The 126,321-nt window shown below is 45.1% G+C and overlaps 3 protein-coding genes across 6 annotated transcripts; 2 read left to right on the top strand and 1 right to left on the bottom strand.

Annotated features, from left to right (window-relative positions):
* The first annotated feature begins 9,926 nt into the window (after positions 1–9,926).
* On the top strand, positions 9,927–105,465 carry FBXO42 (F-box protein 42). Of its 3 annotated transcripts, none has more exons than XM_012440060.2 (10): positions 9,927–10,107; positions 44,874–45,140; positions 52,732–52,848; positions 60,600–60,734; positions 94,625–94,778; positions 95,584–95,694; positions 98,307–98,403; positions 98,882–98,938; positions 99,626–99,742; positions 100,253–105,465. In XM_012440060.2, the coding sequence occupies exons 2-10, from the start codon at positions 44,891–44,893 to the stop codon at positions 101,366–101,368; spliced, it is 2,154 nt and encodes a 717-aa protein (XP_012295483.1). In that variant the 5' UTR covers positions 9,927–10,107; positions 44,874–44,890; the 3' UTR covers positions 101,369–105,465. The 3 variants fall into 3 exon arrangements, with proteins under 3 accessions (XP_012295483.1, XP_064219415.1, XP_012295484.1); XM_064363345.1 differs by lacking the exon at positions 9,927–10,107 and adding an exon at positions 14,434–14,978; XM_012440061.2 differs by lacking the exon at positions 9,927–10,107 and adding an exon at positions 35,573–36,436.
* On the bottom strand, positions 24,507–25,331 carry LOC105708549 (small ribosomal subunit protein eS1-like). Its single transcript, XM_064363733.1, has one exon. The coding sequence runs from the start codon at positions 25,329–25,331 to the stop codon at positions 24,561–24,563; it is 771 nt and encodes a 256-aa protein (XP_064219803.1). The 3' UTR covers positions 24,507–24,560.
* Positions 105,466–113,020: 7,555 nt separating the features above from the next.
* On the top strand, positions 113,021–121,590 carry CPLANE2 (ciliogenesis and planar polarity effector complex subunit 2). Of its 2 annotated transcripts, none has more exons than XM_012440250.3 (6): positions 113,021–113,105; positions 113,375–113,524; positions 118,859–119,011; positions 119,626–119,750; positions 120,612–120,748; positions 120,981–121,590. In XM_012440250.3, exons 2-6 carry the CDS (start codon positions 113,413–113,415, stop codon positions 121,228–121,230), a joined length of 777 nt encoding a protein of 258 aa, XP_012295673.2. In that variant the 5' UTR covers positions 113,021–113,105; positions 113,375–113,412; the 3' UTR covers positions 121,231–121,590. The 2 variants fall into 2 exon arrangements, with proteins under 2 accessions (XP_012295673.2, XP_012295674.2); XM_012440251.3 differs by having other exon boundaries at positions 113,029–113,142.
* The last annotated feature ends 4,731 nt before the right edge of the window (positions 121,591–126,321 follow it).

Below are 126,321 nucleotides of genomic sequence, written 5' to 3'. Positions count from 1 at the left end.
ATATGTGATATATATATACACACACATATTTGGTATATGTATATGTGATATATATATCATGGTATGTGATATATATATCACATATACATATATAAATTATATGTCACATATACATATATATATAAATTAGCAAGGTGTCATGGTGCCAAAGAGGGAGGCTTGCTTGAAGTCAAGACTTCAGAGAGCCATCCATGATCGTGCCACTGCCCTCCAGCCTAGGTAACAGAGACCCTGTCTCAAAAAAATTTTTTTAACTATTTATGTTTCTTTCTAAACAGGTTTCTGTCTTTTTCTCTGCAGTATAGAAATGGTCTTTAAAGTTCAACTTCAGGCACTTTCAACTTGAACAAGCTGTGTGAGCTTATGCAAGTTACTTACAGATTCTATGTCTCAGTTTCCCCAAGTGTATACATTAGAAATAATAATTGTAGCAACTTCGAAAGTAGATTTTAAGAATTTACCAGTAGCTGGGCATGGTGGCGCATGCCTGTAGTCTCAGCTACTCGGGAGGCTGAGGCAGGAGAATTGCTTGAACCCAGGAGATGGAGGTTGTGGTGAGCCGAGATCGCGCCATTGCACTCCAGCCTGGGTAACAAGAGCGAAACTCCGTCTCAAGAAAAAAAAAGAATTTACCAGTTACTATGCCGAAAAGCCTAGAACAGTGCCTGACCCGTAGTAAGAGTCCTAAGGGTTAACTACTATCATTATGGGAGTATCTTGCCTGCCTGAGGAAGATTTATAATTGTCACCTCTGTAATCATCCTTTCTTTCTTAAAATACAAAAGCAGGGAGATGCCAGGTGCAGTGGCTCACACCTGTAATCCTAGCACTTCAGGAGACCAAGGTGGGCAGATCACTTGAGGTCAGGAGTTCGAGACCAGCCTGGGCAACATGGTGAAACCCTGTCTCTGCTAAAACTACAAAAATTAGCCAGGAATGGTGGTGGGCATCTGTAATCCCAGCTACTCGGGAGGCTAAGGCAGAATTGCTTGAACCCAGGAGGAGGAGGCTGCAGTGAGCCAAGATTGCACAATTGCACTCCAGCCTAGCAAGGCTCTGTCTCAAAAAAAAAAAAAAAAAAAAAAGGGAGATGAGCAAACACCAGGTGTTTATATTCTTACTGACATGTTCCTGTTTTTCTCTCAGTTTTAAACACATGTCATTCAGTAGTGTTGCATTTGGCTGCTATAACCAAGTTATCTGACTTGGAATGTGTTTTTTCTTGTATTTTTAGTATGCCATTAATCTTTCTGAAGTAAAATTTAGCAATTAATATTCTTTTTTTTTTTTTAGACAGAGTCTCACTGTGTCACTCAGGCTGGAGTGCAGTGACACAATCTTGGCTCACTGCAGCCTCTGCCTGCTGGTTTCAAGTGATTCTCCTGCCTCAGCCTCCCGAATAACTGGGACTATAGGGGCTCGCCACCACGCTCAGCTAATTTTTGTATTTTTAGTAGAGATGTGGTTTCACCATGATGGCCAGGCTGGTCTTGAACCCCTAACCTCAGGTTATCTACCCACCTCAGCCTCCCGAAGTGTTGGAAATAGAGGCGGGAACCACTCTTCCCCGCCTGCAATTTGTATTCTTAATGATTATTATAAAACTGCAAATGTGTTAAATGTAACTGGTCTTTATTTAGAAGTTTAAGTCATATGCTTAGTCATTCTCTGAAATATTGTTAATTTCCAGGGTCTGTCCTCAGTCCACTGTTCTCACCTAGATGGACATGGTATGCCGAAGACTGCCAAAGTTGATTTCTAGCTGTGAACTGACCTGGTGTTTCTGATTCCGATTCTTATAGCTAGTCTTCTTATTGCTGTCTCCACGTAGATATTCCACTAGCAGCTTGAAGTCTCTAATCTAAAACTGAAGTAATTCTGTTGAGTTCACCAATTTCATGGATTTTGTCTTGTCCACTCTCTGAGACTATATTTATTTGGAATACATTCTTCTGTGAACCCATTCTTTGAAGTGAATGATCCTGACTGAGTCTTGACAAGAGCAAAGTGGTTGAAACTGTCAGACATAACCTCGTTCTGGAGCTATAGTTTTTCCTAAGCACAAGTGACTCCTAGATTTAAGCTTTGTAGTTATGCCATATTACCAGCAGAGGGAGATGGTTTCTTATAATTTTGCCATATTGGGCAACGAGCCTTAACAAAGGCATTTTTAGTTGGGCATTCCTGGGACTGAATTTTCAAGGAGACAAAAAAGATAGAGATCTTGGAAATCATTTGAGAATGCTGCAAATGAAATAATTTTTTTTTTTTTTTTTTTAGACGGAGTTTCACTCTTGTTACCCAGGCTGGAGTGCAATGGCGCGATCTCGGCTCACCACAACCTCCGCCTCCTGGGTTCAGGCAATTCTCCTGCCTCAGCCTCCTGAGTAGCTGGGATTACAGGCACGCGCCACCATGCCCAGCTAATTTTTTTGTATTAGTAGAGACGGGGTTTCACAATGTTGACCAGGATAGTCTCGATCTCTTGACCTCGTGATCCACCCGCCTCGGCCTCCCAAAGTGCTGGGATTATAGGCTTGAGCCACCGCGCCCGGCTGAAATAATTTTTATTACACAAAATGGGTAACCAGGAGGTCAGTCTTAGTTAATCACATGGACTTCTCTCTCAGTCTGATTCCTCATCTGTAAAATAAAGGATGAAACCAAATGAGCTCTAAAATTGAAAAAGTAGGGCAGTTTCTTCCTCCAGGGATAAGCCCAAAAAGTTGAAGCAGTGGCATACACAGGTATTGTCAGAGGCCCTAACGCATGAGCCTTGCTGTCTGTCTCTCTCCTCTCTCTTTCACTCTTTCTGGTCTCACTCTTGTCACCAGGTTAGAGTACAGTGCCATAGAGTACAGTGGCACAATCACTGCAACTTCTGCCTTCCAGACACAAGCAATTCTCCTGCTTCAGCCTCCTGAGTAGCTGGGACTGTAGGTGTGTGCCATCACACCCAGCTAATTTTTTGCTTTTTTTTTTTTTTTTCTGAGACACAGTTTTGGTCTTGTCATCCAGGCTGCAGAGCAATGGCATGCCTTGGTTCAATGCGCACTCCACCTCCTGGGTTCAAGTGATTCTCCTGCCTCAGCCTCCTGAGTAGATGCGATTACAGGTGTGCACCACCGTGCCTGGCTAATTTTTGTATTATTAGTAGAGACAGGGTTTCACCATGTTGGCCAGGCCAGTCTCGAAGTCCTGACTTCAGGTGATTTTTTTTTTTGAGACCTCGCGCCTGGCTGCATTTTTTTTTTTTTTTTAAAGAGTTGGGGGTCTCCCTATGTTGCCCAGGCTGGTCTAGAACTCTTGAGTTCTAGACCCAAGTGATCAAGCGATCTGCCCACCTTAGCCTCCCAGAGTGTTGAGATTACAGGCATGAGCCACTGTGTCCGTCTCCTGGGGCTTGTATATTAAACCTGTACTCAAAACTTCCGGTACCTTTGGTACACCGTATAAAACACTTTGATACTGCCGGGCACGGTGGCTCACGCCTGTAATCCCAGCACTTTGGGAGGCCGAGGCGGGTGGATCACGAGGTCAAGAGATCGAGACCATCCTGGTCAACATGGTGAAACCTTGTCTCTACTAAAAATACAAAAAATTAGCTGGGCATGGTGGCGCGTGCCTGTAATCCCAGCTACTCAGGAGGCTGAGGCAGGAGAATTGCCTGAACCCGGGAGGCGGAGGTTGTGGTGAGCCGAGATCGCGCCATTGCACTCCAGCCTGGGTAACAAGAGCGAAACTCTGTCTCGGAAAAAAAAGGAAAAAAAAAAAAAAAACAAAAAAACACTTTGATACTAATCAGAATACAACCTCAAAATCCATAATGAGATAACATTGTATCTGACAAAGCTGAGGCTTTATGCTCAATGGGTTGGCTAAATATTCATTACAGGCATGTGCCACCATGCCCAGGTAATGCCCAGTAGAGACTGAGTTTTTCCATGTTGGTCAGGCTGGTCTTGAACTCCCGACCTCAGGTGATCTGCCCACCTCTGTCTCCCAAAGTGCTGGGATTACAGGCATGAGCTATCGTGCCCGACCTTTTTTTTTTTTTTTTAATTTTTAAGCAAGGCACAAAGCAGTGTGTATAGTATGCTGCGTGTAGGTTTATGTTATTTGTGTGTGTGCATGTGTGTGTGCATGCGTGCATCTCCGGAAAGATAAAAGGAGGTAGGAACAGTAGTAGTCTTGGTGGAAGGAAGGGGTTCACCTTAGCTGGGGAAATGTCAGGATGGACTTAATTTTTTTTTTTTGACGTGAAGTCTCACTCTGTCGACAGGCTAGAGTGCAGTGGCATGAGCTTAGCTCACCTCAACCTCCGTCTTCCAGGTTGAAGTGATTCTCCTGCCTCAGCCTCTGGAGTAGCTGGGACTACAGGTGTATGCCACCACGCCCAGCTAATTTTTGTATTTTTAGTAAAGACGGGGTTTCACCATGTTGGCCAAGATGGTCTCGATCTCTTGACCTCATGATCCACCTGCCTGGGCCTCCCAAAGTGCTAGGATTACAGGCATGAGCCACCGCGCCTGGCTTGGATTTAATTTTTATTACATGTCCTTTTGTTTCTCTTGAGCATTGCCCTATGTGCATATATTCCATATTTTAAATAAACACATATGAAACAAATTTCAGTACAGTCATGCATTGCTTAATGATGAGGACATATTCTGAGAAATGTGTTGTTAGTTGATTTCATTGTTGTGGGAACATTATATAGAGTGCTTACATAAACTTGGACAGTAGAGGCTACTACACTTTTAGGCTCTAGAGTATAGCCTATTACTCCAAGGCTACAAAACCAGTAGAGCATGTTACTACACTGAATACTGTAGGCACGGTAAAACAATGATTTTTTTTTTTTTTTTTTTGGAGACTGAGTTTCGCTCTTGTTACCCAGGCTGGAGTGCAATGGCGCGACCTCGGCTCACCGCAACCTCCGCCTCCTGGGTTCTGGCAATTCTCCTGCCTCAGCCTCCTGAGTAGCTGGGATTACAGGCACGCGCCACCATGCCCAGCTAATTTTTTGTATTTTTAGTAGAGACGGGGTTTTGCCATGTTGACCAGGATGGTCTCGATCTCTTGACCTCGTGATCCACCCGCCTCGGCCTCCCAAAGTGCTGGGATTACAGGCGTGAGCCACCGCGCCCGGCCAACAATGACTTTTTTTATCTAAACATGTACATAGAGGCCGGGCATGGTGGCTCACGCATGTAATCCCAGCACTTTTGGAGGCCGAGTCGAGCAGATCACGAAGCAGGAGTTTCCAATATTGAGTTCTACAGGATATCTGGAGGGGGAAGAGTGGAGTTGGTCACAAGTTTTTTTTGTTTTTTGAGACAATCTCACTCTGCGGCCCAGGCTGGAATGCAATGGTGCAATCTTAGCTCACTGCAACCTCCACCTCCTGGGTTCAAGAAATTCTCCTGCCTCAACCTCCCAAGTAGCTAGGATTACAGCCGTGTACCACCAAGCCCGGCTAATTTTTTTTTTTTTTTTGATAAAGAGTCTTGCTCTATCACCAGGCTGGAGTGCAGTGGCGTGATCTTGGCTCACTGCAACTTCTACCTCCTGGGTTCAAGTGATTCCCCTGCCTCAGCCTCCTGAGTAACTGGGATTACTGGCATGCGCCACCATGCCTGGCTAATTTTTTGCACTTTAGTAGAGACAGGGTTTCACTATGTTGACCGGAATGGTCTTGATCTCCTGACCTCATGATCTGCCTGCCTCAGCCTCCCAAAGTGCTAAGATTGCAGACGTGAGCCACTGTGCTTGGCTCAGTTCTAGTAATTTTTAAGCTTGAGGTTTTTTTTTTTTTTTTTTTTTTTGAGACAGAGTCTCACTCATGTTGCCCAGGCCGGAGTGCAATAGTGTGATCTCAGCTCACCGCAACCTCTGCCTGCTAGATTCAAGCAATTCTCCTGCCTCAGCCTCCTGAGTAGCTGGGATTACAGGTGCCTGCCACCACGCCCAGATAATTTTTTGTATTTTTAGTAGAGATGGGGTTTTACTATGTTGGTCAGGCTGGTCTCGAATTCCTGACCTCAGGTGATCCACCCGCCTCTGCCTCCCAAAGTGCTGCGATTACAGTTGTGAGCCACCGTGCCCAGCTAAGCTTGAGGTTTTTGTTTTTTGTTTTTTTTTAAGACGGGGGTTTCACCATGTTGGTCAGGCTGGTCATGAACTCCCGACCTCAGGTGATCCGCCCGCCTTGGCCTCCAAAGTGCTTGGATTACAGGCGTGAGCCACTACGCCCGGCCAGCTTGAGGTTTTTAATGACATGATTTAAAAACTAGATTTAAAAAACAAACTTAAAAATATTTATTTTACGAGTTATAATTGTCCAATTTCTCTTTTGCAGTAAAATTTCCTAGTTGAAAGACTTGATTTTTTTTAAATCAATGTTTCTCCCACTGGGATTCCCTGAGTGTATCCCCAGGGGACTTTGGATGATTCAGGTTTGAAGAACAAAATGCTTTCTATTTATTTATTTATTTATTTTTTCTTTGTTTTTTGTTTTTTATTTGTTGCTATTTATTTATTTGTGATGGGGTCTCTCTATTGCCCAGGCTAGAATGCAGTGTGGGTGATGATAGCTCACTGCAACCTCCAACTCCCTGGGCTCAAGCAACCCTCTGCCTCTGTCTCCCAAGTAGCTAGGACTACAGGTACATGCGCCACCATGTCCAGCTAATTTTTCAAGTTTTTGTAGAGACAGAGTCTTGCTATGTTGCCCATGATGGTTTTGCACTCCTGGGCTCCAGCAATCCTCCTCTCTTGGCTTGCTAAAGAGCTAGGTGTGGGGCCAGGCGCGGTGGCTCACGCCTGTAATCCAAGCACTTTGGAGGCCAAGGTGGGTGGATCACCTGAGGTCGGGAGTTCAAGTCCAGCCTGACCAACATGGTGAAACCCCGTCTTTAAAAATAAAAATTAGCCAGGCGCGGTGGCTCACGCCTGTAATCCCAGCACTTTGGGAGGCTGAGGCGGGTGGATCACGAGGTCAAGAGATCGAGACCATCCTGGTCAACATGGTGAAACCATCTCTACTAAAAATACAAAAAATTAGCTGGGCATGGTGGCGCGTGCCTGTAATCCCAGCTATTCAGGAGGCTGAGGCAGGAGAATTGCCTGAACCCAGGAGGCGGAGGTTGCGGTAAGCCGAGATCGTGCCATTGCACTCCAGCCTGGGTAACAAGAGCAAAACTCTGTCTCAAAAAAAAAAAAAAAGATACATATTAATACAGGGCTGAGTGCAGGGGCTCACGTCTGTAATCCTAGCACTTTGGTCGGCCAAGGCAGGTGGATCCCCTGAGGCAGGAGTTTGAGACCAGCTGGAACCCCGTCTCTACTAAAAATACAAAAATTAGCTGGGCATGGTTACAGCCGCTTGTAATCCCAGCTGCTCAGGAGGCTGAGGAAGGAGAATCACTTGAGCCCAGGAGGCAGAGGTTGCAGTGAGGCAAGATTGCACCACTGCACTCCAGCCTGGGTGACAGAGAGAGAGAATCCATCTCAAAAAAAAGAAAAAAAAACGATATATTAATACATTAGTTCTGGCTGGGAGCAGTGGCTCACGCCTGTAATCCCAGCACTTTGGGAGGCTGACGCGGGTGGATCACCTGAGGTCAGGAGTTCAGCCTGACCAACATGGAAAAACCCCATCCTTACTAAAAATACAAAATTAGCTGGGCATAGTGGCACCTGCCTGTAATCCCAGCTACTGTGGAAGGTAAGGCAGGAGAATTGCTTGAACCCAGGAGGCGGAGGTTGTGGTGAGCCAAGATGGCCCCATTGCCCTCCAGCGTGGGCAACAAGAATGAAACTCCAACCACCCCCCCAAAAAAACAAAAAACACTGGCTCATGGCCAGGGATGGTGGCTCACACCTGTAATCCCAGAACTCTGAGAGGCCAGGAGTTTGAGACCAGCCTGGCCAACATGGTAAAACCCTGTCTCTACTAAAAATACAAAATCTAGCCATGTGTGGTGGTACATGTTTGTAATCCCAGCTACTCGGGAGGTTGAGGCAAGAGAATTGCTTGAAACTGGGAGGCGAAGGTTGGTTGCAACGAGCAGAGATCACGACACTGCACTCCAGGCTGGAAGAAGAGTGAGACCCTGTCTCAATAAATAAAAACTACACTGGTTTAGCGCGGAAAAACCGGATGACTCGAAGTGGGAGCAGATTTAAAAATTTTCTGATTGGTGATGAGTTGAAAGTGTTATTATCAGTAGGCCTGGTGCGGTGGCACACGCCTTTAATCCCAGCACTTTGGGAGGCTGAGGCAAGTGGATTGCTTGAGCTCAGGAGTTTGAGACCAGTGTGGGCAACATGGTGAAACCTTATCTCTACAAAAAATGAAAAGAATTAGCCGGGCATGGGAGTGCTGCCTGTAGTCCCAGCTACTCAGGAGGCTAAGGTAGGAGGATGGCTTGAGCCTGAAAGGCAGAGGTTTCAGTGAACCAATAACTCATCAGTGTACTCCAGCCTGGGCAACAAAGCCAGACCCTGTATCAAAAAAAAAAAAAAGGTTATTATCAATAGAAATGAATGTCAGGGTTATTATAAGGGGTTGTGGACAACAATGTTTTGTTGTTGTTGCTGTTTGTTTTTTTGAGACAGAGTCTTGCTCTGTCATCCAGGCTGGAGTAGAGTGGCACATTCTCTGCTCACTGCAACCTCCGCCTCCTGGGTTCAAGCGATTCTCCTGCCTCAGCCTCCCGAGTAGCTGGGACTACGGGTGCCCGGCCACCACAACCGGCTACTTTATGGTATTTTTAGGAGAGATGTGGTTTCACTGTGTTAGCCAGGATGGTCTCGATCTCCTGACCTCGTGATCTGCTAGCCTCGGCCTCCGAAAGTGCTGTGATTGCAGGTGTGAGCCACCTCGCAACCTGCAAATGTTAATCAGTCTTAAGGTCTGTTTTGTTGATGTTAGTGCTGGAGGCTGTAATGAGGCATGCCTGACCCCCACTTCCTGTCATGGCCTGAAGCATGTTACATTTTAGACTGCCCTGGTCAATTTACCTCTCAGGTAATATTTTAGACTGCCCTGGCCTAGGAGAAAGTCCATTCAATCTGGTGTGGTGGGCCGGGGGGGGGGGGGGGGGGGGCTTAGTTTTTTTGTCTTTTTTTTCTTGATTACAGAGTTTAGACTGAAGCCCTTGACTCTATCTGGCATTTCCTTAGACCACATGCTGTATGTAGGGCTGAGCTCATGAAGGTTCTCACCTACACACCAGGTTGCTACCTTGAGAGGGGGGCTTTGCTGGATCCCATCCCCTGGTGATAGCCAGTAGGAGGTAAAGGAGCTTGGGAATCCCACATGCCCGAGTTTAAATCCTGTGTTTCCCGCGCCGCCCACCTCCACTGCTAGGTGTGTGGCTCTGGACAAATAACTGATCGTTTTTCGTGTCTCAGTTTCCTCAACTGAAAAGTGGAGCTAGTAAAACACTTCACACAGTGGTTGCTACAAGGCTACTACGGTTAAGGGAGGCTTCCCTTGCACACCTCAGGCGGAGTTTCCCTCTCCGTGGCGATATCCGAGGGCACTTACATCCGCCACCTCTGTGCTCATCGGGCCCTCGGGGTAGAACTGAGTTAATTCCTGGCTAAACGTTAGTCTCCAATCACTGGGAAAACCACCTAGGTGCTCCAGACATTGCAGCGGAGGGTGGGTGCGGCTATGAGGTCGACGCTGGAGAGGCAGCGAAGGCGGGTGCGGAAGCTTCGCTCCCCCCAACAGCATTCCATCCTCCACAGAACCTTGGCCAGTGACCACAGCCCTTCTCAATATGGCGCCGTCCCCTAGCCGCCCCGCGCCGGTCCGCCGCGCTGACGTGAGTGCGCGCGCGTGTCCTCCTCGCCCGCCCCTGCGCATGCGCGCTCCGCTCTGTCTTCTCTCGGTTAGAGCAGCAGCTGCGGCGGCTGGGTTTGAGTGGAGGAAGATGGCGGCTCCGGGTGGCTCGGGGTCCGGCCAGCTGTGAAGAGCCCCGAGCACGGCTATCACGGCCTGAGGCAGAGCGCCTCTGCTCTGGCCCTGTCCCTGGCTCCCTCATTACCGTCGCCATCGGAGCGAACCCGAGAGCGTGGAGCGGGCTGGGCCAGGTGAGGCCTCTCCTCCTCCCCGGGCCGCGATGGGGAGCCAGCGCCTCCTGCCCTTTATGCCCGAGGCTGGCAAGGGGCAGCGGGCGCCCTGGGTCTGACGCAGGTCCTGCATCCCGCGCGGGGGTCGGTCTTGGTTGGGCAGGGTGCCTTGCTATCGCCGTCCTGGAGTGAGGAGAGGAGGAGAGCTCCTTTCCAGCCAGCCTTTGGGTTGGGAGCGAACCCACCCTCGCTCCCCAGCAGGGTGATTCTCGTCCCCTCACCCGGGCAGTAAAGGGGTGTGTGGCCCGGGCAAGGATGGCTTTAGGGTGTCAGATAATCTTTCATCGCGCCTCCGAACCTTTCACTTCTTTGCGAGAGAGGAGCCGGGAGTCGGGTGCCCGTCAAAATTGGGACTGCGGCTGGGGGCCAGAATCTCTGAAGCTGCAGTTGCAAAGGGATAATTTGGGAATTGGTTTACGTTAAATAAAACACAAGCGGCCTTTCCTAGCCCCTAGCTTGTTGAGTGTTCCCCTAGAGAAATGGAAACTGCGGATCTCCTTGCTTGAGACAGCAATCCATGCTGTGACTGTGGAAGGCTTCTCTTGGCGAGAATTGTGTGCGCTAAGGGAACGGTGGAGGGTGGGAACGAATTTGTAAGCGAAGAGAAAGCAATTGTGAGATCTTGATGATCTCTGCAGGGTAACTTCAGCGCCAATTGAGTTCGTTTGAAACCTTCGGATTGTTAAGATTCAGAATAGCCAATTGCTTTGTCTGTTAAATCTCCCGACTTTTATTAGGAAAATAAAAGCTTCATTTCTTAATTGCCAGAGTCTGGATTTTTCTGTGGTGGGATTCTGATCGATCTAGATGAAGATTCTGACGCTTTAGCAGTTCTCACTTGCTGGCAGCGACATTGTAACTATGCTTGTTGTTCCTTTTTGAGAACAACTTTTGTTGTTGTTTAAATGCTAATTGGGAGACTTTGATTGTGTTTCTCATGTAGGGAAGTCGGTTTTGAAGCCTTGTGGCCTCTTCCTTGAGGAATGATGGCTTCATTGGACTGTGCTGTGGGGAATTGTTGAGGCAATTGCTTTTGCTTGGACACACCAAAGTACCTTTTGTAACAAATTGGCTTTACTTGTTCTTAAGAATGATGACGTCATGGATTTAAATAGACAAGGAAAATTTGGAAAGTACCATCGTTTACAATTGAACATTTAGAATTAAGTCTATAGCTCTTATGGTCATTGGTGATGCTGTGTTAAATTGCTAACTTTGAGTGTATTCATGTGTGTAATCTGATTGGGTGTCTTTTCTATTGTTGTTATTTTAACTATTTGCTTTTCACAAGCCAATATAAATGCATCATTCAATCCACATTGATCCATGGGCAGGTTGTATATCTTAAAAAGCCTTTCCTTGTTAAAATGACAACTGTTTCGGTTATTATTTGACCATTTCTCTCTCTCTCTCTCTTTTTTTTTTTTTTTTTTTTTTTGAGGCAGTCTGTCACTCTGTCACCCAGACTGGAGTGCAGTGGCATGATTTCGGCTCACTGCAACCGCCATCCCTTGGGTTTAAGCGATTCTCGTGCCTCAGCCTCTTGAGTAGCTGGGATTACAGGCGTGCACCACCACGCCCAGCTAATTAGTTTTTGTAATTTTAGCAGAGACGGGGTTTTACCATGTTGCCCAGGCTGATCTCAAACTCCTGGTCTCAAGCAATACCCCACCTCTGCCAGGCTTGAGCCACCGTGCCCAGCCTCCTTTTCTGTTTTTAAATCAGACTTTTCCTTAGAAATTTGTCGATTTTCTTAGTGTCTTTGCTAAAGATGTAAATCTGAACTATCAGCTTCTCTGTGGTAGAAAATTGGAGAGCTACTTTGCATATCAATTTGCTAATAAAGAGTCATGAAATTAATGCAGTAAAACATCCTGGTGGCTCATCATTATGCTTCTTGGCATAATATGTTGCACTGTTATGCTAAATCATCATCAGGTATTGATGCAACTGCGTGACATCCATGACATCATTTGCTCTCCAGATTTTGACTTTTGCAGTTCCTTACCTTACTCAGTTACAAAAAGAACAGGATCAGAAAAAGGTAGCTTAGGGTGCTTGTTCTTGTCTGATTTCTAGAAGGGTGTTTAATAATAGCTTTATGTAGTTTAAACCCTTCAGATTCAGAACTGGGTGAGTCCTACCTATTATCGAGAGCAAGCAAAGAAAATGCTGGCAAAACATGAGTTTTATGAGAACACTGAGGTCCCAAGGAGAAGCTGTCTCAAAGATGAACAAACATGTAATTATCTTTGTGATTTCAAGATTGTTTTAGTCATCGAAGTAACTGTTTATAAAACCAGAAGCCATTTGATTAAATAAAGCCCTTCCCATGATTGTTAATGTGGTTCAAAAAAGATAGTGTTTGTGAAAGTGCTTTGTAAAATGTAAAATAAAAGGTAAATATGAAATAGATTATTCCTATTTATGAGCTACCTAGTGAGGGCCCTCTGTTTGGCAGGTGTTCTGGGAAGTAGGTACTAATAACTGTAAGATAAGATAGCTTTTGGTCTGAAGTTGCATACAGTATGGCTGGGGAGCCAGACAAGGAAACCCGTTAAGTTCTGTGTAGTGTAAGAAGTGCACTGAATCCAACCAAGAGAGTCAAGGAAGGCTTCTTGGAGCAGGGATGGCTTTACCCCAGTGTTTCCTATTATTCTGCAGAGTCTGCCTTTAGTGAGTGACTTGCTTTTTATAAAAACTTAAAAAAAAAATTCTGTCATGAGTTATTTTCCTCTTTTATTCATTCACTGCCATGACACTTCCCACACAGTATGCCCCAGTTATGGCTTCTGCATTCTCAAAAATCCAGCAGTCTTGGGAAAACCTTTCTATATGAGTCATACATACAGGCAACAAACACAAACATTGCAGCTATAATTAAAATATCTCAGATTACTAAGTGGTGACAACTTTAGAGTGATGATGCTTTTTTGTTTTTGTTTTTGTTTTGTAAACTAGCACAAGAGGCGCTGTTTTTAATTTGATCACATTTAGTTAATACAGTAAATATTTAATGGTCATTCCTATAATCAGTGTTGTTTATAGGTAGTTATTAGTACTGTCTCCTTTTGCTCAATAATAAAATGAGAAGGTCTTAATTCCTTTTGGATTGAAGCTGACAGCTTAAGTCAGAATTACACTAAACTATAGAATCTGTGTGGATTGGTGTTGCTAGTATCTTTGATATTAAATTTCTGTGTCCCAGTACAAGTTATTCACCTTAGTGCTGTAGTTTTTTTTTTTTTTTTTTTTTTTTACCATTAATTTAGCATGTTGTTACCTATATTGTAAAAACTTTGAATTTTTGGATTGAGTGGAATTTTTATGTGGCATTGTATTATTGGACATATATCATCTGTATCTTGACTGAAAATGAGTGCTCTAAGGTTGCAGTTGATGGAAAAGTGAAGGTGATGTGTTCATTTTTCTATAATGTGACAGTTAGCTACATGTATAAGGATATGACTTGTAGACAAGTCATTTAAAAATTGTTCATTGTTAAGCTTATAATACAGCTTATGACTTAAAGACAAGTTTTTGTTGTTGTTGTTGAGATGGAGTCTTGCTCTGTCGCCCAGGCTGGAGTGCAGTGGCACCATCTCGGCTCACTGCAACCTCTACCTCCCGGATTCAAGCGATTCTCCTGTCTCAGCCTTCCGAGTAGCTGGGATTACAGCTGCCTGCTACCATGCCCGGCGAATTTTTGTATTTCTAGTAGAGACAAGGTTTCACCATGTTGGCCAGGCTGGTCTTGAACTTCTGACCTCAGGTGATCCACCTGCCTCGGCCTTCTGAAGTGCTGGGATTATAGGTGTGAGCCACTGCACCTGGCCAACAAGTCATTTAAAAATTGTCCAGTTTTAAGCTTATTTAATTTTTTATTTTTATTTAATTTTTGAGATGGAGTTTTGCTCCTGTTGCCTAGGCTGGAGTGCAATGGTGTGATCTTGGCTCATTGCAACCTCCGTCTTCCGGGTTCAAGCAGTTCTCCTGCCTCAGCCTCCATAATAGCTGGAATTACAGGCACCTGTCACCACACCCAGCTAATTTGTATATTTTTAGTACAGATGGGGTTTCACCATGTTGGCCAGGCTGGTTTCAACTCCTGACCTCATGTGATCCACTTGCCTCAGCCCCTCAAAGTACTAGGATTACAAGTGTGAGCCACCACGCCCAACTTATGTTATAAAATTTTTTTTTTTGAGACAGACTCTTACTCTGTTGCCCAGACTGGAGTGCAGTGGCACAATCTTGGCTCACTGCAACTGCCGACTTATGGGTTCAAGCAATTCTCATGCTTCAGCCTCTCCAGTAGCTGGGATTATAGGTATGCACCACCATGCCTGGCTAATTTTTGTATTTTTTTTTTTTTTAACAATCCATTTAGTTAAAACCTGGAATCACCAGAAATTACACAGTTGGATCGTGGGAAAACAGCAGAAAGGGGTGATCGAGGGAACCTACACTGTTCTAGCTGCACTCCATGCCCTTCTCAGAAGAAAGCCTGGCACTGATTAGATACTGGGCCATACTAATACTGGCAGCAGAGCCAGTGATAGTAACCTGCCTAGCAGAGGAGCCTTCCACTGGGTTGGCAATTTTGATCTGGGCCCCGGACATCTGGCGAATCTCATTAATGTTGGTGCCTTGGTGCCCGATTATGCAGCCAATTAAGTTATTTGGAATGGTAAGTTCATGGGTGGTTTGAGTAGATGCATCCAAACTTAATTTTTGTGTTTTTAATAGAGACGGGGTTTCACCATGTTGTCTCGAACTCCTGACCTCAAGTGATCCTCCCGCTTTGGCCTCCCAAAGTGCTGGAATTATAGGTATGAGCTGCTGTGACTGACCTAAGCTTGTTTTTAAAATTGTTTCCTGTGACATTTTTCTAAAAGTCTTGTAAAATTAGGATTTAGTGGTATTCCTGTAGCTTTAATTTTTAACTTCTTTACTCATTCATGTATTGGAAAGAAAATTTGCTGTGAATTCTGATTCTTTCTGCATGAAATTTCTACTTTTTTTTTTTTTTTTTAAAAGGCGGAGTCTCCTTCTTTCGCCCAGGCTGGAGTGTGGTGGTGCGATCTTGACTCACTGCAACCTCCACCTCCTGGGTTCAAGCGATTCACCTGCCTCAGCCTACCGAGTAGCTGGGATTACGGGTGTGCACCACCATGCCCGGCTAATTTTTGCATTTTTTAGTAGAAACAGGATTTCACCATGTTGGTCAGGCTGGTCTCGAACTCCTGATCTCGTGATCTGTCAGCCTTAGCAACAGAGTGAGACTCCTCTGTCTTAAAAAAAAAATTGTACTATTTTGGACAGTAACTTAGATAGTAATTTATTTTCTCTTCTAGTAATAAATAGATTTGAGGTAGTTCATTTAATTTTGTTTTTGTTTTTGTTTTTTTTGAGACAGAGTCTTACTCTGTTGCCAGGCGCTAGGCTGTAGTGCAGTGGCACAATCTCGGCTCACTGCAACTTCTGCCTCCTGGGTTCAAGCAATTCTCCTGCCTCAGCCTCCCAAGTAGCTGGGACTACAGGCGCGTGCCACCACGCCCAGCTAGTTTTTGTATTTTTAGTAGAGACGGGGTTTCACCATGTTGACCAGGATGGTCTCGATCTCTTGACCTCGTGATCCACCCTCCTCGGCCTCCCAAAGTGCTGGGATTACAGGCTTGAGCCACCGCGCCCGGCCCCATTTAATTTTCATAAAAGCAAGCACGTTTTGGTTTTAGCCAGTAATATTCCCTTAGACTATGTTTTATTTAGGATACTTTCAACTGTTTTAAGGAATTCACTAGTATGGGGTATGCTCTTTCAGATGTTTCCTTTATTTTTTTTTTTTTTTTTTTTTTTTTTTTTGGAGACGGAGTTTCGCTCTTGTTATCCGGGCTGGAGTGCAATGGCGCGATCTCGGCTCACCGCAACCTCCACCTCCTGGGTTCAGGCAATTCTCCTGCCTCAGCCTCCTGAGTAGCTGGGATTACAGGCACGCACCACCGTGCCCAGCTAATTTTTTGTATTTTTAGTAGAGACGGGGTTTCACCATGTTGACCAGGATGGTCTCGATCTCTTGACCTCGTGATCCACCCGCCTCGGCCTCCCAAAGTGCTGGGATTACAGGCTTGAGCCACCGCGCCCGGCCTCAGATGTTTCCTTTATTAATCTCTAATAGGATAGGGTGTTTATTTCTTTGCTTTTTTTTGTTTTTTGAGACGGAGTCTTGCTCTGTCACCAGGCTGGAGTGCAGTGGCGCAATCACAGCTGCTTTTCATTAAAAATTTCTAAGTAAAGAATTGGTGCAGTGGTCACCTTAGTAGTAGCAAATAAGTTTCCTTGCTAATTTCTGTATCACTGTAGACACGTGTGATAAATACAGTGAACCCCAAGTTTCTCATCAAAGAATCAGTATGTCATTATGTTCAGCTCTTATTCTTTAATTCTCTATTTTAAAGTTTAACTTTCTTGTAGTTTCAGTAAACAACTTTTTCCACCAGTTCTTTTTTTCTTTCTTTTCTTTTCTTTTCTTTTCTTTTTTTTTTTAAAGAGACGAGGTTTCTCCAGATTGGTCAGGCTGGTCACGAACTCCATGCCTCAAGTGTTCCACCCGCCTCGGCCTCCCAAAGTGCTGGGATTACAGGCATGAGCAACCACGCCTGGCCTTTCCACCAGTTCTAATCAGTAGTTCACATCTGTTCCCCAAGTCCCCTGCCCCGTCCTGACTCATATCCCGGTCACCTGCTCTGGTCACCTGCTTTGACCTCTGCTTACCTGCTCTGACCTGCCCGGAACCTTCTTTCTTGATAAACTACCCACCCTGCCACTCCAGCTCATACCCCTGCTCCCTTAAAATAGCCAGTTGGAAGTAGACCAGACTGTGCAGTCTAACCCTAGCCAATAGGGGAACAACATAGCAGTAGGCGTGACCTCTGTCAGGTTATAAGTACCTCTTCCCCGCCTTGTCCAGGCTTGTGCTTGCCATTGTTCCATCTGCGAGCCGCACCCTTCTTAATAGAAGTAAATTGTCTTGCTGAGGAAATTTATATTTGAGTGCTACTTCTTCTGAGGCGTTGAAAATTCTACTTATAACACATGGATTTTAATTTATTCATTATTTTACACTTTGTTCTGGCCATTAGTCGTTTTGACAGTGAAATTTGGCCAGTATAAGCCTCCTTAAGTTGGTGGTGTGTCCTTCTGACATGTCCCCTTTGGTCTTGGAGTGCTTCCTTAATTTTTGTCACAATAAGCTATCCCAGATTCACCTTGTACTCTCCCTGTCATTGAAGTGAATAGTAGTCATTTTTCTAAGAAGACCCAGTGTCTTTTACAGGGAATTCCATTAGAAACCAGGATCTTGTGCTAGGGATGCTCATTGCTACAGGGTCTTCATTGTTCCTAAGTCCTTTCAGTAGGCGGAACTAGAAAATATTTTTACTAGAAATCGGACCTTTATATTGATATTTACAACTGAATTTAACACATTTATGGGATTTTTTTCTTTTGATTTTATATTTGTCTCATACTGAAATTTTGGTTTTAATAGTATTAACATTTATTTGCTTTATCCTTTATATAAGAAGGTTTAAAAATATAACATCCAGGCAGGGCTTGGTGGCTCACGCCTGTAATCCCAGCACTTTGGGAGGCCGAGGTGGGCGGATCACGAGGTCAGGAGTTCAAGACCAGCTGGGCCAACATAGTAAAACCCTGTCTCTACTTACGATACAAAAATTAGTTGGACATGGTGGTGCATGCCTGTAGTCCCAGCTACTCAGGAGGCTGAGGCAGGAGAATTGCTTCAGCCCCAAAGGCGGAGGTTGCAGTGAGCTGAGATTGCACCACAGCACTCCAGCTTGGGCAACAGAGTGAGACTTCATTAAAAAAAAAAAAAAAAAAAAAAAATCTGGATGAGTGCTGTGGCTCACGCCTGTAATCCCAGCATTTTGGGAGGCTGAGGCAGGTGGATCACCTGAGGTTGGGAGTTCGACACTAGCCTGGCCAGTATGGTGAAACCTGTCTCTACTAAAAATACAAAAAAATAGCTGGGTCTGGTGGCATGTGCCTGTAATCCCAGCTACTTTGGAAGCTGAGGCAGGAGAATCACTTGAACCAGGGAGGCCAAGGTTGCAGTGAGCCGAGATCGAGCCACTGTTCTCCAGCCTGAGTGGCAGAATCTCCATCTCAAAAACAAACAAACTATACACATGCACACATACACACTCCATATTACTACTAACAAAATAACTGAAGCTAATTTAAGTAATCCCAGAACTTTGGGAGGCTGAGGTGGGCAGATCACCTGAGGTCGGGAGTTCGAGACCAGCCTGACCAACATGGAGAACACCCCTCTCTACTAAAAATACAAATTTAGCCAGATGTGGTGGCGCATGCCTGTAATCCCAGCTACTTGGGAGGCTGAAGAATCACTTGAACCCAGGAGGCAGAAGTTGCGGTTAGCCGAGATCGTGCTGTCGAACTCCAGCCTGGGCAATAAGATCGAAACTCCATCTCAAAAAAAAAGATTCTTTTTTTTTTGGCCAATCTAAAGTGTAGAAGTGTAGTGGTGTGATTATGGCTCAGTGCAGCCCCAATGTCCTGGCTCACATGATCCTCCTGCCTCAACCTCCCAAGTAGCTAGAACTACAGGTGGCACCACCACACCTAGCTTATTAAAAAAAATTTTTTTAGACAGAGGGTCTGGCTCTGTCACCTGGGCTGGAATGCAACAGTGTGATCTCTGCTTACTATAACCTCTCCCTCCCAGGCTCAAGTTATTCTCCCATCTCAGCCTCCTGAGTAGCTGGGACTACAGTTGCATGCTACCATGCTCAGTTAATTTTTTTTTTTTTTTTTTGACACGGAGTCTTGCTGTGTCGCCCAGGCTGGAGTGCAGTGGCAAGATCGTGGCTCACTGCAACCTCTGCCTCCTGGGTTCAAGCAGTTCTGCTGCCTCAGCCTCCTGAGTAGATGGAATTACAGGCGTGTATCACCACGCCCAGCTAATTTTTGTATTTTTAATAGAGGGGGGTTTCACCATGTTAGCCAGGCTGGTCCCTAACTCCTGACCTCGTGATCTGCCCACTGTGGCCTCCCAAAGTGCTGGGATTACAGGTGTGAGCCACCGCGCCTGGCCATTTTTTTGCATTTTTTGTAGAGATGGGGTTTCACCATGTTGCCCACACTGGTCTGGAACTCCTGTCTTCAAGTAATCCTACTCCTGACTTGACCTAAAGTGTTGGCATTACAGGCGTGAGTTAGCCTGCAATTATTCTAAATTCTTAGAATTTTCTTTCCATCAGGATCCAGCCAAAAACTGGAAAATATATATTCCTATTTCAAACAGGAAACTGAGCACAGGGAACTGGTTACATATGTGTTATAACACCAGAAAGGCAAAAGATGGTAGAGTAGGTGTCTTAGTCCATTTTGTGTTGCCATAAGGAATACCTGAGACTAAGTAACTTATATAAAGAAAGAAGGTTTATTTAGCTCATGTTTCTACAGGCTAGGAAGTTCAAGGCCATAGCCCTGGCTTCTGGCTGGGCTTTCCTGCTGTATCACAGTGTGGCAGGAAAGGTCAAAGGGGAATTGGACACGTGAATAGGGGAAACCATTGTGTATGGCCTGATTTATAACAACCTACTCTCCCAGGAACTAATCTAGTTTCGGAGAGCCAGAACTCGCTACCTGGAGAACAGCACCAAGCCATTCTTGAGGGATCTGCCCCCATTACCTAAACTCCTCCCAGTAGGCCCCACCTCCTAACAGCACCACATTGGGGATCAAATTTCAACATGCATTTTGGTGGGGACAAACAAACCTTATCTAAACCATAGCAGTAGGTAACTTAGAAATTAATTACTGTAGGCTGAAACTATTAAGGGTCGGGGAACAAAAGGAAGGACATGGTATTACTAGAACTTTTTTTTTTTTTGAGATAGAATCTCAATTTGCCTCCCAGACTGGAGTGCAGTAGGCGATCATGGCTCACTGCAGCTTTGACCTCCCCAGGCTCAGGTTACCCTCCTACCTCAGCCTCCCTAGTAGCTAGGACTACAGGCAGGTGCCATGTCCTTTTTTTTTTTTTGTAGAGATAGGGTTTTGCCATGTTGCCCAGGGTAGTCTTGAACTCCTGGGCTTAAGCAGTCCACCCACCTCAGACTCCCAAAGTGCTGGGATTATAGACATGAGCACTGCACGTGGCCCAGAACTATTAAGAATATCAAATAGTAGGATAGTAGGGACAACCCCTTAAACACAACTGCCACCTGCCATTTTTTTTTCTTGAGAGGGAGTCTCACTCTGCTGCCCTGGCTGGAGTGCAGTGGCGCAGTCTTGGCTCACTGCAACCACTGCCTCCCGGGTTCGAGCATTTTTTAAATTTGAGAAATGCCCCAGTCTCCTGAGTAGCTGGAATTACAGGTGCCTGCCACCACGCCTGGCTAATTTGCATATTTTTAGTAGAGATAGGGTTTCACCATGTTGGCCAGTCTGGTCTCAAACTCCTGATCCCAGGTGATCCGCCCACCTCAGCCTCCCAAAGTGCTGGGATTACAGGTGTGAGCCACCCCACCCAGTCTTTTTTCTAGTGGTGTCAGGGCAGGAGAATTGCTTGAACCTGGGAGGTTGAGGTTGCAGTGAGCCAAGATTGCAGAGCGAAACTCTGTCTCAATAAAAACAAACAACAACAAAAAAAGACAAATAAAAATAAAATGCTCCATTCCATCACAGCATCTTGTTAAAATGTATTATCTTCTTTGCAGAATATTTTTGTTTATCAGTGGGGAAGCTGGCTTTATATGCCACCTGAGAGGTTTGATAGGAGCATTTTGGGATTGTAAAGTACTTTGAATTCCTCTTGAAATACTATTTTTACCATGCTTCTATTCTGCTCACATTTAGTGAATTCCTAGAGACTGCAGAATAATCTCTAGATTGATGGGGCAAGAGGCTAGAGTCAGAGAAGTTAGATAAGTGTCTACTGTTGTAGTTCAAGTGTAGGTGAAAATGACCAGCATCATAGCAGGAGAATAACAATAAAAGGAGGGACATTTTGAAGAAAGAACTAATAGACTAAAGTGAAAGCCTGTATGCAAGACACAATATGATGCAACATATTGTTTTTGTTTGTTTTTGTGAGACGGAGTTTCGCTCTTGTTACCTAGGCTGGAGTGCAATGGCGCGATCTCGGCTCACCGCAACCTCCGCCTCCTGGGTTCAGGCAATTCTCCTGCCTCAGCCTCCTGAGTAGCTGGGATTACAGGCACGCACCACCATGCCCAGCTAATTTTTTGTATTTTTAGTAGAGACGGGGTTTCACCATGTTGACCAGGATGGTCTCGATCTCTTGACCTCGTGATCCACCCGCCTCGGCCTCCCAAAGTGCTGGGATTACAGGCGTGAACCACCGCGCCCGGCTATTCTTTTTTTTTGAGACAGAGTCTCACTCTTTCACCCAGGTTGGAGTACAGTGATGTGATCTTCACTCACTGAAACCTCTGCCTCCTGGGTTCAAGCGATTCTCCTGCCTCAACCTCCCGAGTAGCTGAAATTACAGGTGCCTGCCACTATGCCTGGCTAATTTTTGTATTTTTAGTAGATATGGTGTTTCGCCATCTTGGCCAGGCTGGTCTTGAACTCCTGACCTTAGATGATCCGCCCACCTTGGTCTCCCAAAGTGCTAGAATTATAGGTGTGGGCCACGGTGCCTGGCCTGGCCTATTATTCTTTTGAGGATGGTTTGAAATTAATTTCAGTGACTGATTTATATTATTTCTCTTTTTCTTTTTTCTTTTTTTTTTTTTTGAGACGGAGTCTTGCTCTGTCGCCAGGCTGGAGTGCAGTGGCTCAATCTCAGCTCACTGCAACCTCTGCCTCCCAGGGTTCAAGCGATTCTCCTGCCTCAGGCTCCCAAGTAGCTGGGACTACAGGCGTGTGCCACCATGTTCAGCTAAATTTTGTATTTTTAGTAGAGACGGGGTTTCACCATGTCTGCCAGGATGATTTGATCTTTTGACCTCGTGTTCTGCCCTCCTGGGCCTCCCAAAGTGCTGGGATTACACGTGTGAACCACTGCGCCTGGCCTATACTGTCTCTTAAAAAAATAAATGGAGTTGGCCGGGTGCGGTGGCTCACGCCTGTAATCCCAGCACTTTGGGAGGCCGAGGCGGGTGGATCACAAGGTCAAGAGATCGAGACCATCCTGGTCAACATGGTGAAACCCCGTCTCTACTAAAAATACAAAAAATTAGCTGGGCATGGTGGCACGTGCCTGTAATCCCAGCTACTCAGGAGGCTGAGGCAGGAGAATTGCCTGAACCCAGGAGGCGGAGGTTGCGGTGAGCCGAGATTGCGCCATTGCACTCCAGCCTGGGTAACAAGAGTGAAACTCTGTCTCAAAAAATAAATAAATAAATAAATAAATGGAGTCATATGATTGGGTTCAAAATCTGGTTCTGTGTAATCATAGGCAAGTTAATTTATCTGAGCCTCAGTTATCCTCACATAAAACAGGAATGATAATGTGTTCCTCATAAATGAGATAAGGCACCTGGCACATAGTCTTAATACTTTTTGATTCTATTTTCTCATCTAGTCTTGACACCACCTGCATTTTATTTCTTTTGTTTCTTTTTTATTGTTTTACCACCTGCATTTTAATGATTACTTAAGACCTTGATACTCATGTCCACACACTGGCAGTACTGGCTTCATCAAGGTGAGATGCAGAGTGTCAAGTTCCACCCAAGGCTTACTGAATTTGAATCTATAGTTTGAGAAGCATTGGAACCTTAGGAGAATTTTCAATGAGATTTTCTCCTTTTCTTCTGAGGACCTAATGATTTGGTTGTTCTTTTATCTTTGGACTGTTGTTTTTGCTCTGCACTCTTAGCCAAAACTATTTTAGATAAAATATGTGTCCATGTGTTTGGAAAGACAGTCCAATTGCAGAAATGTCTATATGTATTAATTATTTTCGAGACAGAGTCTTACTCTTGTTGCCCAGGTGGGAGTGCGGTGGCATGATCTCGGCTCACTGCAGCCTCTGCCTTCTGGGTTCAAGCGATTCTCCTGCCTCAGCCTCCCAAGTTGCTGTGATTAAAGGCATGTGCCACCATGCCTGGCTAATTTTGTATTTTTAGTAGAGATGGGGTTTCTCCGTGTTGGTCAGGCTGGTCTCGAACTTACAACCTCAGGTGATCCGCCTACCTTCACCTCCCAAAGTGTTGGGATTACAGGTGTCAGCCACTGTGTCCAGCCTATGTATTATTAAATAGTATTAAAAGTTAGGTTTAGCTAGATTTCTTTATATTTTGAGAAATACAGAAAAGTGCATAAAACATATGCATTTAAAGAATAATTATGGTCAGATGCAGTGGCTCATACCTGTAATCCCAGCACTTTGGGAGGCTAAGGTAGGGAGATCACTTGAGCCCAGGAGTTTGAGACCAGCCTGGCCAACATGGTGAAACCACATCATACAAAAAAGTAGCCACTTGTGGTGGTGCACACCTGTAGTTCCAGCTCCTTGGAGAGCTGAGATGGGAGGATTACTTGAGCCCAGGAGGTTGCAGCTGCAGTGAGCCATGATTGTACTACTTGCACTCCAGCTTGTATAACAGAGTGAGAACCTGTCTCAAAAAAAAAAAAAAAATATATATATATATATATATATATATATATATGAAGCAAATACTTGTGTAACCACTATCCAGTCAAGACATAGGCTGGATGTGGTGGTTCACGGCTGTAATCCCAGCACTTTGAGAGGCCGAGACAGGAGCATCACCCAAGGTCAGGAGTTTGGGACCAGCCTGGCCAACGTGGTGAAACCCCGTCTCTACAAAAAAAAAAAATTAGCCAGGTGTAGTGGCATAAGCCTGTAATCCCAGCTACTTGGGAAGCTGAGGCACAAGAATCTCCTGAACCCAGGAGGCAACGGTTGCAGTGAGGTGAGATTGTGCCATTGTATTCCAGCCTGGGCAATAGAGCAAGACTGTGTCGCAAAAAAAAAAAAAAAAAAAAAAAGAAATAGAATATTGCCAGTGCCCCAGAGGCACTTCCAATGTGCTGCTCTCTGATCACAACCATTTGTATGTCTCTTAGAAGTAACCACTGTTCTTACTTTTTTAATAATTTCTTCGCTTTTCTGGATCATTTTACCATCTGTGTATTTGTCACTAAAAACAGTTTAGGGTTTTCTTTCTTTTTTTGCCTGTTTATTAACTTTCCATAAATGGGGCCAGACTTAATATAACCTTTTGTTGTCATCTTTTGCTCAATATTAGAGATGTATCAATTTGTTATGTAGACTTTATTGCTTTAAAAAATTTTTTTTCCCCACAAATAAGACTTTTTATTTGCCACTATTATAAGTCTGAACTTTAAACAGATTCTTGGACTGGTGGTTAATATCCATCAGCTCGTTCAACTTTAGCACCTGTCTCATCCCCAGTGGCTTTTCCAGAACTACTGCCTTCACCGTGAAGCTCCATGAGTTTTCCCAATTCAAACTTGGGCTTCTTCAGCATTTTTACTTTTCTAATGAAGACATCATGGAGAGGATAAATAGATTGGCAGGACTTTTCTATGTCTTTTCCAATGCTGTCTGGAATCAGTTTATTGACCACTTCTTTCAAGTCATTTGTCTGCACCTCTCGGGTCATGATTTCCATCATCTTCTTCTGGATTTGGCGGACATGTTGGTGCTGAGCATAAGAGGTCTTCCCTATCTGATTGTTGCTTTTTTTAGTAAAACCAACACAGAACAGACGAAGCAAGTAACCATCGGTAGTCTTGACATCAACATGAGCTTCAATCATTGTCTGCCATTTTTTGACAATGGAACACATTTTGTCATGGGTAAGATCCATGCCATGGAAGTTAGTCAGGCAGTTTTTGCCCTGAACGTCTTCAGTAATCAGCTTGAATTTCCTAAATGCAACTTTATCATTCTGCAAATCAGCAAGACTAACTTCAAACACTCGACCCTTGAGGCCATCAGATGCAATTTTGGTTCCTTGGGTCCTGGTGACTAGCGTCTTTCCAATATTTCTTATATTGAACATAGCGGGTGCTTTCACATCATACCAGTCTTTCTTAGAAAATGGATCAACCACTTTCTTCTTGGCTCCCTTTTTGCTGCCTTTCGTAAGGTGCTTGTTCTTGCCAACCGCCATGGTGCTGCTCCGGCTTTTTTAAATTTTTTTTTTTTTTTTTTTTTTTGAGACAGAGTTTTTGCTCTTGTTACCCAGGCTGGAGTGCAATGGCGCGATCTCAGCTCACCGCAACCTCCGCCTCCTGGGTTCAGGCAATTCTACTGCCTCAGCCTCCTGAGTAGCTGGGATTACAGGCACGCGCCACCGTGCCCAGCTAATTTTTGTATTTTTAGTAGAGACGGGGTTTCACCTTGTTGACCAGGATGGTCTCGATCTCTTGACCTCATGATCCACCCGCCTCAGCCTTCCAAAGTGCTGGGATTACAGGCGTGAGCCATCGCGCCCGGCCGCTTTTTTAAATTTTTGAGATGGAGTTTCACTCTTGTTGCCTAGGCTGTAGTGCAATGGCGGGATCTCAGCTCACCGCAACCTCTGCCTCCCAGGTTCAAGCGGGTCTCCTGCCTCAGCTTCCTGAGTAACTGGGATTACAGGCATGCGCCACCACACCCGGATAATTTTGTATTTTTAGTAGAGACGAGGTTTCTCCATGTTGGTCAGACTGGTCTCGAACTCCAGACCTCAGGTGATCTGCCTGCCTCGGCCTAACAAAGTGCTGGGATTACATGTGTGAGCCACGGTGCCTGGCCTGTTGGGTTGACTTTAAAGTAGTGAAGCTTAAAAAAATCTGACAAGTTGTGAACAACTTTAGCTATTGTATTAAACCTTAATGTTTAGTAATCTTTGGAAAATACCCATTTATATGATGCTTGTTTATTTTCCTTACATAAAGATACATATAATATATGTAAACCACTCAGTACTTTGATTCTAAATATTACAAATTGTGAGTTTTGTTATTTATTTGTTTTTTTGAGATGGAGTCTCACTCTGTCGACCAGGGTAGAGTACAGTGACATGATCTCAGCTCACTGCAACCTCTGCCTCCAGAGTTCAAGTGAGTCTCCTGCCTCAGTTTCCCCATTAGCTGGGATTACAGGTGCATGTCACCATGCCTGGGTAATTTTTGCATTTTTAGTAGAGATGAGGTTTTACTATGCTGGCTAGGCTTGTCTTGAACTCCTGGTCTCAAGCAATCTGCCTGCCTCAGCCTCCCAAAGTGCTGGGATTAGAAGTGTGAGTTACTGTACCTGGCCTAGTAATTTATTTATTTATTTTATTTTGAGGCGGAGTTTCGCTCTTGTGGCCCAGGCTGGAGTGCAATTGTGCAATCTCAGTTCACTGCAACCTCCACCTCCCAGGTTCAAGCTGTTCTCCTGCCTCAGCCTTCCTAGTAGCTGGGATTACAGGCATGTGCCATCACGCCTGGCTAATTTTATATTTTTAGTAGAGATGTGGTTTCTCCATGTTGGTCAGACTGGTCTCGAAATCCCAAGATCAGGTGATCTGCCTGGCTCAGCCTCCCAAAATACTGGGATTACAAGTGTTAGCCACTGCACCCTGCTTTTGAGCCAGAATTTCTCTCTTGTCATCCAGGCTGGAGTGCAGAGGCAGGATCTCAGCTCACTGCAACCTCCGCCTCCTGGGTTCAAGTGATTCTCCTGCCTCAGCCTCCCAAGTAACTGGAATTACAGGCACTCGCCACCATGTCCAGCTATTTTTTATATATATATATTTTTTTTGAGACGGAGTTTCGCTCTTGTTACCCAGGCTGGAGTGCAATGGCGCGATCTCAGCTCACCACAACCTCCACCTCCTGGGTTCAAGCAATTCTCCTGCCTCAGCCTCCTGGGTAGCCGGGATTACAGGCACGCGCCACCATGCCCAGCTAATTTTTTGTATTTTTACTAGAGACGAGGTTTCACCATGTTGACCAGGATGGTCTCGATCTCTTGACCTCGTGATCCACCTGCCTTGGCCTCCCAAAGTGCTGGGATTACAGGCTTGACCCACTGCGCCCAGCCATTTTTTGCATTTTTTAGTAGAGATGGTGTTTCACCGTGTTGGCCAGGCTGGTCTTGAACTCCTGACCTCAGGTAATCGACCCGCCTTGGCCTTCCAAAGTGCTGGAATTACAGGCATGAGCCACCATGACCAGCCCAGACATCCTTCTTCTATGAATATGTCCAAATTAAATCTTGGCACAGCTAGGCATGGTGGCTCATGCCTGTAATCCCAACACTTTGGGAGGCTGAGATGGGTGGATTGCTTGATGTCAGGAGTTGGAGACCAGACTGACCAACATGGTAAAACTGCTTTCTGTTAAAAATACAAAAATTAGCCAGGCATGGTGGTGGGTGCCTGTAATCTCAGCTACTCAGGAGGCTGAGACAAGAAAATTCCTTTAAGCCAAGATTGCGCCAGTGCTCTCCAGCCTGGGCAACAGAGCTAGACTACATGAGCAAAGGATCATAGAGGTGGGAAGAGAGAATATTACGATTATTTGGCTGAAGGAGAGAGGAATAGACCAGAGTGAGGAGAGGCACACAAACATGGGATTAGGCCGGGTGTAGTGGCTCACACCTGTAATCCTATCACTTTGGGAGGCTGAGGCAAGCAGATCACCTGAGGTCAGGAGTTCAAAACCAGCCTGGCCAACATTGTGAAACCCCATCTCTACTAAAAACATAAAAGTTATCTGGGCATGATGGCAGACGCTGTAATCCCAGCTACTTGGGAGGCTGAGGCAGGAGAATCGCTTGAACCCAGGAGGCGGAGGTCTTGGTGAACCAAGATTACACCACTGCACTCCAGCCTTGGTGACAGAGTGAGACTCCATCTTAAAAAAAAAAACTGACATTAAGCCTATATTGTGGTGATTTTATTTATTTTTGTGAGACAGGGTCTTGCTCTGTTTTTCAGGCTGATCTTGAACAACTGGCCTCAGACAATTATCTTGCCTTGGTCTTCCAGAGTGCTGGGATTACAGGTATAAGCCACTGGGTGCCTTTGAAATGCTGACTGTGTCAGGTGGTCACAGTGGCTCATTCTTGTATTCCTAGCACTTTGGGAGGCTGAGGTGGGCATGTTGCTTGAGGACAGGAGGTACCAGCCTGGACAACCTGATGAAATCCCGTCTTTTCAGAAAATACAAAAATTGGCCAGGTGTGGTGGCACATGCCTGTAGTCCCAGCTATGGAAGGCTAAGGTGGTAGGATCACTTGAGCCCAGCAAGTGGAGGTCAAAGTGAGCTGAGATCGTGCTACTGCACTGCCCCCAGGGCAACAGAGTGAGACCCTCAAAAAAAAAAAAATGTTAGCTGTGGAAGACACTTCTTCAAAGAATTAAACCAGAATTACCATATGATTCAGCAATTTTTCTTCTAGGTTATATACAAAGAATTGAAAGCAGGAACTTAAGCAGATATTTCTATGTCAGTGTTCATAGTAGCATATTCATAATACCCAAAGTTAGAAACAACCCAAATGTCCATTGATAGATGAATGAGTCATAAAGTATGGTATGTACATACAAAGGAATATTATTCAGCCTTTAAAAGGAAGGAAATTCTGATATATATAACAACATGGATGAACCTTAAAAACATTATATGAACTAACATATAAAGGACAAATAGTGTATGTTTCCACTAGGTAAGTACCTAGAGTAATCAAATTTACAGGGTCAGAAAGTAGAATGGTGGTGGACTAGGGCTGGGGAATGGATAATTCATGTTCAGTGGGTATAGTGTTTCAGTTTGGGATGATGAAAAAGTTCTGGAGATGGATAAATTTCATAGTTTTGTACACTTAAAGGTTACAATGGTAAATTTTGCATATTACTACAATATAAAAAATTCAATAAGAAATGTTATGTTAAAGACCTAGTGCCGGGTGCGGTGGCTCATACCTTTAATCCCAGCCCTTTGGGAGGCTGAGGCGGGTGGATCACCTGAGGTCAGGAGTTCAAGACCAGCCTGACCAACATGGAGAAACCCCTTCTCTGCTAAAAATACAAAAAATTTGCCGGGCATGGTGGCTCACGCTTGTAATCCAAGCACTTTGGAGGCCAAGGCGGGCGGATCACCTGAGGTCGGGAGTTCAAGACCAGCCTGACCAACATGGTGAAACCCCATCTTTAAAAAAAAAAAAATTAGCCAGGTGTGGTGGCGGGAGCCTGTAATCCCACCTACTTGGAAGACTGAGGCAAGACAATCGCTTGAATCCGGGAGGCAGAGGTTGCAGTGAGGCAAGATTGCGCCATTGCACTCCAGCCTGGGCAACAAGAGCGAAACTCCGTCTCAAAACAGAAATGAAAACAAACACTTTGAATTTTAAAGAATAGGTATTAGAGACGGTGCAGTTGCTTATGCCTATAATCTCAGCACTTTGGGAGGCCAAGGTGGGCGGATCACCTGAGGTTGGGGGTTTGAGATCAGCCTGACCAACATGGAGAAACCCTGTCTCTACTAAAAATACATAATTAGCCGGACGTGGTGGCGCATGCCTGTAATCCCAGCTACTTGGGAGGCTGAGGCAGGAGAATCACTTGAACCCAGGAGGTGGAGGTTGTTGTGAGCTGAGATTGTGCTGTTGCACTCCAGCCTGGGTATCAAGAATGAAACTCCATTTCAAAATAAAAAGAATAGGCATTAGAACAGTCAAAAGTTTTTGATCCATATTTGCATCACAAAGTTTAATACTACAGCAAAATAAAGAATAGACTGAAGAGGGAAGAAAGAAGGAAGTGGGAAACCAGCTAATTTTCTCTATCGGGGCAGATTAGTTAAGATGTGATATGGGCTGGGAGCACAGTAGCTCACACCTGTAATTCCAGCACTTTGGGAGATCAGGACAGGAGGATCACTTGAGCCCAGGAGTTGGAGACCAGCCTGGGCAATGTGACCAGCCTGGGCAATGTGGCGAAACCCTGGCTCTATAAAAAAATAAAAAAATTAGTTGGGCTTGGTGGTGTGTGCCTGCAGTCCCAGCTTCTTGGGAGGTTGAGGGAGGATCAGAAGGATCACCATGTTGCTGCAGCTGGGCTTGAACTCCTGGCCTCAAACAATCCTCCCACCTCAGACTTCTGAGTCACTGGGATTACAGACACAAGCCACCGTGTTGGTATGGTTTTCTTCTCTCTCTTTCTGAGACAGAGCCACCAAGCCTGGCTAATTTTTGTTTATTTATTTATTTTTTGTACAGTTGAGGTTTTATTGAACTCCTGGGCTCAAGCTATTTGCCCGCCTTGGCTTCCCACAGTGCTGGGATTACAGGTGTGAACCACTGTGCTTGGCCATAATTATTATCATTATTATTTTTGAGACAGAGTTTCGCTCTTTTTACCCAGGCTGGAGTGTAATGGTGCGATCTAAGCTCACTGCAACCTCCGCCTCCTGGGTTCAAGCGATTCTTCTGCCTCAGCCTCCCAAGTAGCTGGGGTTACAGGCATGTGCCACCACTCCAGGCTAATTTTGTGTGTGTGTGTGTTTTTTTTTTTTTTAGTAGAGACGAGATTTCTTTATGTTGGTCAGGTTGGTCTTGAACTCCCAACCTCAGGTCATCTGCCCGACTCGGCCTCCCAAAGTGTTAGGATTACAGACGTGAGCCACCGCACCCAGCCTCATTATTTCTTAAAATAGTTTTTTCTTCCCAGTACTGTCTTAGGATCACTGTTTACCCTCCTAGAACTCCATTTAATTTGTATTTGCTTTAAGGAATTTCAATGTCTAAGAATAAGAGAACTTTGAATGTTTTGCATACCTGTTTGCCTGTATGAGTCATCTTCATGTACTCTCTATTTATCTAGCATTTCTCCTGATGGGGTTGTGATTTGTAGTTTGCAGCATTAAGGAAGTAACAGAGAACTAGATAACTCATTAACAACCTAGGTCTTACCTTTCTTTTGTATGATAATGTTATTGTGTTGTTGGGAATTCTGTTAAGTGTATGTCAGCTTAATTTTAGTTTGTAAACTGATACAGAATAGTAAACTTGGAGCAGTGAAATTATATTAAGTTCTTAGTGGGTTATTTTAAAGATTACTGAAAAGTAGACTGTTTAGAATAGACCATATCATTGGCCTTTTACTCCAAGTGCCGGGGAGGTGTTCTCAGGGCATTAGTCTTATCTGTAGAATGAGTCTTGAATGAACATTTTTGCCTTCCCCATATTTCTGTCTGGTAGCTGAATTTTATGTTATAAGCTATCTTTGAATACATTTGTATTCTGCACATTCATCACTTATTTTTGTAGAAATGTTACAGAATATAGCCTTTTGAAGTTTCTGGTGGATTATTATTTTTACCATACAGTTGATACAGTATGCAAAATCAATTTTCTTGAGATCATAGCAAATTTAAAGAAGGTCAGAGATGGAAATTAGTTTTCTGGATTCCATCCCTTTAAAGGATGGCTCTTAAATTTGAACTGGTGTTAACAGTTTTCAGCCGTAACACTACCCATCTGAAATACAGTATGATTCAATACACATAAAAAGACAAATGGTATTGGCAATTTTCACATTTCTGGACACCACATCTTAAGGCATATTTTCCTTAAAGCAAACTTGTGGCTCTGCATTTTTGCATCTTGATTGCTTTAGTTCTGTTGCCTTGTCTTGACTTTATTGGAAACCATAACAATGAGAAGTAAAATGTGAGTTTTAATTTTTTTATATTTTAATTAATTTTTTTTTTTTTTTTTTTTGAGACGGAGTTTCGCTCTCAGTACCCAGGCTGGAGTGCAATGGCGCGATCTCAGCTCACTGCAACCTCTGCCTCCTGGGTTCAGGCAATTCTCCTGCCTCAGCCTCTTGAGTAGCTGGGATTACAGGCGCGCACCACCATGCCCAGCTAATTTTTTGTATTTTTAGTAGAGACAGGGTTTCACCGTGTTGACCAGGATGGTCTCGATCTCTTGACCTCGTGATCCACCTGCCTCAGCCTCCCAAAGTGCTGGGATTACAGGCGTGAGCCACCGCGCCCGGCCTAATTAATTTTTTTTAAGAAGTGTCACTGTCACCCAGGCTGGAGTGCAGTGGTGGAATCATCAAGTGATCTTCCCATGTCAGCCTCCCACATAGCTGAGACTACAGGTGCATACCACCATACCTGGCTTCTTTTTCTTCTTTTTCTTGGAGATGGGGTCTCACTATTTTGCCCAGGCTGGTCTCAAATTCCTTGCCTCAAGTGATACTCTGGTGTCAGTCTCCCGAGTTGCTGTAATTATAGGCATGAGCCACTGCTCCTGGCTCTTAATGTGGGTTTTAATTAGGCAAGTGGTTAATAAGCAAAACTGTAATTTATGAAGTGGTGAAAAGTAGAAACCATGTGTATTATTTACCTAATGTTGGCTTAGGTCTTGCAGGCCACTTCACTCAACAAATATTTATATAACTTTGAGACAATGAAGATACTGTACAAAATGACTAGAAGGTCAGGGGAATATTTAATTGGCTGGAGGGGATAGGAGAACCTCAAAAGGTAACTCTTACATAGTAGAGTAGGAATTTGTCCTACTGGCAAGTAGGAGTAGGGTATTTCAGCAAGAGGGGATGGCCAGCAAGAGCAGAGACCAGAAATGAGAAAGGAGTTTAAGATATTTCACCAATAAGTACTTCAGGTGGCTGAATTGTTGGGAAAAGTCATTAATCTTCTCGTTGTTAAATTCATGGCATGCTTTGGTCACTATTGCCTGGTAATTTTATTCATTTCATCACAAAAATTAGTCGAGGCCAGGCGCAGTGGCTTACACCTGTTATCCCAGCACTTTGGGAGGCCAAGGTGGGCAGTTCACTTGAGGTTGGGAGTTCAAGACTTGTCTGACCAACATGGTGAAATCCCATCTCTACTAAAAATGCAAAAATTAGCTGGGCGTGGTGGCACATGTTTGAAATCCCAGCTATGCAGTAGCTTGAGGCAGGAGAATCACTTGAACCCTGGGGAGATGGAGGTTGCAGTGAGTGGAGGTGCCACTGCACTCCAACCTGGGCAACAGAATAAGAAACTCCATCTCAAAAAAATAAATAAAAAAAGAAATTTATTAGTTGAAAGATTGTAGGAATAGTTAAACCAAATAAGATTTATTTTCCAGGTCCAGGAGGATAACTTTATTTGCTTACTAAATCACAATATAGCAATGTCATCTGTTAAATCTTTTATGAATTCCATCAACATTCTTTTTTTGGAGAGTAATAGATACAGTTAATCTTCCTTCATTCAGTTATAGTAATCATAACAATAACAATGTCCCTTCCTGATGTGTTGGAGAAATTTTAAAATTTTAACCTATAAATTTACTATTATTTTTAAGTGCAAGCAAAGCTCTCAGTGTATGTGATTCAATTTATTGAAGGTGGCAAAGAGGGGATTACATTTTTATTTCACTTGTTTTTCCCTGTCCTGAATCTGTTATCCCAGAATCAACAAAAAGTATGCTGTATCAGAAGTGACTTTTTTTTTTTTTTTTTTTTTGAGATGAAGTCTCGCTTTGTCACCCAGGCTGGAGTTACAGTGGCGTGATCTCGGCTCACTGCAACCTCCGCCTCCTGGGCTCAAGTGAGTCTCCTGCCTCAGCCTCCTGAGTAGCTGGTACTACAGGCTTGCACCACCACACCTGGCTAAGTTTTGTATTTTTAGTAGAGATGGGGTTTCACCATATTGGTGGTCAGAGTGGTCTTGAACTCCTGACATCGTGATCCACCCACCTCAGCCTCCCAAAGTGCTGGGATTACAGGTGTGAGCCACAGCACCCAGCCCAGATGTGGTTATTAAAGTTAATGAGATATAACCAGCAACTGATATTATATACTTTTTATAAATTCTTTAAAGTATTAGTTGATGTATTTTGCTATAAATCCATTGCCACTTACTTCCTGTGTATTTATGTTTTCATTTCCTTTATGAGGTGTTTGGAAGGAAGGTGTCTTAGTTTGTAACAAAATAGCAAAGCCTAGGTGGCTTAAACAACAGAAATTTGTTTCTTACCTTTCTAGAGATTGAGCAGTCCAATAGCAAGTTGCTGGCAACACAGAATTCATTTTGAGGATTCTTTTTCTGATTGGTGGGCAGCTTCCATCTCCCTGTGTGCTCACGTGACCTCTTCAGGCACTGTAGGGGAGAGAGCAAGAGATTACATGTTTGAGCATGTTCTCTGGTGCCTGTTCTTATGAGGGCACTAATCCCATCAAGAGGGCCTCATCCTCATAACCTCATCTAAGCCTGATTACCTCCGAAAGACCCCAATCTCCAAGTACCACTACATTGAGGGTTAGGGATTCCACATTTGAATTCCAGGAGGTCACAGATATTTAGTCCACATCCGAGGATAAGAAGAGTTCCTCATTAGTACTTTTCATTTCAAGAAAATTCCCAAAAGAAATGAATATAAAATGTTAAGAGTTTGCTTAACAATGTGATCAAAACTGGGCTTTAGAAAAATCTTGTGGGGGATTAATTGAGGCCTTGTTTTTTTTAATATTGATGTACATAAAACTCTTTTACCGTCCCTAGTTTGATTTTTCATTTACACAGAAACTAAATATATATTAATAATTCCCAGCTAAAGGAAAGAACAGTATGTAGGCAAAGATTTTGTGATTTACTGAATTTTTTTTTTTTTGAGACAAAGTCCTCCAGGCTGGAGTGCAATGGCATGATCTCAGCTCACTGCAACCTCCGCCTGCCAGGTTCAAGTGAATCTCCTGCCTCAGCCTCCCAAGTAGCCGGGATTCCAGGTGCCTGCCACCACACCCAGCTGATTTTTGTATTTTTAGTGGAGACCATGTTTGTCTTCATCATGTTGACCAGGCTGGTCTCGAACACCTGACCTCAGGTGATCCGCCCACCTCTGCCTCCCAAAGTGCTGGGATTATAGGTGTGAGTCATTGCACCTGGCCTTTTTTTTTTTTGAAACCGAGTCTTGCTCTCTTGCTCAGGCTGAAGTGCAGTAGTGCCATCTTGGCTTACTGCAACCTCCACCTCCCCGGTTCAGGCAATTCTCCTGCCTCAGCCTCCGAATAGCTGGGATTATAGATGCCCACTACCATGCTGGACTAATTTTTGTATTTTTAGTAGAGACAAAAATTTCAACATGTTGGGCAGACTGGTCTTGAACCCCTGACCTCAGGTGATCTGCCCACCTCAGCTTCCCAAAGTGTTGGGATTATAGGCATGAGCCACCCAGCCCATTCTCATTATTAAGGTAGTGAATTGGATTAACAGAATATAGTTCTAGATGTGCAGAAGCAAAGGAATACATGTGGGAACCCAACTTAGAATTCGTATGACAGTTGGAAATGTCATATGATTTCCAAGTTAAATGGTCTTGGGTGCCTTTTGCTAAAAAGTATGTGCTGGTTTTTATTTTTTAATAATTAATTAATTTTTGAGGGTGACAGGATCTCACTCTGTCACCCAGACTGGAGTGCAGTGGCACGATCTTACTGAAACCTCTGCCTCTCGGGTTCTAGCAGTTCTTCTGACTCAGCCTTTCTGAGTAGCTGGAACTATAGGTGCACACAACCACGCCCAGTTAATTTTTTGTATTTTAATAGAGATGGGGTTTCATCCTGTTGCCCAGCCGGTCTTGAACTCCTGAGTTCAGGCAATCCACCCACCTTGGCCTCCCAAAGTGCAAGAATTACAGGCATGAACCACTACGCCTGGCCTGTACTTTGGGTTTTAGTCCAATACTAATTTATTTTATGGTCCAGTTGTTTCAGTTTTGACTATCAGGAGCTCTTTCATCTGTCTCCTTTGCTCCTTTTACATAATACCATCAGTTTTCTTTTGTTTTGTTTTTGGAGCACTTCCTTACTTTGTGGCAGTACTGGATTCTCCAGGCTCATCTTATATATTTCCTGTCCTACTCCTAGATTCTACCATTTCACCAAGGATCTCTGGTTTCTATGGTATTAAAAACATCTGGATGGTCGGTCACGGTCACTTATGCCTGTAGTCCTAGCACTTTGGGAGGCCAAGGCAGGTGGATCACCAGTTCGAGACCAGCCTGACCAACATGGAGAAACCCCGTCTCTACTAAAAATACAAAATTAATCGGGCATGGTGGTGCATTCCTGTGATCCCAGATACTCTGAAGCTGAGGCAGGAGACTCACTTGAACCTGGGAGGCAGAGGTTGCTGTGAGCCAAGATCGCACCATAGCACTCCAGCCTGGGCAACAAGAGTGAAAATCCATCTTAAAAAAAACAGCAATAACATCTGGGTGGTAGGTATGCTTATTACTTCTAGGCCCTTTCAGCTAGAATGTACTCTAGCCTAGATGACAGAATGAGACCCTGTCTCAAAAAAAATAATAATATGCCAATGTTTCTCATGAAAATAGATGCAAAAATCCTAAACCAAACTAAATCTAGCATTGTAAAAAATATATTCAATAGACATATGGACATGGGATTTTAAATGTGTGTGTGCGTGTATATATATATATATATATATATATATATATATATATATATATAATCATTGCCTAGTTCAGTTCATCTGAGGAATGCAAGCTTGTTTTGACTAGAAAATCGTGGCTGGGCATAGTGGCTCATGCCTGTAATCCCAGCATCTTGGGAGGCCAAGGCAGGAGGATTGCTTGAGCTCTGGAGATTGGGGCCAGCCTGGGCAACATAGCAAGACCTCGTCTCTGCTAAAAATAAAAGAAAATTAGCCAGGTATGCTGCTGCACACCTGTAATCCAAGCCACACAGGAGGCTGAGAGGATTGCTTGAGCCTGGGAGGTCAAGGCTACAGTGAGCTGTGATTGTGCCACTTTACTCCAGCCTGGGCCCCATAGCAAGAGTTGGTCTCCAAAAAAAATGAAAAAATTAATATAATTTACCTCACAAACAGATTAAAGAAAACATATGCTGTTTTGTGTTTTTTGTTTTGAGATGGAGTTTCACTCTTTTTACCCAGGCTGGAGTGCAGTGGCTCAATCTCGGCTTACCGCAACCTCCGCCTCCCAGGCTTAAGTAATTCTCCTGCCTCTGCCTCCCGAGTAGCTGGAATTACAGGCATTTGTCACCATGCCTGGCTAATTTTTGTATTTTTAGTAGAGAAGAGGTTTCTCCATGTTGGTCAGGCTGGTCTCGAACTCCTGACCTCAGATGATCTGCCCACCTCAGCCTCCCAAGGTGCTGAAATTACAGGCATAAGCCACTGCGCCTGGCTAATTATGTAATTTCTTTCTTTCTTTGTTTTTTTTTAAATATTTTTCAATCTCTCCCTAATCTCTACTCCTTCTCAATTTCTGTTATAAAATAATGACTGGGCGTAGTGATTTATACCTGTAATCCCAGCACTTTGGAACATTGGGACAGGAGGATCACTTGAGCGTAGGAGTTCAAGGCTGCAGTGAGCTGTAATTGTGCTATTGCACTTCAGCCTGGGCAACAGATCAAAACTCTATCTTTTTTTTTTTTGAGATGGAGTCTTGCTCTGTCTCCCAGGCTGGAGTGCAGTGGCGTGATCTTGGCTCACTGCAACCTCCGCCTCCTGGGTTCACGTGATTCTCCTGCCTCAGCCTCCTGAGTGCCTGGGATTACAGGCACCCACAACTGGGCCCAGGTAATTTTTGTATTTTTAGTAGAGACGGGGTTTCACCATGTTGGCCAGGCTGGTCTCAAACTCCTGACCTCATGATCCACCTACCTCAGCCTCCCAAAGGGCTGGGATTACAGGCGTGAGCTACTGTGCCTGGCCCAAAACCTTATCTTAAAACAAAAGAAAAACCAAAAAATCCACATGAGCTCAGCACAAAGGTGTTCTGATTAGACATGTCAATAAACCTTAAACTCATTTGAATGCCTAGTGCTAGGAAGACAAAAATGCCTAAGCCAATGGTCCTGCCCTCAGGGAGCTCAGATTCCAATACATTTACTCAGTCAAGTTAGGGACACTTAGAAGGTCTAACACAAATGTGAACGGTGAGAAGGACTTCTTTTTTTTTTTTTTTTTTTTTTGAGAAGGACTTCTTTTAAATAATTTCATGAAAACCACGTTTATTGAGTTAGTATACTTACGTGTGAAAAGTTTGTAGGGCTTCTTTTGGCATAAAAACAAAAACTCAGAGTTTCAAAATGCCTCTATATCCTTGGAGGAATATGAGTGATGATTTTATTACCTAATCATGGAAGTGAAAAAGAAAGGCTGTGCAAATTGGTGTTGGGCATGTAATTACAGAGGAATTGCATCTGAGCTCACCCACGTGTGTTCTTTCTTGGCATCTGTGCCTCGGGGCCAAGTTAGCAAACATGCCCTCAAAGGTACGGGGTTTGAGATTTTTGTGGAGGGTGTAACAGTTGAATGGTGGAAATTGCTTAACATTTTATATTACAGCATGAGTCTCTATGTAGGCTTGCTAATTTTTTTTTTTTTTTTTGGGACGGAGTTTCGCTCTTGTTGCCCATTCTGGAGTGCAGTGTTGCAATCTCAGCACACTGCATCCTCTGCCTCCTGGGTTTAAGAGCCTCCTGGGTTTAAGCGATTCTCCTGCCTCAGTCTCCCTAGTAGCTGGAATTACAGGCATGTACCACCACGCCTAACTAATTTTTATATTTTTAGTAGAGACAGGGTTTCTCCATGTTGATCAGGCTAGTCTTGAACTCCTGTCCTCAGGTGATCCGCCCACCTCGGCCTCTCAGAGTGCTGGGATTACAGTGTGAGCCACTGTGCTCGGCCATAGACCTACTATTGTATTTTAAGACAATTTGGAAAGAGAGTGAATTGTTTTATTGAATCAGATTTATTCTGATTGGGGAAAAATGGCAATGTAAATAATCTTTTGCAGCCTCCGTTGATTCATTTTGTTCTGCAACAGACCTTATTCTTATAGTCTGTCAAAATGTTGTGCAAGGGAGGAACTGTATTTGAGATGCTGTATTTAATTCAAATGTGAACGATGCAGCCAAACTCAGGAAATCCATTTCTTTGGGCTCTTTTCCTTGGTGAATTTTAGGGCTGAGTGGAGGTTAAAAATATAAGAAAGTTAGGCCGGACACAGTGGCTCACGCCTGTAATCCCAGGACTTTGGGAGGCGGAGGCGAGTAAATCACTTGAGGTCAGGAGTTTGAGACCAGCCTGCCCAACATGGTGGAACCCTGTCTCTACCAAAAAATACAAAAATTTGATCATGCCACTGCACTCCAGCCCGGGCCACAGAGTGACACACCCATCTGAAAAAAAAAAATTAGCTGGGCATGGTGGCGGGCACCAGTTACTTGGGAGGCCGAGGTGGGAGAATCACTTGAACTTGGGAAGCAGAGGTTGCAGTGAGCCAAGATAGCACCACTTCACTCCAGCCTGGGCGACAGAGTGAGACCCTATCTCAAAAAAAAAAAAAAAAAAAAAAAAAATATATATATATATATATATATATATATAAATCAGGGAAATTAGCCAGTGGGAAATGATAATATACAAGGGAACAAGTAGGAGGAAATATGAGAAGTGATATTTTTTTCCAGTAACAAAAGGCATCGTTTGATTTTTTTTTTTTTTTTTTTTTTTTTTTTTTTGAGATGGAGTTTGCTCTTGTTTTCTAGGCTGGAGTGCAATGGTGTGGTCTCAGCTTACTGCAACCTCCACCTCTTGGGTTCAAGCGATTCTTCTGCTTCAGCATCCCAAGTAGCTGGGATTACAGGCATGTACCACCACGCCCAGTAATTTTGTATTTTTAGTATAGATGAGGTTTCTCCATGTTGGTCAGGCTGGTCTCGAACTCCTGACCTCATGATCTGCCTGCCACTACACCCAGCTAATTTTGTACATTTAGTAGAAATGGGGTTTCACCATGTTGGGCAAGCTGGTCTTGAATTCCTGACCTCAGGTGATCCACCCTCTTCAGCCTCCCAAAGTGCTGGGATTACAGGCATGAGCCACCGTACTCGGTGACTGTACGTTTTAGGATAGGAATTGGGGCTGGAAATGGAGGTCTCTGTTGATTGAAAGGCCTCCCTCTAGCGAGTCCATCATGTTGAAAAATGCCTTACTCACGTGAGCATGGAAGGTGGCCTAACTAGGATCGTTTTTCTAATACAGTTTTCAGGAAACCTATTATAATAGCCTTCTCTGTTTTGGGGGAATGAAGGGAATTGCTCCCTTCCTACTGTCACTGCCTTTCCCCCACACCAAGAGGTCAACTTAAGCCACTCCACTCCTTCCAAGTAGCCATCAATTGCTGATTATCACTAAGATTCTAGTAGCTGCTTTACTCGGACACATTTGCAGTATCATGAGCTTTTAGCTACTTTGATAGATAAATCATCTTGGAAGCAATTTTATGAGTTCATGTTTTCATTTTCCTTAATGTGATTCTTTCAGTTTTAAAAGATGTTAAACATACTTAGTACATGAATTATTGCAGTGGTAGATATGAGGTAGGAGGTTTCTTTTCTCTGCTCTCTCTTCTCCTTCACTTTTTGGAACATTTCAAATCTTTCTCAAAGCCCCAAAGTGTATTTTGAGATTACTCCTCTCTTCCGTTTTTTTTCTTCTTTTTTTGGCCCTCTCAATCCAGCTTTTCCCAACTCTGGGAAGAACTGGGAAGAGAAGACACCTATTATTCTCCCTTTCATCAGAGCTAGAGGGAATGCAAATGCTGGAAATTTGTAAAGTGAGATGGTACATGGTAAATGGTCTGGGTAGATGTGTGTGGAGCAAGGGGAATAAATGTATTAAAAATAATAAAATTAACTCTACTATCCCTTTAAAAGGAATTACTGTCCATTTGTAAGGAGGCTAGCTGAAGCTGTTAGCTCCTTTAGGGTCTGTCTCAGCTTTTGAGCCAAGGTCATGCTCTTCTCAGAGTGGCCTCCTGCCAGTGGCTGAGTGAAGCAGTGATATAAGAGCCTTGCCCTTTCTGCCCAGTACTAGATGCCCCTGAGTGGCTGTCTTTGCTCCCTGGCTCTCTGTTTGACAGACTTTGTCAGGCCTGCATTGTGATCTGATGGCTCCTCCTACCCAATCCTGCTGCTTCTGCACTTTTTCCAGAAGTTAATTCCTATTAAACTTTTTTGATTCTGAATTCTGTTTAGCATCTGCTTCCTGGAGAATCTAATCTGCAACACAGTTCATACATAAAACACCTTATTTTCCTCATTTTACTGGCTTCATCTCAGACTTTGCATATAATGTCATAGGAGTGTTAATGAGTGCCTACCTCTGTGTGAACGTTTTCTTTGTAGAAAATTTAGGGAATATAGATAAGCACAAAGACGATGTTTTGGAAATTATTAATAGTATTCCCACTAGAAGTATCTGCTGATAATGGCTTATTTTGGCAAACTTTATTTATTTATTTATGACGGAGTCTCACTCCGTCGCCCAGGCTGGAGTACAGTAGCATGACCTTGGCTCACTGCAACCTCTGCTTCCTGGGTTCAAGCGATTCTCCTGCCTGAGCCTCCCGAGTAGCTGGGATTATAGGCATGTGCCATCACACCCAGCTCATTTTTGTTTTTTTAGTAGAGGCGAGGCTTCACCGTGTTGGCCAGGCTGGTCTCGAACTCCTGACCTCAGGTGATCAGCCTGCCTCAGCCTCCCAAAGTGCCGGGATTACAGGCATGAGGCACTGCACCCAGCCAGTATTTTGGCAAACTTTAGAGAAGTGCGTGAGTATTCAGCTCAGTAAATTCTTTACAAATAGAAAACATCTGTATAACCAGTACCCAATCAGGAAACAGAACTTTACTAGTATCTCAGTTGCCTTACTTGTAACAGCGTAAATTAATTTAACCTCTTTTTGAACTTGATATAACTGTAATTGTATAGTATATATTCTTCTTTTTCTTCTTCTTCTTCTTTTCTTCTTCCTCTTCTTCTTTCTTCTTTCTTCTTCTTCTTCTTCTTCTTCTTCTTCTTGACAGAGTCTCACTGTATTGCCCAGGCTAGAGTGCAGTGGTGTGATCATGGCTTCCTGTAGCCTTGAACTCTTGGGCTCAGGCGATCCTCCTGCCTCAGCCTCAGCTGGGACCACAGATGTGTGCCACCACACCCAGTTAATTATTTTTTTGTAGAGATGGTGTCTCACTATGTTTCCCAGGCTGGTCTCAAATTCTTGATTTCAAATGATCCTCCTGCTTTGGCTTACTAAAGTGTTGGGATTACAGGCATCAGCCACTGTTCCTGGCCATTCCTTTGTTTTTGTGTGTGTGTGTGTGTGTGTGTGTGTGTGTGTGTGTGATTTTGAGATGGTGTCTGTCTGTATTGTCTAGGCTGGAGTGCAGTGGCACAGTCTTGGCTAACTGCAACCTCTGCCTCCCATGTTCAAGTGATTCTCTTGCCTTATCCTCCCAAGTAACTGGGATTACAGGCACGTACATCACGAAGCCCAGCTAATTTTTGTTTTTTTGTTTGTTTGGTTTTTGAGATGGTCTCACTCTGTTGCCCAGGCTGGAGTGCAGTGGAGTGATCTCGACTCACCACAACCTCTGCCTCCCGGGTTCAAGCAATTCTCCTGCCTCAGCCTCCCTAGTACCTGGGGACTATGGGCATATGCCGCCACACCCACCTAATCTTTGCATTTGTAGTAGAGATGGAGTTTCACCTGTTGGCCAGGCTGGTCTTGAACTCCTGACCTCCAGTGATCCTCCCACCTTGGCCTCCCAAAGTGCCAGGATTACAGGCGTAAGCCACTGCACCCAGCTTAATTTTTGTATTTTTTTAGTAGAGATGGGGTTTCACCATGTTGATCAGGCTGGTCTTGAACTGCTGACCTCAGGTGATCTGCCTGCGTCAGCCTCCCAAATTGTTGGGATTACAGGTGTGAGTCACCATGCCCAGCCTTCTGTCTTCTTTTGGTTAACATTATGTTTGAGAGATTTATTTATATGTATGTAACCTGTGGTTCTTTGCTCTATAATATTTCAAGGTAAATGTACCACAATTTATCTGTTCTGTTGTTGATAGACATTCATGTTGTTCCTAGGTTTTTACTGCCTGGATCTCTTATGGTATTTTCTATTGTAAATATTGCTTTGTATTTGGTATTTTAGCAAGTGAGGCATATTCTTGGAACGTTTGCTATCTTTTTTTTTTTTTTTTTTTTTTTTGAGACAGAGTCTTGCTCTGTGGCCCAGGCTGGAGTTCAGTGGTATGATCATCTTGGCTCACTGCAACCTCTGTTTCCCAGGTTCAAGTGATTCTCCTGCCTCAGCCTCCTGAGTAGGTGGGATTACAGGCATGTGCCACCACACCCGGCTAATTTATATATTTTTAGTAGAGACAGGGTTTCACCATGTTGGCCATGCTGGTCTCAAACTCCTGACCTAAGGTGATCACCTGCCTTGAAATCCCAAAGTGCTGGGATTACAAGTGTGAACCACTGCACCTGACCGAGAATTACTATATTTTGTAAATGGAAATAACCACTACTAAAACCAGAATGCTATAAATATAATGATGTCTTTTGTTTCTAAAGTGAGTATACTAGAGCAATGTGAAAATAATAATAAAAGCAAGATTTTTTTTGGCAAAGTTATCTTGGGGTAAACACCACAGTTGCAGGCACTGCTGGGAAGTATTCTTGGGGCAAATGGGAAAAGGGTTAAGTGAATCGTCTGGTGTAAAAGTTTAGAAAAACTGTTATTTCTGTTTTGTTTTTTGTTTTTTTTCTGAGCAGACTTTTGCTCTTGTTGCCCAGGCTGGAGTTCAATGGTGCAATCTTGGCAACCTCCACCTCCCGGATTCAAGTGATTCTCCTGCCTCAGCCTCACGAGTAGCTAGGATTACAGGCATGTGCCACCATGTCCAGCTAATTTTGTATTTTTAGTAGAGATGGGGTTTCTCCATGTTGGTCAGGCTGGTCTCAAACTCCTGATCTCCGGTGATCCACCCGTCTTGGCCTCCTAAAGTGCTGGGATTTTTTTTCTTTTTTTTTTTTTTTTGAGATGGGGTCTTGCTCTGTCGCCCAGGCTGGAGTTCTGTGGTGTGTTCTTGGCTCACTGCAACCTCCACCTCCCAGGTTCAAGTGATTCTCTTACCTCAGCCTCCTGAGTAGCTGGGACTGTAGGTGCAAACCCTCATGGCCCGCTAATTTTTTTGTATTTTTTAAAGTAGATATGGAGTTTCACCGTGTTAGCCAGGATGGTCTTGATCTCCTGACCTCGTGCTCCATCTGCCTCAGCCTCCCAAAGTGCTGGGATTACAGGCATGAGCCACTGCATCCAGCCCGGTGCTGGGATTACAGGCGTGAGCCACCATGTCTGGCTGCAAAACTTATTTCTTAACCCATATTCTCAGAATGTTATTACTCTTTGCAGGACCCAGAGTTAGTTTTTCCTTCAAAGTTTGAGGTCTTATAGATCACTGTTCTTGGCCAACGAGGCTAGATGCTCTTCTCTTGCTGTCTGTCAGTTAGATCTTTGAGTTGGAGGAATTGTTGGAGAACGAGTTTTTTGGTTTATGGTTATACCAGACCTTAGTTGCCATTATGGTTTTCAGTAAAGAGAAAAAATGTAATCAGAGGCCTTTGGGGATGGGCTTGGTATTTGAGCTGTACCTGTCAAATTAGGGTGGTTCACAACCGGTGTGGGAAAGTGAAGAGCAGATTGTACACTGAGAGGAAACGAAATTATGAAGAGCTTAGATGTGCATGCCTGAATTGATTTTGAGCTTCTTACAGTGGGATACTGATACTTGTGTTTTATCTATTACAGCTGTTGAGTGGAATGTCATGGCCAGCTCCTCGGACAGTGAAGATGACAGTTTCATGGCTGTGGACCAAGAAGAAACTGTGCTGGAAGGGACAATGGAGCAAGATGAGGAGCCCCACCCAGAATTGGAGGCTGAGGAAACTCGACATAATAGGTCCATGTTGGAGCTGCCAGAAGAGGTTTTGGAGTATATCCTGTCCTTTCTCTCACCGTATCAGGAACACAAAACTGCAGCCCTTGTCTGCAAACAGTGGTATCGACTCATCAAAGGTACTGTAGAAAGGAGAAAGGTTTATTTATTGATTTCAAATTTCATTGATTTATTTTTAGACTCCAAATTTAGTTGTTTTCTTCCCTTAAATGTATTATGGTTATAAAATCTAGCATTAGATGATACTACTTTTCCTTTTTTTCTTACCCTGGTAAGCCACCGCACCTGGCCAGTAAATGCAGGATTAAAGATTCATGTTCAGGCAATCTGGCTTTAGAGTCTATGCTCTTATTAAGGCTACATATTGTCTCTGAGTAGCTACTTCTAGCAACTGCGTTCTTTTGAAAAGCATTCATCACTTGAATTTTATCTCTAAACAGCAAAGACCCTATGTACATCCTTTACTTTTTAAAATATGTTTCTTGGCAGGGTGCGGTGGCTCACACCTGTAATCCCAGCACTTTGGGAGGCTGAGGCAGGTGGATCACCTGAGGTCAGGGGTTTGAGACCAGCCTGGCAATGTGGTGAAACCCTGTCTCTACTAAAAATACAAAAAGTAGCTGGGCATGGTGGTGAGCACCTGCAATCCCAGCTCTTCGGGAGGCTGAGGCAGGAGAATTGCTTGAACCCGGGAGGCGGAGGTTGCAGTGAGCCGAGATTGCACCTCTGCACTCCAGCTTGGGTGACAGAGTGAGACTCTGGCTCAAAGAAAAAGTCAAGTTTCAGCTGGGCGCCGTGGCTCACGCCCGTAATCCCAGCACTTTGGGAGGCCAAGGTGGGTGGATCATGAGGTCAAGAAATCGAGACGATCCTGGCCAACGTGGTGAAACCCCGTCTCTACTAAAAATACAAAAATTAGCCAGGCGTGGTGGTGCATGCCTGTGGTCCCAGCTACTCGGGAGGCTGAGGCAGGAGAATTGCTTGAAACCGGAAAACGGAAGTTGCAGTGAGCTGGGATAGCGCCACTGCACTCCAACCTGGTGATACAGCGAGAGACTGTCTCAAAAAAAAAAAAAAAAAACTTTCTCCTTTTTTCATCCTTTTCCTAATCAGGATTTCAACTTTTTGCTAAATGTTTATGTTGCTAGCCATGCTGTATTTTTAATTAGCAGAAAGCAGTTATTGGCTTCATTGCATCTTAAGTGGAAAGGGCCCATTTTTTTGTTTGAAGATGATCAATCGAGTCATTTTTGATCAAAGCAAGGGTTGTCTTGATGTGTTCTTTCCTGGGGGAATAAGGCAGCCGAAAATATAACAGAGAACAACCTTTAGATCAGAATCAATCAGTTTTAAAATATTTTCCTTGCATCAAGGTGGTTCTATGGGGAGGGGAGTCCTTGTCAACTCCCAAAGTCCACCTAGAGGGCTAAGGACCAGCTGTGTTGAAATTGCTCTGTGGGCCCTGTGCTCATTTATTATAACTGCTAATACTGGCACACACAGCCTGCTTCTGTATTCTGAGTAAATGGGCTCTTCAGGAGAGATTGGCTCCCTGCCCTGTGGAAATACATGGTTTCACTTCTCAAATAAAGGGAGGAAAACCACAGATAAGGGACTGTGAAATCAAATATATGAATTTATCCTTAGTTTTCTTTGGCAGTCTTTTATGTTTTTAAAGAGAGAAGAACCCTACTCTAATGCTCACAGTCTTAGATCAATCTTTCTGGCAGAAGTCACTGAGGAGATAGTTTTGTTTGTTTGTTTTTAATTCTAATAGACTCTTTTTTTTTAATAGCACTTTTAGGTTCACAGCAAAATTGAGCAGGAGAAACAGATTTCTCTGTGCAGGTGCACTGGCTCACGCCTGTAATCCCAGCACTTTGGGAGGCCAAGGTGGGCAGATCACCTGAGGTCAGGAGTTCAAGGCCAGCCTGGCCAATATAGTGAAACCCCATCTCTACTAAAAATACAAAAATCAGCCAGGCATGGTGGTGGGCATCTGTAGTCCCAGCTACTCGGGAGGCTGAGGCAGGAGGATCGCTTAAACCTGGGAGGCAGCGGTTGCAGTGAGCTGAGATCAAGCCATTGCACTTGAGCCCAGGTGACAGAGTGAGACTCTGTCTCAAAAAAAGAAACCGATTTCTCATGTACCCCCTACCCTGACACATGTATAGCCGTTCCCATTATCAACATCCCCCACCAGAGTGGTACATATGTTACAATTGATGAACCTATACTGACACATTTTTATATCCCAAGTCCAAAGGCTGGAATGCAGTGGCACAGTCTTGGCTCACTGCAACCTCTGCCTCTCAGGTTCAAGTGATTCTCCTGCCTCAGCCTCCCAAATAGCTGGGACTGTAGGCACGCACCACCATGCCCAGATAATTTTTGTATTTTTTTTTGGAGATGGATTTCATGATGTTGGTCAGGCTGGTCTTGAACTCCTGATTTTGTGATTTGCCCACCTTGGCTTCCCAGAGTGCTAGGATTACAGGTGTGAGCCACTGCGCCCAGCTTCCTTCTTATTTTTTGAGATAGGGTCTTGCTCTGTTGCCCAGACTGGAGTGCATTGGTGTGGATTTTGGCTCACTACAACCTCCACCTCCCAGGTTCAAGTGATCCTCCCACCTCAGCCTCCAGAATAGCTGAGACCACAGGTGCTTACCACCATGCCTGGGTACTTTTAAAAAATTTTTTTATAGTGATAGGATCTTGCTCTTACCCAGGCTGGTCTCAAACTCCTGAGCTCAAGTGATTTTCCTGTCAAAGTGTTAGGATTATAGGCGTGAGTCACTGTGCCCAGCTGCCTCCATTTCTTTTCATGATTTGTTAGCTCTTTTTTGTTACTGCTTAGTAATATTTCATTGTCTAGATGCATTGCAGTTTGTTTACCTATTCACTTACTAAAAGGGTATCTTGGTTGCTTCCAAGGTTTTACAATTGTGAATAAAGCTGGTGTAAACATTTTTGTGCAGGTTTTTCTGTGGACATTATTTTTCAGCTCCTTTGGGTAAATACCAAGGTGCACAATTGCTGGATCATATGGTAAGAGCATGGTTAGTTTTGTAAGGAACTGCCAAACTGTTTTTTGAAGTGATTGAACCATTTTGTACTCCCACTAGCAGTGAATGAGAGTTCTTGTTGCTCCACATTCTCACCAGAATTTGTAGTAGTAGCTGGGATTTTCATCATTCTCATAGATGTGTAGTGGTATCTCATTTTAATTTGCATTTCCCTGTTGACATGATATGGAGCATATTTTCATGCGCTTATGTGTTATCCATATATCTTCTTTGAAGTGTCTGTTTAAGGTCTTTTACCCATGTTTAATTGTTTCTACGTATATATTTTAAATATATATATATATGTTTATATAGACATATATGTATTTTTATTTTATTTTATTTTTTTGAGACAAGGTCTTCCTCTGTCACCCAGGCTGGAGCACAGTAGCATGATCATAGCTCATTGTGGCCTCGACTTCCTGGGCTCAAGCAATTCTCTTGCCTCAGCTTCCCAAGTAGCTGGGACTACAGGTGTGTACTGCCACACCCAGTTAATTTTTGTATTTATTTTTGTAGAGATGGAGTCTCACTGTGTTGCCCAGGCTGGTCCTGAACTCTTGGGCTCAAGTGCTCTTCCCACCTGAACCTGCTAAATCCTGGAATTACGAGCCATCACACCAGGCTTTTGACCCATTTTTTAATTGGATTGTTTATTAATATTATTGAGGGCTTTTTTTTTTTTTTTTTTTTTTGAGACGAAGCCTCGCTCTGTTACCCAGGCTCGAGTGCAGTGGCATAATGTCAGCTCACTGCAACCTCCTCCTCCTGGGTTCAAGCAATTCCCGGCTAATTTTTGTATTTTTAGTAGAGATAGGGTTTCATTCACTATGTTGACCAGGCTGGTGTCGAACTCCTGACCTGAAATGATCTGCCCACCTCGGCCTCCCAGAGTGCTAGGATTACAAGCATAAGCCACTGGCCTGGCCCTAATATTGTTGAGTTATAAGAGTTCTTTGGATATTATATGTAACTATCTTTTATTAGATATGTCTTTTGCAAATATTTTCTCTCAGTCTATCTTCCCATTCTCTTGACAGTATTTTTCACAGAGCAGAAACTTTTAGTTTTAATGAATTTTGGCTTATCAGTTATTTTTGGGAGGGGATTAAGGTCTTGCTTTGCCCTCCACGCTGGAGTCCAGTGGTGTGATCATGGCTCACTGCAGCCTCGACCTCCAAGCCTCGAGCGATCCTCTGACTTCAGCTTACCAAGTAGCTATACTACAAGCACATGCCACCACACCCAGCTATTTTTTTTTTTCTTTTTTCCAGATGGAATCTTACTCCATCGCCCAGGCTGGAGTACAGTGGCATAATTTCGGCTCATTGCAACCTCTACTTCCCAGGTTCAAGCAATTCTCCTGTTTCAGCCTCCCAAGTAGCTGGGATTACAGGTGCATGCTACTATGCCTGGCTAATTTTTGTGTTTTTAGTAGAAACGGGGTTTTACCATGTTGACCAGGCTGGTCTCAAAGTCCTGACTTAAAGTGATCCACCCGCCTCGACCTCCCAAAGTGCTGGAATTACAGGTGTGAGCCACTGCACCTGGCCACACCCGGCTAATTAAAAAAAAAATACTTTGTTGAGACAGGGTTTCCCTATGTTGCCCAGGCTGATCTTGAACTCCTGGGCTTGAGTGATCCTCCTACCTTTGCCTCTTAAAGTGTTGGGATTACAGGCATGAGCTACCATGCCTAGCCATTCTTTCTTTCATGGATCATGCCTTTGGTGTTGTGTCTAAAATGTTGTCCCCAGTCTCAGATCATCTGGATTTTCTCCTGTTATCTTCCAGGAGTTTTATGTTTTACATTTAGGACTGTGATTCATTTTGAGTTCATTTTCATGAAAGATGTCTAGATTCATTTTCTTGCATGTAGATTTTGATTTGTTTTAGCACCATTTTTGGAAAAGGCGCCTTTTTTTCTTTGAGGGATGGGGTCTTCTGGCCAGGCATGATGGCTCATGCCTGTAATCCCAGCATTTTGGGAGGCTGAGGTGGGCAGATCAGTTCAGATCAGGAATTTGAGAACAGGCTATCCAACATGGTGAAACCCCATCTCTACTAAAAATGCAAAATTAGGCCGGGCGCGGTGGCTCAAGCCTGTAATCCCAGCACTTTGGGAGGCCGAGGCGGGTGGATCACAAGGTCAAGAGATCGAGACCATCCTGGTCAACATGATGAAATCCCGTCTCTACTAATACAAAAAGTTAGCTGGGCATGGTAGCTCGTGCCTGTAATCCCAGCTACTCAGGAGGCTGAGGCAGGAGAATTGCCTGAACCCAGGAGGCGGAGGTTGCGGTGAGCCGAGATCGCGCCATTGCACTCCAGCCTGGGTAACAAGAGCGAAACTCCGTCTCAAAAAAAAAAAAAAAAATGCAAAATTAGCTGGGCGTTGTGGCACACGCCTATAATCCCAGCTACTTGGGAACCTGAGGCAGGAGAATCATTTGAACCTGGGTGGTGAAGGTTGCAGTAAGCTGACATTGCACCATTGTACTCCAGCCTGAGCAACAGAATGAGACTCCTTCTCAAAAAAAAAAAAAAAAAGCGATGGTATCTCCCAGCCTGAGAACATTGGCCAAACCCCATCTCTACAAAACAACAACAACAACAACAAAACCAGAAATTAGCCGGGTATGGTGGTGCATGCCTGTAGTCCCAACTACTCAGGAGGCTGAGGTGGGAGGATCCCTTGTGCCCAGGAGGCAGAGGTTGCAGTGAGCAGAGATTGCAACACTGCACTCCATCCTAGGTGACAGAGCAAGACCCAGTCTCAAAAGAGGGTGTGGGGAAGGGAGGTGGGGTCTCACTGTGTTGCCCAGCTGAAATTCAGTAGCCGTTCACAAGTGGGATCATTGTACACTACAGCCTCAAACTCCTGGGTTCAAGCGATACTCCTGCCTCAGCTTCTCCTGTAGCTAGGATGACAGGCATACGTCACTGAGCCTGGCAAAAGGCTGTCTTTTCTCCATTGCATTGCCTTTGCTTTTTTGTCAAAGATCAGTGGAGGCTGGACACAGTGGCTCACGCCTGTAATTCCAGCACTTTGGGAGGCTGAGATGGGATGATCACTTGAGCTCAGGAGTTTGAGACCAGCCTGGGCAATATAGTGAGACCCCACCACTATTAAATACAATGGATTGTATTTATATGGGTCTATTTCTTGGCTCTCTATTCTGTTCCATTGATTTATTTATCTATTATTTGTGAATACCACACTGTCTTGATTACTGTAGCTTTTATAGTAAATCTTGAAGTCAGGTGGTATCAATCTTCTGACTTTGTTCTTCTTCTTCCATGTTTTCTTGGCTATTCTGGGTCTTTTGCTTCTCCACATAAACTTTAGAATCAGTTTGTTGATATTCACAAAATAACTTGCTGGGTTTTTGACTAGGACTGCATGGGATTACAGGCATGAGCCACTGTGCCTGGCCTCTCACCTTTTAAAAAACTTTCCTGGCTGGGCGTGGTGGCTCATGCCTGTAATCCTAGCACTTTGGGAGGCTGAGGCAGGTGGATCACCTGAGGTCCGGAGTTTGAGACCAGCCTGGCCAACATGGTGAAATCCTGTCTCTACTAAAAATAGAAAAATTAGCTGGGCGTGGTGATGCATGTCTTAATCCCAGCTACTCAGGAGACTGAGGCAGGAGAATTGCTTGAACCCGGGAGGCGGAGGTTGCAGTGAGCCAAGATTGCACCACGGCACTCCAGCCTGGGAGACAGAGCGAGACTCTGTCCCCCCCAGCATAAAGAAACAAGAACTTTCCTGAGTTATATATTTCATAATCCATTTAAGCCAAGCCTGGTGGTGCTTGCCTGTCTAAAATAAATAAATGCATAAATAAACAAAACGTAATCCATTGTAAGCTAATTATTATCTCTGTATTTAAGACAGAGAATGCTTTATTATAGTTTCCAACTATAGATATTTACAGAACACCTGTTATGTTCCAGATATTGTTTTTTTTGTTTTGTTTTGTTTTGTTTGAGACAGTTTCACGCTTGTTGCCCAGGCTGGAGTGCAGTGGCGTGATCTTGGCTCACTGCAACCTCTGCCTCCTAAGTTCAAGCAATTCTCCTGTTTCAGCCTCCTGAGAAGCTGGGGTTACAGGCACCCACTGCTACACCCGGCTAATTTTTGGTATTTTTAATAGGGACAGGGTTTCACCATGTTGGCCAGGCTGGTCTTGAACTCTCCTGACCTCAGGTAATCTGCCCACCTCAGCCTCCCAAAGTGCTGGGATTACAGGCGTGAGCTACTGTGCCCGGCCTCCAGACATTGTTTTATCATACTCTTTTATAAGACTGAATTATCCCCCAACACCTTTGTTTTGGAGTAAATAATATCAATGATCTTGATATGTTGCCTTGTGAGATAACATAAAAGGGACTAGAGTCACAGTGTGAGCTAATTTTATAATTTTTAATGTCACTTAACCTCCCTGAACTTGATAAAATGAAAAGATTGCCTTTTGGTTTTAAAATTGTATTTCCTTTCTTTGAATGAAAATCAGATAAATTTGGAATTCCTCAAAGAAACTTGCCTTATAGAAATGATAAAAACAGGTAATAGACACAATTTTCATAATTTGATTTCTAAGTTTAGTGTCTGGACTGAAGGATTTGTTGTTTCTGTCTTTAGGTGTAGCTCATCAGTGTTATCACGGTTTCATGAAGGCTGTCCAGGAAGGAAACATTCAGTGGGAGAGCCGTACTTATCCTTATCCTGGAACTCCAATCACTCAGCGGTTCTCACACAGTAAGTATTTACTGTGAAAACAGATTCCACCCTGCCTGTGGTCATGTTTCCAGAAACTTCTTTGGAGGCAGGTGTTTTGTCTTCTTTGTTTTTGAGACAAGGTCTCACTCTGTCACCCAAGCTGGAGTGCAGTGGCATAATCACAGCTCACTGCAGGCTCCACCTCCCCAGGCTCAGGCGATCCTCCCACCTCAGCCTCCCAAATATTAGGACTACAGGCGTGCACCATCACGCCTGGTTAATTTTTGTATTTTTTGTAGGGATGGGGTTTCGCCATGTTGCCCAGGCTAGTCTTGAACTGGGCTCAAGCAATATGCCTGCCTTGGCCTCCCAAAGTGCTGGGATTACATACATGAGCCACCACACCTGGCCAAACCATGTATTTTATCTGACATTTATTTATTTATTTAGAAATGGAGTCTCACTCTGTTACCCAGACTGTGATGTAGTGGCATGATCATGGGTCACTGCAGCCTCTACTTCCTGGGCTCCGGCTGTCCTTTTTGCCTCAGCCTTCCGAGTAGCTGGGACCATAGGTGCATGCCACCATGCCTGGCTAATTTTTGAAAAATTAGTTGTAGAGCTGGGTTCTCACTATATTGCCCAGGCTTGTCTTGAACTCCTGGGTTCAAGTGATCTTCCCACCTTGGCCTCCCAAAATGTTGGGATTACAGGGGTGAGCCACTGTGCCTGGCTGTTACCTGACTTTTTAAATGAGGAGAATGTAAAATTAGATTTTATATTAATTTTATAACCAGAATTAGGGGAAATTGTCAGCCTAAATATATTGTAGGCAGTTTGTTAAGAATTTTATATTCTGCTTTTTCTTTTTTTTGAGATGGAGTCTCTGTTGCCCAGGCTGGAGTGCAGTGGCAAGATCTTAGCTCACCTCAACCTCTTCCTCTCGGGTTCCAGCAGTTCTCCTGCCTCAGCCTCCCGAGTAGCTGGGACTATAGGCGTGTGCCACTACGCCTGGTGAATTTTTGTATTTTTAGTAGAGATGGGGTTTCGCCATGTAGTCCTAGCTACTCAGGAGGCTGAGGCAGGAGAATTGCTTGAACCCTGGAGGCGGAGGTTGCAGTGTGCTGAGATTGTGCCACTGCACTCCAGCCTAGGCAACAGAGTGAGACTCTGTCTCAAAAAAAAAAAAAAAAAAAAAAAAGTGGCAGTTCCCCTGTGCCCTCTCTCCTGCTGCCTTATAAGAAGGTGCTTGATTGTCCTTAGCCTTCCACCATAATTGTAAGTTTCCTGAGGCCTCCCCAGCATTATGGAACTATGAGTCAGTTAAACCTCTTTCCTTTATAAATTACTCAGTCTTGGATAGTTCTTTATGGCAGTGTGAAAACAGATTAATACACCGCCTCAGTCTTGCTAAGTGCTGAGATTACAGGCGTGAGCTACCACACCCGGCCTGCCCTTCTTAACAGACTGAAAGTGTCCTGTTCCCTAAAAGTCATCTCAAAGATAAAGTCAAAATCCACATTCTTTACCAGCTTCTCTCAATTTCCTCACTGTGGATATTAAGTTCTTTTCTTCCTTTCTGCTTCTCTAACATACTGTTCATACCTTTCCCCATTATTTATTACCATCTGTCTTTTGTCATTATTATCCGTGTGAGAAGGCTGCATGCAGACCTTTGGAGGTGGGAAGCAAGTTTCTTGGCTTGTCTGACCCACGGTTTCTTTGCCTGAAAAATGGTTATGACAAACTCTGTTTGTGCCACAGGGTTGCTAAGAAATGCAATTGAGAAAACACTTGTAAAAATATGTTTTAAGGTTGAGGCAGGACAATGACTTGAGCCCAGGTGTTCTAGACCAATTTGGGCAACATCTCTATTTAAAATTAAAATGTATATATATATTCTAAGCTGTAAAAAAGTAGGATGATGATGGTGTCTCCCCCCGACAAGATTGTTGTCTACTTCAGGACAGACAGGCTGCATGTCTTAGACATTCTTCTACCATTTCTTTTGGTTTTGTTTTTGAGACAAGTTTCACTCTGTCACCCAGGCTGGAGTGCAGTGGCATGATCTTTGCTTACTGCAACCTCTGCCTCCCAGATTTAAGTGATTCTCTTGCCTCAGCCTCCCAAGTAGCTGGGATTACAGGTGCCCGCCACCACGCCCAGCTAATTTTTGTATTTTTAGTACATGTGGGGTTTTGTCCTGTTGCCCAGGCTGGTCTCAAACTCCTTGGCTTAAGTGATCTGCCTGCCTCAGCCTCCCAAAGTACTGGGATTACAGGTGTGAGCCACTGCGCCCAGCCCTCTTGTACCATTTCACAACATCTTGTTCATAGTTGATATCTAATAAATTTGATATCAGTACATTCTGATACCTAATAATTTTTGTGGGCTTAAGTGCAACAAAGATATGCACAGTACAGCGTCTTTCCTATGGAAAAGTCTGGGACAAAAAAAGCAAGTGAAGTAAAAAGGCCGATTCTAGAGCCGGGTGCAGTGGCTCGCGCCTCTAATCCCAGCACTTTGGGAGGCTGAGACAGGCAGATCACTTGAGGCCAGGAATTCAAGACCAGCCTGGACAACATGGTGAAACCCCGTCTCCACCAAACATACAAAAATTAGCTTGGTGTGGTGGCACATGCCTGTAATCCCAGCTACTCAGGAGGCTGAGGCAGGAGAATCACTTGAACCCGGGAGGCAGAGGTTGCAGTGAGCTGAGATTTTGCCACTGTACTCCAGCTTGGCCAACAGAACAAGACTCTGTCTCAAAAAAAAAAAAAAAAAATTAAAGGCCAATTCTAGCTTTTTGGTCAACGTGCGCATAGTTAATCATGCAAGGTTCAATGTAGAATGTCCTTTTCAGATTGTTGTAGGGGTCTCCTGAGCTCCCAACATTATGCTTTGAAAAGCGTTTCAGTGTTTAGTCAGGTAGTATAGTGAAGTACGCAATGCTGATCGTGCTCCTGCAGGAGCCAGCAGGCCCAGACTAGATAACCACCCTTGCTTCTTCCATAGTTACGTAATTATAGACCTTATCAAATATGTTCTGGCTTGTAGGTGTGAGACACATGACAGCATAGTCTCTTTAAGCATGGGATAAATGCCTCAGGATCTTTCCCTGGATACAGGTGGAGAAACAAAAGAGAATTTGACGTCTGAAAATGCAAACGTGTATCATTCATTTAGTGAGCATTTATTGAATGCTCCACACACCATGGAAAATATGAAACTACTGGAAGATCTTGCCCTTGAGATGATTATAGAATAGCGGAGAAGTGTTCAGAACTGTAAAGAACTCTTTTCTTGCTCTGTGTGTAATTAAATTGCAACTATTTGACCTGTATTTTAATAGGGATGATTAGTATGTATCTTGTAAACTAAGTCCGTTTCAGAAAATTTGAAGAGATTTAGCAATTGTAATAGACATTCTCAGTATTATTTCTTAGCCCAGTATTCATACTGTACTATGAGCTGTAACTGTATAGCACATTCCAGTGGTCTAGGTGTTCTGAAAGGAAAATGCTTTATTTGGGTGGAGAACTTGGGAAAAGGGAAATTACTACTGGAGCACTGGGGAATTGCTCAAATTCTTTTTGCTAAAAGGCTCATTGAACTTCTTGGGTCTACTTTCCTGCCCCCCTAAGATCAATATATAGGTGTCTTAAATAAAAAATAGGCAATAAGTAAAGTTCAGTAGGCTAGGGTGCTTAAAATAGTTGAGCGTTTTATTGATAGTTATTTTCTTGTTCCATTATATCTGAGTTCTAAATATAGCTGCCTAAATTGACTCTCTTCCTCTTCCAACTTTGTTGATAATTGACTGCCGGTCACTGAAAATACAGTAGTGTGTGAAACTTGCTATTTTAGTGCCATTGGCTTTGCATACTTCGGGCTGTGCCTTCCTCTTCCAGAAACCTTTGTTTGGTCAAGAGAAGCAAGAATATGCCAATTGCTGTATTTTAGTATAAGATTAAAATACATGTGATAAGGACCTCAGGGCCCAGCTGTTGGCTGGGTTTTCAGTCCAAATAGAGAAGAAAAATGTGGGCCTGGCGCGGTGGCTCACGCTTGTAATCCCAGCACTTTGGGAGGCTGAGGCGGGCGGATCACGAGGTCAGGAGTTTGAGACCAGCCTGGCCAACATGATGAAACCCCGTCTCTACTAAAAATACAAAAAATTAGCTGGGCATAGTGGCACGTGCCTGTAATCCCACTACTTGTGAGGCTGAGGCAGGAGAATTGCTTGAACCCAGGAGGTGGAGGTTGCAGTGAGCCAAGAAGGCCCCATTGCACTCCAGCCTGGGAGACAGAGCAAGACTCCGTCTTGAGGGAGATAAAAAAGAAGCCATAGGACATTGCTAATTTCTTTTCTGGAGGTCTGGAATATAAAGAGGAGAAGGATGTTCTTTTAATGACCCAACCTGGTACCAGTTGGCTTATTTCAAAATTGCCCCATTTGTTGGGATTACTAGATCAATATCGGTCTAAGAGGACAAAGATATCTGGAGTTGAGCTCCCTTGGTGAGGATTAAATTGTGACTCCAAGTAATTGTCCTTTTGTTTGTGTAATGTCTTCTAACTTGATCCTTTGCTATTTGTAGTTGTTTTTTTCGTTTTTCTTTTTGTTTTTTTGAGACAGAGTCTCGCTTTTTCACCCAGGCTGGAGTGCAGTGGTGCAATCTTGGCTCACTGCAACCTCTGCCTCCTGGGTTCAAGCGATTCTCATGCCTCAGCGTCTCAAGTAGCTGGGATTACAGGCTTGTGCCACCATGCCCTGCTAATTTTTTTATTTTTAGTAGAGAGGGGTTTTACCATGCTGGCCATGCTAGTCTCGAACTCCTGGCCTCAGATAAGCCACCGTGTCCAGCCTGTTATTTGTAGTTCTTTTTTTTAGACTGAGTTTAGCTCTTGTTGCCCAGTCTGGAGTGCAATGGTGCGTTCTCGGCTCACTGCAGCCTCCACTTCCCAGGTTCAAGCGAGTCTCCTGCCTCAGCCTCCCGAGTAGCTGGGATTACAGGCATTCGCCAACATGCCTGGCTAATTTTTTGCATTTTTAGTAGAGACGGGGTTTCACCATGTTGGCCAGGATAGTCTCGATCTCTTGACCTCGTGATCCACCTGCCTCGGCCTCCCAAAGTGCTGGGATTACAGGTATGAGCCACCGCACCTGGCCTATTTGTAGTTCTTAATAGATCTGAAATGTGAGCCATGGATTAATTGGACTTTATGTCTTAATAGAGTTCTGGGGATATAATAAATATTTTGCAGGTGTGAGCCTATTGATGGCTAGATGGTATTTTATTTCTTCACATCTGTTTTCTCTAATTTCTTTGGTAATTTTAAAAGCCTGCAGCTCCATTATTGCACAGTGTCATAAGTCAGATAATTTGGCTTTAACCCTTCCACTGACTGAGACTATTGGGTTTAAGGCACTAAACATACTGCTTTCATTACCTCTTAACTCCCTTAGTTTTCTGACTTGGCCTACTTACTGTAGAGAGTCCCAAGGATCTAACAGGTAGGCTGAGTTAAGGAACAAAAACGGGGAACAGGGTGCATTGGCTCTCACCTGTAATCCCAGCACGTTGGGAGGCTGAGGCAGATGGATCACCTGAGGTTAGGAGTTTGAGACCAACCTGGCCAACGTGGCGAAACCCCGTCTCCACTAAAAATACAAAAATTAGCTGGGTTTGGTCGCTTGTGCCTCTAATCCTAGCTACTCCTACTCGGGACACTCAGGCAGGAGAATCGCTTGAAACAAGCAGGTGGAAGTTGCAGTGAGCCAAGATCGTGCCACTACACTTCAGCCTCAGCCACATGGTGAGACTGTCTCAGAAAAAAAAAAAAAAAGGAACGTTATTCCCAGAGCTAGTGTATATCACAGAGGTGATTATAGCAGTAGCATTGGATGAGTCAACAGTAGTACCATTTCCCTTTTTCTGAACTTGGGTAACTAGTGCCAGAGTTCAGAAGAGACCTTAAAAATCGTGGTGTGCTGGCTGGGTGCAGTGGCTCATGCCTGTAATCCAAGCATTTTGGGAACCTGAGGCAGGCAGGTTGCAAGGTCAGGAATTTGAGACCAGCCTGGCAAACATAGTGAAACCCCATCTCTACTAAAAATACAAAAACTTAGCCAGGTGTGGTGGCAGGCGCCTGTAATCTCAGCTACTTGGGAGACTGAAGCAGGAGAATCACTTGAACCTGGGATGCAGAGGTTGCAGTGAGCCGAGATCAGGCCATTGCACTTCAGCCTGGGCTACAGTGCGAGACTCTGACTTAAAAAAAAAAAAAAACACCAAGAAAAAAATAGCGGTGTGCTAAACTGAATTAGACCTACAAATATGCTAGATGATCATTAAAGCCATGCATAGTTCAGTGAATCTGTGAAGTACTTTTTCCTTTCCCCTTCCTTTTATGTGACACTAAACAGTTTCACATGAACATTGAGAGGTCTTTTTTTTTTTTTTTTTAACCTCCTGAATGCATGAAATGGATGGCAGGGAAAACTTTGCTTGGGTCTTTTCCTGAAGTTCAAGATGGTAAATTCAAGACTGCAAGGAGTGCGGTTGTCATTTCCAAAGGATAGAGACCGCAAGGTGGCAGAAGTTAGCACTCATGCATCTTGTCTACATTCTGGCTTTGGTCTTTGCGGTTTTAGTGTAACAGCTCTTCTCACAGTCATTGCCTCTTTTTCTTAGGAATGCCTGGTGATGTGTATACAATCATCTAATCAAAAAAGCCTTTTCTCAGAGATCTTGATGCTTTTTAAATGTTACTGCACTGGTTTTCTAGTCAGAATCAACCAGCATGCCTTGGTAGCTCTTGGATACATACTGGGACTTAATGATTTCCGTGCTTTTTCTTTCTGTTGCTTTGGGACTAGTCCAAGACCATACTACTTCTGAGTTTCCCCCACTGCCCTTTGGAATTAATAAAAACTGTATTTCTTTAATCACATTGGACTTTATGTGTAGTTACTTCATAGTGTTGATTAAAATTGTTTCCTGTCTTGTGTCGTATAAAGATTCATTCATTGACCGGGCGCAGTGGCTCAAGCCTGTAATCTCAGAACTTTGGGAGGCCGAGGTGGATGTATCACCTGAGGTCAGGAGTTCGAGATCAGCCTGGCCAACATGGTGAAACCCTATCTCTACTAAAAAAAAAAAAAAAAAAATTAACTGGGTGTGTTGGCACACATCTGTAACCCCAGCTACTCGGGAGGTTGAGGCAGGAGAATCACTTGCACCTGGCAGTCAGAGGTTGCAGTGAGCCAAGATCCTGCCACTGCACTCCAGCCTGGGTGACAGAGGGAGACTCCATCTCAAAAAAAAAAAAAAAATCATTTGTTAATTTGTGCTTCGGGTTTAATTTGAAAACAAAAGCAATGGAGGAAAGGAATGGGAGGACATAGTACCTGTGTGGGCACTATCTTTGCCTAGCTCTAGAGGATTATGATACAGATTTAAATTAATTATGCAGCTGTGCTGAAACTTTCCTCATTTGAGCACCTTTAATCTGAATTATTATGTGTTCTTGCTGAACTTGCACTGTTACATCATTGTCAACTTGCTTAGTGTGCTCAGAAATTAGCTTTTCTCTGGGCTTTGTTTTAAAGGATAACATGATATTGACCCACCTGAAGATAGGAGGCTGGTTATAGAAATTTGGTACTTAGTAACAAAATTGCTGAATGTGTGAAATAAATGAGCTTTGAAAAATATGGGTTATGGTTAAAATGTTGGAAGGGCCTTAGAATTCTAACAGCAGTTATTTGTGTATTTTCTTTCTAGGCGCATGCTATTATGATGCTAATCAGTCTATGTATGTGTTTGGAGGCTGTACCCAGAGCAGCTGCAATGCTGCTTTCAATGACCTCTGGAGACTTGACCTAAACAGCAAAGAGTGGATCCGACCTTTGGCTTCAGGTAAGAGATGAAATGCTGATCTTTGCCTCCTTACGAGGTGACTCCCTTGGTATGGAAACTCTACCTGATCCTTTTTGGTGTTGGTCTCAGGTATAGGTAACTGGGACTCAGGTCCTTAAGTTTAATCTGCAATGTAAATGATAATAGTAATAAGCTTGTGTAAGTCTTTGTTTTTTGTTAAATTATACTTATCATTAGTAATGGTGCCCTGCCAAAATTGCTGTACTGCTGTGTGAATTCATTTGCATGGTTTTCTCAAGTATACTCATACAGGTGTGATACATCATTTGGTATGAGGTTGAAGTGAGAACAGAAACATAGTCGTGAGAACACAGTTGACTGACGGAAGCTATTGTCCCAGGGCTAAGGTCTCTGAATATCTTTTGTTGTTGCCAGCTCAGGTATTTGGGGAGTGTATGGGACATGCCTCTGCTAGTTACTCTTAACAACGCAGGGGTGTGGGAAGATTCCACAGTAGGTACATTCCTGCCCAGTCCCACTATGCCAGAAATCTGGCAGAAAGAAACTAGATTCTTTTCTCTTTTTTTTGAGACAAAGTCTCGCTTTCTTGCCCAGGCTGGAGTGTGATGGTGTGATCTCAGCTCGCCGAAACCTTGGCCTCCCAGGTTCAAGCAGTTCTCCTGCTTCAGCTTCCTGAGTAGCTGAGATTACAGGCACCTGCCACCACACCTGGCTAATTTTTGTATTTTTAGTAGAGGGTTTCACCATGCTGGCCAGGCTGGTCTTGAGCTCCTGATCTCAGGCGATCTGCCCACCTCGGCCTCCCAAAGTGCTGGGATTACAGGCATGAGCCACCTCACCCAGCCCTATTTTCTTCATTTTGACCTACCTCTCCTGGGGGAAAAATAAAAACAGTGGTTTTTGCACTCATTAGGAGGGCAGTTTGAAGAGGCATAGATTGGAGGGGGTTGGTGTGATAGAGGAATAGAGTCCACTGAGTATAAAGTATTCTGCTGGTTTGTTGGGAAGCTTTTCCCAAAACATTCTTCATTTGACTTTTTAATATTAGGACTCATTCTTAGGACTAAGGACATTTGGGTTTCCCTTGGGCAAGTTCCTTATTTATTTAGGCCTTGCCTTACTACTTTGATTACCAGATAGAAGGCATCATGGTATGTTAGAAAGGGCACTGGAGTAAGAGTGAGGGGACATGAGTTTCATCTCCTGGCATAGTCACCAATTCTCTGTGTAACTGTGAATAAATTACTGCACCTCTTTAGAAGAAATGTGAAGTAGGACTAAATGACTATTTTTAAATAGGCTGAGAAGGCTAGTTTATGTTTCCCTTTTTAGAACCACTACTGTGAATGTCTAGGCCAGGGGCTTAAACCTATTTATGAGAAGAAGCTGCATTTTGCTTCCCTAAAGCTTAAGTTCCTGTTCCTTTTCCCTGCATTAGGCAAATATAGGAGGAGCCTACTGAGTGGATGCCATGGGTGGAGCTGGGCTTTGTGTAGATGAAGTTCTTTATTTAAATTATTGGCATTTGAAGGGTGCTGGTCCAGTCTGCAGGTGCCACTCTAGGAGGAGGAGCTATTATATCCCCTCCTCTTCCACTTCCTTTTGCAACCAATAAAGGCCATTTGTGCCATTAGAAACCGCCCCCCAACACACACACACACACGCCAGGCCCCCTGGCTCACGCCTGTAATCCTAGCAGAGTTTGAGACCAGCATGGCCAACATGATGAAACCTTGTCTCTACTAAAAATACAAAAATTAGCCAGACATCGTGATGGGTGTCTGTAATCCCAGCTACTTGAGAGGCTGAGGCAGGAAAATCACATGAAGCCAGGAGGTGGAGGTCGCACTTCAGCCTGGGCGACAGAGCAAGACTCTATCTCAAAAAAAAAAAAAAAACCCCACAAAAACTATTGGAATAATAAAGAAATGGTAATCGTATAAAAATTTTGAAGGCTAGAACTATTTTAGGGCTCTGAGAATTTTGTACTTTGGAGGATCACCTTTTCTAGCCCTTTGTACCGTATTGTACTTACTGCAAATTAATATTTGGAATTACATCTTCTGTTTTGTTTTGTATTGTTTCTTTGAGACAGGATCTTGCTTTGTCACCCAGGCTGGAGTGCAATGGCACAGTTATGGCTTACTGCAGTCTCAACTGAGTTACAGATTCTAAAATATAGAAGATCTCAGCTTAAGCATCCTGTTGCCACCATGCTTGGGATTTTGTACAAGTCTCATTTCAGAGGAGCTTTGATAGTTTCAGTCACAAAATACTATTACTGTCTTTACTTTGTAACCAAGCTTTATGCCTTTGATAATTTAGCATGGGTGGTGCTCTTTCTTGTGAAAATGGAGCTCTGGTTTTGGGACTTTCATAGCCTCTTCCAGCTACTGTGCTTATTTTTCCCTGTGATGTGGATGTAAGACTTTTTTTTTTTTTTAAATCATCACGTTTAAAGACGCTTTGTAGCCAGATGAAGTGGCTAACGCCTATGATTCCAGCACTTTGGGAGGCCAAGGCAAGAGGATCCCTTGAGGCCAGGCGTTCGAGACCAGCCTGGGCTACATGGTGAGATCCCCATCTCTACAAAAATAAAAATAAAAAAATTAGTCAGGTATGGTGGTATGCATCTATAGTCCAAGATACTTGGAGGGTGAGGAAGAAGGATTGCTTGAGCCCACAGATACGAGCCTAGGGGAGAGTGAGACCATGTCTTAAAAAAAAAAAAAAAAGAATATTCTTTGAAATTCCCAAAGCAGAAATATTGGAGAAATAACTGTTTTAATTATTTACATTCTCTATGGAATATGAATTTTTAAAAATAGAGCATTTGGGATATTCCCTTTGATAAAACATGTAAACTCCTTAATGTTTAAATTTTCTAACAAAATTGTCTGAAAGAATCTAATTACTCCCTCACCCTAATCTGCAATTAGAGACTGGTTTTAGAAGGAGGAAAACCTGAGATTTTTGAAATGTACTTATAATAAAAAACAATTGTTTAATGAAGAGTCCTGGCTGGAGCCAGGCGTGGTGGCTCACACCTGTAATCCCAACACTTGGGAGTCTGAGGTGGGTGGATCATGAGGTCAGGAGTTTGAGACCAGCCTGACCAACATGGTGAAACCTCGTCTCTACTGAAAATACAAAAATTACCTGGGCGCGGTGGCATGTGCCTGTAATCCCAGCTACTCAGGAGGCTGAGGCAGGACGGAGAATCTCTTGAACCTGGGAGGCAGAGGTTGCAGTGAGCTGAGATCATGCTACTGCGTTCCAGCCTGGGTGACACAGTGAGACGCCGTCTCAAAAAAAAAGAGTCCTAGCTGGGCACAATGGCTCACGCCTGTAATCCTAACACTTAGGAGGCTGAGACAGAAGGATCTCTTGAGTCCAGGAATTTGAGACCATCCTGGGTAACATAGTGAGACCCTGTCTCTACAAAACAATTAAAAATTTAGCCGGGCATGATGGCATGCGCCTGTAGTCCTGGCTACTTGGGAGTTTGAGGTGGGACGATTGCTTGAGCCTAGGAGTTCAGGCTGCAGTGGGTGATGATTGCTCCACTTCACTCTAGCCTGAGAGAAAGAGGGAGACCCTGTTTCAAATAACAAAAAGTAGGCCAGGCTTGGTGGCTCATGACTATAATCCTAGCACTTTGGGAGGCTGAGCTGAGAGGATCACTTGAGGCCAGGAGTTTCAGACCAGCCTGGCTAATGTAGTGAAACTCCATCTCTACTAAAAAGACAAAAAATTAGCTGGGCATAGTGGCATGTGCCTGTATCCTCAGCTACTCAGGAGGCTGAAGCATGAGAATCACTCGAGCCTGGCAGTCGGAGGGTGTAATGAGCCAAGATTGTGCCACCACACTCCAGCCTGGGTGACAGAGTGAGACTCTGTCTCAAAATAAAATAATAATAAAATAGTCCTATGAGATTCTCATTTAGGCAGAAACCCCAAGCAAGATGCCCTGAGACAGTGTTTCTGTATGCTATCATGAGTCCCAATCAAAATCACTTCCTAACTGAAACGTCAGTAGCCTTTCTGAATAAAACACAATTGTTTATATATCTTGGTGTACCTGACTCGTTCATTTCGTGCATCGATGTAGGTAAATTGGAGGGTGACTGAGGGGAGAGTGCTGTCAGTTGTGAGGTGGTCTTCTAACATTAGAGTATGTACATGATGGTGATAGTTGCTTTAACAGTGTTCAGTCTTCAAAAGTGTAGCTGTTGGAGAAGTAAGAGCATCAAGCAAGCAGTGGGACACTTTTGGTTGGGAGTAGAGTCTTGATAGAGAATACTGCTGCATCAGAGGTCTTTTTAAATGTGTATTTGGTTATGTGGCAAATGAGTCTAGAGCATTCTCCTATTGGTGTCTTACTCAGCTCAGGGTGCCATAATAAGATACCATAGATGGGTAGCTTAAACAACAGAAATTTATTTCTCACAGTTCTGGAGGCTGGAAATTCAAGATGAGAGTGTCCGCCTGGTTGGCTTCTAGTGAGGGCTGTCTTCCCAGCTCCTAGTTTGCAGACTGCTACCTTCTTAGTGTGTTCTCATGTAGCAGAGAGTGAGCTCTGGTGTCTCTTGTGCTTCTTATAAGGGGATTAATCTTATAATGAGGGCCTACCCTCATGACCTCATCTAAACCTAATTGTCTTCCAAAGGCTTTATCTCCACCATAGCATCACATTGGCGGTTAGAGCTTCAACATATGGATTTGGTGGAGGACACAATTCCATCTATACCAGTTGGATTGGAATTAGTGTGATTTGCCAGTGAAATCTCATCTTTAGTTTCTTTCAAAATGTTAGAAATGCTCCATCTGGAGGAAGAGTGGTGTTGGCAGTAGGGTGGTGCTGTGCTGTCAGTTGTGAGTGTAGGGATAACAGATCTTGCAGCTAGAAGAGACCCACAGCTAGTACTTCTCAGACATTTCCAATGAGGCACCACCTCCTCCCGTTTACACCTGCTTTTGTGGCCCCTGCCCTCATGGAGCTTATATTGTAATGGGAAAGAAACAAAAAGCAAGTAAATTATGATAAATTATGAAGGAAACAAACAGAATGAAGTATAGAATAAGGGGAAAGCTTTTTTTTTTTTTTTTTTTTTTGAGGCAAGGTTTCACTCTGTCATCCAGGCTGGAGTGCAGTGGCACAATCATGGCTCACTGTAGCCTCTACCTCCTGCCTTAGCCTTCTGAGTAGCTAGGATTACAAGCATGCACCATCACGCCTGGCTAATTTTTGTGTTTTTTTGTAGAGATGGGGTCTCACTATGTTGCCCAGGCTGTTAGGGGAGAGCTACTTTAAACAGGAGACTTTGTTTTATTTTGGCTAAGACCTAAAGAATGAAGAATGGAGGGAAGTGAGAATGGCCTTGTGCCTGGTGCAGCAAAGAAAAGGATATGCTAGAGGAGCTTAAGGCAGACCTTTGTGGATGTAGCCTAAGGAGCAAGGAAGAGAGTGGCACTGCAGAGCTGAGATAAAGACAGGAGCAAGCTTATTCATAGACTAAGGTGCAGACTCAGGACACTTTGAGATTTTAATGAGAATGTCATCATCTGGATTACTTTTTTTTTTTTTAAAGAGACAATCTTGCTCCATTGCCAAAGCTGGAGGGCAGTGGCACAATCATAATTCACTTACTGCAGCCTCAAACTCCTGCGCTCAAGTAATCCTCCTGCCTCAGCCTCCTGCATAGCTGGGGCCACAGGTGTGCCCCACCACATCGGGAAATTTTCTTTTTTTTTTGTGGAGCTAGCATGTCACTATGTTGCCTGAGCTGGTCTTGAACTTCTGGCCTCAAATGATCCTTCTGCCTTGGCCTCCCAAAGTGCTGGGGTTACAGGCATGAGCCACTGCCCCTCCCTGCTTCAATTTACATTTTAAAGCACATTTTGCTTCTATTTAAGAAATGAAGGAAGGCAAGAAAGTAAACCAGACTAGATAGAAGGCCATCAATATTGACAAGACTTAGATAAGCGTATATCATTAAAAAACTGACAAGACTTTTTTTTTTTGAGACAGAGTCTCACTCTGTCATCCAGGCTGGAGTGTGGTGGTGCAATCTCAGCTCAATGCTGCCTCCATCTCCCAGGTTCAAGCAATTCTCGTGTCTCAGCCTCCCAAGTAGTTGGGATTACATACCCAGCTAATTTTTGTATTTTTAGTAAAGACAGGGTTTTGCCATATTGGCCAGGCTGGTATGGAACCCCTGACCTCAAGTGATCCGCCCACCTTGGCCTCCCAAAGTGCTGGGACTACAGGCATGAGCCACTGTGCCTGGCCAAGACTTCTTAATGAATTAGATATAGGTGCGTGAGAAGGCGAGTCAAGGGTGACTTATGTTTCAGGTTTATACGCTACATAGATGATGGGGCTGTTTGCTGAAGTGGAAAAAAAATACTGGGGAGAGGTTTAGTTTTTGGTGCCTATTAAACATTTAAGTAGTGGTACCAACTAATTCATTGTTACGAGAGTTTGACTTTTTTTTCTTTTTTGAGACAGAGTTTCACTCTTGTTGCCCAGGTTGGAGTACAGTGGCATGATCTCGGCTCACTGCAATCCCCTTCCTGGGTTCAAGCGATTCTCCTGCCTCAGCCTCCCGAGTAGCTGGGATTACTGGCACCTGCCAGCACACCCCGCTAAGTTTTTGTATTTTTCGTAGAGATGGGCTTTTATCACATTGGCCAGGCTGGTCTGAAACTTTTGACCTCAGGTGATCTACCCACCTCGGCCTGGGATTATGGGCATGAGCCACCACTGTGCCCTCCTGAGAGTTTGACATTTAAAACAGAGGGCTTGACTTCCCTTAAATGACAGCACGGGCCAGGCACAGTGGCCCACACCTGTAATCCCAGCACTTCAGGAGGCTGAGTGGGAGGATGGCTTGAGGCCAGGCCAGTCTGAGGTCAGGATGGCTTGAGTTCAAGGGTAGCCTGAGCAACATAGCAAGAATGTTTCTGCAAAAATAAAAAATAAATGGCTCTGCAGTCTTTCAGTTAAATTCTTCTCTCATCCTTCACTCGTTCGTGTAACTAATATTCATGGATTGCCTACTATGTGCCTGGTATTGGTCTATATACCAGGGACACATGAGTCAATAACATACTTTGGGAGGCTGAGTCTCAGCCCTAATGAGACCACATTCAAATGAAGGAAGATAATGAGATACCAGCTCGGTTGGGAGACCCCCCACCCAGGTGGGCCGAAGGTATTTGAGAGGCAGACACCCAGATAGCACAACAGAGTGGATCTATCCTGGGGACCAACAGCCTGAGAGCCTGCGGGACTGACAGCTCTCCAGACTGAAGGCCCCAGCAGAGATTCATCCACGTATTTATTTGCTCTTTTACAGGTGATTCTTATTAATACACAGGTGTTCTACATATACACATAACTCAGGAATATGCCAGGTAGGCAGCTGTTACCTGCCTACCACTAATTACAAACGAAAAATATCTTCCACAAGGGAACCATGGGGGCAGGGTAAACTTAATGTTTCTCAACAGGAAGACAGATATTAAAAATCACAAATACATAACATAGTGTGTTAGAAGATGGACAGTGCTATTGAGAAACTACAGTATGGCTGGTAAGATTATAACTAGGGGGATAAGAGAGAAGGCGACATTAGAACAAGGACTTGATGGGTACAAGGAGTGAGCCATGTGAGTATCTGAGGAATGAACGTTCCAAACAGAAAATAATCAGTGCAAAGACCCAGAGTTGGGAGAGTGCCTGGGATAGTCAAGGGGTATTGAGAAATGCACTGTGACTGGAGCAGAGTGAACAAAGGAGAGTGCACAAGGAGAGGAGGTTGGTCAGATAATGAAAGGGATGTATCACATATGTGGGGCTTGCTTTTTTTTTTTTTTAAGACAGAGTCTCGCTCTGTCACCAGGCTGGAGTGCAGTGGCGCGATCTTGGCTCACTGCAACCTCCAACTCCCTGGTTCAAGTGATTCTCCTGCCTCAGCCTCCTGAGTAGCTGGGACTACAGGCACGTGCCACCACACCCCAATAATTTTTGTATTTTTTTTAGCAGAGTCGGGGTTTCATCATGTTGGTCAGAATGGTCTCAATCTCTTGACCTTGTGATCTGCCCTCCTCAGTCTCCTAAAGTGCTGGGATTACAGGTGTGAGCCACTGCGCCTGGCCCGAGGGCTTTCTGGCTGTTTTAAGGATGTTGTCATATTCAGTGAGTGGAATGGCTAGTTGTTTGGGTTTCTGAGAAGAGGACAAGTATGGAAAAAGGGGGACCATTTAAAAGCTTGTAGCAATAATCTAGGCCAAAAATGATAGGCACTTGGAGTAAAGTATTTGCAAAAGGTGAGGACTGGGTGGATTTGATGGAGCCAAAGGGATTTGCTCATAGTTTGGATGTAGAGTAGGAAAGAGAAAGAGAGCATTCAAGATGACTTTTCAGGTTTTTAGCCTGGGCATTTGAAAGGTTAAAGTTACCATTAACTGAGAGGAGGAAGACTGGGTGATCAAGGTTGGCAAGGGGTAGGAGAGATGAGAAATTCCACTTAGAACGTATTGAGTTTGAGATGATTATAGGACATCCGGGTGGAGATGTATGTATACAAAGTTCAGGGGAGATACACCGGCTGGAGATAGCCATGCAGGGCTCATTAGCATATTAGGTAGTAATACGGTTTGGCCCTGTGTCCCCACCCAAATCTCACCTCAAATTGTAATCCTCATAATCCCCATTTGTCAATGGCAGGACCAGGTAGAGGTAATTGGATCATGGGGGCAGTGGCAGCAATCTTGGCTCACTGCAACCTCTGTCTCTTTGGCTCAACTGATTCTTGTGCCTCAGCCTCCCAAGTAGCTGGGATTACAGGCCTGTGCCACCACACCTAGCTAATTTTTGTATTTTTTTTTAGTAGAGACAGGGTTTCTCTATGTTGGCCAGGCTGGCCTTGGCCTTCCAAAGTGCTGAGATTATAGGCATGAACCACCACATCCAGCCAACAATATGTACTTTTGATCTGATGTGATGAGAATGGCATTATATGTCTATGGTTTTCTGTCTCAAAAACAACAACAAAAAAAGAGAATGGTGTAAGGATTGAATCTGGGAGACTCCAGCATCTGGAGATCAGGGGACACGAAAAGGAGCACCCAGTAAAGTAGGAGAACATCTGGAGAGTGTGGCATCTGGGAAACCAGCATACGAGGAAAGTGTTTCCAGGAAAGGAGGAAATAATCAACTGTGTCGAATGCAGCAAAGAGGTCAAGTCATGTGAAGACTGAGAATTACCCTTAAATTAACAGAGCTTTTTAGGTGAGTGATAAGGATGGAAGCCTGTTTGTAATACATTTTAGAAAATGGGAGAACAGGCCAGATATAGTGGCTCATACCTGTAATCCCAGCACTTTGGGAGGCTGAGGGAGGCAGATCACAAGGTCAGGAGTTTGAGACCAGCCTGACCAACATGGTGAAACCCCATCACTACTAAAAATACAAAAATTAGCCAGGCGTGGTGGCACAGCTTGAACCCAGGAGGCAGAGGTTGCAGTGAATTGAGATCTAAAAGAATAATCATATCTTCCAAAATCACTGAGTAATCTTGCAGAAAAGCTAATTTACTTTTAGAAGTAGGGGCAGGAAAAAGTATTGGTCATATCAGATGTCAGTAGGAAGACCACAGGGTATCCTTAAAAGCTGGTAAGGGAGGAAGACCAGTGCTAGAACTGTCTAGAAATAACTGTCCAGAAATAACTGTTTAGAGTATCATTGTCTTACAGTGTAAATGATACCTTAAAAGGGATACATATGGGGCTCTCGGTCCCATTAATGAAGGTTACTGTCTGTGTCTAGTGAAAAAGCTTAGTCTTAGGTTCTCTTCTGTCCTTTCCTGAGCCTGTGATAATATTACCAGGAAATGTCTAAACAAGGGAGTCTGGGACTGATACCTGGTACCAGGTATAACTAGAGCAGCTGATAGTAGAATCTATTCTGACAAAACCCAAAACAAAATAAAAAAGACAGTAGAGTCCATTCTGGGAAAAGATTTCCCAGCTCATCCTTTGGCTTAGGTCCCAAATGTTGATGCTAACATTGAAATAGCTGGATGTGGATTTAAAAAAATTATTTATTTATTTAAAGACAGAGTTTTGCTCTTGTTGCTGAGGCTGGAGTGCAATGGCATGATCTAAGCTCACCACAACCTCTGCCTCCTGGGTTCAAGCGTTTCTCCTGCCTAAACCTCCTGAATAACTAGGATTACAGGCGCACACCACCACACCCAGCTAATTTTTATATTTTTAGTAGAGATGAGGTTTCACCATATTTTTTGTAGAGATGGGGTTTCGACCTGTTGGCCAGGCTGGTCTCAAACTTCTGAGCCCAAGTGATTCACTCGCCTCGGCCTCCCAAAATGCTGGGATTACAGACATGAGCCACCATGCCTAGCCTGGATATGGAATTTTAAAAAATAATGTATTAGTAGTGGGAACAGGGAGGAGGAAAAAAAGGGCAAAAAAAGAATAATGTATTAATATACTTGTTGCCATTAGATTTTGCTTTTTAGCATTGTTTTGCATCATACACTTTATACATATTTAAAATTGTAATATGCAAATGTTATGAGAATGCCAAATCTGTGCCAATGGGGAAGAAGTGGATGATTATTAACTGCTAAATATCAGACAGTATAACAATATAACACACATGCCTTTCAAATACACTCTGAGCCTCTATTCTATGTAAACAAGTGATTGATCTCATTGTTTTAATATTTTCCTTGTGAATGAGACAATCCAGTTGTACTCACAGATCTTTCCATAATTACCAAATGTATTTGTTACTAAAACATATTAATATCTGTCCTTAGCTATTTCTCCTCCATGTTGAAAATCCTGCATCCTTTAACTTGTCATTGGGTCAAACTCATGAGCCTTTTCTATTCTTTCTTAAAACCCTCTAAAATAAAACTCTCTTATTTTATACAGAAGTTGGTAGTATCAGTGAAAATAAGCATGACTTTCCTTAGAATTCTCAGCTTTCAAATTTACATGATATGACCCTGTCTGCCTACCATCTTGGCAAGCAGTTTTTGTTTACTCTTGGGTTCCACATGCAGTTAAACTCTCAAACCATCTAGCATTGTTTCTCTTTATTCTCAGGGGTCCATGTAATCTCCTCCTAACAGTACTTCATGTTTTATTACCACAATAAATTTCATTTTCCTTGTATATCTCCAGTACTATATAGATTAACTTTATGTCCTAAATGTAGTTGTAAAAGGCTAATCCTAAATGGGAGAGGAACACCAGATACTATCCTGTGTGATTTCTAACTTCTGCTTCCCAGGAATTGACCCTCTTGGTTTCAAGGACACTCAGTAGTGCCATGGACAAACTCGTGGCTCATGCTCAATGTTTGGCTGTTTAGTTTCTATGTAATTAGGATCATGCCAGTTTATCAAGTTTTCCATTGTTTGTGACTGTGAGGAGACGTTGTAAAGAGTCACCAGTGTGCTGTTCCTAGGTGGGTAAGAGCTGTGATGGGTCATTTATTAACTTACTTATAAATATCATCTTGAATTCTGTGAGACTCCTTTGCCCTTTTTTATTTATTTATTTTGAGATGGAGTCTCACCCTGTCGCCTGGGCTGGAGTGCAGTGAGGCGATCTTGGCCTACTGCAACCTCTGCCTCCCAGGTTCAAGGGATTCTCTTGCCTCAGCCTCCCGAGTAGCTGGGATTACAAGCACGTACCACCACGCCCAGCTAATTTTTTATATTTTTAGTAGAGACAGGGTTTTGCCATGTTGGCCAGGCTGGTCTCGAACTCCTGACCTCAGGTGATCCACTGCCTCAGCCTCCCAAAGTGCTTGGATTACAGGCAGGAGCCACGACGCCCGGCCTCCTTTGTTCTTTTAAAACTCAGAAGCTATTTCTCATTCTTCCTTGGGGAGATTAACTCTTGAACTATGGCTTTTTATTTTTCCTTTTCTGTTTTTGGGTAAGAGATAGGGTCTAGCTTTGTTTCCCCAAGTGGAGTACAGTGGCATGATCATAGCTCACTGCAGCCTCTTATTCCAGGGCTGAAGCGATCCTCCTGCTTCAGCCTCCCAAGTAGCTGGGCCTGCAGGCATGCACCACCATGTCCTGCTATTTTATTTTATTATTTGTAGAGACAGGATCTCACTATATTGCCCAGACTGGTTTTGAACTCTTAGCCTCAAATGATCCCCCTGCTTTGGCCTCCCAAAGCGCTGGGATTACAGACATGAGCCATCGTATGCTTTAATTGACACTACTTTTCAAATAAATTGTGCCTCTTACAATTTTCTCTTTTCTATAGTTCTCTCTAGAAGTGATTATGGGTTGTGAGTTTTATATTCGATTTGTTGGCTTTTATGTTGTGTCCCTTATTTGTCTTATCTCCCATTTTAGTAACCTTTCTGAAATCCCACTGCAAAATCTCAAAATGTTTCTTGCTACTTGATTTACATATGTGAGTTACAGGGTGGTTGCATTTTATGTGATGAATGGGTTCTTAAAGACCTCACAATGAATTTTAATTCTAATAATGGATTGCTGGTATTTCTGTTTACTGGCTAAAGTAGTTGATGGTGCCATGTGACACCAGTACGAACATGGTTTACAGTTAATTACCAGCTTTTACATTAGCTATTCTTTTTTTAAAACAGTATTAAGACATAATTTGTATGGGGGGAACATATATTACTTATAGTAAAATGAACAAATCTTAAGTGCACAACACACACACACACACACACACACACACACACACACGGTAGTTAGGGATCATTGAGCTGAGATCATACCACTACACTCCAGCCTGGGCAACAGATCATATGTATACAGTCACATGATCATTACCTAGATCAAGATACGAAAACTTTCTTCACGTCAAAAAAGCTCCCTCATTGGCCGGGCGCGGTGGCTCAAGCCTGTAATCCCAGCACTTTGGGAGGCCGAGGCGGGTGGATCACGAGGTCAAGAGATCGAGACCATCCTGGTCAACATGGTGAAACCCCGTCTCTACTAATACAAAAAATTAGCTGGGCACGGTGGCGCGTGCCTGTAATCCCAGCTACTCAGGAGGCTGAGGCAGGAGAATTGCCTGAACCCAGGAGGCAGAGGTTGCGGTGAGCCGAGATCGCACCATTGCGCTCCGGCCTGGGTATCAAGAGCGAAACTCCGTCTCAAAAAAAAAAAAAAAAAAAAAAAAAAAAAAAAAAAAAAAAAAAAAAAAAAAAAAAAGCTCCCTCATGTCCCTTTCCTGTCTGACAAGGCTTTTTGAGACAAGTAATCCTCCTGCCTCAGCCTCCCAGGTACCTGGGACTACAGATGCACACCACCATGCCTGACTAATTTAGTTTTAGCTCCCTCGTGCCCCTTCCCTGTTTGTACCACCCCCATAGAGGTCAGCTACTATTCTGACTTCTAACACTATGGCATTGTTCTGTTCTTTTTTTTTTTTTGAGACAAGATTTCATTCTGTCACCCAGTACAATGGCATGATCATCATAGCTCATTGCAGCTTCAGCTCTTGGGCTCAAGCAGTCCTCCTGCCTCAGCTTCCCAAGTAGCTGGGACTATAGATGCATTCCACCATGCCTGACTAATTTAGTTTTTGTAGAGATTGGGTATTGCTATGCCTCCCAGGCTGGTCTTGAACTCCTGGCCTCAAGCAATCCTCCTGCCTCAGACTCCCAAAGTGTAGTTCCGTGTTCTTGAACTTCGTATAAATGGAAGTCTACAGTAGGTAGCATTTCGTGTCTGGCCTCTTTGTTTGAACATGTTTTTGAGATTAATCTCTGTGGTTGCATCTGTCAGTAGTTTATTCCTTTCCCTTACAATGAGTGTTTCATAATATGAATATACCACTTTTTTCTTTTCTTTCTTTTTAATTTTTGAGACAGAGTTTTGCTCTTGTTGCCCAGGCTGGAGTGCAATGGCACGATCTTGGCTCACTGCAACCTCCATCTCCCAGGTTCAAGCAATTCTCCTGCCTCAGCCTCCCAAGTAGCTGGCATGCGCCACCACACTCAGCTAATTTTTTTTTTTTTTTTTAATGTAGAGACGGGGCTTCACCATGTTGGCCAGGATGGTCTTGATCTCTTGACCTTGTGATCCGCCCACCTCAGCCTCCCAAAGTGCTGGGATTACAGGTGTGGGCCACTGCACCTGGCCACTTTTTTCTTTTTTGAGACTAGAGTCTCACTCTGTTGCCTAGGCTGGAGTGTGCAGTGGCACAGTCTTGGCTCACTTTACCTCTACCTCCTGGGCTCAAGGGATCCGCCCACCTCAGCCTCACAAGTAGCTGGGACTACAGGCGTGCCACCACCACATGTTGTTAATTTTTGTATTTTTTTGTTGAGACAGGGTTTTATACCATGTTGCTCAGGCTGGTCTTGAACTCCTGGGCTCAAGAGATCTACCCACCTCAGCCTCCAAAGTGCTAAGATTGCAGGCATGAGCCACCATGCCTGGCACCCACCTTTTTTTTTTTTCAAGCTTGTTCTCCTGTTGATGGATACTTGGGTTGTTTCTACTTTGAATATAGCTGCCATCAAAATTGTTTGTACGTTTCAGTGGATATATGCACTCATTTCCTACTTGTCAACTTTAAGTGATATTGTAGACATGGTAAGCATACCAGAGACCTATTTCCTTAGTCCTGCTCCATCTAGAAAGATCTGATGATATAACCAAGTATTACAGAGGTTTGGGGAGGAAAGACCACTTGGCTAATAATAAATGATACAATTCATTATTAGGGGCATGTAACCTAAAGTAATGTGAGGAAGATGTTGTAGGAGGGAGGCTAGTTAGTAATACCATAAAAATGATGGTTTTTGTGCCAGGCAGGCATACTTTTTCATTTAAGCTCTGTCACTTGCTGGTTACAGGTTGTTTAACCCCAGTTGCCTTACCTTTAGGGTAGAGATGGTAACACCTACCTTTCATAATTTTTGTTCATATTACATACAATACAGTACTCAGTTGGAGAGGGTTTCTGGGAACTGAGGATGAAGGTGACATCTTTTTAGATACTGAGATACTAGCTAAGGAGTAAGTTGGTTTTTTTTTTTTTTTTTTTTTTTTTTTTTATGAGACGGAGTTTCGCCCTTGATACCCAGGCTGGAGCGCAATGGCGCGATCTCGGCTCACCGCAATCTCCGCCTCCTGGGTTCAGGCAATTCTCCTGCCTCAGCCTCCTGAGTAGCTGGGATTACAGGCACGCGCCACCGTGCCCAGCTAATTTTTTTTTGTATTAGTAGAGACGGGGTTTCACCATGTTGACCAGGATGGTCTCGATCTCTTGACCTCGTGATCCACCCGCCTCGGCCTCCCAAAGTGCTGGGATTACAGGCTTGAGCCACCGCGCCCGGCCGGTTTTTTTTTTTTTTAAACCAGGAGAAGCTAGTCTTTCAGGATCAAGGAGTAAATTATCAGGGTTCTTTGGATGAGAGGTCAGGCAAACTGACCTTGTCTCTAGGGAATCTGAAAGAAACAAAAAGAATCTAGACAAGAACTTTACATCCATTCAACAGGATTATTTTTGCAGTTGCCATGTTCTGGGAACCCTGGTTGATATTTTCATGAAAATGAAATATTCCTAAGAATTCATCAAATGCTAGTCATCGTTCATGTAAAGGCTAGAAGTTATAACATGAGGAAAAGCTATGGATTTTTATTTACACAAATTTTGATGACTAACAGGTCTTTTTACCCAAAGTATCCTGCTTGCTGCCACCTTGGGTCTCAGGGATAGGAAAGGTAGCTAGGGATCAAAGTGTGACTGATAAGATCCTGCATAATCTCCCCCTCTCCCCACCTCTCTACCCCTTCTTCTTCAGCCCCTTCTTCTTCAGCCAAGCCATTAGCTACTAGAGAGTTGCAGTGACTCGACGGGCGCGGTGGCTCACGCGAGTAATCCCAGCACTTTGGAAGGCCGAGGTGGGCAGATCACCTGAGGTCAGGAGTTCAAAACCATCCTGACTAACATGCTGAAACCCCATCTCTACTACAGATGCAAAAATTAGCCGGGTGTGGTGGTGTGCACCTGTAATCCCAGCTACTTGGGAGACTGAGGCAGGAGAATAGCTTGAACCCAGGAGGCAAAGGTTGCAGTGAGCTGAGATCATACCACTGATGATGATATGATCACACACACACACACACACACACAAACACACACACACATACACACACACTACACACACACAAGTTAGGGATCATTGAGCTGCGATCATACCGTTGCACTCCAGCCTGGGCAACAGACTAGATGCTGTCTTTGTCTCTCTGTCTCCGTCTCTGTCTCTGTCTGTCTGTCTCTCTCTCTCTCTCTCTCTCTCTGTCTCTGTCTCTCTCTCTCTCTCACACACACACGGTAGTTAGGGATCAAAGTATGGCCAAACAAGGTCCTGCACAATCATCCTGTCCCCTCATCTCTCTGACCTCATTGCCCTGCTGCATTCGTGCATTGTATTAACCTCACACCTGGGCCTCTGCTCTTGCTATTTCTGCCTGGAACGCTCTTCCTTCATGTCCCTGTAACTCTCTCCTTCACCTGCTCCACAGGTCTTTATTTGTATGTCTCCCTCTGTGAGGCATTCCCTAACTACACAGTTTCAAAGGACAACTCCCCTGATTCCTTTTCCTCCTGTTTTTTTTTTTTTTTTACCCCTCGGCACTTATCACCATACAACACACTGTCTTTCTTCCCCTCAGAAAGCTATACGCTTCCTGAGGCTGAGGGCTTTTTTGTCTGTTTTGTTCACTGCTGACTAGTACCTGGCACATGGTAGTTGCTCATAGAATGGAATTATATATATACACACATATATATGTATGTATGTATATCTCATTATAAGTAAGAGATTTGAACTTTGTTTATTTATTTATTTTTTAAGAGAGACAGTCTTGCTATATTGCTCAGGCTGGTCTTGAACTCCTGGCCTCAAGTAATCTTCCCACCTCAGCCTCACAAGTACTGGGATTATAGGTGTGAGCCACTGCACCTGGTCTAGACTTTATCTTGAAGGCTCTGATGAATAAGTGAAGGATGATTAAAGGAAAGGGACATGATTATATTTATGAATTCATCCCCAGTCTTCCCTTGGGAATTCTTTTATGGACAAATCCTAAGCACTTCAAGCATCTAGTTGTTAGGTCTAATTAAATTGTTTTCTCCATTTAATGCTGCCTAACTCCATCTAGCAGAGATACTGGAAGTGATGGGGTTTGCTGTGGTTTGAATATTTGTTCCCTATGAAATGCGTTGAAAGTTAATCTCCAATGTAGCAGTATTGAGAGGTGAAGCCTTTAAGAGGTGTTTGGATCATGAGAACAGAAGGGATTAATTCGTTCCTGGATTCATGGGTTATTACTGGAGCGGGGACTGGTAGCTTTATAAGAAGAGGAAGAGGCTGGGCGTGGTGGCTCATGCCTGTAATTTCAGCACTTTGGGAGGCTGAGGCAGGCAGATCACTTGAGCTCAGGAGTTCCAGATGAGCCTCCACAACATGGTGAAACCCTGTATCTACCAAAAATACGAAAAATTAGCCAGGTGTGGTTTGCATGTCTGTGGTCCCAGCTACTCGGAAGGCTGGTGTGGGAAGATCACTTGAGCCTGGAAGGTGGAGGGTGCAGTGAGATTGAGCCACTGCACCCCAGCTTGGGCGATAGAGTGAGACTCCATCTCAAAAAAAAAAAAATAGGTTGGGTTCAGTGGCTCATGCCTGTAATCCCAGCACTTTGGGAGGCTGAGGTGCGCAGATCATGAGGTGAGGAGATCAAGACCATCTTGGCTAACATGGTGAATCCCCGTCTGTACTAAAAATACAAAAATTAGCTGGGCACGGTGGTAGACGCCTGTAATCCCAGCTATTCAGGAGGCTAAGGCAGGAGAATAGCTTGAATCAGGGAGTTGGAGGTTGCGGTGAGCCGAAATAGAGCCACTGCACTCCAGCCTGACGACAGAGTGAGACTCCGTCTCAAAAAAAAAAAGTCAATACAAGGAAAACATAAAGAATAGGCCAGGCATGGTAGCTCATGCCTGTAATCCCAGCACTTTGGGAGGCTGAGGCAGGTGGATCACTTGAAGCCAGGAGTTCAAGACCAGCCTGGCAATATGGTCCGTGTCTCTACTAAAAAAAGTACCAGAAAGAGGCTGGGCATGGTGGCTCGCACCTGTAATCCCAACATTTTGGGAGGCTGAAGTGGGTAGGTTTCACCTGAGGTCAGGAGTTTGAGACCATCCTGACCAACATGGAGAAAACCCATCTTTACTAAAAATACAAAATCAGCCGGGCATGGTGGTGCATGCCTGTAATTCCAGCTACTTAGGAGCTGCGGCAGGAGAATTGCTTGAACCCAGGAGGTGGAGATTGCGGTGAGCTGAGATGCCACCATTGCACTACACCTGAGCAACAAGAGTAAAACTCCCATCTCAAAAAAACACCAAAAAAAAAAAAAAAGTCAGACATGGTGGCACATGTGTAATTCCAGTTACTCAGGAGGCTGACTCACAAGAATTGCTTGAACTGAGATTGCGCCACTGCATTCCGGCCTAGGGAACAGAGTGAGACTCTGTGTTTAAAAAAAAAAAAAAGGCTGGGTGCAGTGGCTCATGCCTGTAATCCCAGCAGTTTGGGAGGCCGAGGCAGGCAGATCACTTGAGGTCAGGAGTTCGAGGCCAGCCTAGTCAACATGGTGAAACGCCATCGCTACTAAAAATACAAAAATTAGCCGGGCGTGGTGGTGCATGTCTGTAGTCCCAGCTACTCGGGAGGCTGAGACCAGAGAATTGCTTGAACCCGGGAGGCGGAGGTTGCAGTGCACTGAGGTTGCGCCACTGCACTCCAGTCTGGGCAATGGAGTGAGACTCCATCTTAAACAAACAAAAAATAGAAAATAACTGGATGATGCAAGAGATAGATGGGGTTGTTTAAAATGAATATAAAATATCTATAGAGGCAGTATTTATATGGATGGATAGATTCATAAAGGAAATCCAACCTAAGTGGGGAAAGGGTAGCAAACTGACGAATTAGGATTCTGTTGATAATTTATTACAAATTTATTTTTAAAGGAAATTGTTCTTATTAAAGTGATGTGCTTTTGACTAAACTGGCTGTGAAGTATTTGAATATCTATCTACATTTTTCTGTTTTCATAGAAGCAAAGCACCCAAGGTCAATCTCGATTAAGAAGGAGTAAGATGTTATTTAAGAGAATATTTTGAGTTATTTATTATTTTAGCTTCTCCCTGACCCATGGGCCTATTCCTGGTTAATCTTCATGAGGTGGTGGTTTTTCCTTGTTTCCTCTAGCCCTTTGCAGTCCTGGGACCACCTGGACCTGTGATGGTCTCAGGACATGTGAATGAGAGCACAACCAGTAGTTCCCTTAGGAAAGGAAGGAATCCTTCCTGTTTATTTAGAAAGTTCAGATCCTGGGATTTTTTCCAGAATACATGCTTTTTTAAAGGTGTATACACATTACCTCCTGCTAGAGAGAAGAGTGGGAAAATTTTCATAGCACAGATCTGTGTAACTTTTGGTCTTCTCAGGGAGAATAAATAAGATTTTTACCGTATTTCGGTTTGGCTCACTCTCAGGGCTGATTAGGATTTTTCTGTTTGACACTGGGCGGGAAACTTTATGATCGGTAACATTGTTTTCACTTCTTAAAGTCCCTACTTGAAAGAGTACCCCCCCCAACACACACACCCACATTAGAACTGTAGTTAACAAATCATCAGATTAAACTAAGACTTTGAACCTCTCCTCCCTCAGAAATTGAATCAAAAGACTACTTGAAATGGTAACAAGAACTATTACTGGTTTTCGTGTTGTTAATTTTTAGCTGATAAGTGCTGCGGTTTTCATCAAGTGGTCTTTCATGTTAGTTAAGAAGTGAAAACAGTGCCAGCAGAGAATTTCCTTTAGTTCATGCCTGTGGCACAGATAGTTAGACAAGATCTAAAAGTTTCTCATGCCCATTACAAAAGTTCCTGTTATTTGGGTATTTCATAAATGACCCATAGAATGATGTTTTTAAAGATGTGGATATAGTTGTAAGTATAAAAACGTATACCCTGAATACCCTGAATCCTGAGATCCAGACAAGTTTTGTCTAATACCAGTGAATGTTGATGTCAATCAGTAACTATTCTGGCCTTTGTACAATTGAGTAAAATAGGAAGAAAAAAATTGGAGTGGTAGAAGGAAAGACCCAAAGAAATACTTGGCTTTAACCCCACCCAAAGGTTGCCTGATGGGCTCTAGGATATGTCATGATTAACTGGAGCTGATTTTGATCTCAGCTCATGAGGGATCTATAACCATTTGGCCTTCCATGGATGGCTTCAGTTCAGCAAACATTTTCATAAGAAATAGTCCCTGTCTTCTGGGATAGTATAATCTTATTGGGGAGAATCTAAATGGATAATTTCAACACCCCTGATTAGAACTGCAATTAAAGAGCACTCCTGGGTAGAACCAAGTCTTAGGAAGCAGTTTAGGGGTTCTGTAACTTTGTATTTACTTCCTATTTCTTTCTTTAAAGCATTATATTCTTGTATCTTCCATGGGCATTTATATAAATCCAAAGACTTGTAATTATTATTGGCCACACTGATGTTAAGTTGGAAATAGTTTTATTACCAGAAGAGAACCTGGTATATGTTCCAGATAGAACCCCTGTGGTCCTTGGGCTGCAGTAATTGGAGAACATTCTGAATACTTGTCTTCAAGGTGTTCACAGTCAAGACAGATTTTATACTCATTAATTTTGAAGTGTTTTTCTCAGTTGTCCTTTCATCCCTCCCTCCTCAAACCACAGAACCATGAAACGTGCTTTTGTTGTTGTTGTTCCCCTTACTTAGTATTTCCGGTAAAATCAAAATACTTTAAGGTCAGGTGTGGTGGCTCATGCCTGTAATCCCAGCACTTTGGGAGGCTGAGATGGGCAGATCATTAAGTCAAGAGATGAAGACCATCCTGGCCAATATGGTGAAATCCCATCTCTACTGAAAATACAAAAATGAGCTGGGCGTGGTGGCATGTGCCTGTAGTCCCACCTACTTGGGAGGCTGAGGCAGGGGGATCTCTTGAACTTGGGAGGCAGAGGTTGCAGTGAGCTGAGATCGTGCCACTGCACTCCAGCCTGGGGACAGAGCAAGACTGTCTCAAAAAAAAAAAATCGAAATAGTTTAGAGTAAGAAGTTAAATTACAACTCCAGCAGTTTTTCTTTAAGGGATTTGTTTCCTCCTAAGTAATATGTGCCAGCCTATCATCTAGTGCCCTCTGGGTTTTCTGATTCTGATGCTAATATGATGTTCTGGGAAATGTCTGTCCAAATTATTCTTCTCTTGATCTCTGAACTCTTGCTATGAGGTCAGTCACTTCACATACTACCACGATGACAGCTCTACCAAGCCAGATGCTTATTAGTCAGAGCTTTCCAAGACCCAGCTTTGGTTTTATCAGCAAAATCCATCCTTCCCACTCCCTCATACACACACTAGTTTGAGGCTCCTCACTACCACAAAACAAAAACACACAGCATCTGTGTGGTATGGTTTTAGTTAATCTGGTCTATCTGACCTTACTTTGCTGTCACGGCCAGTTTTGTGTGTGAAGGAATGGTATACTGCCTATGGAGCTGGAATTGCAAGGAAATGCTTTGTATTGGACCCACCCTGAGAAAGCAAGTCTGCATAGAGTGGTTAAGATGGGGAGTATGACCTGAACCTCATACTTTTTACATCCCATTATTCATTCTTTAATGTTCCAGGTTACTATAAATATAATAATTTGAAAGCATCAAGGGATTTTTTTTTTCCCCTGACAGTCTCTGTGTGTTGCCCAGGCTTGAGTGCAATGGCACTATCTCAGCTCACTACAGCCTCTGCCTCCCAGGATCAAGGGATTCTTGTGCCTCAGCCTCCTGAGTAGCTGGGATCACAGGCGCCCACCACCACGCCCAGCTAACTTTTGTATTTTGTAATAGAGGTGAGGTTTTGCCATTTTGGCCAGACTGGTCTTGAACTCCTGACTTCAAGTAATCCTCACACCTCAGCCTCCCAAAGTGCTGAGATTACAGGCGTGAGCCACCGTACCTGGCCTAACTGCCAGTTTAAAAGCAATTTAGAAAAAAATAAAAAATTAAAAAATTTAAAAAAAAGCAATTTAGACCATGCCCCCTTTAAAAAATAAATCACATACCAAAACATTGTGGGATTCCATGAGCTAAGTGGACATTTCACCTAGTGCTTTTCTTCTGCATTCATTGGCATTCTAGTGAGTCCCAAGGTTAAATTTGTCATAGTTTTCTTGTTTTTAAACTTTACTTCTTAAAAGTCCCTTATTCCTAGTCCTAGATCCTTTCTGTTTTCAGAGTCATAGAAAACTATTAGCAAATCACTTATGTTGCTATTTAAAAAAAAAAAAAGTCTTAAGGTGACTTTCTTGAAAGCCAGAAGTTGGTACAATCAATTTCTTCCTTTTGTTTATTTTGCAGTATAGGTTCAGTGGCTTATAGATGATGACCAAGGAAATGTTCATTTATTAAAAATACTGGCGGAGCATGGTGGCTCACACTTGTAATACCAGCACTTTGGGAGGCTGAGGCAGGCAGATTCTTGAGCCCAGGAGTTCAAGACCAGCTTGGGCAAGATAGGGAGACCCCATCTCTACAAAAATTTTAAAAAATTGGCCAGGCATGGTGGTATGTGCCTGTAGTTCCAGCTACTTGGGAGGCTGAGATAGTGAGGTGGGTTAGTTAGGCTTGAGTATGAGAGGTTGAGCCTGCAGTGAGCCAAGATTGTGCTGCTGCACTCCAGCCTGGGTGACAGGGTGAGATCTTTCTCAATAAAAAGGGGAGGGGAGAGTCCTAAAGTAGTTCCTTTCAGCACTCCTTTAATAAAGGCATTTGTCAAGTAAAACCCATTTTTGGACTTGTGTCCTTATTCTTCTATGGGAAATGAAAAGTTTTTTTGTTTTGTTTGTTTTTTGAGACAGAGTCTTGCTCTCTTGCCCTGGATGGAGTGCAGTGGTGCGATCTCAGCTCACGGCAACCTCCACCTCCCGGGTTCAAGCGATTTTCCTGCCTCAGCCTCCTGAGTAGCTAGGACTACAGGAGCGCGCCAGCATGCCTGGCTAATTTTTTTTGTATTTTCAGTACAGACAGGGTTTTACCATATTGGTCAGGCTGATTTCGAACTCCTGACCTCATGATCTGCACGTCTTTGCCTCCCAAACTGCTGGGACTACAGGCATGAGCCACTGGGCCCAGCTTTTTTTTTTTTTTGAGATGAAATTTCACTCTTGTTGCCCAGGCTGGAGTGCAGTGGCGTGATCTCAGTTTGCAAACTTCGCCTCCTGGGTTCAAGCGATTTCCCCTGCCCCTGCCTCCCAAGTAGCTGGGATTACAGTGATGCACCACCACGCCCAGTAATTCTATATTTTTAGTAGTGATGGGGTTTCTCCATGTTGGTCAGGCTGGTCTTGAACTCCTGACCTCAGGTGACCCCCCGTCTCGGCCTCCCAAAGTGCTGGGATTATAGGTGTGAGCCACTGCGCCCAGCTGGGTTCTTTATATTCATATACAGAATGTATGCACAGAAAATAAGTCTGGAGAGGTTCAGTGTTAAGGAAGATCATCCAGAACTTGGAAATAAGGCAAAAGGATGACTAGATACCCTTTTATTGTCCTATTGAAGCATCATCTAACAGGCTCACCCAAGGATTATTAAACTCTCTAGGACATGGTTCTCAAAGTCTACTCCCCAAACCGTCAGCATCACTTAAGAACTTGTTAGAAATGCCACTTCTCAGCCTCCACCCAAGACCTACTAAGTAGGAAATCAGAGGTGGGGCCCAGCAGTCTGTTTTAACAAGTCCTCCAGCTGCTTCTGAGACAGCTAATTTGAGAACTACCCTAGAGCAATGTACCTTTTTTTTGACTTACTATTTATTATTTGTTAGGGCTTAGGCTTTGCGAAGTTACATGTTAATTGTAGATTTTTGCCTGTAAAAGATACAGATCATTTCTGTCAAATAGGAAAGATTAACCCAAAGGTTATGGTTTTACTGTCCCATAGATGGTTAACTAGTTTTGTCCTTAACTTAGCAAACTTCTTTAAGAGATGGGGGTTTTGCTGTATATCACCTAGGCTAACTACAACTCTTGGGCTCAAGTGATCCTCCCACCCAGCCTCCCAAATAGGACCACAGGCCCGTAACACCATGCCTACCTAATTTTTAAGTATTTTGTAGAGATAGGATCTCACTGTGTTGCCCAAGCTGGTCTGGGACTCCTGGCCTCAAGCCATCCTCCCACCTCAGCCTCCTGAGTAGCTGGGGACTTCCGGTGCATGCACTGTCCCTGGCTCTTAGCAAAGTTATTTTAGCTTACCTCTTTTCCTCAAATTCTCCTTTGAACTTGTATTATTTCCCGCTTGCTTGCAATGGAAATAACCATTTTCCATGGGGTAGAAGGGGTTCTGACTCTTTCTTTTAAAAGTTCTATATTCATTTTCTTAAAGAAATACAAATAAGTAAATTAGTCAGTTTCCCCCCAAAAGCCTAAAATGTGTAAGACTAGAGTAACAGTTCTATTTGTTGAGAATGTAAGTGATATTGAGAAAATGGTAGGATTGTAAACCTGCCTCTCATCTGTGACATTTGGCTATTACTGCCTAAGACACCTGTACCCAGTCGGCTGTGTAGTATGCAGATCAGGGACCAATGGCTTTGCGAGCCATATAGAGCTTCTTTTGGAGGCTTGAAATGTCTTTTTTTTTTTTTTTTTTTTAAACAGGGACTCACCTGAACCTAAACTTCCAAGGACAAGGGATTAACTCTTCTTTCATTAAACAACCTTTCGGTTGGATTTCTTGATTACTCAGAACATGGAATTTGCTTTTTTTTTTTTCTTGTTTAGGTTTTAGGAGGCACCTAGAACAGTGTCTGGCCCAGTGTAAGCATTATGCATTAGCTTCAACTACTATTATTCATCTGTAAAATGGGACTAATAATAATACCTGCATTTTAAGGTTGTAATGATCAGATTAGATAATAAATATAAAATTCGTGGCACTCAGTAGTTAGCACATAATAGGCCATCAAATAGTATTATTTATAACACCTTAACAATAAACTAATACTAAAAAATGATCATAGTATGGAGATATAAAAATATTTTTAAATTATGCATAAAATACAGGCATCCCCAATTAAAACAGATGATTGTTTTATCTTGTTATCAAATAGTTGAGCTGCTACTCTTTTTAGTCCTGGGTTCTGTGTAAATAGAAACTACAATTGTGGGAAAGTGGCATAGAAATCAAACTAGAATGTGGAACTGCTTCACTGTTTAACCAGCTTCTTTGCAAAGGTAAACAGGAATGCTGTGTAATTCTACCACTTTCACATGTGAAATTTTCTTCTCATTTCATAGGAATCTTCGGAAACATCTGACCCAATTAGCAATTTTAGGAAATGTTAGTTCTGTTGTATAGGGTATCTATCTGATTACCTAGTTTCCCACAGCTGCTTTTGGGCTCATGCCTTGTTTTGAAATTTGTTTAATTGATCATATCTGCTGTGCAATTAGGAGGCCTTTGGTGTGTTCGGGGAATGAAGCCCATGAGGATGAGTCCTGGCTCTAGGGGAAGAGGCTCAAGTAACATGTTCGTCTGTCTGCGCTTGATGTGGGTATATTTAGTCCCATGGTGCTTGATGGGAACTTGATAGGAACAATGGGAAGGACACATTTCCTCCACTTTTGTGCAGTAATGACATTTCAACTTTAGAAGCCCAGTGGCCTCGTTATTTTGAAGGCAAGCCAAGAAATGTCCTAATGAGTATAAAATGTTCATTTTATAAGTGTTCTTGGGGGAGGAGTATTTATTTCATTATAGGTCACCATAGTGGTTATGTGCCTTTTTAACTACTGAGTGTCAGCTATTGACAGATTAGTCCGTGTTCAAGATTTCTAATTACTCAGGTGCTATTGTGGAAAATATGTGTGTTTTAATAAAAATCTATTCAACCTATATACTATAACTATAGCTGCTGTTTGGAATGAATTACATGCACGAGGCCGAGGTAGGTGAATCACCTGAGGTCAGGAGTTGGAGACCAGCCTGGCCAACATGGTGAAACCCCATCTCTACTAACAATGCAAAAATTAGCCTAGTGTGGTAGCACAGGCCTCTGATCCCAGCTACTCTGGAGGCTGAGCCAGGAGAATTGCTTTAACCTGGGAGGTAGAGGTTGCAGTGAGCCAAGATCGCACCATTGCACTCCAGCCTGGGTGACAAGAGCGAAACTCTGCCTCCAAAAAAAAAAGTTATTGTTAATAATTTATGGCCATGTGTTTTTTAAAGAAAGTTCATAGGTACTCTTTAAGTGGCATGCTTTTCCTGGAACTTCAAAAAAATGAATACAGTTATGTAATTTGAATATAGCTTTTCTTGTTTTTCTTGAAATTCTAGTAGAGACTTATTGTTTGTTTTCCAGAACTCCACTTGGCTAAAGAGAATGTTATTCTTTAAGATATAGAAATTACCAAAGTTGTGGCTCACACCTATAATCCTAGCACTTTGGGAGGCCGAGGTGGGCAGACTGCTTGAGTCCAGTAGTTTGAGACGAGCCTATGCAACATAGTGAAACACCATCTCTACTAAAATCACAAAAAACTAGCCAGCTGTGGTGGCACGTGCCTGTAGTCCCAGTTACTTGGGAGGCTGAGGTGGAAGAATCACCTGAGCTTGGGAAGTTGAAGCTACAGTGAGCTGAGACTGACCACACCACTGCACTCCAGACTCTAGCCTGGGTAACTGGAGTGAGATCCTGTCTCAAAAAGAAAAAAAAAAAAAATGGAAATTGCAAAAATTCATGGATCCCCTGTAGTCTGACCTCACCATGTGTATTGGCGCATGGTCTGGGCTTATTGCAGCCTCCACCTTCCAGGTTCAAGTGATTCTTCTGCCACCATATCCCAAGTAACTAGGACCACAGGCACACACCACCACACCCAACTAATTTTTGTATTTTTAGTAGAGACATGGTTTTGCCATGTTGCCCAGTCTGGTTTTGAACTCCTGGCCTCAAGTGATCCACCTGCCTCAACCTCCCTAAGTGCTAGGATTATAGGCATGAGCCACTGTGCTCCACCTGAGCTCACCATAAATTCATTTGATATATAGACTTTACATTAGGATCATTGAGAGGGAATTAAGGGCCATTAAACAAATTCAAAGTATGAAATATGAGCCAGGCATGGTGGTGCATTCCTGTAGTCCCAGCTACTCAGGAGGCTGAGACAAGAGGATTACTTGAGCTCAGGTGTTAAAGACCAGACTGGGCAGCATAGCAAGACCCCATCTCAAAATATACACACACACATATATATATGAAATATGTAGATTTTTAGAAATAATGAAAGTAGGAGTTCTTTATAAAGGCTTTAAAATACCAATTCTTAAAGTAGCAATAATTTAAAAGTATCCAATTTGTGATAAATATGCCAAATATTATATGGGTAATCAGGGTCACATAAAATTTGATATACCTGTATCCTTGACTTCTGGTTGCTGAACTAACTGTATAAAAGCTGTATGTTGAACTCTGCCCCCCTCATTTGTTCTTATATGGTAATTTTTTTCCAGTTCACCCACAAATTGAGGTGAGGGTACACAAATTATTTAACGTTCTCTGACTTAGTTGAGATAGTTAAGATGCTGAAATTAAGTTGAGGTATTTAATTAAGATGCTCCTACTCTTTGACATAAAAAGTCCGTGGAGATAAATGCTAGGTGGTGGATTTCTCCCACTTCATGGGATAAAACGTAGAGGGAAAGATTTTGCCTTTCTAAAAGGTCAAGATATCTGAGGCGCCATTTTGGGAAGCCCTTACCTAAGGTAATCCTAGAGGATCTCTTATATGGATTTATCATCGTCCCTGGCCTCAGCTTACCTTTCCCTAGAGAGTTCAGAGAATAAGTAAATGATCCTATATTAGAGGTGGAATGTGTCCCAGAGCCTTGTAGATAAAAAGAGGTTCTAAGAATAGTCTTCTGTTTAATTTACTTCTCCCTCTCTCTCAGAAGTTTAATTTACTTCTCTCTCTCTCAGACCTATTCTAGGTCTTTGACTTTACCTGATTAAGAGTTAAGAAGGAACTTCTTCAGCTTGAAACACCAGACCTTTTAAGGCATCAGACTTGTTTGTGGCAACTATTCAGAAGGAATGTATCTGTATGCATGAAGTGCAGCATAATATATTCTTTTTTTTAATTTTTTTTTCTTTTTCTTAGAAGAGACAATCAGTAAATTTTTTTTCTTTTTTTCAATATATTCTTTTAAAAGAATGAGTTTTAAAGTCAGAATAGCTGGATGAAGTGGCTCATGCCTATAATCCCAGCACTTTGGGAAGTGGCAGAGGTGGGAGAATCACTTGAGGCCAGGAGTTTGAGACCAGGCTGGGCAACATAGAGAGACCCCATCTCTAACAAAAAAAAAAAAAAAAAAAGGAAAAAAAAATTAGCTGGATGTGGTGGCATATGACTATAGTCTCAGCTGTTTAGGAGGCAGAGGTAGAAGGACCCTTGCAACCAGGAGGTCAAAAGTACAGGGAGCCATGATCAGTCACACCACTGCACTTCAGCCTGGGTGACAGAGTGAGACTTCGTCTCAAAAAAATAAAATAAAAATCTGGAATAAATGGATTTGAATTCCTGGCTCTTCACTTATTTGTTCTATGACCTTGGGCAAGTCATTTAAATGAGTTGTGCTCTCAGGTTTGTTATCTGTAAAACAGGAAAAAAACTAGGAGTTTTAGAAGGATTAAATTAATTAATACATGCAAACCACTTAAAAAGCTGTGTAGTAATTGTGCCGGGCACGGCAGCTCACTCCTGTAATCTTAGTACTTTGGGAGGCCAAGGCAGGTGGATTGCCTGAGCTCAGGAGTTCAAGACCAGCCTGGGTAACACCGTTAAACCCCATCTCTACTAAAATACAAACAATTAGCTGAGCAAGGCAGCATGTGCCTGTAATCCCTGCTACTGAGGGAGACTGAGACAGGAGAATCACTTGAACCTGGGAGGTAGAGGTTGCAGTGAGCTGAAATCATGCTATTGCACACCAGCCTGGGCAACAGAGCAAGACTCTGTCTCAAAAAACAACAACAACAAACAAAAACTGCTCAGTAGATAATAGATGTAGATGCTTAATAAATATTACTAGCGGTAGTAATAGAGTTATAGTAACAATAATTGTCATTTCTCTTGGAGTTAAGTCATTCATTTATCCCTACTACTTTCCCATACTCCCCAGACATAGGCACACTGTTTACATAGTTAGAACCTTTTTCTAAAATAGCACTATTCAATAGAACTTTCTGCAATAATAGAAATGTCCAGGCCAGGCACGGTGGCTCATGCCTGTAATCCCAGCACTTTGGGAGTCCAAGGCGAGCGGATCACGAGGTTAGGAGATCCAGACCATCCTGGCCAACATGGTGAAACCTTGTCTCTACTAAAAATACAGAAATTAAGCCGGGTGTGGTGGCTCATGCCTGTAATTCCAGCACTTTGGGAGGCCAAGGCATGTTGATCGCTTGAGGTCGGGAGTTCAAGACCAGCCTGGCCAACATGGTGAAACCCCATCTCTACTAAAAATACAAAATTAGCTGGGCATGGTGGTGGTCGCTGTAATCCCAGGTCCTCCAGAGGCTGAGGCCGGAGAATCGCTTGACCCGGGAGGCAGAGGTTGCAGTGAGCCGAGATCTCACCACTGCCTGCCCGGATAGAGTGAGACTCCGCCTCAAATTAAAAAAAAAAAAAAAAAATTATCTGGGCATGGTGGTACGTGCCTATAATCCGAGCTACCCAGGAGGCTGAGGCAGGAGAATCACTTGAACCTAGGAGGCGGAGGTTACAGTGAGCCAAGACCATGCCACTACACTCCAGTCTGACGACAGAGCAAGACTCCATCTCAAAGAAAAAAGAAAACAAATGTCCTTCATCTGTGCTCTTCAGTTTGGTAACCACTGGCAACATGTGGCTAATGGTGACTGTGTTGGGCAGTACAGATCTAAAGTGCAGTCTTTCCTCTAGTTTCATTATATATGCTATATTTTACCAACACTTCCAAATTCTATGATATTTTTCCCCTTAAAAGATACATATTCTTTCTTTTTTTTTCTTATTTTTTCTTTGAGATGGAGTCTTGCTGTTTCACTCAGGCCGGAGTGCAGTGGTGCAGTCTCAGCTCACTGCAACTCTGCCTCCCAGTTTCAGACAGTTCTCGTGCCTCAGCCTTCCAAGTAACTGGAAATTACAGTTTTGGGCTAGTACGCCTCACTAATTTTTGTAGTTTTAGTAGAGATGGTATTTCACACCATGTTGGCCAGGCTGGTCTCAAACTCCGGACCTTAAGTGATCTGCCCGCCTCCGCCTTCCAAAGTGCTGGGATTACAGGTGTGAGCCACTGTACCCAGCAAGAGGTATATATTCTTACATTGCATTTATAATTTCTTTAAGCCCCGTATCTCAAATCCAAATCCACATTCTAGTCTAGAAAGTTTCCATTACTACTTTGCTGAAGCCTGTGATATATTTTGTTTTTTCTTTTTTCTAACTGTTTCATAGTACTGATAATTTCCAAGTTAGAGGCAAGAACTTGGAAGCTTTGTGTGGTATTTCACAAATTAAATAATTTTAGAGCAACAGTTGTGTTTTAACTAGACTATTACATTACTTAGATTTTCTAATTGGGCTAGAAGATAGATCCCCTTGGGGAGGTAAAAGTTTTTGACCACGAACAATAAGGCTCTATGGACAACAGCCTCTTTAGTCACTATTCTTGTGGGATTTGAGGGTAGAGAATGCCTCAACCAGTGTCTCAGCATTTCAGATTGATGTGATAACTGTTGCTAGAGAAGATTTCTGGCTGGGTGAGGTGAATAATGCATATAATCCCAGCGCTTTGAGTCCAAGAGTTCGAGAACAGCCTAAGCAACTTAGCAACCCCATCTCTACAGACATTTTTTTATATTAGCTGGATATGATATTATGTGCCTGTAGTCTCTGCTACTCGAGAGGCTGAGGCGAGAGGATTGCTTCAGCCTGGGGAAGTCAAGGCTGCAGTAAGCCATGATTGTATCACTGCACTCTAGCCTGGGTGACAAAGCTAGACCCTGTCTCAGAATAAAGAAAGAAAGGGAGGGAAGGAGAGAAGGAAAGGAGGGAGGGAGGGAGGGAGGGAAGCAGGCAGGGAGGCAGGCTCATTTCTATGGTCAGATCCTGTGGTCTGGGATTAGTGTCGGTTTTATTTATTTTATTTTTATTTTTATTTATTTATTTTTTTGAGATGGAGTTTCACTCTTGTTGCCCAGGAGTGCAATGGTGCGTTCTTGGCTCACTGCAACCTCTGCCTCCTGGGTTCAAGTGATTCTCCTGCCTCAGCTTCCCGAGTAGCTGAGATTACAGGCAAGCGTCACCATGCCCGGCTAAATTTTTGTCTTGTTACTAGAGACAGGGTTTCTCCATTTTGGTCAGGCTGGTCTCAAACTCCCGACCTCGGGTGATCTGCCCACCTCAGCCTCCCAAAGTGCTGGGATTACAGACATGAGCCACCGTGCCCAGCCTAGTGTAGGTTTTATTAGGAAAGCATTCAAAATAGCTGACATGGACAAGCACAGTGGCTCACATCTGTAATCTCAACGCTTGGAAGGCCAAGGCGGCAGGACTGCTTGAACCCAGGAGTTTGAGACCAGCCTGGGCAACATAAGTAGACTCCATCGCTACAAAAAAATTAAAAAATTAGTAGGGTGTGGTAGTGCTTGCCTATAGTCCTGGCTATTTGGGAAGTTAAGGTGGGAGGATCCCTTGAGCCCAGGAGGTCGAGGCTGCAGTGAGCCGTGATTGTGCCACTGCACTCCAGCCTGAGTAACAGCAAGACCCTACCTCAAAAAAAAAAAAAAAAAAAAAAAAACAGAAAGAAAAGAAAAATAGTTGATGCCACATAGTGTTCTTAGATGCTCACCCTGTAACCTTGAGGACTGGTGCCTTCTCAGTAAATCATATTCTTCCCCTAAGTTAGATCACAAGAAAGACAGTCCTCTACTCTACCTTCTCAACCTGGAGACTTTGTAAGTGACACCAATAAAGCAATTTGAGCAGAGCTTTTCAAACAGTGTTCCCATAACCTGTTACTGAAAGGGGAAGCAAAGCTCTCCACCTAGATTGGAGCGCCTCAACTGCTGTCAGGTTAATGCAGTGTTGGGATTCCTTCTGTTTAAGATATCCTTTGAAAATGAATCCTGCAGCTTTTATTTATTTATTTATTTTTTTGAGACAGAGTCTTGCTTTGTCGCCAGGCGCCAGGCTGGAGTACAGTGGCACGATCTTGGCTCACTGCAACCTCTGCTTCCTGGGTTCAAGCAATTCTTCTGCCTCAGCCTCCCAAGGAGCTGGGACTACAGGCGCAGGCCACTGCGCCCAGCTAATTTTTGTATTTTTTAGTAGAGATGGGGTTTCACCATGTTGGCTAGGATAGTCTCAGTCTCTTGACCTTGTGATCCGCCCACCTCGGCCTCCCAAAGTGCTGGGATTTACAGGCGTGAGCCACTGCTCCCGCCCCCTGCAGCTTTAACCAAAAAGAAAAAAAAAGATTTAAAAAAAAAGTATTCTTGGCCGGGTGCTGTGGCTGATGCCTGTAATCCCAACACTTTAGAAGGCCAAGGTAGGCGGATCATCTGAGGTCAGGAGTTCGAGACCACCCTGACCAACACGGTGAAACCCTGTCTCAACTAAAAATACAAAAATTAGCCGGGCATGATGGCAGGTGCCTGTAATCCCAGCTACTCAGGAGGCTGAGGTGGAAGAATTGCTTGAACCCAGGAGGTGGTGGAGGTTGCAGTGAGCCGAGATCGTGTCATTGCACTCCAGCCTGGGCGACACAGTGAGACTTCATCTCAAAAAAAAAAAAAAAGTATTCTGGTATTTACTGACATGTGGATGTTGGGACAAGTTACTTTGGTCTTGAGTAAACTAAAGGTGACATGTAGAGTGAAGGATGGGGAGAAATAGCAGTTGTTATTTCAAAGACAATAGATTATGGAAAAATTATGCTCCTGTTATTCCCAAAGTTTTCCAGCATAAGCCAAGCTTTGTTTTTTTCAGAATTTAGTCAGTATAGGCCAGAGGTCCAGCCTAGATGGTATTTGGTGTAAGGCTCATGGTTTCACTGGAATTCCTTCACACCAAGCCTTGAAAGTCTGCCCCATTTGTGCAAGGCTGAGGCTCTCTAGTTATGTGAAGCCCATAGCTAGGGGCCTAGAGGTCCCTATGTTAACATTTGACTCATAGGACAAATCAGAATTGCATTCTGCCTCCTTTTTTACTTGTGTTCTGTAACAAGTTATTTTTAAGTTGCATCCAGACATCCAGTCTCTATATTTCTCCGTGAATCCTCTACATTTTTTTTCTTTGTGACCTGTGTTGTTAAAGGGATGGGAAGGAGCGCTCATTTATTGAGCACTTACTATGTGCCAGGCATTGTGTTAGGTGCTTTAAATATCCTATTTAATACTCAAAACAGCCTTATGAGATAGGTACTCTCATCCCTAATTTTAGGTGAGCAAATTATAAACCTGAGAGAGGCTAAGTAACTTTCCTCTCAGATTTCTCTGTGTTAGTAATAAAAGAGGTGTGAATTAGTGACGATTTTCTCTCTGATTCTCAAACCCAGTTTTCTTTTCACCTTTCCCCTATGCTTTCTAGTATTGGTTCCCCTTTTGTTACTCTTCCAGGGAAAGGTGATCTATGGAAAGCCTAACTACGGATTGTTGTGAGATCCTGAGCCCTAACCATGGTGTTACTGACTTTTCCAGGCTCCTATCCTTCCCCCAAAGCTGGAGCAACTCTGGTCGTGTACAAGGACTTGCTAGTGCTGTTTGGTGGCTGGACGCGGCCAAGCCCTTATCCCCTACATCAGCCAGAGAGATTCTTTGATGAAATACATACTTACTCCCCCTCTAAAAACTGGTAAGTAACAGATAAACTCTTTAAATCTGGAAGAAAAGGCCTTAAATCAGTGGATTCTTTGTTTTTTGCGTAGAGTCCTTTTGAGAATTAGATGGAAAGCTGTGGACTCTGTTCCCAGGAGAGGAAAAATGTACATATACATAGATTTTACCAACAGTTTTAGAGAGTTTATAGGAATCCTAGAACCCTGCATTTAGAACCCTTATTCTAAAGAGAAAAAATAGAAGAGATTTATTCCTCTTCCAAGAAAAACGAACGAGCCAGTTGAAGAACAGTGAGCTCTTCAGCTTTGGCTGCTAACACTCCAGGAGTGCTGTAGATCCAGATGGTTTCTTACTTCTGACTGTGTCTCCAAGATAATTCCTGTGTCTGAATTGTTTTTCAAACGTATATTTTTTAATGACAGCAGCTGCTGTTTCTTGTAATGGAATACTTAGTACATGGTGCTTGTTAGCTGTTACTGATCAGGACCATAGACAGGTAGCAGGTGGCAAGTGGTGCTCTGTCAGCAAACCAGGCCAAAGCAGCCAAGAAGCCATGATCTTGTCCCTTGTCATCATCTTCTCATCTCTCTCCCTCCAGACCATTTACATTCAGAGTTTGAAAGTGAAGATAACTTTAAGAAAACTTTTTCCAAGTTTGTAGGAAAGGCATAAATACCTTATGCCATTTATTAGCCCAACAAATCTCTGCTGAAGGTGATAGGATTATCATTTTACATGGATGCCTACTTACTGTTTTTCACCTTAAACACATAAAGTGTGTGGTGCTGACTTCTTGGCTTCCTCCTGTCTTTTTACATTAGGTGGAACTGCATTGTGACAACCCATGGGCCACCTCCCATGGCTGGCCACTCCTCCTGTGTGATAGATGATAAAATGATTGTCTTTGGTGGCTCTTTAGGATCCCGGCAAATGTAAGTACATTTGGTTTGTTCCATATGAGCCCAAAGGTAAATACTCCTGGGAATAACAGGTTAAATATGTGAACCTAGGGGCCAGGCAGGGTGGCTCACGCCTGTAATCCCAGCCCTTTGGGAGGCCAAAGCGGGTGGATCAGTAGTTCCAGACCAGCTTGGTGAACATGGCGAAACTCCATCTCTACTAGAAATACAAAATTTAGCAGGGCGTGGTGGCACACGCCTGTAGTCCCAGTTAGGAGGCTAAGCCAGGAGAATCGCTTGAACCTGGGAGGTGGCAGTTGCAGTGAGCCAAGATCTTGACACTGCACTCTAGCCGGGCAACAGATCGAGACTCCATCTCAAGAAAAAAAAAAAAAAAAAGTGAGTTAGGGTCAGTATTCCTGAGCATGGCTCTAATTAATCCAGTTAGTTACCTCATCCTAGCATTCTGTTCTTTGATCCCTTAATCACAGACCAATAAGTTAGGAAATTTGATCTATAAAATCATAGTTGTGGCTGTGCACGGTAGCTTATGTCTGTAATCCCAGCACTTTGGGAGGCTGAGGCAGGCAGGTCACAAGATCAGGAGTTTGAGACCAGCCTGGTCAGCATGGTGAAACCTCATCTCTACTAAAAATACAAAAAATTAGCCGGGCATGGTGGTGCATGCCTGTAATCCCAGCTATCTGGGAGGCTGAGGCAGAAGAATTGCTCAAACCCGGGAGGCAGAAGTTGCAGTGAGCCGAGATCACACCACTGCACTCCAGCCTGGATGACAGAGTAAGACTCCATCTTGAAAAAAAAAAAAAGAAAAAAAAAAGTTGTATAGCATCTCTTTGACACATGGTTTTATTCAGTGGGATCAAATTCTGATAACCTCTGCCTTGCCTGCTGTACTGTGCCTACAGAAGGCCAACTTCCAAGGAACAGAGTGCGTTTACTTATTTATTACCCAGCTCTTACCCTTTTGGGCTTTAGAGGAGGAGCAGGGAGATTGATAGGACAAATGGAAATAGTGGGCTCTCCAAATGTGATGGATTGGTTGAACCACCTGTAAAGGGCATGGAAAGAAAGAAAGAAGGAAAGAAAAGAAAAAAAATGGCTGGGCACGGTGGCTCATGCCTGACACAGTTTTCTTGCTCCTACCTAATCCACAATGCATCCCCTTTTTTTTTTTTTTTAATTCTCCTGCCTCAGACTACTAAGTAGCTGGGATTACAGGCACCCACCACCACGACCAGCTAATTTTTGTAATCCCAGCACTTTGGGAGGCTGAGACAGGCGAATCACTTGATGTCAGGAGTTTGAGACCAGCCTGCCTGACATGGTGAATCCCTATCTCTATTAAAAATACAAAAATTAGTGGGGCGTGGTGGCGGGTGCCTGTAATCCCAGCTACTCAGGAGGCTGAGGCAGGAGAATTAAAGAAAAAAAAAGGGATGCATTATGGATTGGGTAGGAGCAAGAAAACTGTGTCACGCATGACACTTCTGTCAGGTCATTTTCCCTACCTCCTGTCCTCTCCACTTCTGGCCATAAGTGGTCAGCTCAAGCCATAGCCAAGAGCCAGAGCATTCCATCTGTATCACTGTCTGTCTGATTCAGTGGTAGCAGCAGTCGTGGTCATTCTCACTGTGCTCTGAAGTAGAAGTTGATGAGCTGTCAGCAGCAAGACCATCCCACTCCTGTCCTCCCTTAGGGTATTTCCATCTTCATACTTTAAAACAGTTATGGAGAGAGATGAGAGGAGCTACTCTCCCAATGACAGAGTTTAGGATTTCAGATGTTAGAACTATTATTCCTGTATTCCTGTGTGTGAATCAATGACCTTAAATGACCATAAAAGAGATGCTGCCATCCAGGAGTCTGTCCTTGTCTTGTTTGTCCCTTGAGGATTAGAGATGCCAGTTTGTCCTTGATAAAACTGCAGCTTTCATTAGCCATTGTAAAATTACTTTTTGTAGCCAGAATCAATAAAGCTTTTAATTCCTGGACAATGATTAAGCTGGCTTTTGAATCATTTTTTCTCTTCCTTGTGGTTTTTGCTTTCGAAAGACTATAGCTTGACCAGTATCTATTTCCTGCTGTCACCAATTAACCATTTTTGTACTCATCTGCTTTTACTTTAGTTAATAGATGGTTACAAAATCATCATCTCATCAGGTACTAGTTTGTGGATGCAGACATGGCTCAGATGAGGCCTTGTGGAAAGAGCAGCGGGAATGTCTCAGGATGACTGCTAGGGAAAGTAGGGGAAGAAAAATACAGTGTAAGTGCTAACTAAGACCATAACACTTTGCTGGGTATCTTTATAAAGGTCCCTTCAATTTATATCAGCTCTTCAGAGTAGTAACAGTATTTTCATTTTATAGATAAGGCCAGAGTTAGAGAAAATTAAGTGACTTGTTTAGGGAACAGAGCTGGGATTCAGCAACATGGTCTTTCTGGTTCTGAAGGCCCTGAACTCTGAATAAGCCATCTCTAAAACCTCCTCCAGCCCACACAGTCTGTGAAAGTAAAAATGGTGCAAGTTTGCCAGATGGGCACAGGCATGTGGAACTCCCCAGCCACCACTGTGGTCCCTGGGAGCTCCTAACTCCCTTTATCCTTCTGTCCTTAATTCACAGGAGCAATGATGTCTGGGTCCTTGACCTTGAGCAGTGGGCGTGGTCCAAGCCGAACATCTCCGGCCCCAGTCCTCATCCTCGAGGTGGCCAATCTCAGGTGCTCAGGAATTAAAATATTCAGCAAACACTGTAGCATCTTTCAGTTAGGACGGGAGAGGGAGGAGGGAGTCAGGCAAGATGCCAACATGCACTAAGCCAAAGAAAATGTGTCATTCTTTTTTATTGGTATTTATTTTTCAACTACTGATGGGTCATATTACTTATAGCGGTTTTATATTATGCTCCTTCCCAAAGCATTTACTTTGCTGTGTCATTTCTCAGGAGAATCCTGCATTTTACATGGTTGACATCCATGTTAATATTTGATCAACAAAGAATGTATCATTTCAGGTGAACTATCAGCAGTTTGTTCACAGGGATCAGAATTGGCATGTTTTTAGGAGAACAGAGAGGTTATGGTAACTAGAACATTCCCATTTGGGAGCTAGGTAGGCTATTTTCATATACCAGTGAAGCATAGAAAGTCAGAAACCTGTGTCTTTGTAGGTTTATTTTCAATGTCTTCCTTTCCCCAGATTGTCATAGATGATGCAACTATCTTAATCCTCGGAGGGTGTGGCGGTCCCAATGCTGTGAGTATTGCTTCTGTGGCATTCTCATGTGCATGCTGCTAAGTATTCAAAACCTGTTTCCCCGTCTTATTTTGTAGGAGTATGCAGGACTATTTCCGTGGCATTTTAATTTAGGGAATGCTTTTTGGGTATAGCCTTTGTATTTTCTGGCCTTTGTTTCTGTTATTTTTTTTTTTAAGGGTTGGGGAATCCTTTTCATCAGAGATATTTGTCTCTTTAATATTCATATCTGTATTCTTCCTATTCCTATTTCCTCTTTAAGCTATAAGGTTTACTGTTTTTCCAAAGGGGAGAGGGCAGTGGGACAAAAAAGCAGGTTGATAACTGCCAGAGTTCACACAGAATCTAAGAATGCAGATTCAGAAAGGTATGGGTGGATACGTATTCTTTCTCTCTCCTTCAATCCCCAGTACACACACATAACATTATGGGCAAGAGTCAAAACCACTCACAGTTGATTCATGGGTCACAAGCACAATGCCACGTGCTAAGCCAGTGGTAATATGTGATGAATGAAAGCATGCATGGATGCATGCACAACTGAATAATTAACTGAGGATTTTGCTAGTCCTTCTGAAGAGCCCATATCCTTTCAAGACCAGATAGGACAGCTTTGAGACTGCAACTGTGTGTGTGTTTTGGAACACATACCACACCTGACTCTTGTTACTGGTTTTTCTCTTACAGTTGTTCAAGGATGCTTGGTTGTTGCACATGCATTCAGGTCCTTGGGCCTGGCAGCCACTCAAGGTAGAAAATGAAGAGCATGGGGCCCCAGAACTGTGGTGTCATCCAGCTTGCCGGGTAAGCAGGGAGCTGACAGACCAGCAGGAGGACAGGTCCTCAATTGGAAAACCAAATTACTTTGTCGGGTTTCAAAGAAATTTGTACAAAAATAGAAAACACCTTAGTATCACAAAAGAGGTGAACATTAGCCATATCTCCTTTGGCATTTCTCACTAAATGGGAAAACTTATGGGGGCCCCACTCATTCGGTAAGTCCCAACTTTAAGCATCTGTTTGTCTGTGAAACTTTCCCTGGAGTCCTTCTCCTTCTAACAAAAACTTATTGTTCCCTTCACCCCACCCAGTCTATAAACATAACTCTAATGACAGCATATGTCCCACAAAGCAAGAATTGTTCCCATGTCTGACTTCTAGCCTAGAGAGCAGACTACATCCTTTTCATCTTCATATCTCAGGTACCTACAAAATGCCAGGCACATTGCAGATGCTCATGATAAAATGTTTAATAGTTGAATGAACAATCAGAATCATAGAAGAGTCTGTGAGCACTGGTCCTTTGTCTTCCAGGTGGGACAGTGTGTGGTGGTCTTCAGCCAGGCTCCTAGTGGGAGAGCCCCACTCAGCCCTAGTTTGAACTCTCGCCCATCACCTATCAGTGCCACTCCTCCAGCTCTAGTTCCTGAAACCCGCGAGTACCGCTCTCAGTCTCCAGTAAGAAGCATGGATGAAGCTCCTTGTGTTAATGGCCGCTGGGGAACACTGAGACCCAGGGCTCAAAGGCAGACTCCTTCAGGTTCCCGGGAAGGGAGCCTTTCCCCAGCCAGAGGAGATGGCTCTCCTATCCTCAATGGTGGGAGTTTGTCTCCAGGAACAGCAGCTGTGGGTGGCTCTTCTTTGGACAGTCCTGTACAGGCAGTATCTCCAAGTACTCCATCTGCTGCTGAAGGATGTGACCTAAAAATGGGACTTTCTTTGGCCCCCCGACGAGGATCACTTCCAGATCAGAAAGATCTGAGATTAGGATCCATAGATCTGAATTGGGATCTGAAACCTGCTTCCAGTAGCAATCCCATGGATAGCACGGACAACAGGACAGTTGGGGGAAGTATGAGACACCCTCCTGAACAGACAAATGGTGTGCATACCCCACCTCATGTGGCCAGTGCCCTTGCAGGGGCCGTCTCCCCAGGTGCCCTGCGTCGGAGTCTGGAAGCCATCAAAGCGATGTCCTCCAAAGGCCCCTCGGCCTCTGCAGCACTAAGTCCTCCTCGTGGGTCTTCTCCAGGCTCTCCTGGGAGCCAGAGCTTGAGCAGTGGAGAAACAGTGCCCATCCCTCGCCCAGGGCCGGCCCAAGGAGATGGACATTCCTTACCTCCCATTGCCCGCCGCCTGGGCCACCACCCTCCACAGTCCCTAAATGTTGGCAAACCCCTATACCAGAGTATGAACTGCAAGCCCATGCAAATGTACGTGCTGGACATTAAAGACACCAAGGAGAAGGGGCGGGTCAAATGGAAAGTATTTAATAGCAGTTCTGTGGTCGGACCTCCTGAAACCAGCCTGCATACCGTGGTACAAGGCAGGGGTGAACTCATCATATTTGGAGGACTCATGGACAAGAAACAGAATGTGAAGTACTATCCAAAAACAAACGCTTTGTACTTTGTACGAGCAAAGAGATAATGTGTTCTAAACCCCTTTCCTTTTCTGTGGCTTTTAATTTGGAATTTTCCAGTGTGTAAGCATTTGGACTAAGAACTGGGAAAACAAAATTACTCCCAGAAGCCAAAACTGTTTCATTCCCAACCGAAGTCACTCCAGGCTGGGATCAAATCTCCATTAAGAAAAAAGATTATATATAAATATAAATATATATATTATATAGCCAACTCTGTTTACAAAAAGGGAGATATCTCCATCCTGGTTCAGATAAAATTGTTGCCGTGTTTTAGCAGGGCTGTGCTGCCTTTTTCTACTTTGCTGGTAACTAGACCAAGAAGTTAGGGAACAGACTAACTAACATCAGTAACTTTCCAAAAGAAGCTGAAGAGCCCCCCTGTAAATCTTCATGTTGCCTTCTTGGAGTTAAAAAATGAAAGGGCATATGTAAGTTGCAAAGGTGGAGGTTTTTACTCATGCTTCAGGTGCTGGCAGGGTAAAAGTAACTGTTCTTACCCTTCTCCTCTTAAAACCACAGAGGACCTGTGACAACTCTGCAGAAATGCCAGTGCCTGATCCCCTTCTGCCCTTTATGGCTGAGGAAAGTTACCCAACAAGGGATTTTATTCCACATTTGTGTGCCGGGTCATCGTGAAATAATGTTGATGCAGCCGACATCTGAACGCCTAGTGTCCATTGGTCTTTGGAGTGCTTCTTACGTGTCTCAGAAAACATTTTGTGTCTGATTGTGGAAATTTCTGACAATCAATTGTATTTGGTTGCAAGTTGCCAAAAAACATATTTATTCTTCTTTTTCTTCTCTTAGCACATGGTACTTGGAAACTGCCTTTTCCATTAACCTACAGGCTGCTTTTTCCCTTTACCTTTTTTTTTTTTTTTTTTTTTTTGGCATATGTGGATTTTTTTTTTTTAAGTAAGTCCTAAAACCTTCTCACTTTCTGTTTATTTTTCAAAGCTCAGGTGCCTACAGAAATCAGAAGCTTTTTTATTTTTAAGATGGAGTTTTGTTCTTATCTCCCAGGCTGGAGTGCAGTGGCGCGATCTCTGCTTACTGCAACCTCTGCCTCCCGGGTGCAAGTGATTCTCCTGCCTCAGCCTCCTAAGTAGCTGGGATTACAGGCATGTGCCACCATGCCCAGCTAATATTGTATTTTTAGTAGAGACAGGGTTTCTCCATGTTGGTCAAGCTGGTCTCAAACTCCTAACCTCAGGTGATCTGCCAGCCTTGGCCTCCCAAAGTGCTGGGATTATAGGTGTGAGCCACCACACCCGGCCCAGAAATCAGAAGCTTCTTAGAAATACTTGTGGAACCCTTTCCCTGGTGTTACTAGAGGGAATTCTAAGATGCCAATATTGTGAGAAATCTTTAAAGCATCAAAAGATACTGTTTTTTCCCTATGGGCTTATTTTTACTTCCAAAGCACATTGAGCATCCTCATCCCATATTTGTAAAATGTGGAAATTGATTCTGGAAGGGAATTCCAATAACAGTTCTTTTTAGAAATTTTTTTCCTTGTTGTGACAAACATTCCTCTTCCTGGCTGCTGGCAGGCGATGGAGTTGAGAATCATGTACTTGACTTCTTGACGCATGGCTGACCTCAGGAACAGCTCCATCCTTTGCGTTTGTCTTGTTCATGTGTCACTCAAATAGGCCCTGGGTTTTTACTTTCACTTCATTTCTGAGATTAACGTATAACCAAGTAGAGCATTTCTTTGCTTGATACAGAAAGTTACTAGTCTCAGCCATGGCCTGGGCATAGGAGATGTCAAAATAAGTTTATTTCAAATGGCACCATTTAAATAGGGATTTTTGGTGATGTCTCATCAGTGGAAAGAGGATTCTTGTTTTGCCTTCAGGATTTAAACCTCAAAACATCATCTTTCCCACCCTGACACTCCCCTTTTTCTTACTAGCGTTTCTCAGGCACAAGCCTACTGCAGCTGGTCCTGGGTCCTGGTTTTCAGCTAGCATCTAGCAGCCTAAGTGCGCCAATAAGTGTGTTTTCTCCTGTTACATCATGCTGAATCCCTTCCCTTAGCCATTAGCTTTTACGATGTGGTCTTGGTAGGAAAGCCACCCCAGTGCCAAGCCTAGCTTGTGGGGAGGGGTATGTGTTCCAGAAACTGCTCTCTGTTCCCTTCGATGAGGAAACGACTTGCGTCTACTTACACAGCATCAACTACTCGGAGCTCCGCACTTTCCTGACTTTCAGGCTCTGGTGCTGTTGCCAGTCCTTGCTTGGCGAAGACCACGTGGGGTCCTTATTTACAAGGGAAAGCTGGGCCAGAAGGTTAGCAAGTCAGGTGTTCCCGCTGTTGCTGTACCTCGTGTAGGACAGTGTGTCTGTGCATGGACAGTGCCTCCAAACTCAGTAGTTCCTATCTAAATATAAAGTATGTTAGGAACCTGAAAGTTCAGAATCTCAACCTTGTAGTCTTTCCCTTAGTCCCGTGGCCTTCCTAAGCCAGCCTTTAACATGTTGATTCCTTCCACTTCCCCTAAGTAGGCAGAAAACAGAGATGTTGATTGTCTTAGAAAGTAATCTGGTTCCTCTGAACTCCATTGAATTCCAGTATGACCCACACTGCCTGGAACCGGACTCGTTTGCTTACAGCTTTTTAAGAAAAATCTACCTTGTCTGCCCCCGTCGTTGTTGGTCGTGGTAGCTCCTGGGCACTGTGGGCGTGTACCATGGGAAAGTGACTCAACACAGTGAAGGCGATTGTCTCCTCAGGCCTCCTGAAGCCACCTGTGCAGTGGGACTTGAGGCGTCTGAGCTGAGGTGAGCATTTCCACAATGCCGTGATGCTGCGGTCAGATCAGATGTGGACCATGACTCCATTTTTCACATGATACCAATTTTGTCTTAAAATTCACTGAGAAAAAAATGAGGCTAAATTTTTTTTTTACTCAGGAGCACCTGAAGCAAATATTTATCAGTATTTAAGTATTTAAGATTCATTTTGTTTCTACTTGAAGCTTTAACCCCTTCCATTCCTGCAAGTGTGCCTTTTGAGAGCTCCCATGTCCTAGTGACTTACTGGCCACCTTGTTGACCTTATGTAAGAATTTTAGTCTCTCCCTACCCTTTGGACAGAGCTTCCTGCTCTCTCATTTCACAGGTTATGCAGCAGAGAGGGTTCTGTGTTTTCATTCTTATTTCCACCCTTCACTTGGTTGGTGGACTCCGCAACTCCACCCTATCCCCACACTTTGGGAGCACAAATTTGGTGTCGAAACAAGCTTAAGTTTCATTTTAAGGCAATACTGGGCTTAGTCTCCTCCCAGCCCTCTGTGGATTGATTTGATTTTAATGTTCGAGTTTTATAGCAAGAGCCGAAAACCATGAGCTATTCTAGGAACTGTGTTGCAACTCTTTAAAATAAAAGAGGAGGAGGAAGAAGAAAACCAACGTAGGAAGTCTTGACTTTGGAGGACAGAAAGCCACCAGCCAATGGAGAACAAAGAGATGCTTCCCTTTCCTTTCACCTTGTCGCTCTGGGTTTCCTTCTGCTTCACTCTTTTCCTTCCCCTTAAAAGTGGTATTCCTGGTTGGTCTGTCTGTCCTGTCCTTGTCCTTGTGGTGATCCTGGCATGGTGATGTGCTCTGCTTTGCGTTTTCCGTAGTCTCTTACGAGCGTAGAAGTCAGTGGGGAGGATGTAAACATGCCTGGGGGTAAGGAACCTGACCTTCCAGGCCTGCATCCCATGTAGCCTCTCCATGAACTGCAGAAGGCATGTTCTGCATGGTTACCAGTAAGTGGCTCCCTCTCACCGTGTTCATTGTCAAATGAGAGCAAACTTTAGATGTTGGCTCCATTGTACTCTCTACTCGCTCTGCTCCCCTCCCTCCAACCAGGGTTCATGTCAGTGCACACCCCATGTGCCCTGGCGAAGCTGGTGCTGTGAGTGATGTTTCCCATACAACTCAGGGATGCCAGGTGGCTTACCCTGAGATAGTCATTTTAGGCACATAACAGTGTAGGAATGAAAAATGGATTTCATTGATATTTAAATCTCTGTCAATTTTGTTTTTTGTTAATGTTTTCCCCTGATGACTTTTTAGCAATTTAACAAATAAAGTAAAATGGACAATTGTCTTAACTGTTTCATTAGCAAAAAAAAAAAAAAAAAAGGTCTGGCCGGGCGTGATGGCTCACGCTTGTAATCCCAGCACTTTGGGAGGCCGAAGTGGGCAGATCATGAGGTCAGGAGTTTGAGACCAGCCTGGGCAACACAGTGAAACCCCGTCATTACCAAAAATACAAAAATTATCTGGGTGTGCTGGCAGGTGCCTGTAATCCCAGCTACTCGGAGGCTGAGGTAGGAGAATTGCTTGAACCCAGGAGGCAGAGGGTGCAGTGAGCCAAGATTACACTACTGCAGTCCAGCCTGGGTGACAGAGTTAGACTTTGTCTCAAAAAAAGAAAAAGAAAAATGTTGAACACAGTCGCTCATGCCTGTAGTCCCACTATTTGGGAGGCTGAGACAGGAAGATCACTTAGGCAAGGAGTTTTGAGACCAGCCTGGGAAATAAAATGAGACCCTGTCACTATGGGGGAAAAAAAAAAAAAAAAGCCAGGCATGGTGGCGTATGCTTGTGGTCCCAGCTACTCAGGAGGCTGAATGGGAAGATCACACTTGAGCTAGGGAGGTCAAGACTACAGTGAGCCATGATTGTGCCACTGCATGCCAGCCTGGGCGACAAAGTAAGACCCTGTTACAAAAAAAAAAAAAAGAAAAATTGTCTTGATGGGAAACAGTTGAGGTTGGAGATTGAAGTTAGAAGCACGATAGTTGGAGATACCTTCTCTAGGGGGGTTGTGTTTTCAGCCAGAGGTGGAGAGTTGCCATTCCTTGGGAACAATGCCATTTAATAATAAAGCAGCTCCCTCCATCACGCTTGAAGGGCTTTGTGTTTCAGAGCCTTGGTACCAGCCTGCAATGGAGATATGAGTGGTAATGAGCTTGGAACAGAGGCCCAGAGGCCAGGACATCATTTGCACCTTCCCTGGCCTCCGAGGCAAAGATGAAGACACAAGGCCCCAGGGGCATGAAGCAGCACAGCAGACGGTGGTTTGGAACACAGTCCTGAAGCTCCGAAGGCCTATGGCTTAATCCTGCCTTTCCCTACTTACTACTCGTTTCCTCATCTGTAAATGTAGTTGCTTCTACCTTATAGGAGCCTGTGGGTTAACCGAGGTTGTATGTGAAAAGCGCTCGCACAGTGCCTGGCACATAGTAAGTTGGCAGCTACTGCCTTCCACTGCAGGCCAGCACAGCATTCCCCAGCCAGGGTTTTTGTTTTTCTGGATACCAAAGGGCCAGAGGGCTGGGCACGGTGGCTCACACCTGTAATCCCTGCACTTTGGGCGGCCAAGGTGGGTCAGGAGTTCAAGACCAGCCCGACCAACATGGCAAAACCTTGTTTCTACTAAAAATACAAAAGTTAGCCAGGCATGGTGGTGCATGCCTGTAATCCCAACTACTCGGGAGGCTGAGGCAGGAGAATCACTTGAACCTAGGAAGTAGAGGCTGCAGTGAGCTGAGATTGCGCCACTGCTCTTCAGCCTGGACAACAGAGCGAGACTCTGTCTCCCATCAAATAAATAATAAGGGGTAGAGGCCTATGCACATTTGGGTGCAAACTGAAAACCTGGCTGAGGAAGAGGAGGCAGTGCAGGAATCAGTGAGCCCCTCAGTCCAAGGTTTTCCTTCGTTACCCCTCTAGTCAGCCTGAGAAAGTTTCCTGGAAGTGGTAGCTTTTGAGCACCCCCAGGTCCAGGCAGGACAGGAAGCATCCACCAAAATTTTTCCCATGAAAATCCCCCAGGCTGGCCTCTGCGTGATGCTACTGCACACGACTGGGGCTTACCTGTGCTCTACGCCTTTTCACCTCCCCCTGGCCAAGGAGAGCCTCCCAGTAAGTTCCACCTTCTGGTCTCAGTGGCCATTACTACTCCTCTTCCTACAAACACTGCCAGCATGCCAGTGGATGCTGTGTGAGGTGACGATTTGACCACAGCTGGAAGTATTCAAACAGGATCTGATTACGTGCATGGGAGGAGACGAGAGACAGTTTATGCATCAGATCAAGAATGGAACCAAGGAAACCCTTCATGCCATTTCAATTTTTTGAGACAGAGTTCTGTGGACTCAGAAGGGACTTAGAGGCAGTAGGACAGACCTAGGTTCAAGAGCTGTCACTTTGAGCTGGAGCAAGACATGCCACCTCGTTGAGCCTCGGTTTTATCAGTAAAATGGCAATGATGCCAGCCAACCTCACAGGTTAGCAACTTAGCTGGAACCAGCCAAGAATCAGCCGGGCGCAGTGGCTCATGCTTGTAATCCCAGCACTTTGGGAGGCTGAGGCGGGCGGATCACCTGAGGTCAGGAGTTCGAGACAAGCCTGACCAACAAAACATGTGAAACCCTGTCTCTACTAAAAATACAAAATTAGCCAGGCATGGTGGCACACGCCTGTAATCTCAGCTACCCGGGAGGCTGAGGCAGGAGAATCGCTTGCAAAAAAAAAAAAAAAAAAAAAAAGAATCTTTAATCCATTGGGAGGGTGTGATTCCCCAAACGGCCACCTGAGGGCACCCTGTGAAAGGCTTCAAGGGTGCTTGGACGATCTGTTGGAGGCAATCTATCTTGAAAAGGAAAGCAGATGGGCAGGAGGAATAAAACGTTTGCCCATTTCTCCCCTCCCTCTGTCAGTTAAGCCTGGGTGGCACCCCTCCCTGGCCCCAGCCTTGTTTCAAGAATCATCCCCCAGCTGGCCTACCTGCCTTTCCTGCCCCAGCCCCTCGCTGTGGGAAAATTACAGTCTTCCCCATGGGGCTGGGCTCTGGGTCCAGAGCCTGTCGGCATGCACAAAGCCAAGCTCATGTCTTAAATAAATGCCAAAAAGTCCTAGCAGAGTGTGTTCTGCAGCCACCAGGGAGCCTGTCTGCCCACCCACTGCAAGGAAGAGAAGGAGGACTCCTTTCCAGCAGAAGCCTGGGAGAGGGAGGAAGCTACTGCCCCAGGACATGCTGTAGTCCATTGGCAAGGCCCAGAAAGCCTGCAACTGGCTGGGGGTCTATTCACTCTCAGCATGCATTCCCTGAGCATATGTGACCCCGGAGGCACTGGGGCATACAGAAGACACAAAAGAGGCCCACCCATGAAGGAGCTCACAGCCTAATCCCAAACCAGGGAGGCGTCACATGGGCTAAACAAAAATGACAAATCCTGAGCTTCTAAGGTCAAGATATGAGGCCAAGTGCGGTGGCTGGTGCCTGTAATCCAGCACTTTGGGAGGCTGAGGCAGGCGGATCACGAGGTCAGGAGTTTGAGACCAGCCTGGCCAACATGGTGAAACCCCGTCTCTACTAAAAATAAAAATAAAAAATTAGCTGCGCGTGGTGGTGGCATGTGCCTGTAATCCCAGCTACTCGGGAGGCTGAAGCGGAGAATTGCTTGAGCAGGGGAGGCAGAGGTTGCAGTGAGCCGAGACTGTGCCACAGCCCTCCAACCTGGGCAACAGAGCGAGACTCCATCTCAAAAAAAAAAAAAAGATGAAAGGAGATGGTGTCAGTAGAACCATCTGCAACCAACACAGCCACCCAGGGCCAGGACAGTTGTTCAAGAAGCCAAGAAGTTAGCTTGTCTTGGCTTTGGTGTCTTAGTTCCTTTGTGCTGCTATATACCACAGACTGAGTCACTTACAAGCAACAGAAATTTATTTCCCACATTTCTAGAAACGTAGAAGTCCAAGATCAAGGCACCATCAAGCTTGGTGTCTGGTGATGGCCCAGTCTCCACTTCCGGCACAGTGCCTTGTTGCTGCTCCATCACGGAGGCTGTGTCCTCACATGGTGGATGAGACGAACTCACCCCTCAGGCCTTTTCATAATGTTGCTAATCTCATCAAGAGGGCTCTGCCCTCATGACTTAATCATCCCCTAAAGGCCCCACCTGTTAATTCTGTCACATTGGTGATTAAACTTCAGCACATGAATCTGACGGGACCTTCAGATCATGGCACTTGGCCTCATCCTGCTAACCTGTGGCAGGGGGGCAGATGAGGATAGAGCCTGTCTGGGGCTTCTCAGGTGGGTGGGGTCTAGGCTTTGCTTCTGGAGTCTGTCACGCAGGATCTCAATAAGCCTATAGGGCTAAGCAGCCAGTGGTCAGGGCTGAGGACAATGGAGGGTAACCTGTGTGAACTTGATGGCTAGAGGTCATCCCCTGAGATGTAATGGGAAGGGAGTTCTCAAGCAGAATCCATAGTGAGAGAAGAGAACACACAGGAATGCACGGCTGGGGCCTCGGCAGAGACACAGAGCAGAGCGCTCTCTGGAGCAGGAGGCCCACACGGCGTAGCATTCCTCCCCAGCCATGCTTCCCTGGTATTTGGGCAGGCCTCCCTACGCACTGAACATGAGCCTCGGGACGGGCTGGAGGAAGGGGTTTCTGGTTCCTCTGCCTGTCCTGGGTCTGAGCTTGTGGCTGTCACTGCCTGGGTGGCATCCAAGGCTCTGCTGTCTGTCCATAGCATGTGGACCTCTCATCTGTCCACACCCAATGCCTCAGGCACGGTCCCTCTGCCATTGGTCACGTCCAGCTTGACCAAGGCTGCTCACCTGCACTTTACATTCCAATATATGCTGTGAGCATGTCCTCTCTGGGCAGCCTCCCACCCTCCCTTATGCCCCAGGGGCTCCTCCTCTGACCCTGTGCACTGCTCCTCCACAGTTAGGGGCAGCACCATCCGTCCAGTCACCTGGGAGTCATCCCAAGCTCAGGTGATCTGAGGATGAAGAATTGACCACTGGGATTGGCGGTGAGGCTGGTGCCCTTGTTTGTTTTTGAGCCGAAGTCTTGCTTTGTCGCCCAGGCTGGAGTGCAGTGGTGTGATCTTGGCTCACTGCAACCTCCGCCTCCTGGGTTCAGGAGATTCTCCTGCCTCAGCCTCCCGAGTAGCTGGGATTACAGGCACATGCCACCACAGCTGGATAATTTTTGAATTTTTAGTAGAGATGAGTTTCACTATGTTGCCCAGGCTGGTCTTGAACTCCTGACCTCAAGTGATCTGCCCGCCTCAACCTCCCAAAGTGCTGGGATTGCAGGCGGGAGCCACTATGCCCGGTCCCAGGAGGACTTTACATCTTCTCCGGCTTCCAGATTAACAGGCATGCTCATTCTGCCAAGCCAGTTCATTTTCTCACATGCTCACTGAGCCCTCCACAAACCAAGGACAGGGCTGGATGTGACATCTGGAAACCCAGAGAAAATTCAGATCTGAGCCCTGCCACTGAGTCACTCCCGGCCCACGGAGAGAGCTCTGCACAGCTGTGAATCTCCCTGACTGGGTAGATGTGGTGACAGCTGCAGGAAGGGGAACCATGTGACCTGGGAGTATGGGCAAAGGATTCCAGCTGCAGAATCCTGTAGGAATGGTTGTCTTGTTCTGCCTGGCCACAGAGAGAGCAAGTTGAGAGAAAGCACCTTATCTTACACGTCCCCTCTCTTAGACATAATTGCCCTTAAAAAATTTGAGTTAGCTGGGCGTGGTGGCTCACAGCTGTAACCCCAGCACTATTGGAGGCCGAGGCGGGCAGATCACGAGGTCAGGAGTTTGAGACCAGCCTGACCAACATGGTGAAACCCCGTCTCTACTAAAAATGTAAAAATTAGCCAAGTGTGGTAGCACACACCTGTAATCCCAGCTACTCAGGAGGCTGAGACAGGAGAATCGTTTGAACCCAGGAGGCAGTGGTTGCAGTGAGCTAAGAACACGCCACTGCACTCCAGCCTGGGTGACAGAGCAAGACTCCATCTCAAAAAAAAAAAAAAAAATCTGTGAGTTTGTGGTCCTCTGGCTGCTTCTGCTTCCCCAGGGACAGCCCTCCTAGTGGCTGGGGGCAAAGTTTTAAAAACAAAACCCGGCTGGGCACAGTGGCTCCCACCTGTAATCCCAGCACTTTGGGAGGCCGTGATGGGCAGATCACTTGAGGTCAGGAGTTTGCGACCAGCCTGCTCAACATGGTGAAATCCCGTCTCTACTAAAAATACAAAAATTAGCTGGTCATGGTGGTGCATGCCTGTAATCCCAGCTACTCAGGAGGCTGAGGCAGGAGAACCGCTTGAACCTGGGAGGTGGAGGTTGCAGTGAGCCAAGATTGTGCCACTGTACTCCAGCCTGGGCGACAGAGGAAGACTCTAAACAAAACAAAACAAACAAACAAAAAAACACAAAAACCCAAACTGGCAGAAAAGATAAGTACATCAGAGTCAGGTAACCGTGGGTTCTTTTTTTTTTTTTTTTGACAGGGTCTGGCTCTGTCACTCAGGCTGAAGTGCAATGGCATGATCTCAGCTTATTGCAACCTCCACTTCCCAGGCTCAAGCAATCCTCCCACCTCAGCCTCTGAGTAGCTGGGACTACAGGCGTGCACCACTGTGCCCGGCTAATTTTTGTATTTTTGGTAGAGACAGGGTCTTACTATGTTGCCCAGGTTGGTCTCGAACTCCTGAGCTTAAGCAATGCGCCCGCCTTGGCTTTCCAAAGTGCTGGGATTACAAGCATGAGCCACCACACCAGCCAGCTGTGAGTTCTGAGTCGTTTTCACACTGACTAGCTGTGCCATGTGACCTCAGACAAGTCATGTTATGTTTCTGAGTGTCGTCATCAGTAAAAGAGGGTAATACTATTTACAGCTTTGTTTATAGAATTAAATCAGGTGACCTCTGTAAAGCCCCAAGTGTCTGGCACTTAGGTGGCCTTCAGTAAAGCTTAATTCCTAGATTATTTCTTTCAAAACAGTGATTTGCCCTACGTGAAGGCACTGCAAGAAGATAGAGGTAAAAATCAAATATAATAGACAAACTCTCAGTAATGACCCACCTGCACCCTTTCCAACCAATGGGCATTTACTGAGCACCCACCTTCTGGGTAACAGGCCTCGTGTCCAGTGCTGGAACAGTGGAGAGGCGCTCAGAGGTTCAGAGCTGAAAAGTCAGCTCCAGGAGGGCAGGGACTTGTTGGCCATTGTATTCCCAGCCCTTAGAATAGGCCAGGAACATAGTAGGTGCTCAGTATTTGTTGAATGAATGAATGAATGAAAAGTACAATCCAGTGGGCCTCTGACTCATTTTTAAAAACTTGAGCCAAGTCCCTTGACCTCTCTGAGCTGGTGTGTGTCCCCATCAGTGAAGCCAGAGGTGTTTAAGTCATCTCGAGGTCCTGCTGAGCAGAATTAATACAGCAATAATGTTAATAACAGCAACAGTCATAATTAAACATATGGAGCACAGCTATGGAGGGAATACCATGTTACGTCCCCGTTATAGAAGAAGAAACCGAGACATAGGCACGGAAGGCTCCTGGAGAAGCGGGCGTTTCATGATGTTTTGGAAGAAAGACTGGGGATCGGACGTAGTAGTAGAGAAGAGGATCCACGACCCGGAGGAAAAGGCCTTGTCCCAGTGCCATCGCGCCGCGCCGGCTGCGGACCTTGTAGGAGGGACGAACGCCGCCCGGAACCCGCCCAACCCGGCCTCCGGCATCTCCATGGCAACAACCTCCGCACATGCGCCGCGAGCATCAGCGCCGGAGCTGGCAGCGCGCGCCGAAGCCGGACGCAGGCGGGGCGGAAGCGGGCCCGGTGGGCTGGGGCGGCGGAAGCGCTGGTGGGCGTTTAAAGAGGCCTTCTGTACCCGGTTCGGTTCGCCGCCGGGACTGCTGATGGTGAGGCTAGGTGGCCCCGGGAGTCGGGATCTAGAAGGTAGAGGAGAAGCAGGGGTGTCTGACCCCCGGAGGTGACGAGGGAAGACGGGCTGTGTAAATACCCTCCCTGGGCAGTAATGGGATGACTGTCCCCAGGGAGCACTGCGGAGGAGAGAGGTGGCTGTAGGACGGCACTTTCTGGGGCCCCCCCGGGAGAGTCAGAGGGCAGTTAAGAGGGATCACAGGCCCGGCTTGGGACGGTCACCCGCCTTTCCACTCCCTGCTCTCAGCATTCTGCCACCTCCCTACCCCATCGCGGTGCCCAGCCATGGCCAGACCTCCTGTGCCCGGTTCGGTGGTTGTCCCAAACTGGCACGAGAGTTCCGAGGGCAAGGAGTACCTGACTTGCATTCTGCGCAAGAACCGCCGGCGGGTGTTTGGTAAGTGCCTCCCCCTTTCCTCCAGCCTGTTGCTTGTCTCTCCCTGGGGAGAAGAGTATCATCTGTTGCTCCCTAAGTGGAGCAGAGAGGCAGGGCAGTGAGGGCCTGCTCCACTGCAGTCTTCAGCAGTCTTCAGCCTGGGGGACTGAAAGCCCTATCCCTGGGACCCCCCACCCCTAAATCTCCTTAGAGCTAATTCCATCATCACAGCCAGGAACATGGAAACAGCAGAAACCCTGTCAGCAACCACTGTCACCAGAGATGCAGTTGACTGAGCCCTCCCCTCGTGCCAGGGCTTCTGTTGGGCACTTTACACAGTGCACTCCCATTTTTTTTTTTTTTTAATTGTGATGTTTGATAGATTAGGTGACCTGCCCTGTTCCTAACCTCCTTTTAGATTAGAGATTATAGTCTCTGTGGTATCTATAAAATAAAAGGATGAACCAGGTGATCCTTTTTTTTTTTTTTTTTTGAGAGAGAATAGGAAAGAGGAAAAAGGAAGAGAAAGAGAGAGAGAGAATGGGGAGGAGGGAGAAGGAAAAGAAAGAGGGAGAGAGAATGGGAGTATTGCTTTCTTGCCCAGGCTAGAATGCAATTTAGTAATGGGTATTGAAAACCTCTTTTATACTGATAATTATACTTAATGATGTAGTCAGGAAGGAATAAGGGAAGAAGATAACAAACAAACAGCCAACCAATATTTAATTTAAACCTATGAAATGCTATGCGATTACTGAGGAGTGATTTACTTCCAATTATATAGTCACCTTTGGAATAGGTGTGAGGTGGTAATGTATGTTTTGTGTATTTGAAGTGGAGAGTTCTATAAATGTTTATTAAGTTTACTTGTTCCGGGTCTGAGTTCAAGTTCTGAATATCCTTGTTAATTTTCTATCTCGTTGATCTATAGAATCGTTAGCTCTTCTTGTTGCATTGATCCTTTTGCCATTATGTAATGTCATTCCTCGCCTCTTTTGATCTTTGTTGCTTTAAAGTCTACTTTATCAGAGGCGAGAATTGCATCTCCTGTTTTTTGTTTATTAGTTTATTTTTACTCTCTGTTTGATTGGTAAATCTTCCTCCTTCTCTCTGAGTCTTTGTGTATTGTTGCATGTAAGATGGGCCCGGATGCAGCATACCGATGGGTTTTGGCTTTTTATCCAATTAAAATATATATAGGTTTAATACCGGCGTTTGATGCGCTGGCTGTTTTGCCCATTAGTTGATGTAAATTTTTTATTGTGTTAAAGTTCTTTGCTTTTTGATATATTTTTGGAAAGGCTGATATTGGTTGTTCATTTATATGTATAGTGCTTCTTTCAGAAGCTCTTGTAAAGCAGGCCTGGTGGTGGTGAACTCTCTAAGTACTTGTTTGTTCGCAAAAGATTTAATTTTTCCTTCGCTCATAAAGTTTAGTTTGGCTGGATAGGAAATTCTGGGTTGAAAGTTCTTTTCTTTAAGGATGTTAAATATTGGTCCCCACTCTTTTCTGGCTTGTAGGGTTTCTGCTGAGAGATCTGCTGTAAGTCTGATAGGTTTCCCTTTATGGGTAACCTGACCTTTCTCTCTGGCTGCCCTTAGTATTTTCTCCTTCATTTCAACCCTAATAAATCTGGCGATTATGTGCCTTGGGGTTGGTCTTCTTGAAGAATATCTTTGTGGTGTTCTCTGTATTACCTGGAGTTGAATATTACCCTGCCTTGCCAGGTTGGGAAAATTTTCCTGAATGATATCCTGAAGAGTATTTTCCAACTTGGATTCATTCTCTTCATCACATTCAGGTACACCTATCAAACGTAAATTAGGTCTTTTCACATAGTCCCATATTTCCTGGAGACTTTGCTCATTCCTTTTCATCCTTTTTTCTGCATTCTTGTTTTCTCGTTTCATTTCACTGAGCTGGTCCTCGACTTCTGATATCCTTCCTTCTGCTTGATCAATTCGACTGTTTAAACTTGTGCATGCTTCGCGAAGTTCTCGTGTTGTGTTTTTCAGCTCCATCAATTCACTTATATTCTTCTCTAAATTGTCCATTCTCGTTAACAGTTCGTCAAACCTTTTTTCAAGGTTCTTAGTTTCTTTGCATTGGGTTAGAACAAGTTCTTTTAATTCACAGAAGTTTCTTATCACCCACGTTTTGAAACCTGCTTCTGTTATTGGAACACACGTGTAATCTATTAAGCCTTGTTCCGTTACTGATGAGGAATTGCAATCCCCTGTAGAGGGAGAGGCATTCTGATTTTGAGTATTCTCTACCTTTTTACGCTGGTTTCTTCCCTTCATTATATATTTGTCCGTCTGTCGTCTTTATAATTACCGGCTTTCTAACTGGGTCTCTGACGTCCAACTTGTTGATTCCCTGCGCCGAGATCTGAGCAATCCACTGAGCCGGCCAAAACAGTGGTGTTAAGATTGATGGTGCTTTTCTGCCCGGGAATCTCCGGACTCTGCACCAAGAACTGGCGTGCTAAGGCACCAGCAAAACCACCACGCCGGCCACAAGAGTCGCCCTGGCGACCCGTGGGGCTCCTCCACTGGGAATCTCCTGGTCCGTGAGCAACAAATATTCGTCTGAAAGTGTGGCGTCCTCTCGTTCTTTGCGCTTTCACTGGGAGGTACGTGCCCGAGCTGCTAATCATCAGCCATCTTGGATCAGTGCACTCCCATTTAACCTCTCAGCAGCACGTGGTACAGACTTGGCTAAGATCACGCCCTAATAAGTAGAGGTGAGCCTCTTCCATGTCCTGCTGTCTCTGGGATGAGACACTGGTGTTCCCAACAGTGAAGCTCACTCGCCCAGGCAGGGCCCGGCTGTGAGGCCGCCAGAGGTACCTGGAATGAGCTGTGGAGTCCAGTTCTGGCCAGGAGAAGCAAGGCGCCAGAAGGCTTCAGACCAGAGAGTGAGATAGCTAGAACCAAAATTTGTGAATATGTCAACTGTGGTTTGTTTGTTTTTTTTTTAAATTACACTAGATTGAAAATATGGCTCTCTAAAAGGCCAGGCGCAGTGGCTCATGCCTGTAATCCCAGCACTTTGGGAGGCTGAGGCAGGCAGATCACCTGAGGTCAGGGGTTCAAGACCAGCCGGGCCAACATGGCGAAACCCCATCTTTACTAAAAATACAAAAATTAGCTTGGTTTGGTAGCAAGCACTTATAATCCCAGCTACTTGGGAGGCTGAGGCAGGAGAATCGCTTGAACCCGGGAGGCGGAGGGTGCAGTGACCCTAGATGGAACCATTGCACTCCAGCCTGGGCGACAAGAGCAAAACTCCGTCTCAAAAAAAAAAAAAAGACCCTCTAATATGGCCACTGTCCCTCTAATCCCATGATGGCTGGTAGCACTGCATTTGGGGTCACACACACCCAGGCAAGTGACCCAGGCTCCACCACTGCCTAGCTGTGTGACTGGGGATAAGTGAACTCTAGCCTCAAGTCCCACCTCTGTAAAATGGGGATAATCATAGTATTTACCCCACAGAGTTGCTGGGGAAATTCCTAAGGAGTGTGTTTGTAACACACTGAGCAGACTCTGGCATGCAGTGGGTGTTCACTGAAGGTTGGCTGTTACTGTATTCATTTTGTGTTTATTTGTGTTGAGTGGAAGAGAATTGAGTGAAGGCTGAGCTGATTTTCTGGGAACATCATAGAACCCACTGACCATATTATCTATGCCACAGATAGGATCAAGCAGCCATAACTTAGAGGAATGGCAGTGGTGGCTTTGAATTTTTGTGTTTTTACTTTACCTGCCAACATCTGGGAGGTTTTGTTAACATCTGAATGTGTCGTTCAGTGGTTGTCATGCAGGCCCCACAACAAACATTGACAGCAGCTAGTAAATATCAACAGACTGACTATAATAACTTAGGCCAGTCTCTTTGTATCCCAGACTTCTGTAAAATTGGGATGAGTATTAAGAACCACAGATGGGGCCAGGCGTGGTGGCTCACCCCTGTAATCCCGGCACTTTGGGAGGCCAAGGAGGGTGGATCACCTGACGTCGGGAGTTCAAGACCAGCCTGACCAACATGGAGAAATCCCATCTACTAAAAATACAAATTTAGCCACGCATGGTGATGTCTGCCTGTAATCTCAGCTACTCTGGTGGCTGAGGCAGGAGAATCACTTGAACCCAGGAGGTGGATGTTGCAGTGAGCCAAGATCTTGCCACTGCACTCCAGCCTGGGTGACAGAGCGAGACTCTATCTCAAAAAGAAAAAGGTAAAGAGGGGGCTGGGCGCAGTGGCTCATGCCTGTAATCCCAGCACTTTGGGAAGCCGAGGTGGGTGGATCACGAGGTCAAGAGATCAAGACCATCCTGGTCAACATGGTGAAACCTCGTCTCTACTAAAAATACAAAAAATTAGCTGGGCATGGTGGCGCGTGCCTGTAATCCCAGCTACTCAGGAGGCTGAGGCAGGAGAATGGCCTGAACCCAGGAGGCAGAGGTTGCGGTGAGCCGAGATCGCGCCATTGCACTCCAGCCTGGGTAAAAAGAGTGAAACTCCGTCTCCAAAAAAAAAAAAAAAAAAAGAAAAAGGTAAAGAAAAAAATAAATAAATGAGATTGTCCAGCCTAGGATCTGATGGGGAAAGCACAGGACTGACCCTCTATTTTAGTCCATTTTATGCTGCTATAACAGAATAACACACTATAGGTTATTTATTTATTTATATTTTTTTGAGATGGAGTCTCACTCTGTTGCCCAGGCTGGAGTGCAGTGATATGATCTCAGCTCACTGCAGCTTCCACTTCCCAGGTTCAAGTGATTCTCCTGGCTCAGCCTCCCAAGTAGCTGAGATTACAGGCACCCACCCCTATATCCAGCTAATTTTTTGTATTTTTTTTTTTTAATAGAGATGGGAGTTTCACCATATTGGCCAGGCTGGTCTCGAACTCCTGACCTCAGGTGATCTGCCCGCCTTGGCCTCCCAAAGTGCTGAGATTACAGGTGTGAGCCACCGCACCCAGCCTCCACTGGGAAATTTATAATGATTAGAAGTTTATTTGGCTCACAGTTCTGGAGGCTGGGAAGTCTAAGGGCATGGCAGCGTCATCTGGAAAGGGCCTTCATGCTGTGCCATCCCATGGCAGAAGGCAGAAGTGTGACAGCAAGACAGAGGTGCCCAAACTAGCTTTTATAACAAACCCACTCCCTCGATAACAACATGGATCCATTTGTGAGGGTAGAACACTTGACCTCATCACCTCTTGGTAGGCCCTACCTCCTAACACTGTTGCATCGGGGATTAAGTTTCTCACACATTAACTTTGGGGGACACCTTCAAACCACAGCACCCCTTGACCCTCCCTGGCTCCCTCTTTGCTCCAGGGCTGCTTGAGCGGCCAGTGCTGCCACCACCCGTGTCCATTGACACTGCCAGCTACAAGATCTTCGTGTCCGGGAAGAGTGGTGTGGGCAAGACGGCGCTGGTGGCCAAGCTGGCTGGCCTGGAGGTGCCTGTGGTACACCATGAGACCCCCGGTGAGTGGGACCTCAATCCTTTGCCCATCCTGGGAGGCCATCCTTGGGGTGGGGGCAAGAACCTGGCCCTGGACCACACAAGCCAGGGTCGATACCCAGCTCCACATCCTACTCTGTAGCCTTGGAAAGTCACTTCACCTCTCTGAGCCTCCATGGGCTCCTCAGTCCCAAGGGGATACTAGTCCCTACCCCACAGGGTTGTTGTGTGGTTGCTAGAGGTAGTGGTGGTGACATCCCTAGCATCAAGCTAGGCTCAAGGTAGATACTCAGGAAATGCTAATCTCGCTTTCTTGTTTCTTACCACTGGATGCTGATTGATCCACCCTGTTGAAATATGCCCAGTGTCCTGGGACCTTTGGTCTCCCTGTACATACAAACAAAACTGCTTTGCCGTGGCTGGGACTGCATCTTCCTGGTATGCCAGAGGCTCCTCCAGGGCCAGTCTCTGTTTCTCCCATCAGACTGAGAATTCTCCCAGGTCAAGGACTGTGCCTCCCTCATTAAAGTGGGGACCCCTCAGGGCAGGGACGTATCTCTTCTTCCTATTCCTTCCTGCCCCCAGTCCTCCATCTCCACCCCTCCCATGCTGAATGGCTGACCCTGGCTCCCCTCAGGCATCCAGACCACCGTGGTATTTTGGCCAGCCAAGCTGCAGGCCAGCGACCGTGTCGTCATGTTTCGTTTTGAGTTCTGGGACTGTGGAGAGTCTGCGCTCAAAAAGTTTGATCACATGCTGCCGGTGAGCAGGCATGTGGGCCTGGGTGGGCTCTGCCAGGGGCCGGTTGGGTATTAATGAGCTCAAGGCACTGGCTGGGTGTGGTGGCTCACGCCTGTAATCCCAGCACTTTGGGAGGCCGACGCAGGCGGATCACCTGAGGTCAAAAGTTTGAGACCAGCCTGACCAACATGGACAGACCCTGTCTCTACTAATGATACAAAAAGTTAGCCAGGCGCCTGTAATCCCAGCTACTCGGGAGGCTGAGGCAGGAGAATCGCTTGAACCTGGGAGGTGGAGGTTGCAGTCAGCCGAGATTGAACCATTGCACTCCAGCCTGGGCAACAGGAGCAAAACTCTGTCTCAAAAAAAAAAAAAAAAAAAAAAATGCCGGGCGCGGTGGCTCACGCCTGTAATCCCAGCACTTTGGGAGGCCGAGGCGGGTGGATCACGAGGTCAAGAGATCGAGACCATCCTGGTCAACATGGTGAAACCCCATCTCTACTAAAAATACAAACAATTAGCTGGGCATGGTGGCACGTGCCTGTAATCCCAGCTACTCAGGAGGCTGAGGCAGGAGAATTGCCTGAACCCAGGAGGCGGAGGTTGTGGTGAGCCGAGATTGCGCCATTGCACTCCAGCCTGGGTAACAAGAGCGAAACTCCGTCCCAAAAAAAAAAAAAAAGCTCAAGGCACTGCCCTGGGAGGTAGAGATCTGAGCTAGCACTGGGGACTGCGTCCCAGCCCATGCTCATCCTAGGACCAGCCACATCATGCTCTGGGCCTCAGTTTCCCAATCTGTGAAAGGAGGGATTATTCCTGATTCTTCTCAGGGCCCTGCAGCTGATGGGAGGGTGACACAGTTATATGCCTCTCCGTCGCCAGGCTTGCAAGGAGAACACAGATGCCTTCCTCTTCCTTTTCTCCTTCACTGACCGTGCCTCCTTTGAAGACCTCCCTGGACAGCTGGCCCGCATAGCAGGTGAGGCCCCTGGTGTCATCAGGATGGTCATCGGCTCCAAGTATCCTTTGGGTAGCCTCTGGGGCTGTCAGAGGCCACCCTTGGCAAGTCATGGAGCAAGGGGGTCGGGGCCTGGCCTCTGCCCAGGAGGAATTCAACACCTGGACTTTTACTTAAAGGGTACAGCATGGCTAGCCCAGCTCCTGGGTGCGGGCTCCGGGGCGGAGGGAGAGGCGGGGTCTGATGGGGGTGTGTGCAGAGGCACCTGGCCAGGCTCCTTGACCCTCCTTTAGATTTGACCAGTACATGCACACGGACGTGCCTGAGCGGGACCTCATAGCCTTCCGGCAGGCCTGGGAGCTGCCCCTGCTACGGGTGAAGAGTGTGCCAGGGCGGCGGCTGGCTGATGGGCGAACGCTGGACGGGCGGGCTGGGCTGGCCGACATTGCTCACGTACTCAATGGCCTCGCTGAGCAGCTATGGCACCAAGACCAGGTGGCGGCTGGCCTGCTTCCCAGCCCCCCAGAGAGCGCTCCTGGATGAATCATGAGTGGGTGCCTGTGATCCCGCCCCCAACCCTCAGGTCTCGACACAGGGCCTGAGGCTGGGGCAGGAGCATGGATCCCGTCTGGAGGACTGGGCAGCATGGCCTGGTCAGGGAGGACGTGGCCGGAGAAGTCCCCGCCAGCAGCACTTTCCTTGCAGAATTCATGGCATGGAGATGGGGACCAAGATCCTGAGCTCGGACGTCTTTCACGGCCTTTCCCCCTTTGGCAGCACCCGTGGCGGGTGATGGGGAGATGGGGTGCCTCTCAAGTGACTTCAATCAAGAACCTGTATTGGTTGAGGTGACACCATCTGTTGTAACAGATAAACCCCGGAATTTCAGTGCTGAACTCCATAGACCTGTTTGTTCTTGCATTGGCTTCAGGAGGAGGTGACAGTGGGTGTAGGGCTCTGCTCCAGGTGCTCCTGCAGAGACCCAGCCCCAGAGACCCTGCCCAGTTGCCCCAGGGCATCAGCACCCAGTCAGCAGCCAGGGAGTGAGTATAGGAGGGAGGTGGCCCCCAGCTTTCTGTGGACCAGGCCCAGGGTGGCACCTCATTCTGCCCACATTCCAGAGGCCAGCACCCAGCAGTCATGTGGTCATGTGGCACTGTGGGGGAGGCTGGGACATGGAGTCCACCTGTGAGTCCAGGAGTCAAGCCCGTCACTCTGCAGTGCCTTTCTTGTTTGTTTGTTTTTTTGAGTCGGAGTCTGGCTCTCTCACTCAAGCTAGAGTGCAGCTCACTGCACCCTTAGCCTCCTGGGTTCAAGTGATTCTCCTGCCCCAGTCTCCCGAGTAGCGGGGATTACAGGTGCCTGCCACCGTGCCTGGCTAATTTTTGTATTTTTAGTAGAGGTGGGTTTTGCCATGTTGGCCAGGCTGGTCTCAGACTCCTGACCTCAGGTGATCTACCCGCCTCAGCCTCCCAAAGTGCTGGGATGAGAGGCGTGAGCCACCACGTCTGGCCTGCAGTGCCTTTTGTTCTTTTTTTCAGAATCTTGCTCTGTCACACAGGTTGGAGTGCAGTGGCATGATCTCAGCTCACTGCAACCTACACCTGGGTTCAAGCATATCTCAGCCTCCCGAGTAGCTGAGATTACAGGCACCCACCACCATGCCAGCTAATTTTTGTATTTTTAGTAGAGATGGGGGTCTCATTATGTTGGCCAGGCTGGTCTCAAACTACTGACCTCAAGTGATCTGTCCGCCTCAGCCTCCCAAAGTGCTGGGATTACAGGTTTGAGCCACCACATCCAGCCTGCAGTGCCTTTCTTGATCAGGAAGCTGTCAGGCCAGGCTTAGGATGGGAATCTGGCAGCCCAAGGCATCCAAAAGCAGCACCATGCAGGGCCAAGGACCATCCCAGTGGGGGTCAGGGCATGGGCTGGCCTGAGAGGCAGCTCTGCCCCGTGGGAGGCCATCGACAGGAGCCGTGAGGGGAGTGAGCAGGCCCAGCCTTGTGCCTCGGCCCTGCCCCATGAGCCAGAGACACTGGACTAAGGAGACTAAGGAGGTAGACTAAGGAGGATGAGGGGAAGGCCCCAGGGAAATGGGCCTTTATACTCTCCCCTCTGATGAGCTCCTGCCCATCTATGGTTCATCCCATAGATGAACCCCTGGGCTGAGGCCTGGCCTGCGTCTGGTCCAAAGCAGAGTGTCCCCAAAGCTAGCTGACCCTTGGAGCGCTGCAGCTCTGCTGAGGCCCCACTCACACAGCACCACCTGTGCTCACACACCTGCGCTAGGACAAAAGTGCTTTCCACTCCTGCCTCCTGAAACACACAGGAGGCCAGACTCACCTGTCCTGATGCCTGTGCCCAAGCACACATGCCCATGCATGCTGCCAGCCTGTCCACCCTGAACACTGCCACCTGCGTTTGTCAACCTGGGTCAACACTGCCACCTGGTTTTGTTTCCAGGGTCTGGGCCAGAGGAAGGACTGATTCCAGCACGTTCTCACCCCCGAGTCTCAGAGCTCAGGCCCTGCACTTATCCCACACCCTGCAAAGAGACCCCAGCCTCAGAGCCTGCAGCCAGCTCCCACTCCTGCAGCCCTCAGCCCTGCTCCCAGGGGGGGCCTGTTCATGGCCCCCTCTGTCCTTAACTCCAGGAGACCTTAGCTCTCCCGGGCAGCAACAGAGTTGGGGTTAGAGCCCTGAAGGCAGCCCCAGGCCTGACTGTGGCCTCCAGCTACTCCACAACCCAGCCAGTCATTTCTGGGCATAAACTGCCCCTTGAAAGGAGGCTGCCTGCCACTCTTGGGCACCAGCTCAGCCAAAAGCCAGAAAGCTGCTCTGGAGCATAACCCAGAGCCCCCCACGGCAAGGTAGGGCATCTTCTCCTGGCTGGCACTGCTCTGGTCAGAGAATTGACCCCTCATCCACCTTTACCCCAAACAAGAGGTGTCTCCCTGGGTAAGGACAAAGTGTCAAGGGCAACAGGGCTGGGACTTAGAGCCCCTCCACCATTCTTCCCCAGGCTGCCTTCTTGCTCCTCCCAGCACAGCCCCCATGCCACTTTAGTATTTAGTAGGCCACCCCAGGGGCCTCCATCTCCACAGTGCAGAACTGGGAGCCACAGTTCTTCGAATAGTTGATGCCTATGTCTCCTGGGAGGTTGCTGGGCGACCCTGTGAAAAGCAGGTGAGCGGAGAGTGTTTTCTTTCATGCACGTGTTCAGGCTGATGGCATGGGCCTGAGACCTGTCTGGTCACACCAGGCCTCAAACTCTGAGGAGCCCCACACCTGGTTTAATGCTCTACCATTGCCCTCTTGATGATGCCCTTCTTATTTTTTTAAGAGACAGGTCTTGCTCTGATGCCCAGGCTGGAGTACAGTGGCACAATCATCCTTCACTGCAGCCTCGAACTCCTGGGCTCAAGTGATCCTCCCCCTTTTTCCCCAGCCTCTCAAGTAGCTCCCACCATACCCAGCTAATTTTAAAACTTTTTGAGAGGCAGGGTCTCACTGTATTGCCCAGGCTGGTCTCAAACTCCTGGGCTCTTCTGGGTACAGTGGCTCATGCCTGTAATCCCAGCACTTTGGGAGGCTGAGGTGGGTTGATCACCTGAGGTCTCGAATTCAAGACCAGCCTGGCCAACAGGGTGAAACTCCATCTCTACTAAAAATACAAAAATTAGCTGAGCATGGTGGCGTGCACCTGTAATCCCAGCTACTCAGGAGGCTGAGGCACGAGAATTGCTTAAACCCAGGAGGCAGAGGTTGCAGTGAACCAAGACTGCACCATGGCATTTCAGCCTGGGCAACAGAGCGAGACTGTCTCAAAAAAACAAAACAACCACAAAAAACAGGCTGGAGGAGTGGGTTGGAGGCCCCTCTGCCTCTGGAACACTGGTGAGTGGGGGGAAGCAGGGGAGCTGGTGTTCAGCTGTATTCTGTAAAGAAAGGGGTGGATCCTGAGAGGCAAGGGGTGGGACTAAGGCCTAGTTAAGGTGGCCCAGAAGGAGGGTGAAGAGGAACTGCGTGACTTTGGATGCCTCTGTAATTCCCTTGTGCTCAGTTGACACATCTGTGAAATGGGGATAGCAGCACCCACTTCTTTGAGTTGTGAGAAGTAAATGCACATGAAATGTTTAGCATGTTCTGGGCACCAAGTTAGGAGCCCAAAAAATGTTGGCTGTTATCATCGTCCTTGTTATTACAGTAGCAGCGGCTGTTCTGGTCTGAGAGCAGGTGGAGGGGAGGAAGAAGGGTCGCAGATTGCGCTGACATTGGATCGCCTCCATTGCTGCACTTCAATTTAGTCAGGGGTGCGAGGAGGGAGGGGCGGCCCAAGTGGGCCGATTCAGAAGCATCTGGCACCTGCAACTGTGCCCTGTCCCCTCACCCTCAACCCTAAACTGCTGCACCCAGGACGGTGATGGCGCCGCGGACAGGAATCCGGACGACGCCTGTATCTATCTCCGCGTCCTGCGCCGGCATTTATGTCCTGGACTCCAGGGGTAACGTTTTCTGAGACAGGAAAACCTACATTGGTGAGACTTGGGCCAGACAGAAGGCCGGAGTGGCCAGGCCACAGGCTCTTCCTTAAGCCCCCTCTCCCCTCCCCAAGAATCCCGCAACGTCTCGTCTTTTTCTTGCAATGGGCAGTTCCTTTTTCGAACTAACCCTAATACCTTTTGCTACAACTCAATTTTCCTTTAATGTTGGCCTTAGTGGGACTGATAGACTCAGACCCCCCTTGCCGCCCAGATGAAAGTGGGACAGACCGGGACCAGACCGTTCCTAACTGTTCCCCCGCCCCCGCGATGGGGCGGACTTGGCGCTCGCCTGGAGAAGCTGCGACCCCCGCGGCGGCGGCAGAGACGTGGACTCCGGCAACGGAGTTGGCGCAAGAAGCTTCAGCAGAACCCGGAGGAGGTGAGCGCTGCGCCGGCGGGCTGCGGGTCCCGAGGCCGAGAGCAGACGCCCCAGGCCCGCTCTGAGACCCGCCCCGGCGCCTTCAGCAGCTCATCTGTGAAATGGGTTTGTCCGTAGTGTCAGCCCCGTGCAGGGGCTGTGACGGTTACACAGACGAAGGGTGTAGAACGCTCAGCCCAGGGCCTGGCACATTAGAGGTGCCCAAGAAAGGGGCAAGATCAGTCACTATACGACACAGTCCACCCGGTATCTGTCTCCGCGTTTGAAAAACGAGGGTGTTCGGTTTCCTCGTTTGAAATGTAATCGAGGAAACACGTCACGGCTCTTTTGAAGGCGGAAAGGACCCACGCGAAAAATGGGATCTGTCACCTCCCAGCCGAGATCGGGAGGGGAGGGGTTTGGGGGTCCCTCCCTCTCCTTTGCCGGGAGAGCAGCCCGGGAGAGCAGCCCCGCGTAACGCCGCGCCCTTCGCGAGCTGAGCGCGCCTGGGAGCCGCAGCGCTTCACCGAGGAACTGAGCCTGCGCGCGCCGCCGCAGGTGGAGGGGCGGGGCGGGGTCCGCCCGGGGCGGAGTCACCCCAGGGGCCGTAATCCTGACCTTGACCCCAGGCCGGGCCAACCCCGACTCGGAAGGCTGGGCGGAGCCAGGGCGGCACCTGCGCCTGAGCAACCCTCGGCCTCAGAACGTGCCCAGCCGGCCACAGGACTC

The sequence above is a fragment of the Aotus nancymaae genome, unplaced genomic scaffold, assembly GCF_030222135.1.
Source record: "Aotus nancymaae isolate 86718 unplaced genomic scaffold, 86718_ANA_hifiasm-v0.15.2.pri h1tg000053l, whole genome shotgun sequence".
NCBI lineage: Eukaryota > Metazoa > Chordata > Mammalia > Primates > Aotidae > Aotus > Aotus nancymaae.
Note: the sequence above shows the minus strand (reverse complement) of the source record. Positions and strands in the feature narration are given on the sequence as shown.

Coding starts and splice junctions, on each gene's coding strand:
- FBXO42 (XM_012440060.2), top strand. CDS start 44,891: ATGGCCAGCTCCTCGGACAGTGAAGATGACAGTTTCATGGCTGTGGAC. Junction 60,735..94,624: donor GATCCGACCTTTGGCTTCAG/GTAAGAGATGAA, acceptor TGACTTTTCCAG/GCTCCTATCCTTCCCCCAAA. Junction 98,939..99,625: donor GGTGTGGCGGTCCCAATGCT/GTGAGTATTGCT, acceptor TTTCTCTTACAG/TTGTTCAAGGATGCTTGGTT.
- CPLANE2 (XM_012440251.3), top strand. CDS start 113,103: ATGGTGAGGCTAGGTGGCCCCGGGAGTCGGGATCTAGAAG. Junction 113,143..113,374: donor CGGGAGTCGGGATCTAGAAG/GTAGAGGAGAAG, acceptor CCCTGCTCTCAG/CATTCTGCCACCTCCCTACC. Junction 119,012..119,625: donor GGTACACCATGAGACCCCCG/GTGAGTGGGACC, acceptor GGCTCCCCTCAG/GCATCCAGACCACCGTGGTA.
- LOC105708549 (XM_064363733.1), bottom strand. CDS start 25,331: ATGGCGGTTGGCAAGAACAAGCACCTTACGAAAGGCAGCAAAAAGGGA.